Here is a 122919-nt window from a genome sequence, read left to right on the forward strand (position 1 = left end):
CAGTGTCTTCGGTCATCTGACGAAGTAAATCGTAGACTTATTGTTCTAACATTATATGAGTATTTGGTAATATAAAGCTTAGCCAGTCATCCCAGCCGACCTGGGTAAACTGTAGGTTATTGTCTTTATTGTGATAAGTATTAATTCTGTGTTACAAGATTACTGAAGAGTAGTTAGGGTTAATTAAAAATTAACCCGTTAGGAATAGAGCTGTAATTCCTTTATTAATTAAGTTCCCCAAGAAGCGTTCCTAAATTATCACACGTTACTGAACGAGTAGTAAGGGTTAATTATAAATTAACCAGTTAGGAATGGTGTTGTAATTCCTTTATTAATTAACTTCTCCTGGAAGCGTTTCTCAATTATCACACGTGTGGGTGTGGTGTAACGGTGAAGTGATTCGCATATTGTGTAACTGGACACCCAGAGATTAACTAATTAAGTGATCAGTTCTGGGTTGTTATTATTGTTGTTATTAATTACTACTACGGCTGTACATTTGTCAGCGTAGATTAATACAGATTCCAAAGTGTATTGTGTTTTTGTTGTATTTTCTAGAGAACTAACGTGCTAATAAAAATATACTTTATATAAGATCGTATCTCTGATCATACCTAGAGACGAGCCATACTAGGTTTAACAGCCTGTTACAGAGAGATCTAATAGATATACAAGTAGGAGAGACATTTTGATAATCGTGTTTTATTCGGTTACGGGAATTATAGAATCCCCGTGACAGCGAGATTCCTTGCCTCCACGTCATTTCTCCGTCTGACTATGTTGACTTGTTTTTTACGTGACTCGTATGACGGCCATTCTGCAGAACGCCACGGTTGTTCGCGTTTAGTCTCTACATGTCCTACTCTTTTCTAGACTTTACTTTGTTTTATTGTGATACCGTCTCGTACTACTTGCTATTTTAAAAATTCTGCCCATTTTCAACACCGCCCCCCCCCCCCCCCCCCCCACGCACACACACACACTCACACTCCATCCAGAGTCAGGCCACCGATCTTGTGTAATTTCTTTTTGACCACCCGATCTAATCTAGGAACCAAATTTAATAAGTAGAATTTTCTTTATTAATTATATTAATTAGAGATGCGCATACAAATTTTAAACGCCCACTATTTAATTTTTGGATGTAAATTTCAAAATGGTCCGCTTAATTTTTTTTCTGTCCCGGGACAAGCCCCTGGCTATCTAGAGACAGGCCCCGGGACGGACATGCTCGAAACTCTAGTGGTATATGAGCATGTAAAAATTATTCGCACTCGCACTCAAATCACTGGCATGATTTTGCAAGTAAGGTTTTGATTGGTCGAATGAAAGGTCAACTGGACATGAGCTCCAACGTGTAATAGTGGAGCTAATTTTAATTAGATTGCCTATCTTGAACGGTGCCAATGCTTTCCTGTATGAGGAAACATTGATATAAAACATCTCTTGCGGCTAATCGGTAAGGAGTATCCTGGGGCGTGGGGCGTGATCTAAGTAAAATGCGTAATACGATCGAACCACATCTCTACCTGGGTTTTCTACCGTCCCATCGAGTGCCACACGACTGGTATATCAAAGACCCTTGTATCTGCCGTCCTGTCTGTGAGAAAGTGCATATAAAAGTGCACATTTAGGAGATAACCATATGGAGTTTTTAAGATTTGCGGGTGTTATTGTCTATTTGATTCCGCAAATGTCATTTTTGATGTTATGTCCATTGTAAACTGAATCGTTTTTCTACAGAACTAACTGCATATTTGACATTTCTTGAAAAAAATACCTGGCTAATATCAACTGTAGACCCGTGAATCGTCAACTTTGCCTGTTCCAATTGCTAATGATGTCACTTTCTAATGACGTCATTAGCTTTCCGGGTGTTATTGTCTATTTTATCTCGGAAAAAGAATGTAATTAACCAATCACAATACAGAACACATTCCAGTCGGTTTACAATAGTAATTTGTGTGCTTATATCCAGCTAAGGTTCAAGCACACACCTCAGCTATCTGGACCATCAGTCCAGGACAGATGGTTAGTAGTTAGTTGTTAGTTGTTAGTGGTTAGTGAGAGAGAAGTCGGTGTAGTGATCTTGCACCTACCCACCGAGTCGTTAAACTCGCTCTGGATGGGAGCCGGTACTTATCAGTACTGGCTTAACAACGACACCCCCGAGGCCGGCACAACGTATATACATATTATACAATATGTACATCTAACTCATAGTGATATACTTACTTTTGTGTGACACCCAATAGCCCATCTCTATTGTGTACTGGGGTGTCGTTAAACATTCATTTGTATAACTACTACAAATCGTTACTACCAATAGCGTCACATGAGCCCACCTTTAACCTGTCAAAACGAGTGATATGTTATCAGACTTCAAAGTCGAATAGAGGAGAACGGCGGCTTTAAATATACTTTATGATCTCATAAAGATGCCTGAATTAGTTATAAATCATAAAGAAGAACATCACTGTATGAGAACTACGTATTGTAATTGGTGTTCGGTTACACGGTGTCAGCGCGAGAAGTCATTTTCGCTTGGAAGGGAGTGCGCCTTTTTGTGCATTTGTCACCAACTGGGCGTACTTCAGTGGTATAACGCTCGTCTGATGTGCGATCGATCTAGGATCGATTCCCGTCGGTGGGCACATTGGGCTATTTCTCGTTCCCGCCAGTGCTCCACTACTGGTATAACAAAGGCCGTGGCATGTACTATCCAGTCTGTGGGATGGTACATATAAAAGATCCCTTGCTGCTAATCGAAAAGAGTAGCCCATAAAGTGGCAACAGCGGGTTTCCTCTCTGTATATATGTGTGGCCCCTAACCATATACCCGACGCCATATAATCGTAAATAAAATGTGTTGAGTGCGTCTTTAAATAAAACATTTCCTTCCAACTGAATTTTCGTACACTAAAGTTAATTTAGTCCACTGAAAAACAATTAAAATGCTACAATACTGGCACTAGATCTAAAAGAAAGCAGACGTGTTTACTTCAGTATTGATCGAAATTTACGTGTAGTAAAAACTGGTAGATATTTAACTGTATAATCATTTATGAAAAGCATTTTATAGACAGCTGGAAGAAATCTTTAGCGAGAAATCGTTATTTCTACTGATAATAAAGATTGCAGTTTTATTGAATTAAATATTACAAAACATATATGGCAAACCATAAATATATTTCAATAATAAGTTAACTGTAGAACTCAACAAAACAAACAAACAAACAAACAATAGCAACTATAGGAATGGTCGAGTTAGTCCAAGCTCTTTAACCTATTGTTGAGGTGTAGGTGGAAGAAAAGGTAACCCACATATATAACAATCGATTGACATTTAAGCGTAGCAAAATGTATGAAACTTAGCTAGACTTATTTTATTTTCGGATTATTGGAATACACAGTTTTGGAAAACTTTCGCATATTGGGCCATCTGTTATACATCTTAGGCAAATGGCTATAATCACGATACATTGGACGTATTAATACAAGATGGGCTTCGTTTTAATTATTTTTATATTGCAGAATTTAGAAATCCGATATTCAGAAAGTATTGGATTATAACCGCCACTTGTAGACAGAGGACTTTGAGAATTTAATTGAAGTCTCCTCGGTGCAATTCATTATGTCGATGATGATGATGAAATAAATGATCATAGTTTTCGCAAATAAAATGTTGTTTAAATTGATTATGGTTTAGTTTTGATTATTTCACTGTTGCAGATATATATTACCAGTATCCTTAATGCGCTATTTAATGTTAGCAAAAATTGATTTAACAACACCACTAGAGCGTTTTGGTTAACTAATCATAGGCTATTGGATGTCAACTATTTGGTAATTCTGACATATAGTCTTAGAGAAGAAACCTGCTACATTTTTCCATTAGTAGCAAGGGATCTTTTATATACACCATCCCAGTCAGGATAGCATATACCACGGCTTTTGATATACCAGTCGCCGTGCACTGGCTGGAATAAGAAATAGCCCAATGAACGAGAGAAAGCCCGTACATTATTCCACCAGCAGGAAGGAATTTTGTATATGCACTTTCCCTTGGGCAGGACAGAACATACCACGGCCTTTGATATATCTGTCGTTGAGAACTTGTTGGGACGGGAAAACCCCAATGAAAACGCTGTTATTGATATCCACAGACTCGATTTGTACGCATCCGTTACTCGCGCTCCACGCCCACACAGCGCCAAAAACTGCTCTCATGGAAAACAACCATTTGTTACAAAATACTAGTGTCGCCATTTTCCCAGTGCATTTCATTTTCATTTCAACTTATTTTCATTCTTATCTCCAATTAAGGTTCAAACACGCTGTTCTGGGCACATACCTCAGCTATCTGGGCTGTTTGTTGGTAGTTAGTGAGAGAAAAGATGGCGTAGTGGTCTTTAGACCTACCCATTGAGTCGTTAAAACTCGCTCTGGGTGGGAGCCGGTACCGGGCTGCGAACACTGTACCTACCAGCATTATGTCCGACGGCTTAACGACGACACCACCGAGGCCGGTCCGGTACATTGTTTAACTAAACAGTTATATAGCACCTCACTCTCGTTGTTGCAGTCTGATGAACAGAACAATACGTTATTTGAACTCATATCACCTAAAATAATACATTACCTACTGCATGTACAAAACATATTATTACATCCCTACGTAATAAATAAATAAATAAATAAATAATATACTTAAATAAATAAATAATAAATAAAATAAATAAATAAATAAATAAATAAATGAATGGATTAGCCTGGGGATTTAAATGTTTTTAAAAAAACAGACAAACAGGGCCGATTTTACAAAGCCTGTTATCTCTTATGCTAGGATCAGACTACCAACTGCCAGCAAAACGTTGCCCAACTCGACGGTTGCGTTGTAATTTCCCCAACTGTCGACCTATGACGAGTGCACTCAGATTAATGGGTTGTACGACGAGAATCGAGACGTAAGAGCGCTCAGACTAGCAACTGGACAGTCGTAGAAGTCGTGACAGCAGAAAGTTAGCCAAGTTTGTGCTGGTAGCTGGTAGTCTGACCCTAGCATTATACGCGTGTAACAACATACATTTACAATGCTTAAACACCTGCGTTTAAGAACAAAAGGATTCGTAAACTCGGCCCACGGTGTATTATTATATAACCTAGTCTGGAACTAGAACCTAGTTTGAATCAAAGAATGGCACGTCATCGGAAGAAACTTCAACATCGGGATCTATATTCATAATGCTTAAATATTAAAAATATGCTCGATATTCCAGCTTTAGCAAACGTCCTAGATGCAGATAAATTACGAACGATTACCGTAACGCAATTACGGCCAGTCTATTATTAAAAAGGCCAAACCAGACGAAAAATAATAAAAACTAAGAAATCAATTAACCGAGAAACCTTCATTTGATTAAATCAGACATTCAATTTACTTTTATTACACCAGGTTAATAGGTAGGCCAGAAGATATTAATTGAATTTATGACAGCACAGACACATTTAGCTAGCTATTTTAAAATTAGATTTACTCAGCAATTTATACACGTATGTGTGTGTGGAGTGGGCTCCTGAGTTAAATGATACTTTTACAATCAACATTTATGCCGAATCTGTAATTTGTATTCAAGGAGGGGGCGGGGTTATAGCTCAGTCTGTGGAGTGCATGGGTCACAGAATCGAACCATCTCTCTGACTGGGTGTTTCCCCGACCCTGTATCCCTCTACTGGCTTATCGAAGACCTTAGTATGTGTTGTCCTATCTGTCTGGAAAGTGCATATAAAAGATCCCTTATTGCCAATGGAAATATGTAGCGGTTTTCTCTGAGACTACGTGCCAAAAATGACTAATGTTTGCTACTAACAGCCGTTGATTAATTAATAAACCAATGTACTCTAGTGGTGTCGTTAAACAAAACAAACTTTATTTATTTGTATCCAGAGCCGTACCTAGCGGGTTGGAAAGGGCCGTTCAAATATTACGCAATGATACGTTTGACCCCCTTCCACTCTGAAACGAAAGACCATACGCCCCCAGACAAATATTACTTAACAGCCACCAACTGCCCACTACACAACAAGCCATACGACAGTGTAGATATGCCCAGTGAGTAACATCTATAATATAAGACGTAAGGTCGTTCTGACAGTGTAGATATGCCCGATAGGTAACATCTATAATATAATACGCAAGGTCGTTCTGACAGTGTAGATATACCCAGTGGGTAACATCTATAATATAAGACGCAAGGTCGTTCTGACAGTGTAGATATGCCCGGTGGGTAACATCTATAATGTAAGACGCAAGGTCGTTCTGACAGTGTAGATATGCCCAGTGGGTAACATCTATAATGTAATACGCAAGGTCGTTCTGACAGTGTAGATATGCCCAGTGGGTAACATCTATAATGTAATACGCAAGGTCGTTCTGACAGTGTAGATATACCCAGTGGGTAACATCTATAATGTAATACGCAAGGTCGTTCTGACAGTGTAGATATGCCCGATAGGTAACATCTATAATATAATACGCAAGGTCGTTCTGACAGTGTCTGACCGCTTCTCCTCTTTTGATCTGTACCGCCGACCGCTTTCTTTATACTTACCCGATGCCGCATTTCGCACGGATCTTTTTGCACTCAGGTCCAGTCGAATAACGAATACACATCGTGCTAAATAGTACGTACAATGATGAATTCCGTAAAAACAACGGTAATGGAAGCCGCAATCTTTGTCACTTAAAGGAAACATGACACGAGACCATATTATAGCTCATTTTAAAAGAAAAATGATATAAAAATAATATACAAATAACTTTATAACAATAAAATACGTGTAGTTAACTTAAAATGAAGAAATTACGCTAATCAGTATCAAAGTACGATTTATGCATATTTCTTCGTGAGCGTTCGGAAAAAAAGGGAAGTGACGTCAGAGCCGCTGTACTCTTCCATTGTTGTTAACTGTTTATATATGGAGTAAGGGGCTTACGATCTTTTCAGTCCAACCGTGCCGTACTGCGCGGCCTTTGGGTGTAAAAATAAACAGTTTAAACGATCGGGATTGTCTTTTTATGGTTTTCCAAAGGATTGTATCCGAAGAAAGACGCGTGTATTTTATCGCAAAAGAAAAGATTGGACACCAACACCGCATAGTACTTTGGTGTCAGCCTATTTACAGCCCGGAGCCCGAACGTTACCCGGAGACAAAAACAGTACTCGGTTGCGAATGTCGAGGTGTACATTGTACATATTTGGCACAAAGATACACCTCAGCATGATGTATTTATATATGTTAAAACAAAAATGTAGAATTTTTAATTTTATTTATTTTTTGGAAAAAAAAAAAGATTTTTCATGTTAGGGCTGTAGGCCTACATAACAAAATCTGTATTCACCGTCCGAAGAAGGAAACGTCAATAAGTAATTAAATATGGCATATACAAACATGGGATTTGGCATGAGGATACATCTCAGTACGATGTATTTAAATATGTTTTTAAAAAAAACGTGTAGAAAACAATAATAATTTTAAATAATGTTTTTAATCTTCGGGCGGAATACGTCACAAAAACGTTCCTCATCGCCCGAAGCCCCAAAGCAACACGAAGTTCAATACAAAATAAACCACTACTGTCGGTGTCGAAATAACTATTATGTTTCATCCACGGGCTAACTTGAGAATCGGAGTGTTGTTTTAGTTAATTGGTCCTTTCTTTCCGTGGCCTGCACATGTGATTCCTGATTGGCAGGTGTATATTGCAGGGTATCGACCAGGTAAGTGATTACCACGGTCTAGACATACGTACAAAATACGTGCCAGTTTTTTTTAAGATCACAGGATATTGTGGCGTAACCTATCGCGACTATAATACAATGTTAATGGACATTATCAGCCGCCCTGCTTCAAAAATTACAAAACTGACCAATTACGTAGTACCAAAGAAAAGAAAATTATCAATTGGGTATCGTGAGTGGTCGTCGTTTTTACTCTAACGCACCCTACCAATAGGCCTAATAATATGCTACTTTTTTATGAGAGAAAAATACTATAACCCCATTTCGTTCTATTGATGCAAATAGAAATATATTTAGTTTAAAAGTTGATTATACTCTCAAGTCATTTATGTTGTTTTACAAGCCAGGTTAATGAAAGTGAAGCGCCTTGTAAATTAAAGCGTTTGTTTACACTGTGCATACAGATTTCATTATGTACAGCCCGAACATAAAAAATGCGATATTTTCTGAAAAAAAACAAACCCAAAAATGTTTGTCCTACATTTATATTTTTTACATATTTAAATACATCATATCGAGGTGTTTCTTTATGCTAAATATGAACAGTATACACCTCGGCATTAGCATCCGAGTTTTGGTTTTGTCTCCGGGTTACTTTCGGGCTGTAAATTGGTCGACCGGTCTGGTCTGGCACCATCAGTTTCTCCACCCTCCGACTCGCTATCCGTTTTTTCTTCAGTATCACTGTTGTAAGTAGATGTGTGTCTTTCTTCATTTACTAACAGCTCATATTGATACGGCAAAACGTTTTGCGAACGAACACTCATTGTTTTGGTAAGCTGTGCAAGTCTTAGATTCTTTATGAGTGGTACGGACTAATGCTTTTAAGTGTAAGGCTTCAGATCAAGCGACGCGTCTCTGACGTCACAGACCTCGTGATTGCCCTGCTCATTAAAAATCGGTAATTTCCGCTAAGAGCTCGTATCTGGGGTTCTTTTATGCAGATATTTTAAGTAATTAATTTTTTATATTTTTTTTTTTTAGGTGATTCAATTTATAATTACTTGTACATGGTTGGTGCCAAATATGGTTTACGTGACATGTTTCCTTTAACATAGAAATGACTATATACACGGCTGCCGTATATGTAGACTCGGCTAATAAGGGCTAGCTGTCTAAACGGTAATCGTATTTTTTTGGGAAAGACCAATGTAAAATTCCCCGCGTTAAGCACAGTTTACATCTAGCCATATAATAATGTATTGAAGCCGTTTTGGTGATTTACTGTTTTAATTTTTAATCAGTAGTTTGTGTATAATATGTCTGGCTATAATTACGTACCCATTCGGCTATTTCTTGTTCCAGCCAGTGCACCACGAATGGGTTATCAAAGGCTGTGGTGTGTGCTATCCTGACTTTGAGATGAAGCATATAGAAGAGACCTTGCTTCTATGGGACTATATGTTAAAATTACCAAATGTGTAACATCCAATATTCGATGTGCTCTAGTGGTGTCGATAAACAAAACAAACTAACTTTATAATTACGTACAGTATACATTGCCGCATAGAACGTCCACGAGGAAAACCAAAATTGTATAACGCAACATTGTTCTTATCTATAAGGACTACACACGCACGCACGCACACACCCACACGCACACCCACCCACGTGTGCACACACACTCACGCGTACACATACACACACACACACACACCAACGCGTACACATACACACGCACACCCACACGCACGCGCAAACACACGGACGCACACATACAGACGCGCATGCAGACACCCCTCCGAGCTTTACGTAATATTTCAACGATTCCCCTAAAAAATACAAAGAAAGCATAATTTTAGTTACAAAGTGCTCCTTTTGTCCACCTGTGAAATTCTAGCATTGTGCCTTATCAGAGAGATATTGATTATTGATTTATAAAAGTAGCAACCATTCTGAGAGTACCGGTAAAGCAATGCATGTCCCCTGCCAGGCCTAACACATTTTTGTATCTCCTTCACGGAAAACTCAAGGGCCATAACTGTGAAAAATAGGTAAATCGCCAAGCAAGTCAAACGTAAGCTGTAACGGTACATAATAAAGCTATACACAACATATCAGCTTAATGTCTTGACGTATTTCGACAATAAAGATCGGAAAACTATATGTGGGACAGACGGATGGACGGAGACGAAACCTATATTCACCTCCGATTGGACCTGTAGGAGACTAATAAAACCAAATAATACAATTATTATTATTTAACCTAAATGCAACCTAAGTATTTTTTTTCTTTTTATTGACATGATGGCATTTTCCATTTCAACGTATTTTCGTGCTTATATCCAATTAAGGTTCAAGCACGCTGTCCTGGGCTCACACTTCAGCTATATGGACTGTCTGTCCAGGACAGTGGGTTAATTGTTAGTTGTTAGTGAGAGAAAAGAGGGTGTAGTGGTCTTACACCTAGCCATCGAGTCGTTAAAACTCGCGCTGGGTGGGATGGCCTTACCACGACACCACCGAGGCCGGTGATGTGATGACAAATACGTGCAAGAGGTTATAATGAAATCGGTGCCAAAAACTTCCTATGATCCTTTTAATATAACGTCTCTCCGTCTTGATAGGTTTTTTTTTTTTTTTGTCCTCACAAACCAAGCATGGTCACATTGAGGCTGTGTTTGTCTTGAGCTGGAAATAAACACCGTTTGTTTGTCTGTTGGCAGACAGTCAAACACGGTGACGGACAGCTTCACCTACTGCGAAAAAATTAAAAACCCGAGAAATTTGTTCAGAGGACGTAAGTCCACAGTTTGCAGCTTCGGCCAAACAGCCATACAGCGCTCGTAGAGTCGAGCCCGCCCTCAGTGCACAGATCGATGGGTTTCCATTGCAGACTGCACTGGCTAACAGAATACACATGGTCTGCCTTTGTAACGCGTCTGTTAGAAGGGAACACTTTCACTTGTTTAGCAAATTCGCAGAACGGTCAGTGCTTTCCTCTTTAGTGTGTTGTTGTTTAACGGAGCGTATTCATGAATGTCGATGTTAGGACCGATTTGACCGTTGGTTTCATAATACGTTTGCTAACGTCTGCTAAAACGTCTGCTACAAGAACAGAAAAAAAGTTTCAGGCGTTCAACAAATCCACAGAACGGTCAGTCGAAAGTCTAAAACAAACGGTGCTCGTGATGATGTTACGGAATGATGTGTGAGTGCTGATGTTAAGATACTAGAAATAGCGCTGCTTCTGTACCACATCTGCTAAAAGAAAAGAAAAAACGTTTCACTCGTTCAACACTAATTTGCACAACGGTCGATCTTTTAAAATGGATATTATAAGATCTCTTTGAACATTTAAGCAAACAATGTTCAACTTCGTGTAACTGGACGTGTGGGTGCTGATGTCAAGACTGGAATTATTGCCGATTCTTTAGCTCAAATTTTCATTCGTTCAGCAAATCTGCAGTAGAATCTTGTTCTCTGAATATTCTGTCGAACAGTGTGCCCTTTGATGTCACGGGGCATATCAGTGCTGAAGTCATGACAGGAATTACCGCTGCTTCTATAACACGTCTATAATTCGTTCAGGTAATTTGCAGAACAGTAGGACTTTTTCTTTTTAGTCTTTGCAAACGATATTCTAGTTGCTGCTGTTAATAGACTTACGGAGACTGATGTGGAGTTTGAAATAACCGCTAATTTCATAAAACATCTGCTACAAGGAAAAAACCCTCATTCTAGCAGCAAATCCACGGCTGAACAGTTCTAAATATAACGGTGATAAATGTTAAACATATTAGCAAAGCGTTTTAGCAGACGACAGTTTTATCTTTAGTTGACGTCACGGAACAGATTGATGCTGTCGTTGACATTGGCATTACAGCTGCTTTCATAACACGTCGACTACAGGACATTTAGTGCAGCAAATGTGCCGAACAGTCGAAGTTATTTCAATCGTTAATTCTTTTCCAAAAACGTTTCAACAGATGATATTTTAGTTGACATCACGTGACACATTCTGGTGCTAATGTGAATACCGGAATTACTGGTGTAGACGTCGTTTCGAGTGAGATAGTGAAACGTTTGGTAGGGAATGACTTTTCAACTCTGATTATTTTTCTAAAGGTTCAGCACACGTATTCTTGATGACATCACTGCATTGCAGATATAGGTGTTGACATTGACTCTGTAATTACCACTGTTTTTCGGAAACGTCTGCTGAAGGATAACTTAAATCAGCAAATGTGCCTAACGATGGGAGTTCTTTCAACCGGTAAGGTTATTTTTTTACCCAAAAGTATGAACAAATCGTATTCTGGTTGATGTTGCTGGGCGTTCTTGGTGCTATTAAGGCTGGGAATGTATCTGTTGTTATTGACGAGGACGTCCTGTCAATGATCTAGTGGGCAGTTATTTTTCTACAGTTTAGTTTATTTTATCAAAGTTTTAGCAGACGATAGTTCAGTTTATGTCACGGACACATTTGGCGCTGACGCTAAATTGAGAATTACCTCTGTCGTGACTGGCACAGACTGGAATTACAGCAATTGTGACTGTTGCTGACGTCGTATCCAGTGAGACGGTGGTTAATATCAGAGGGGAGCGATTAAGCAATGCTGGTCAGCGCATGATGGAGTACCTGATCAGACGACTTGTCACGTGCGCCGAATGTGGCGGCGGACCAGTCACGCAGTGAACATTTCTTCTTCGCGATTGTGAAAAATATAGTGTGTTCTCAGCTAAGACAATCAGAAAGGTGATAGAAACAAATTACCCAAAAGAAGCTATAGAAACGGAAAGACAATATTGATGTTAGAGACAGATAGATGGAAATAATATTCGGTAGTTGTTTGGTCCCGCACCAAAAATTTTGATATGAATATAAATAAAATAATAGAAGAAACATGAAAAATAAAATTAATAAAATAAAGAAAAAACATAAATAAACAAATAAACAAATAAATAAATATATAAATATATAAAGAACATAGACTAAATGCTGCTAAATTAAAAAGTCACAAGAAGTTAGTATCACCAGTTCGACATCAATGATTTTATGTGTTTCTTATGTGATCGTCTGATGGTTTGATTATTTCATTTTGTTACGCTTCACGATGCAACACAAAAGGGCGTCTTATTTGATCTGGATTCTTAAACCCATAAGCTAGGTGAATTAGTACTTTTTTTCTCATTCAGGTTATATGAATACTGTTGTTTATTTCTCCCACACTGACATCCTTCTACGTTGACACCTGCAGCGGCCGTACTACACCTTACACGGCGGTAGTATTTGTCTCCAAAAATAACTATAACTCAAGTGCTGGAGAGATATTTTATCGTCACTTCTTTCAAGCATAACGGAAATCTTTGACGTTGACAATAAAACCTTTGATATCAAGCGCCCGGTTCGCTTGGGAGTATTGACGTAAAAATTGTTTTACGCCTTACACTCTCGGGTAGTTCGAACAGCTGTACACGTCTTTCGTGTGTGATCGTCTTGTGGCTCAAAACACCCTCCAAAACAACAGAACCTCGTTAGTAGTAGCACTGAAAAGAGACCGCCTCTAAGTGCAGGGCGGTAGCAGGAGATAACAGACGACAAAACCACTCGTCCACCGGGGACAACGTACAAGGTGTTTTAACAGCCACACACACACACAGTCTCGCGTGCAGTTCAGTGACCAGCTTCAAAACAAAAATCAATGCAATCGTCAACTCTAGAAAGTCGTCCGTTTCGTACTACAGAAGTGCACTTCTGTTTTGTAGAATGGTAGCAGACGATAACGGAGAGTAAACAACATATTATTAAAAGACCTATAACAGGGTGCGAGAGATTTTAACTACCGCAAGTGCCGTCTTCTTGGCAGCATCAAAAATCAATGCAGCACGGAAGTCGTCTGATACACAGAAAAAGTGCATTTAATTTTCTAGTTGGGTGAAGTAACAGACGACAGTTGATGAAGATGATGATGATGATGATGATGAAACACTCGCCCACCTGTAACGTATGACGTGGTACGAGACATTTTTAACGACCACACGCAGTCCGTGTCTGCCTCATCAACACCGGACTACAGGAGCTGATTTGAAGGTAGCAGGCAGCAGTTAACAACGGCACGAGCAACCGATATCAGACGGCACAAATTTAATACGCATCCACGTGCACGTACCAAACGTACGAGGCATTTTTGACAACCGCACATAGCCCGGTGTGTTATAAACACCGAAGTCATTAGGGACAAAAGTTGACAACAACACGAGCAGCCGACAAAATTGGGAACCCAAATTACACGTCCACGTGCTATATATGAGGGATTTTAACAATCGCATGCAGCCTTCGTAATCTCGGCACCGAAATCAATGTATCGCAGAAAGAAGTCTCTTCCACAGATGATCTAACTTGGGTAGAAGACGGAAATAGCCGACAACGTAGACCTACAAACCCTATTATATCAGGGTACAAAGAATCTTTCTTAACAACCGCATCCAAAGTCATCTCTCTCTCTCACACACACACAAAAGATCTAACTTGTGGTTACTGGGTATAGATAGTCAGCAGACGCATACAACCGAGGACAGGCGAGATCAGCCGATAGCAGACGACAGTTTGTGATACACGGACACGTATACACACACACGTAAACACATCTATGAGCGGGTCTCTGTGTGTGAACATGTCGACAGGTATGAAGATGAAGTGTGACTCGCAGGAATACGCCAGCATGCAGTCGTCGCTGGCGGTGCAACACATCCTCCTCACCGTGCTCATGGTAACCGGCTTCCTGTGCACCAAGACCATTTACGACAAGATCCGGCGACGTCACGCACGGATTACGGTTGTCGTGATCGGTGCCGGACCGGTCGGACTGACCGCCGTCGTCGTGGCGGCGCGTAGCGGTCGCGTTGCGCGCGTGGTGCTCTACGAGGAGGTGTGCCGCAACGCGCTGGTCAACAAACAGCACCAGATAGCGTTTGACGCCAAGACGGTCGCGTTCTTGCAGAAGTTGGGAGTGGATTTCGATAACATGGAGGGGTGCTGGGACAAGAGTTGTTTTTTCACGAGGATAGGGATATTCCAGGAATACCTGTTGAGTGTCATATACAGACTGAGTGTTCCCGTCGATATTCGGCTTGGCTGTAAGGTAAGGGTCTTATTTTCCTTCTCCCACCCGCTCCTCGTTAGAACCCGTTTGTTTATCTCTTTTAGAAGAGAAGGCAAGTGATATTTTTCTTTCTCCCCTCCTCCACCAATCATTATAAACTCCCTATTTAAAAAATTTCTTTTAGAAGAGAAGGCAAGTGATTTGTTTTCTTTCTTCCCTGATCCTTCGCCCCATTGCTTTTCTTTAGATCCACCTTTTCCATGCAGAACCTCCTGTATTTTCATTTGCTTTTGCTGCCAAACCTACACGTCACGGTCCTTATCTATCCAGATGCTGATATCTTTGTCCATTCGTGCTGCATGTCTGCAGTTCTCATGCAAAATAAATGTAAAATACACACGTTAGTGAACGAATATACTCGATCAGCTGATCAGAGGTCATGACCTCTAATGGCGTAACTCTCATTGTGATTGACGGAAGTATCTCATGTACCGTAACGGGTATGTCTTCCAACGTGGTGTAATAAACATGTTATATTTATGTCTTAAACCCACGTTATCGAAATTCATGTATGAAATGCACTTGATAACTGACATTGTGGCTTACAGAAAATATTTCATGTAATAAATGGGTATCTGTTCAACCGTGGTGTAAAAAAACCTCCTTTGTGTCCTAAACCCAGATGTTGTCGGCATTCATGCGTGAAATGTACTTGATATTGAAATGGTACAGTTTACCAATACACACCTTCTTCTTTAAACTCAAGTGACCCGGTGTCAGGGGCGAAACGACCCGTAATAAAACGATTCGGGCGAACCGGCATTATGTAAGCAGCGACCCGACTCGGTGTATATTAAATGTATGACACCACTACAATCTGAATGTACATGGATTTGTGTTAAACCAGAGCCGTATCTAGCGGGGGGAGGAGGGGGGGGGGGCATCAAGTAGAAAGTTGCATACTCAGAAAGCTTCGAAAAAGTGTGACCTTTCTACTTTAAAAATGCCTTATTGTGGTCTACCATTATTATTCTTTTCTGTACCTACCCCATTTAATGTATGCTAGGTAAGCATACGAACATGGTTAAACCCACAAGCATTTACTATATACATAATTTCGTGTTAAACCAACAAGCTACGTGTTTATAGCATACACGTTGTCCAGAATTGTTATGGGGTGACTCACAACATTCACTTAAACGTACAGAGGAAGTAGAGATAACGTTCCGAGTCCTTGAGTTTCAAGATGTACTATACCAAATAAAATCACATAGGCGACACTGTTAACATATGTGACTATATACAATACATAAACTGAGCTTTGACCTATAAACATTATTAAATATGAATACTGCAACACTCCACCCCAAAGAATTAACTAAAAAAGTGGAATTTGTCGTGGTTCATTTTCGATATAAAAGGAAGGAAGGAATGTTTTATTTAACGGCGCACTCAACACATTTTATTCATGGTTATATGGCGTTAAACATGGTTAAAGACCACACAGATATTGAAAGAGGAAATCCGCTGTCGCCACTTCATGGGCTACTCTTTTCGATTAGCAGCAAGGGATCTTTTATGTGCACCATCTCACAGACAGGGTAGTACATACCACGGCGTTTGATATACCAGTCGTGGTGCACTGGCTGGAACGAGAAATAGCCCAATGTGCCCACCGACGTGGCGATATAAAAGGATGTCAGAACAGTCTTAATTTCGCACAGAATCCTAGTGTTTAGTTTTACAGGTACCTTGTATAGGTTTTACACACACGTGTACTTGACACGGTGATATTGAATAAAATGAAGTTGCATACATGTATACTTGCCCAAGTAAAACACTTTCTCTTACAAGAAACACCTGACACACGTATCACCAATGGCAGGACTGGTAGTGCGAATTGCACTACTATATAAATTTAGATGCACCTCGATCTTTGACTCAGTCGGATGTTCTTTAGTATGGTGCTGTCTTCAGAAACGAAAGTACTGTATATATTTTTTCAAAAGATGGAACATTTAAAAAAAGTTTGTTTTGTTTAACGACACCACTAGAGCATATTGATTAATTAATCATCGGCTACTGGATGTCAAACATTTGGTGATTCAGACACGTAGTCATCAGGAAGAAGGAAATGTTTTATTTAATGACGCACTCAACACATTTTATGTACGGTTATATGGCGTCGGACATAATAATGGTTAAGGACCACACAGATATTGAGGGAGGAAACCCGCTGCCGGCACTTCATGGGCTACTCTTCTCGATTAGCAGCAAGGGATCTTTTATATGCACCATCTCATAGACAGGATAGCACATACCAGGCCTTTGATGTACCGGTTGTGGTTCACTGGCTAGAGCGAGAAATAGTCCGTAGTCATCAGAGGAAACCAGCTACATTTTTCTCTAATGCAGCAAGAGATCTTTTATATGCATTTTCCCACAGGGAAGAAATCACACGGCCTTTGATATATCATTCGTGGCGCACTGGCAGGGACGAGAAATAGCCCAGTGGACCCACCGACGGGGATCGATCCCAAACCGACCGCGCATCAAGCGAGCGCTTTACCACTGGGCTACGTCCTGCGCTTCATCATTTTAAACTACTGGGTGATATAATGGTAATTGGGAATCTTGGTCTAAACCGTGGCACCTACCACAGCGTAATATTTTGATTATTAAGGGGTTTGTGGAGGAAGGTTGCCTTTATGTAATGTATTTAGTGTATTTTTGAAAACTTTATGTGTTGTTTTGACGTGGCACCCCCTCCCTTACTGCAGCAAAATTGTTCAGTTTAATTTTGCGGGTAGTGAGCACTGGAAAGCATTGCTTCCCACGCCTCTTGTGTATTTAATTTTGGAACTGCCCTTGTTGGGAATTGTACGGTACGGTAAAGGTTACCTCCTATTCGCGATGCCAAGGTTTTAATATACATTATGTAACCGGTGTTACAAGTGTTATATTTATACGTGCAGATCTGTAATCAGTGCGTGCTCGCTTTAACGAATTAGATTACAGGTACATTTGTTTATATTAATGTAGACACGACTTACGTAACGTTAATTACCCTACATGTTCATTAATTACGACCAATTATGATAATACACATTTGTTTCCTGGCGTATGTCCAACCATAGGCGTATGGGCACCCATTTGTGTGGGCGGGGTGGGGGTGGTGTGGGGTGGGGCAGGCTGGCTTTTGCCCCAATTAAACGAAAATGCCCGAATCTGAATAACAACATTTATTCCTATTAACATTACTGTAAAACGGCTATATAGGGTTACAAACGATTCATTACGCATTTTTGCATGGATTACAACTAATTTTGAAGGTAGAATGATGGAAATACATGATAAAAAGGTCTCACAGCACATTTTGCGCTAATATCTGTATAATTTTTGCCCGAATTTGAAGTTTTGATCCAGCACTATGGGGGGGGGGGGGGCGCGTTGCCGCCCCCCCCCCCCCCCCCCCCCCCTGTCTGGCACGCTTATGTATCCAACTGATCTTCATACATGCTTTTCCTGTCTTTTCCTGGCCACGCCACATGAATGCCCAGTCTGATATTTCCCTGCCGGTCCAACCAGAGAGAAATATGATTTTCATCTCCATCCTGTCTATCCGTCTGTCCCTCATATTGTTTTCCGGATTTCCCCCCGCAATGCCTCAACATATTGCTTTATCGTGTACTGTTACATGGATGTTTACCCATTTTCCAGACAGTTTTGACCCTTGAACTTAGGAGATAAGAAAAATATGTTTTCCGAAGTTTTCTTCGCAATGCTTCAAGGTATTGAGCTGAAATTTTGTGTGTGTGTGTGTGTGTGTGTGTGTGTGTGTGTGTGTGTGTGTTGTGTGTGTATATATATATATATATATATATATATATATATATATATATATATATATACTTAACCAAAAAAGTTTAGCAAGTTTTTGTAAATGACTGTTGCTTCCAAATAAATTAAAATAAAGTGATAAAACTTGTTAATATGTTAGTTGCATATATATGCCCTGTCACTTTGGGTAATGAAAAGAACACCATTTGTCATATCGCACGCCGCTATGTGTACTGCACGTGCAAACGCGGTGCGCTCGTGCTGTCGCAGAAGTGCGTGCAATACGGATGTATTGAAATCACATTTTGATGCACTGAACCAACATTATCCAAAAACAAAAGGAAGAATTTATCCTGTTATAATGGGTCATGAAGCAATGGGACAGCTTAACGCCGGCCAACGCGTACACGACGTCGCTCAGTACTTTCGTGTTCATGACAGTACCATATCATGACTCCGACAAGCGTACACCAAACTGGGCAAGTGCAAGATCGACCACGTTCTGGTAGACCACGATTAACTACTACAAGGGAAAATAGGTATTTAGTGACGTCATCTCGACGTCACAGTTTCGAAAGTGCTCCTCGTTTAGAACCACAGGCACTAGAAAGCATGCTCAAACTGTCCGTAACCGTCTCCATGCTGCTGGATTACAAGCACGTCGCCCTGTTGTTGCTGTTCCCCTGACAGCGCGTCACATTCAGGAACGTCTGAGATGGACCAGAATACACCAACACTGGCGACGCAGACAATGGGATCAGACATTATTCACAGACGAATCCAGGTTTTGTGTTCAGTTTGCGGATGGTAGGCGTCGTGTATGGAGGCGACGGGGTGAACGATATGATGCAGACAACGTCATTCAGCATGACCGATATGGCGGTGGCAGCGTCATGGTCTGGGCCGGCATTCATGGTGGAGATAAAACATATCTCGATTTCATTCACGGAAACATGACTGTTCAACGTTACTGCGACGAGATCATTACACCAGTGGTCATTCTATTCCTGCAGCAGCATCCTGGCTTTCTGTTTTAACATGACAACGCTAGACCATATACCGCTAGGCTAACCACTAATCTTCTTGAACGGAACCACATCCATGTGTTGAACTGGCCACCAGAGTCCCCTGACTTGTCCCCAATTGAGAATGCATGGGACCTACTGGGCCGTAGGGTACGCGAAAAACCATCCTCATATCCTTAATGTCCATGCCCTACAAATTGCTCTGAACCGGGAATGGAACGCAATTACTGTTCCTGAGATTAATGGTCTCATTAGAAGCATGAGACGACGATGTACTGCTGTCATCAATGCCGCTGGTGCACACACACATTACTGAGCCTCTCTCAGTATTTTGGTAGATGTACCCCTCCGTTTCATCAGTTGACATTAAAGTGACGACGTTGACACCGTGACAACGTGTTACTGCTGGCTACATTCAGAAATGCTGTATCAATGAAATAATGTATACAAATAAATCTAATCAGGTTGTCTGTATTTCATATCTTGTACGTAATTGCTAAACTTATTTGGCACAGTATATATATATATATATATATATATATATATATATATATATATATATATATATATATATATATATATATATATATATATATATGCTTTATCATGCACTGTTACAGATTAAGTTTGACTGTTATGGCGATGTGCTAATTGTTGACAGAGTTATGGCCCTAGAACTTAGGAAATACGAAACTTTGTTGGGTCCGGTACTCTCAGAATGCTTGTTAATATTAAGGTTACAAATTCTACTTTTAGAGTTAAGCATGTACTTTTAAAAAGTTTTATATGTTTTGTTTTGTTATTTTTCTTTACTTAAAGTTAATTTTAAGCTACTAGGCCCATGCCTCTGAAACTTACGAGTCGCTTGCGTAAGTATAGTTTGCGCAACCCATTGAATTTATGACATCATGTACATGTTCATGATGGATTACCTAAAACAAAATGGGTTGCCTTAATTTGTTTTTGCGTAACCCATAAACGGTTTATGCAAATGTTCAATTATCAGAGGCCTGTCTAAAGCCTACAGGCATCAAGACAACAAGACACACGTTAGGTTTGTGTGACGGAACATTCTCTTAATTTTGTTTTAGCCTGTGGCGATATTAATTGTTTTAGAGGGCCGTGTGCAGTTCCAATATGCACTTAAGCCCAGGTGGGCACTTTGTTACGTAATACCTCTGCGCGACGGTGGTCGTTCTCCTTCCAATACACACCCAGACTAGGTGCGGAGGCCATGTGGCCAGTAGTTACGTAATACCTCCGCGAGTGCGGTTTTTACAACCGTGATTTTGGCGACTAGGCGTCAGCAAGTCTGGCCATCTAAGAAAAATATGCCGGCTTGGTCGCTGTGGAAATATCACTTGATAGGGGGAGGACCGCGTTGTACCCCCAGGCGATACTGGGTTTTATAATAAATAGCTAGGGTTTTAGAGATATCAGGGAGAAACATAGGAAGGCTTTATTATTTCTGCTCTGTTGTATAACCGTGATGTGATTGATGTGACTTTAAATATTTTAATACTGTATTATACCAATATTATTTAGACGGTGCTGCCGGTAATCTAACGCAGTAAACTGTAGGCTCACTGTTCTAATATATATAAAGCTTAACCAGTCATCCTAGAGGACCTAGGTAAACTGTAGGTTATTGTCTTTATTGTGATAGGTAACAGTATTAATTCTGTATTACAAGGTTACTGAATGAGTAGTTAAGGGTTAATTAAAAATTAACCAGTTAGGAATAGAGTTGTAATTCCTTTATTAACAATTAGCTTTTAAAAAGCTTGAGTACAAAAGAGAAGAACGTGCATTAGATAGAGAGAGAGAAGAGAGAGATAGAGAGAGAGAGAGAGTTAGAGAGAGAGAAAGAGAAGATAGAGATAAAGAAGACAGAGAGAGAGAGAGAGAGAGAGAGAGAGAGAGAGAGAGAGAGAGAGAGAGAGAGAGAGAGAGAGAAGAGAATTCCAGTTAGCAAAATTAAAAGTGGAACATGAGTTAAAGTTGAATACTGAAGAAGTTAGACGGGAAGCCGGAAATGGGTTTAACATGTCGGAGGCTTATAGATCAGTGCTTGTATTTGACGAACAGGAGGTAGACATGTTCTTCCAACTTTTTGAACGGGCCGCTAAGCAGCTAAATTGGCCGCAGTCTAAGTGGACATTGTTAGCCGTGTCTAAGTTTAAGGGGAAGGCTAGTGTAGCTTATAATTCAATGAGTGATGAGCGAGCAAGTCAGTACGACCTAGTTAAGGCGGCAGTGTTGAGGGCGTATGAATTACGACCTGAGGATTATCGTTTACGGTATAGCGAGTTGAGAAAAACGCAGCGTCAGTCTTATAGTGAGTTTGTGGCTAAGAAGGCAGGGATGTTTGATAAATGGGTGGTGTCTCATCAGGTAGTCATATACCGAGTTACGGGAGTTGTTGATCTTACAGGACATTAAAAATGGATTACCAGTTAGCTTACATATTCATTTAGAGGATCTTGATGTCAAAAAGATAGAGGAGGCAGGCATAGTGGCAGATGATTACGTGTTAATACACAAAGTTCAGGCAGTACAGGGTAGCTCTTTACAACAGGGTGATTTGAAGAAATTTCAGCCAGGTTTTCCCCGGGAAAGTAACTATCGGGGAGAGTCTTCTTGTTGGTCAGCTAGTCAGGCAAGGAATGTACCTGGTGGGCAAAGTAAGGATAAACCTGCATTATCAGCCAATGCACGAACTTTTCGTCCACATTGCAGTTACTGTAAAAAGGATAACCATCTTGTCGGGGACTGTTTTAAAAGGAAACGCGATAATGCGCAAGTGGTCGGTTTAGTGAGGTCAGCTCCGTTAGCGAGAGAGTTAATGGTTAGTCCCATGGCAGAGAAAGTAAACCCGTATGTGTCCACTGGTATGGTTTGTGATGTGAAACAAGAATTGAGTCCCAAGGCAATATCAATCTATCGAGATACCGGGTGTAGTCAGTCGCTGATAACGTCAGAGTGTTTAGCTGGTATTGAGAATTCAGATACAGGACGTAGTTTGGCCTTAACCTCGGTTACTGGAGAAAATATGGTTGTCCGGTTACATAACGTTTTCTTGTGTTCGAAGTTTGTGACTGGACCAGTCATTATGGGTGTTGTGAAGGACTTGCCTTTTGAAAACATAGGAGGTTTGTTGGGTAATGATTTGACTAGTCAATGTTGTCAGCCGCAATGTGACCAATTGTTAATTGAAGACAGCCCTTTAGCCATAGAAGCATGTGAGGTTGATGAGACTAGATATCCTGCGTGTGTAATGACTAGGGCTATGACCAGAAGGGTAACACGAGACCCAGAGGATATTTGTGATTTGTCTGATACGTGTGTGAGCCATGAAATTGGAGTGAATGAGGTTATCAGTAAAATGGTAGATAAGTCAATTGAGGAATTAAATGTGGTGGAACCTGTTGATCTCCCGCAGAGGGGAAATGAACCAGTTGTGTTTGATAGAGGGGACTTACTTTGTAATAGACAAGAGTTAATCCTAGAGCAGGGGGCTGATCCAAGTTTGTTGGCAGCTCGCACTACATTGTTAACTGAGGGTGAGATGGAGGATCAGATGTCAAGTTATTATATGGACAAGGGAGTATTAATGAATAAGAGAGTTAGAGATAGAAGGTTGCCGGCGACCGAACTAGCTAGGAAGCATCTGAGCTATGCTCAGAGCAAAATAAAATCAGTGTTTGATAGGAAGGCTAGGAAGCAACTGAGCCATGCTCAGAGCAGAATACAATCAGTGTTTGATAGGAAGACTAAGAGTCGGGAATTTAAACCAGGGGATAAGGTGCTGCTGTACCTTCCCATTAAACGGGGTTCATTGCAGAACAGGTATTTTGGGCCCTATGTTGTACACAAACGGGTTAATGAGACAGGGTATGTGATAAACACTCCTGATAGGGTTAGGAAAAGTAGGTATTGTCACATCAATTTGCTAAAAGGTTATTTTGACAGACTGCCGATAGTTCCAGAGTTACCTGTCCAAATTGAGAGTCACTCAATTTCCTGTGATGACGTCAAGACTGCGGAGATCAAAATTAACCAACAGCCAGATTCTAGCAGACTTGAGCCCCCAGCGAGCAAGGTTGACTACGTTGATACAAGACAATGTTTCCATTTGTCAGGACCTTCCAACGGTTACCAATACCTTAAGCCAGGATGTGCGCTTGGAACCCAACGCTACACCGATTCGACAGCATGCCTATCGGAGAAAACCTGGAAAACGTGAGACACTGAAAAAGAAGGAAACGAAGTTCCAGTGGTCAGATGAATGCGAGAAGTCATTCAACCGTCTTAAGCAGATGCTCTCCTCGTCTCCCGTGATGGCAGCACCAGACTACCGAATGCCTTTCAAGCTAGCTGTGGATGCCAGTGACGTGGGAGCTGGAGCTGTGCTGTTCCAGGAAGACGACAATGGACTGGACCATCCTGTAAGTTTCTTCTCCAAAACGTTTGACAAACACCAGGTGAACTATTCCACTATAGAGAAGGAAGCTTTCGCCATGGTACAAGCTCTGAAGCATTTTCAGATCTACGTGAAGTCGGCATTGCATCAAGTGGTGGTCTTTACTGATCATAATCCGCTTACCTTCATTCACAGAATAAAAGCCACCAACCAGAGAGTTTTGAGGTGGAGTCTTCTTCTGCAGGCATTCCCAATTACCATTGAACATATCAAGGGCACATCCAATGTAATCACTTATGCCCTGTCTCGAAGTTGAACGTTATGATAATGTGTTGACATTCTTGAGTTCTGTTTTGTTTTTATATATTTTGTTGTATACCAGGGACTCAGAGACTCAGTGTGATTACTGGTAGTCACCTTATTACTATGTGTTATAAATGCCCGGATGCGTCGGTTAACACACTTTTTGTTTTAATGTAGTATATTTCCCTATTCCTAGAGTAGAGGAAATATCCTTTTTGAGGTGGGGGTGTGTGACGGACATGCTCTTAATTTAGTTTTCGCCTGTGGCGATATTAATTGTTTTAGAGGGCCGTGTGCAGTTCCAATATGCACTTAAGCCCAGGTGGGCACTTTGTTACGTAATACCTCTGCGCGACGGTGGTCGTGCTCCTTCCAATACACACCCAGACCAGATGCGGAGGCCATGTGGCCAGTAGTTACATAATATCTCCGCGAGTGCGGTTTTTACGACCGTGATTTCGGCGACTAGGCGTCAGCAAGTCTGGCCATCTAAGAAAAATATGCCGGCTTGGTCGCTGTGGAAATATCACTTGATAGGGAGAGGACCGCGTTGTACCCCCAGGCGATACTGGGTTTTATAATAAATAGCTAGGGTTTTAGAGATATCAGGGAGAAACATAGGAAGGCTTCCAGGGGGAACGTTGTCCATCCGGACTGGTAATTATATATTATTTCTGCTCTGTTGTATAACCTTGATGTGATTGATGTGACTTTAAATATTTTAATACTGTATTATACCAATATTATTTAGACGGTGCTGCCGGTAATCTGACGCAGTAAACTGTAGGCTCACTGTTCTAATATATATAAAGCTTAACCAGTCATCCTAGAGGACCTAGGTAAACTGTAGGTTATTGTCTTTATTGTGTTAGGTACCAGTATTAATTCTGTATTACAAGGTTACTGAATGAGTAGTTAAGGGGTAATTAAAAATTAACCAGTTAGGAATAGAGTTGTAATTCCTTTATTAATTAAGTACCCCTGGAAGCGTTTCTCAATTATCACACGTGTGGGTGTTGTGTCACGGTGAAGTGCTTAGAATATTGTGTAAACTAAACACCTAGTGATTAACTAATTAAGTGATTAGTTCTGGGTTGTTAATATTTTGTTGTTGTTAATTAACTTCTGCGGCAGTACATTTGTCAGCATAGTATTAATACAGATTCCAAAGTGTATTATGTTTTGTTGTGTTTTCTAGTGAACTAAACGTACTATATTACATATACTTTATATAAGATCTTATCTCTGATCATACCTAGAGACGAGCCACGTGGGTATAACTGCCCGTTACAGAGAGATCTAATAGATATACAGTCAGGAGAGATATTTGGATAATCATGTTTCATTCAGTTATGGGTATTATAGGATCCCCGTGACAGTTTGCCAACATTCATAATATAAGCAAGAAATTACAAGACCTACAGGCATCGGGACAACAAGACACACGTTAGGTTTGCCAACATTCATAATATAAGCAAGAAATTACAAGACCTACAGGCATCGGGACAAGAAGACACACTTTAGGTTTGCCAACATTCATAATATAAGCAAGAAATTACAACACCTACGTAAGTTAACTGCACGACCTACGTAAGTTAACTGCAAAAACAGCGGCTGTAACAGATTAATGTCAAAGGGAAAAGCCGATGCCGCCACATAAGTTACTCTTGTCGTTTTACAGACTGGATATCACATACCATGATCGTACGTAACGACCCATCGCACATCTAAAAAGCGCTTTATCACAGATCTACTGAGGGTTAAATTTTAACTCTTTTTTAACGACACCACTAGAGTACGTTGGTTTATTAATCATGGGCTATTGGATGTCAAATATTTGGTAATTCTGACATCATGTTTCTCTTGTAACAATGGGCTATGCTCGTGACTTTTCTTGTACGAGGCAATGGTGTCGTGTGACGTCGGCTTTAGTGTTGAGTGGAAACACACGACATTTTCCCCTTAGCATCAGTGGATTTTAAAATTATGTACCTTCCCACAGACAGAGCAGCATATACTACAGCATCTGATATACCAGTCGTGGACCACTCAGGTCTACCGAGAGAGTTGATCACATGACCACTAGCACCTGAGGCACACTCTCTACCACGAAGTTCTAAACCCGGTGCCTCTTGTTATAAAGTCATTACCACTAATTTACCCTGTTTGTATTGATTTCTGTTCTACACACAAAGGCAAACCTCAAATTTGCTGCGCGTAAATACGAATTATTTCCTCGAAATGATATATAGTTAGGTCTCGTAGACCACTTATCATGTTCCCAGTGTCCCTATAGGTTTCTCGTTCGAAGGACGTATGTTTAATGATTTTGTTTTAACTGACGCGTCAAGCAGTGCAAATGTAGACAGCTGTGTATGTAGGTGTGGGCGACAGCCCGTAAACCTGTTGGATCTACCAAGGTGAGTCGCAGTGGCTGATCCAGTAGGGGGGAGGGTGTGTGCTCTGATAATGTGCACCCCTCTCGCGAATGTCCTGAAAAAAACCTCTAACATATTTAGGATCAGTTTACAGCAAAACATAAACACACACAGCACACAAATAACAAACACACAAACAACAACAACAAAACAGTAAACGAATAATTAGAAAAATCCCCCCCCCCCCCCCCATAAAAAAAAGCCTCCTAAAAACACATAAAAAAACCCCAACCCAACCCAAAACAACTTTCGATTTTGGGGTAAAATAACACACCCAATATTACTACCTGTCAGCAGGCGTTTAGAAAAACCCTGATTATTTAATTTTATTCTGATTGTATTGTGGGTATTGTAAACTATCGCCTGCCACTCCTTGTGATAGTATATAGTACCGCCCTTGCCTGAAGTAGACCGTACTGAATGCTGTACACGTGATATACATACACGGATCATCAAAGATTACAAACATATTTTCGACCTTTATGATCGGAAATATGAGTCAGTTGTTAATAGATGGATCCTCGGCAAATGTGAACACTGCTGTCTACAAAACGAGAATTAAAACATTGGCGAAATGTTAGACGCGTGTTGAAACTGCCTCACCCAAACTCACTTTATTATGGTTTGAAACGCCGTTTATAGTGTGTGTAGATACCTACCAGATGTGCATGACATAACTGACGGAACATCATAAAACCTTGAGGCTGTTATTGGATGATAAACTGTTTATTATACATTCTGTTGTTTTACACCCAAACAACCAAGGGCAGAACAACGAAAGACAAATAGCCCCTTCCCATAACCCAGTCATCAGTGAGCTACTTGCGTCATAATTAAAACTTCATCTGGATGAATCTAGAATCAAGGTCGTACGTCAGAATTAACACATGTTTTTGACATGTAGCCAGTTGTCGATGTTGAATTAAAGGCATATTGTCACAGACCACAGACCTATTAAATAGCCTAACAAAGTATTACCTAAAAATATATAATTTTGATTTGTCCCTAAATGTACTTTACTCAACCATCTACGTAGCAACCATACTCCACGTATTAATGATATTTCGTAAAAATAATTGAATTATGGCAATGGTCTATAATTCAAAAACTAATATTGTCAACAAGGTTGACATGGATTTTACTCCACTGTGGTTAAGTTAAGGTGATGCGATAGCTAGATTTGGTTTCCAAATATTAATGTAATTTTGATTTATTATCAATTTTTTTTAGAGAAATAAGGTTCTTAAATCTGTGACAGTATGCCTTTAATCAATGTGCTCTCTAGTGGTGTAATGTTGTTAACCCCCCCCCCCCCCCCCCCCCCCAAAAAAAAGTTCCAGAATTGATGCGGTGATCCGGTTATTATTATTATTATTATTATTATTATTATTAAAGCATGCATTGCACAGAAAAGATTGGTATATTTAGTTGCTTACGTCCTCATCTGCCTTGGCCATCCTTTTCCTTAATAGGCTACCTTAAATATTTTCCTGAACATTAGCACGGACGGTTGTGTACAACACACAGGTTACTCATACAAAAGTCAACGTCATATGGCGGGAAATTAATATATATATATATATATTGATGCGCGAGGGCCAAAATCGACGCACGCGTTGACCAGAGACCAGATATTTATTTTGTTGGGCCTAAACAAAACAAATTTAAAACTTTTTATTATATGTAAATAATAAAATGTTTATGACTAATGAAAGCACAGCTTGCGGTATATAAATGAGCCTACAGATCAATGCATTGGAAATAGTTGGGTTTATTTACGAATCATGCAGGAAACCAAATGACTGCCTGATGTCGAAGATGCTGTTTTATGAGCTGGAACGTATGGATCCATTAAAGGCCCGTTTACACGGTAATTGATCTATTAAAGGCGTGTTCACACATAATGCATTACATTACTTGACATATACACTGTATGTACGTTCTTCTTCAAACTAAAGTTTGTTTTAACGACACTAGAACACATTGATTTATTTTTAATCATCGGCTATTGGATGTCAGACATTTCGTAATGCTGACATATAGTCTTAGAGAGGAAACACGCTATATTTTTCCTTTAGTAGCAAGGGATCTTTTATATGCACTTTCCCACAGACAAGACAAGACAGCACATACCATGTCTTTGATATACCAGTCGTGGTGCACATGCTGGAACGAGAAATAGCCCAATGGGCCCATCGACGAGAATCGATCCTAGACCGACTGCGCATCAAGCGAGCGCTTTACCACTGGTCTGGTGGTGATTCGTCCAAACCCACCGAACCACGTGCCCCGATTCTGCTTTCAAATCCACGTTCAGTTACAATATACATAACTTCGAGTGTGGAATCGGTCCAGAATTGTCAACAATTGTAGTTGACACGGTTGAGACGAATTTACAACCCTGCCTATTAAGAAAATGGCCGTACAAAAAAGGTCTCCGTGGCATTTCCACACACACATATACACATACAAACATATACTCTCACCAACACATACATACACACACACACACGCACACACCAACACGTGCACACCAACATACACGCATACATACACGCACAAACACACAAGCATGCCAAGACACACACACACATACACGCACACCCACACACACCATCACACACACATATACACACGCACACAGAACAATAAAAGTGAGTTAGAAAACTGAAAGTTCCACGGCAAAATAAATCCTTGCATAATTGAAAGCAGCGCAGAACTCGGCCCAGCATCAAGGATTGATGTGGTTAATTGCCAACTTTGATTTACAAAGTCTGTTTTTGTCTTGCACGTGTACCGCGTGTAACTACATCATTTACCATGCTTAGACTCCTGCGTTTAAGAAAAACAGCCATCGTAAATTCCGTACATTGCTATTAAATAGTTTCTCCTTTCTTTCCCAAATTTTTTATTTTTTATTTTATCGTCATTTTCTCCTTCTTATTCTTCTTATTTTTTATTTTTTTATTTTTTTATTTTTTGTCGCTTGGAAAGCAAGGCTTATTCCAAAGAAAACCTTCGAATGTGCAAAGCTTATGAAAGCTTTGGACGAAATGGGCAACATTAATGGCAAGACGCTTTCACAAATCTTTATAGGATAAAATATTCGACCGACAAGTACACTGAACATTCCATCCATTACAGTCAATTAGGTCATACCCAGAACGGGAGAAGTACTTGTCGGCAAGTTCCGTGCATGTCTGTGTGTATTGTGTATAAATAATAAATAGGAGACGCTGAATCACACTCGCTGATCTTTAAAGAATTTCTCAACAAAATTAATCAAATATTCTAGGTGAAGCGTGCGTACTGACCTGGGGCTCGTTTTACGAAGCAGTCGTAGCGCTAAGATCACTTTGCGTACTGTCACGGGGATTCTATAATTCCCGTAACTGAATAAAACACGATTATCAAAATATCTCTCCTAACTGTATATCTATTAGATCTCTCTGTAACAGGCTGTTAAACCCTAGTAGGTTGGACTATACCAATTCAAATCCCATAGGCGACCATGTTAACGTTTGTGTTTAAAAACACTATATGCAATATATCAACCAAACTGTGACCCATAAATATCAGTACTACAACCCCTACCTCAAAGTATTAACTGCAGAAAATGGTACCTTTCATGGCTCATTTTCGGTATAACCAGATGTTTCTGCAACACCCCTAGTTTCGCACAAAATTTTAGTACTTTTTTTTACAGGTACCCCATACATGTTCCAAGCACAAGGCTACTTGACACGGTGGTACTACATCAAATAAAATTGCATACATTTATAACCAATCACAGGACTTGTGGTGTTAACTTCTCTATCAAAAGTTCGGTACACCTCGAACTTCGACCCAGCCGGAAATTAATTGGCATAGTGCAACCAGTATGGCTCGTCTCTAGGTATGATCAGAGATACGATCTTATATAAAGTATATATTATTATAGCACGTTTAACTCACTAGAAACACAACAAAACACAATACACTTTGGAATCTGTATTATCCTACGCTGACAAATGTACAGCCGTAGTAGTAAATTAATAACAGCAATAATAACAACCCAGAACTGATCACTTAATTAGTTAATCTCTAGGTGTCTAGTTACACAATATGCGAATCACGTCACCGTTACACCACACCCACACGTGTGATAATTGAGAAACGCTTACAGGAGAAGTTAATTAATAAAGGAATTACAACACTATTCCTAACTGGTTAATTTTTAATTAACCCTTACTACTCGTTCAGTAACGTGTGATAATTTAGGAACGCTTCTTGGGGAACTTAATTAATAAAGGAATTACAGCTCTATTCCTAACGGGTTAATTTTTAATTAACCCTAACTACTCATTCAGTAACCTTGTGACACAGAATTAATACTGGTACCTATCACAATAAAGACAATAACCTACAGTTTACCCAGGTCGTCTAGGATGACTGGCTAAGCTTTATATTACCAAATACTCGTATAATGTTAGAACAAAAAGTCTACGATTTACTTCGTCAGATGACCGAAGACACTGTCTAAAGAATATTGGTATAATACAGTATTAAAATATTTAAAGTCACATCAATCACATCAAGGTTATACACAGAGCAGAAATGATATTTACCAAAGTCCAAACGGACTAACGTTCCCAGGAAGCTTCCTTTTCCGTTTCTCCTCGATATCTCTAAAACACTAGCTATTTATTATAAATCAGGATTTTGCCTGGGGGTACAAGGCGGTACCTCACGTCTCATCTCATATTCTACCTCTACTAGAATCAGTATATTTCTCTCTGATCGTCAGTCTGGCTGTCGCCAACCGCGAGCAATCTCCTGGCCATAAACAGCACTACCGGAGATATTACGTAACTACTAGCCACATGGCCTCCGCACCTGGATGGGTGTGTATTAGGCGTACCGATCGAAGACCGTCACGCAGAAGTATTACGTAACAAGTTGCCCACCTGGGCTTAAGTGCAATTAAACTGCACACGGCCCTCTAACACAAGTAAAATCGCCACAGGCGAAAACAAATTAAGAGCATGTACCGTCACACGTACATAAGGTAGCTATGCACTTAAGGTGATCTTAGGGCTAAGATCGTTTTGTGGGCCCCGTGTTTCAAAGTAACCGTAGCGCTAAGATCACCTTGTGTGCATAAAGTAGTTATGCACTTACTTTGTGATCTTAGCGTTAAGATCACTTTGTGAAACATGGGCGTACATAGGGGGGGGGGGGGGGGGGTCGCTTTTTTTAATAATTTAATATATCTGACATTGATATCTGAAATTATTAATATTTACTCAACATAGAAATATATGCCCAATATCTCTGCAATCTATTTTGGAACCCCCCTTTTCAAAATCCTATGTATTGGAACCCCCCTTTTCAAAATCCTATGTACGCCCATGTGAAATGGTACCAGGGGCTTACGTAGCTTACAATAAGTGGGGTGGCAGTCCAATAAGAATCAATAAATGAATGTTTAACGACACCCCAGCACAAAAATACATAAAGTATATGGAAAAATCAAGGGCATGTAGGGTCCTTTCGAAGTTGAAAAAAAGGGCACTTTTAAACTGAAAAAGGAACTCTTTTTCGTAATTTGTTTCTGGAGGTGCAACTGCGCCTTTGTACACCCTTGACCAGGCGCGTGTACAGAGGGTGTTTGGGTTCGACCCTCCTCTGCTCCAGGCGATATTTTTTTTAAAGGGTATTTTTTTTTTTTTTTTTTTTGGGGGGGGGGGGGGGGGGGGCAAGCATGACCCGACCCCGTAAAAACTTCGCTTGCTACAGTATAGACCTCGCTCCCTAAACAATGTTCTGTGTTGCTCCGCCAATGGAACAAAGTAACTATACACTTAGCTTTGAATTTGTTTTCTTACACATCCGTTGGAAAGTACACCGTGTGAGTTTTAGTATCACAAGAGATCTCCCACATATGTGGAAAGTACACCGTGTGAGTTTTAGTATGACAGGCGATCTCCCACATATGTAGAAAGTACACCGTGTGAGTTTTAGTATCACAAGAGATCTCCCACATATGTGGAAAGTACACCGTGTGAGTTTTAGTATGGCAGGCGATCTTCCACATATGTGGAAAGTACACCGTGTGAGTTTTAGTATGACAGGTGATCTCCCACATATGTGGAAAGTACACCGTGTGAGTTTTAATATCACAGACGATCTCTCACATATGTGGAAAGTACACCGTGTGAGTTTTAGTATCACAGGCGATCTCCCACATATGTGGAAAGTACACCGTGTGAGTTTTAGTATCACAGGCGATCTCCCACATATGTGGAAAGTACACCGTGTGAGTTTTAGTATCACAAGAGATCTCCCACATATGTGGAAAGTACACCGTGTGAGTTTTAGTATCACAGGCGATCTCTCACATATGTGGAAAGTACACCGTGTGAGTTTTAGTATGACAGGCGATCTCCCACATATGTGGACGATCAACTTAAAGACGTCTAATCGGATGCTTCACGGTGATGACCCGGGGCCAAATTCATAAAAGGCCTCTAACTTAGTTGTTTGCTAGATGTTAGCAAGCTTCTAAATGCCTAGTTCATTGCTACAGAGCTGGTAGCTAAAATGTAATTCATAAAACCATGTTAAACATGCTGCTCCATAGTTGCCTGATAAGCATATTGGCACAGGTCCAATCCTTGACAACACCATGTCAATTTCTTTACACACATTTCCATTTCAAATGTAATGTTGGTAATTTTGTGATAGGATAATAGTTACATCTTTATTGAACATTCGATATGAGTTGTGAGTTAAATGTAGCAAAAAAAAGAGAGCAGAAAGTCTAATTATTCGCAAAATGAAAATTTATTTTCGGCGCAAAAGTACGAGGAATTTAAAGATACACTCGACGCACCCCAGAAAGATGTGTGCCATCTACACACCCGATAATACGAGGGAACTGTCCTATTTGGAAAAGCTCGTCCTTAATTCTTTGAGTCTCGGCGTTATTTGGAAGTTTCACAAAGTCATCTATTTTCTGTGCTAGGGAAGTGGATACACGGTGGATCGATCTGCAAGCTGTAGATTGTGATATATGTAGAAGATCGCTAACAATGATATGAAATGTTCCAGACGCATAGTATTGCAAAGCTATGAGGACTTGCTGATAGGACAGAAGGGTGCAGTTTCGTCTTGTTTCGTGTTCAGTATCCACGGCAACTATATCCGTAATACGCATTATTCCCATACGCGAAAATCTATAGCGTTTTATAAGTTCAGAGTCGGAAAACACATCCAAAGGGTTCTTACGATCCTTCAAAATACGTTGCCGTTGCATTGCTCGTCGTAACCCCGCCAACTACAACATTCTACGTGCCATCCTGACTGCACGACGTAACACAAACAAGTGACTTAGCAGCTTGCTAATGAGTTAGAGGTTCTCCTGATCGACTCTACACTTAGCAAGCAACTTAGAAGCTTGCTACCATTAGAAGGGTTTTATGAATAACACTTAGCAACAAACTGGAGTTAGAAGCCAGTTTAGCAAGTAGCTAGGCTTAGCAAGCTTTTGTGAATTTGGCCCCCGTACGCCAAAGACAACCTAAATTTATCTTTTATGCGAAAGCGCCGTGAATATGTTTAGTTGGAAACTGAGTTTAAAAGTAAACGATTTTTGAACATATGTAAGAAATATAATTATGCTACACTCGTAGATGCAGATTTTCTTACAGCTCGTCAGGTGATGTCTAGGGCAGTGGGTTAATGCTTAGAACCGGACTCGGTGGTGTTGTGGTTAAGACATCGGACATAAGGCTGGTAAGTATAGGGTTCGCAGCCAAGTACCGGCTCCCACCCAGAGAGAGTTTTAACGACTCAGCTGGGTAGGTGTAAGACCACTACACCCTCTTCTCTCTCACTAACCAATAACAACCAACCCACTGTGCTGGGCAGACAGCCCAGATAGCTGAGGTGTGTGCCGAGGACAGTGTGCTTGAACCTTAATTGGATATAATCACGAAAATAAATTGAGATGAAATGAAATAATGTCACTCTGGGATGGTGCCGGTACCGAGATGGGAACCCGGTACGTACCAGCCTCAGATCGATTGCCTAACCACTACGCCAACTTGGTCGGTTACGTGCAACAGATAAACCAGCCTCCACTGACTGGATTCGAACCAGATACCCTCAATATGGGAGTCCATATTTAGTATACAGCTACTAATATTTTATGGAGAAAATATATTTAATATACAATGTTATTACCCATATGGTTAACACTATCTTGATACATATCAAAATGATGCGTCCCACTAGAACGCCAAGTGGGATGTAACACTTCGTGACGTCATCGATTGGCGCACTACAACCACACAGGAACGTCAACTAAACTCGCTATCATTTCGTATCATGTTTATGTCCCTCGTGAAATAATTTTCATTATCATTCGCTAAAGCTCGTAACAAATGAACATTATTTCACTCGGAACGTAAACATGATACGATATGGAAGCTCGTTTAATATCCTATAATTAGTCATCAAAACGTTTTAGGAATCAATGTTGACAGATCCAGTGTTTCTGACCTACGTGTGTCAGAAGCAGCTAGTGCTTGTCATTCACGCCAAACAGAAGACACGCACCGCCGGAACTACGCGACTAGGGTCAGTGATTTTAAAGAATCTTAACATTCCTTTCTTCGGTGTCTTGAGTTCATTATTCAATCGCTGGCGTGTACTTTTGTTACCATAAGCTGTTGTCCACACTTTTACACGATTTGCTTTGTTAGTCATGAAGAATGAGTTTCACATACTTCTCGGGTGAGTAGTTCAATTTTTCTGTCACGAACTTTGACTACTAACGAAGTCTGTCTGATTATGTACCTCTGGAATTTAGTGTTGTCTACGGGTATACCACATTGATAATTCGACTCTCCTTGTACCGAAATTAAAGAACTTTTGACTTAATTAATATTTGGATTGTTAAGTTAAAATCTAAAATTTATTTGCTTTGAGTTTTACAAATCATCAGCTAATATATATAACATAACGCAACGTATACACATGCAATATGTAGACGAAACAGTCCATGAGCCGAGACCCCACATTTGACCAAGTTGTACCATCCCGGGGCACCAAACATAACTTTTGATACGAGTATGTATCTGGATCTCAAAACAGCATGATGGACTTTTCTGCAGGATAGGTTAAGGTCAGAAACTGAGTTTTAGTAAAGAGGGGGTATTTTTCTGAAAATTTACTAACGTTTCTCTGTATTAATCTGTATGTCAATAAATAGCCAATTTTAATCACACGGACTGAAATGCACTTGTCATCATTCACCAGGAATTAATTTTGAACTAATCCCAGCTAATTACGGCATTGCCACATCATTGTAATCCAAGATGGCCGACGATGTATAAGATAATTGTAATTTATAACAAGGAAATCGTAATTTATCGCATTTTACATCAGCTGCGAAGATATTTTAATGTTATTGAATGTTATGGGCCAAGGAATTCATTTGTAATGATCTCTTGCTAACTGACATATTGCATCATTATTTTAATCCAAAATGGCCATGAAAATTGCCACCAAGAGTAAGATGTAATCATATCTTACATTCTACATATATTCCCAAAAGAATAATTTATACTTCAAATACAGGGGATTTTTTTTTATATGTCAAGCATTTCAATTCTCGCATTCACTTTGTAATACAAATAAACTTTATTATTGCATGAATCCAAGATGGTCGCAAAAACAAGGAAATGATCACTTTATATGTTTAGCATCACCTAAAACAATCATTTTCAAATCAACTGCTACGTTTTAAGGGTAAACCAATACTTTTTCCATGCAATCTACATATAAAGTTGCTTGAGAGGGATCAAATAGTTCACAATGCTATCCGTTCTGTGATAAATGGGCATATGCACGCAAATCATCAGTGACTAGTGTTTGCACGAAGGGTGGCTGAAAGGTTCTGAGATTAACTACAAATGAAGTATTGTACATCAATAGTTTGTGTGTATTAAGGTTTATACGTTTTATGCTCATAGGTTACAATTGAACCAAATACACAATCTTGTAGCATAGCTCTACAGTCATCAAAGTGACTAGGTATTCTCTGTTGATGAAAATGGACAAAACTGGCTTTTACGGTGTCATCAAATATCTCCAACCAAAGGGCTAACTCCAACAGCCAGCCATTCGGCATTGGTGTCAACTTTTGTCACTTTTAACATTTAAGAGGTGAGCAACTGAGTTCAAGAGGAGAAGAGAGCGTCGAAAATGATCCAAGACCGGGAAAATCTCCAACTGCCACTACTAAGGGAAATGATCGACGACTCACCACACATCACACCGCCAATACAGTAGGCATTTCTCATGAGAAAGTTAAGGAATAAACTGGGTGTGACAAATGTTACAAGTTTGGTTCCAAGACACCTATGTCATGGCTGCTATGTATGACTGTGGCTTTGAACTTATTAACGATCATCCGTATTCACCAGATTTGGCACTGCCAGATTTCTACCTCTTCCCACACTTGAAGACAAATCTGTTTGGTAAGATGATGACATCATTTATGTTGTGGGTAAGCTATGAATCCACCAGGAGGAAGCCCTAAACACTAGTGTGATCCAGGCACTCGAGCATCATTGGCAGCAGTGTGTAGAAGGCGGGGGGTGGTGTGTGTGTGTGTGTGTGTGTGTGTGTGTGTGGGGGGGGTTATGTTGAAAAAATTATTACCTACAAACTCCGTCAGCGTAATTCATCATATTTTGGCTCAGAACCTTTCAGCCATCCGTTATAGTTTTATCATTCCCATTTTATGTCTCTATATAATTGACATATATTTTATACTTGCAAATTCTTGTTCAAGACAATGTATCTCACAAAATGTATAATTGTATGACGCCAAGATTTCTCACCGAACCATGGCAATTACTAGTGTACTAGTGTGCTTCAGTTATACCTGGAAATGATCGGCCATCACCAAATGACCTTTAGTTAGTAGCTATATATTAACAGAATTTAAATAACGACAAAAGGATAGAATCTGTTGTTTTAGTATTTGTCCCATGTCAGCAACAGAGTATTATATAGTAACTGCTCTGTTAATCATTAACAGTTTGCATTCAAAGAGTGTAATGTTTTGTTGAAAAGCTACACCGAATTAGTTTCATAATTTCAGAGATGCGTCTTCTGATTTCTGTCCAAATAATAGTTACTAGCAAGAACTGCAATGGGCAGTGGGAAAACAGCAAATACTGTTGCTATAATATAAAGGGTTGCAAAAGTAAGTTATCAAAAATCTGCCTGAAACGTTCAAACCCATTAAACCAGGGGACATAGATGCTGATATGGAAGACTACATATAGGTGGTACAAACGTTGAACAAACGAAGCTTTAGATAACTTCTATGCACTCTTTGACATCATTTGATTCAATGCAGCTTTTTCATCAAATTTCGTCGATTTGGGCAATGTTGGTGTTCATGGTAATGTATCTTATGTTTGTGCATTGTTAGGCCACCTGAGGTGTATTAGGGGATGTATATTGAAAATCAATATTTTTTTGCTGGGAAGCAACCCTTTTGTTGATATTTGATATGGCTATTCTTGTTGGTAATATTATACGTATAACGGAATAATCGGATACATATACTAGTAATTGCAATGTTTTGGCGTGATGTCTGACGACTTTGTTGACACAAATTATCACTTCTCGGATCCTTAATCAGCACTTACGACAGATGCAAAAAATAACAAAGAACATAGTGGGTACCGATCTACAAGGTTTATAAGTGCTTTAGAAAACCCTTAAACACAGATTTCTCAAATTGTTTGACCACCTGAATAATAAATATTAAAAGTGTGATAACTGCAGTCCGTTCCATCATTCTATGAAAATGTTTGTTTGTAAATAATTTCAGTTTGGTTTGACGTAAGACGCAAAGTAAAAGTGTTTTGGAAATAATATAACCGTGACTATTATCTTCCTTGGTTATTATTTTGCTGTAGAACTACTTTGGGGAATGCAGTCTGGGAGCAATGAGGTCCAGCCTAAATACAAAAATGAAAGAGAGATGAGACGAGTTCCGAAGTGTTTATTCCTGGTCAGTCATGTGCGTTGTGTTTTACATAGAATACATCTTGCAACAATATAAGATGTGTACATAAAATCGATTCATACATATATATTAGAAAACGTGTTAAAACGTTTAAACAGTTAGGCAACTACATTACGTGAAACAATGATTAAACCAAATGGCTTGTATAACAACGTAGAGGTAAATAACTGTGTTTGTTGACTTCGTTTCTAAGTATAAAATACTGTTCATTATGAGAACATTACATCGAGTAACTACGGTAATATATTAATTATGCACAATGGCTGTATACACAGGTAACAGTAAATCACTGCATTAGTTAAATTGTGTATATATTGTTTCAATGCATATTGCGTTTACTCCCGAATGTACATGTTAGTGACTTACGATTTGTAATAATGATCAATAAAGTACATATTGCGCGTGTTCCTGTGTCTCCAACGACATGTAATAAATAGCATTTTACGGGAGTTACTGTGGCGCTAATTACATGTAGTACTGATATATAAATTGATCATCGCAGTAGCGTACTATATATATCTTGTGTGTCGAACGTGTTTACCTTTTTGGTATTTGACATTATTTACACTTATATAATTTCGCCTACATTGATCAGCTAATTAGGTACATGCACGTAATACATATAATAAACAGACATTCACATTTCTACAAAATATGTCATTTAACATTATTCATATGTGCATTAAATATATCCGAATGTATAGATTCATGTAGATAGCAAATGTACGTAATAACATCGTATGCAATTAGGATGGCACATAGATATATTGTATAGTAGATACCGGTATGCACTAAGGTAATCAATACATGTAATAAACATTTTATAACAAACATAGTTTAAAGGTACTTACCTAAATAAAAAAATGAAAGAGAGATGAGCCGAGTTCCGAAGTGTTTATTCCTGGTCAGTCAAGTGCGTTATAACTGGACACTGGTCTGTGCGTTATTTTATAGCACTCGGCTCATATCGTTACGTATTAATGTATTTTGGTATTTTAATTATTGTCAAGATTATTGCCGTAATCAATTTACTCGGGATAAGACATCTTTTGTCTACAGCGGTCCTTAATCGGCACATACCCATTAATTGGAGCCGGCTCATATCGTTACGTATTGATGTACTTAGGTATTTTATTTATTGTCAGGATTATTGTCATAATCAATCTACTCGGCCCAAGACATCGTTTGTCTCTTGCGCCGCCAGTCCGAAGGCACCCGTTAATTGCAGTCGAACTGTCACAATTTTAAATAATTATATGTCTGTTGTTAGATTGGATGGATTGTAACTTGACGACTTTGGCGATTATAACTTACGTTGCTAGAGTTAAATATATTTTATTTTAATCCGCTTATGGCATGTCCAAGCGAGGCGTTTTTTCCCACTATGACAGTACCCCCGGGCATCATGTAGCTTTTGTCGTCAAAAGCAAAACAAGTTTTAATGTTTAATAACATAATATACATACATACATATATTTACATACATTTTCAATACAAAGTCTGCACTAATAATTCACGAGTATTGCCCTATGCCACGTGCCAACACTTTTTTTTTTGTACTATGAATTAAAATGGATTCCCTGACGAATCTGGTCCCAGAACCTTAAAAAACCCGTGATGAACCAGTAATACATAAGCAGTAAATGGTTGCTGGAAGAGACAATGTAACTTCCTAGCTGTGAGGAATGAAATTCGTATTCATGTAGGAAGGGCAAGTGATTTGTTTGTAAGCTTGTTGGTTATAAGAAATCCAGGCCAATTAAAAGTTAGTGAGGGGAAGAAATATCCAGAGATTTGTAGGTTGTCTATATAGTTAGGGGGTTGGATTAACCAATAAGAAGGACACAGTGACAGGGATATTATAGGAATAGTGATACATACTGGACCTGATGTTATTTCCACCATTATGCAATGTTTGTGTGCCTGGCGTTGCCTTACAATTAATATAATGATGAGGGCAATCATTAAGATTGATATTATTCCAAGCATAATGGAGATGTGGTAGTCAGTAAGATTTGTTATTAAAAATGAGTTGGATTGTGGCGTAGAGGGCGCGTGGTTGTGAAAGGAAGGTAATTCTATAGTTTTGCAAGGCACTGACCTAGTTACTAAGAGGAGGGCCGCACACAGTGTACGGAGCTTGAAGAACATCCATATCACCAGCAAGATAGACAAAACAGAAAGTACTGAACTTACTATAGCAACAATAGCGTTTATGTCTGGCCAGTTAGGGCTTATGTTAATTTGACCGTCCAGAAGGGGTTCCGTTAATGTCTTAAATATTGTTCTATCTTGTTTGGCGCTCTCTACCATACGTTTTAGACTGAGATGATCTTGTGTGTCTTGCGCGAGCATAGTTGTGAAATTGTGTGAATAAATGTGAAAGTCAGGCACATCTATTGAAATGGCTTTGGTAAACGTTGTGTCGCCCGCAATGCTGGCAAGCGCAGAGGCATCAAATTTTTTTTGAAGGAGCGCAAGATTGACCGGATGAAGTAGGGTCACATGCTTGGATTGATTTCTGCAAGAACCAAACGGTGCTGGATAAAGAAGGTCTTCTGTGGACAGAGTACAGTAGCATGGTATAGCTATTATACAGAAGGTGCATCCTTCATTGATGCTCTGGCTGAATGGACATGTTAATGAAAGTAGAGGTATGCGATATATTAAGACAGATGATTCATCAATTTCAATAAGCTGAGAATGCTGCGGTTGGATTACGTATCTAAAGTTACAAAGCTCCTTAATGTCTGTACGCTTGTTTTGAAATAACGCAAGTTCGCAGGAAGGCGATGTGGTTGGTTTCAAAGCTAATCTATATGCACTTCGGAACTCGGCTCATCTCTCTTTCATTTTTGTATTTAGGCTGGACCTCATTGCTCCCAGACTGCATTCCACCAAAGTAGTTCTACAGCAAAATAATAACAAAGGAAGATAATAGTCACGGTTATAAGTAATTATATGTCTGTTGTTAGATTGGATGGATTGTAACTTGACGACTTTGGCGATTATAACTTACGTTGCTAGAGTTAAATATATTTTATTTTAATCCGCTTATGGCATGTCCAAGCGAGGTGTTTCCCCCCACTATGACAATAACAGAAAAATACTATTTTTGTGTGCAATTTACAAATCATTTGGCTCAGAAATAAATAAGTTGTAGTAAATTCCATAGCATGAAAAAATGCGTTCTCTGTGGGACGGATTATAGGTAAAGCTACCCTATTGAAAAGTCCATCATGCATTTTTGTTTTGTCTTAGGGTGTACTAAAACAATTATAAGAGTTTTGTTTGATGCCCTCAGATGGTACCAATTTTTGGTCTAGCTTATGGACGGTCGGTGTAGTTTAATACATATAATCATGTACGCTATATGTTTTATGGATGGCGTATACGTTATTCGTTAATTGTACTAATCATTTAGCTAGTTTCGCAGATCGGCACGGTTAGTGACTTAAAGATGGCGGCATTAAAATTATCTATTACACGTATTACGTGTAGTAGGCATTTTAGTCACAGAGAGCGGGAAGCAAACTGCTGTGACGTCAATAACTACATTCAAAAGTGCTGGAGCCTTATTCACAAAGGTCTCTTAGGCTCTGCTAGACAACAAAGCATCCTCTTAGAAAGTCTTTTGGTATTGCACTGCGAGATCGCAAAGTTGCGGGAGTTTAGTGAATTAGGCCCCTCATCTACCACTATCCGTAACAGTAGCGGTGTGGTTGCGAGACCTCTCTATTAATTCGATCCTGTTATCGACTAGGCCATCTCACGCGGCTTTAAATTGTATATTATGTCCGTGAGACAGATATCATTAACTTATATCCTTGTCATTGTTAGCCCTTTTCAACACAATACGACCGTTTATCTTGTCACGGCTCATGGGTGATATTCCGCTATTTAAATCCATGTACCAGTTGACGTGCAGATCTAAGCAGTAATACAGACATTATTTATGTTACCAGTAAATATCAGTATATTAGTGCTGTAAAGTGTTTACAGGAAGAAACGAATTATCATAAAGCTGTGTATGCCACAGAGAAATAAAATGGTGTATTTATAATAGCATATGTAGCAGGTCATAAACAACTAATATGTTAATAAAATGGTTTACCTCTCTCTCTCTCTCTCTCTCTCTCTCTCTCTCTCTCTCTCTCTCTCTCTCTCTCTCTCTCTCTATGTCTCTGTCTCTGTCTCTATGTCTCTCTCTATGTCTCTATCTCACTTTGTCTTACACTATAGAAACATGCATTCATTGACTGCATACATACACAATATTGTTTTCAATCGCATATTTATTTCTAACGTTAAACATTTCATTCCTTTATACTCATTTTGGTGTTAATATCCAATTAATGTTCAAGCACGTTGTCCTTGGCACTGACAGTGACTAAATTAGTGGTGAGCAAGACGTCTGTGTAGTGGCCTTACATCTACCCAGCGATTCGTTAAACTCGCTCTGGGAGGGGGCCGGTACCGGGATTTGGAACCCAGTACTTATCATAAACATTAAGCCCGATGGTTTAACCACTATACCACCGGTAGCGTCGAAAATATTGGCACTAGCTTTTCGTAAACACTGCACTGACGTCATTGATTTATGCATTACTCCTCGATTCCTGGCGGTAAGCACTTTAACGTGCACCAAGTGATTATTCCATTCGCTAAGTGGCGCCATCATAATTATCACGATGAACCGTGAACCAGGAATTATTATCATCTTTTGGAACGGACACCGGATGACAGTTATTTTTGTGTTTGTTTGTTTGAGGGTTTTTTAGGCATAGGCGATCATAAACAATTACCGATTATTATCAAGTGTATGTGCCAGTTAAAACAATGAAACCTGTTGGACAAGGGATATACACGTGATAATAACCGGTGCCCAGTGTATTGCATTTTATTGTTACCCAACTATTCGTATCGTTCTTCACTTAAAGGGGCAGTTTCGAAGTTTCATGACAATCAACAATATTTATTCATTTTTCGAGTGGAATGTAAGAATTACAACTTTAATTAAAAGCCCACAAAATTCGAGATCAAAATAAAGTCATTTACTACTGTTATAAATTGTTTATTATTGCAACATCCAGTAAAGCGGCGTTCTCATTTTGCGATTAGTCGCACCGACTTGTCGACCCAACAAAAATCGGAAAGTATAAGACTGAAGTCGTTCTGATTAGGTGTTCTCACACTTACGATTCAGTTAAACCTGTCAAGACAAGACAAGATGGATTAATTTGTAGTTATTTCTCACAAATACAAAAATAATGAAATATGAAAGGTGTAACTATGAAAATGACCTTTAAAAGTTTCTTTAACTTCGGTCTACACACCATTCACATTAAACTGCTACTATAACTTAATATGTTTCATTTACTCCAAAACCAATGTTATTTAAACATTAAACGTGATAATGTTTGACATTCATGGAAGTTTTTCAATAAACATTAACATTTACTGATTCGAAATTAACAGTTATTATATTAATTTTAAACAGTAAAGAAAACAGCTGAAACGACCTATTTAGTTTTTTATGCATTGGCGAAAGAAGTGAAAAACTGAACGTCAGGACCCAATTTCACAAAAAATCTTGAACCTAGTTTTGCACGTAAACGTAAATCTATGACGAAAACACAATTCTTATTACTATTATAGTACAACAAATATAGTTTTAAGTACACATATATAATTTTCTTTGTCATTAAAATGCTCATTCTCCCGTAATGATGTAATTTTCTGTGTGAAATAGATGCCAAACACGTGTAAACGTAGTTCCGGTATAACTGCTAGTCGCAGACGTAACCTTACGATGTTGAGTGAAACTGACTACAGTTGTCTAACCCACATGATATTATTTCGACCAACCCAAGCAATTGCAACAAGTAAAACCAGCATTAACGTTCGCATATGGTCATACATTATATAGTTTCCCCTAAATATATTGTGACAATACATGTAATATTGGGTTACGATAGTGTTGACAAAGTTCGAAAGCAACCATATATCTAATTATCAAAACTGAACTTGTGTTTGTATGTTTGATGTGGCTGTCAAAAGCCACCAAAGATTAACTGATCGCGTAACAATGACTGGTAATTACTATGGATTTCAGATTTGACGTAAATTATTGCACGTTGCCAACGACAACAACAAACGAACATACAACATTTTCTCCAGGGATATCTGATACTGAACACTACGCACGCGCTAAAAGCAGTTCCATTCCGGAAGTGCTCCGTAAAGAAGGACGTCATCAGGAATCGATTGATGAAATAACGTGTTACAAGAGCCCGTATGTTTGCTGAAAACTCTCCAAATAAATGGAAGGTGCTGGTTATCATACATTTTCCTATAATCAAGTCATCAAAATGCTCTTCAACTAGAAACGGGTTAAACACCACACGCGTAGCAGCTGTCTGAATCGAGGTTTTCAACGATCGGCAGGGTATGCCCCCCCCCCCCCCCCCCCCCCCTCCCCAGTCAGTACTCTTTTTGTGACTCCTAATTGATTCGAGAGTTATTATCGGCAGCAAAACAATGTACTTTTATAAACCGCGGTGCTTGTGTTATTACTTTCTAAGAATATTCACTTAGTGTTTCTACAACGGCACGAAGACACGTGTGTCAAGGCAAATAAGAACAACGTTGGTCATGTTTCCTTTTAATCTGATTGCTTAGCGAAATCAATTACGAGTTGTAAAATGGCGATAAAATAGTCGTAGTTTTTACGAACAGTCCCCAGAGAGCGGAACTAAACTTAACGGTATAGAAGCCGTCTTTAGTGAGATACATCGGCGGATCCAGGGGGTGGGGTGGGGTGGGGTGGGTGGGTGGGTTGGTGTGTGTGTGTGTGGGGGGGGGGGGGGGTGTCACAGGGGTCCCGTGACCGCCCTCGCCCGTTTGAAGTGTCCTTTTTAATGACTTTTCATTTTAATTCATCATCCACAATTGTACGGGGCGGGACGTAGCTCAGTGGTACTGCACTCGCCTGATGCGCGGTTGGTCTAGGATCGATCCCCGTCGGTGGACCCATTGGGCTATTTCTCGTTCCATTCAGTGCTCCACAACTGGTGTAACAAAGGGCGTGGTATGTACTATCCTGTATGTGGGATGGTGCATATAAAAGATCCCTTGCTGCTAATCGGAATGAGTAGTCCATGAAGTGGCGACAGCGGGTTTCCTCTCTCAATATCTGTGTGGTTCTTAACCATATGTCAGACGCCATATAACCGTAAATAAATGTGTTGAGGGCGTCGTTAAATAAACCATTTCCTTCTTTCCTTCCATTCAAAAATCCAAAAGTAGGGCGCTGTTCCACTGTTTTGTGTTATGGCGTATTGGGTTGTCTGAGGATATCATTACCTATTTATTATTCATCTTTTATCGCAAAATTTTGTGTTTCATGGCACCAATTACTCATTGAACAAGGAAGGTATTATAGAACTGAACGATCACAGAGAAAATGTCGTGTGTGTAATTGGAATAACATTGAAGATTAATTTCATTTTATTTTAATATGTCCATTGTATTTTCATATTCGCATATTGTATGCAAACAAATACTACTGGTTAAGACCGTCTGTTTTCAAATTAATACAATTACTGTCTGATCAGAATAGAAAACAACTTTGTAATCTTGGAAGATATTTAAAATATGCATTACATTTAAGATCGCAACATGTATAACTGTCCATCCTCCAAATACACATCCACTTGTTTATGTTTATGCTGTTGATTGTTTATATATGATTTATAATATTGTCTATAATTGTATGCTTATGAGCCACATGGCTTAAAGTAAATAAACTCCAACAATTGGCTACTCTTTTCGATTAGTAGCAAGGCATCTTTGTTTAACGACACTATTAGAGCACATTGATTTATTAATCACTGGCATTTGGATGTCAAACATTTGGTAATTTTTACATATAGTCTTAAAGATGAAAACTGCTATATTTTTCCAATAGTAGGAAGGGATCTTTTATATACACCATCCTCCAGACATAATAGCACATGCCACGGCTTTTGATATACCAGTCGTGATGCACTGGCTGCAACGAGAAATAGCCCGATGGAGCCATCGATGGGGATCGATCCTCGACCGACCGCGCATTAGGCGAACGCTTTGCCACTGGGCTACATCGTGCCTCCTGTCGAAGAGCAATCAAAGTATATAATATTATCTTGGATAACTTTCCGTACTACAAGCTACTTCTACCGAATAGCAAAGCGTTTTCTCCTCTTTGTTTTCACCAATACACGGATACCCACTATGACGACCCCTATAGCGGCTTAATTTTTGTTGGAGTAATGCTTGGCGTACACCTACCGATTCACTCCGACACGACTGTCGAGTTGGCAGTAGTATGAACACGTGCACCTGCACACACCAGCCGACGCGACAATATAATCGGGGAAAACATGGAGATTAGACGCGACTGCCGCATGTTTGCCCTGCTCACACCAACCGAGTAATGCCGACACGACAAACGCGTCTGCGTTAATCAGTAGGTGTGTGCCAACCCTAAAACGTGCGAATGTGTTTGTCTAGGGAAAACCTCATCTCTCACGGCTTCGTTCAGCGGAGTGACCCGTCGTTAAGAAAACCTCTTAATGTTTTATCGATCGCTCTACCTGGACGATGTTTCTTCGTCTCATTATGACTGCCAATTCCAGGTTCAGCTCGTCTAGTTTCCATCATAATGATAAAGGTCTGTGTTCAGAGCTGTACCTAGCTGGGGAAGGGGTGGGGGTGGGAATAACGGCCGCAGTTCTCTCTCAAAGTAAATGTTTGATCATAAGACTTGTCATTAAAGAAGTGGCCCTAAGTCTCGAGTGTATTTGTCATGTTACTTTAAAGTTAAAGTTTGTTTTTGTTTAACGACACCACTAGAGCACATTGATTTATTAATCATCGGCTATTGGTTAAAGTTTGATGTTTGTTTTTGTTTAATGACACCACTAGAGCACATTGATTTTTAAAAATCATAGGCTATTGGATGTCAGACATTTGGTAATTTTGACATAGTCTTAGAGAGGAAACCTGCTGCATTTTTCCATTAGTAGTAAGGACAGGAGAGCACATACGACTAACTGTGATATACCAGTCGTGGTGCACTAACTGGAACGAGAAATAGCCCACTGACGGGGGTCGATCGTAGACTGACTGCTCACTATGCGAGCGCTTTACCACATGGCTACGTCTCGCCCCACTTAAGTCTCGAATGTATTATTCATATGTCCCAATCTTGAGTATTTTAAAGGGACATTCCTGAGTTTGCTGTAATTTTTAAGATGTTACCGACTAACAGAGACTTTTTAACGATTGTAATTACATATCAAATATATTTTTCTGCATAAAATATTAGTGGCTGTATATTAAACGTGTTTCTGGTTGTTCTAATATTTGTACTAGGTTAAATTTCACTTTATTTCCTAAAATATACTTTTTCGTACGTACAAAATTATTTGAAGACAAAATCCAAATATTAAGACGACCAGAAACACATTGAATATACAGACACTAATATTCTAAACAAGAAAATATATTTAATATGTAAGTTTAATCGTAGAAATATTTTATACGTCGGAAACATCTTACAATGCAGAAAACTCAGGAATGTCCCTTTATAACTGTATAAACCAACAATTAAGGTGATCTTCTTACACACCCGTTTGTGAGAACACCATGCGTTATTTTTGATAACACATAGTTGTTTACACACAATTTCAAGACATACGACTGGCTGCTCCTAGGTGATGACCAGGTCACCAATGCCATACGTCCAATAAAAAACAGCACGGTGGAAATCGATTACAACGTGACGTATAGTTAACCTGTCAAGCATGTGTCTGTGACGCGTAAGTCAGCTACAAGTGCAACGGCTGTAAATACATTTTAGTCAAAAAATATGTTAAAATTTGCTTAAAACCTGGTGGTTTTTTGTTTTGTTTTTTTGATATGTAAGACATAGAATAATACATTCGTGTCCGTTAGATACCATTTACCTCACAACTCGTTGCTTAAAATCGCATGAAACTCGCTTTCGCTCGTTAGATACATTTTAAAACAACTCGTTGTGAGATAAATGATATCTAACGGCCACTCATGTATTATTCTCTATTAAGCGCTAAGATCGCTTCGTAACACACAGGGCCCCGTTCCATGAAGCGATCTTAGCGCTAAGATGATCTTCAGTTCATTGCTACCTTATGCAGTTACGGTGATTTTAGTGCTAAGATCGCTTCGTGGAACGGGGCCCAGGATTATATGTGGAATAGATTGATTTGTACTTTTTTTTAAATAATACTGAAATATGACAGATGAAACTGTGACAGTGCACCTTTAAGTTTAAAGCCATGTCTGCAGCTTGCCGTGGATGAAAACAATACTACGTCTTAGTTTGCGCCACTTTAATTGCAGTCGATATGGAAATGCTAAGTTATCAACTGAAGACTAGATTTGCCTTATTAGAACGAGTAGGGCGGAAGTAAATTATAATTGGAAGAACTGACCTTCTGCAGTTTTTGCATTTGGGAGGTGTGTGTGTATATTGATGGTGGGGGATGCGTGGGGGTAGACTGACTAGTAGAGTTTGCATGTTTTGTAAATAGATTTTGTTCTTAATGGGACTAATTAATTCCCTTTCACCTCCACCACGACCAGCCATGCATATTCCGTTTTCTAGTTAGTCAAAGTAGACACGACCCTGATGTGGCCTGTTATTTTATTACTTTCTTTTACGACAAAATTCTCCATCAAGAGATGATTCGGAGTTCTCTGGGGACCGTCTAAACCGAGAAAACAAAAATGAGATACTTTCGGGATTAATCTGCTGCTGGGATACGGCTAAACTCCGGACCGGTAATTTATCACGGAATAAAACTACACATTGTTATTAGCACCATACTACGGGCCAGTGCCAGACACCGGACCTGTAATTTGTTGTTTTTGTTGGGTTTTTTGTTAAAAATAATATTTCATGTTAGCATTACTGTTAAACAACTATATAGGATTGCAAACGAATCGCTACGCATTTCGCTATTCTACAATATTCAGAGACTAGAAAATTAAAATTAAATAATTTCCAAATTATAAAAAAAAGTTAAAATTTGTTTTTGTTTAACGCCACCACTAGAGCACATTTATTTATTAATCATCGGCTATTGGATGTCGTAAAATTTTGTAATTTTGAATATAGTTTTAGAGAGAAAACCAGATACATTTTTTTTCATTAGTAGCAAGGGATTTTTTACACGCACCATCCAACAGACAGAATAGCACAAATAGTAAAAAAACCAAAACGTCTGGTTCGTGTACGGACGTTAAAATGACCGACAAAAATACGTTCGTTTAAAGTATTTTATTCAAAGGATCTGATGTACGTAGTTGAGTACTGTCAGTAATTTAATTAATGTTTACACCGTATATTATTATACGTATGTGTATCGTTTTGTTGCTGTTACTGACGTTCAATAAATCAAAACCCGGATACGCCACAGACTGCCCCGAGACACAGACCAAAGCTGAATAAATTGGACAATTTTATCTCGGAAATAGACTGGTCATTGACGTCTGCTTCGGTGATCATTTGCCAGGGGGCGCACCATCACTTGGCCACCGCAACAGACAACCTTACCCTGAGGTGAATTAATTCACAGTTCATCAATATTCGGCTCTCCTGGGCAGAGAAAAAAGCCACACGTGACAATATGTTGTGGCAAAAGTCATCTTGCTTCGCTAAATTAATGTTGGTAACCTCACAAAAGATGATGACGATAATGGCGACGATGATAATAAAGGCCAACGCTGATGACATTTTGTTTCGTGGTTATATCCAATTAAGGTTCAAGCACGATTACGCGAGCGGGTTTCACATGAGCTTCAGGGCCGTATCTGAGTGGGCGGGGGTGGGGAGGGTGGGGCAATTAATTACCTCCAGAAGCATACAGAAATGCACCCTTTTTGAGGTAGTATTAAGACCGGCCTCGATGGCGTCGTGGTTAAGCCATCGAACATAAGGCTGGTAGATACAGGGTTCGCAGCGACTCAATGGTTAGGTGTGAGACCACTACACCCTCTCTTTATCACTAACAACTAACCCACTGTCCTGGACAGACAGCCCAGATAGCTGAGGTGTGTGCCCAGGACAGCGTGCTTGAACCTTAGTTGGATATAAGCACGAAACTAAGTTGAAATGAAATTAATGAAAGGTAGTACTAAACCAAATAACATCCGGTTGGGTCAAGGTTCGAGGTGCACCTAAATTGTGATAGAGCAGTTCATACAATGCAGTTTATTGTGATAAAATGTTGGTTCATCTGGCCGGTAAATTCCTGTAATTTAGTGTTGTCAATGTACCACCTACATTTGTGCTTGAAACATGTGCGGGGTCATACTAAAATAGCATGACCATTTTTGCGTGAAACTAGGATGGTCATAGACGCTATCAGTTTGTCTGAACCCCCATTTTGTTTTTTGATTTACTTTAAAGAGACAGTCCTGAGTTACGACCATTGTAAAATGTTTCCGACCAATAGAGCCTTTTCAATAACGTTACATACAAATTAAATACATTTTCTTATTTAAAATATCAGTGTGTGTATTTACAAGGTGTTTGTTGTTGTTCTAATGCTTGTAGTAGCCTAAATTGGATTTTACCTCCCAATAATTTCGTACGTACGAAAATATATATATCACGAATTAAAGTAAGAACTGAGTGCTACGAACATCATTATACGACCGCAAACACATTTGATATACAGACACTGGTATTCTAAACAAGAAAATGTATTTAGTATGAACTAGTAGTCGCCAACTCTGTTATCGCAAACATCTTACAGTGACTGCAAACTCAGGACAGTCCCTTTAAGGTGAGGGGTAGTAGTATTTATATCCATGGTGTATATGTCGATTGATAGGCTGCATCTAGAAGTTTTAGCCACACATGTTACTATTTTCGTCTTTGGGATTTGATTTGGTTGTATACACCCTTTAGGTTAAAAGTGCTCTTTTTTGTGCGGATGGAGAAGACTGAATATTATTCCACCTTAAAAAAAATTCATCCACCCCAAGCCCATACTAACTATTTTAGACTTCGCATTGACAGGATTGTCAGATGGATTGTCGGTGTGTTAGGATGAATAAGAAAAATTCATTAGCCATTAACTCTTTAGGCTACTCTTTTTAATTAAAGATTCTTTTGTTTAACGACCCCACTAGAGCACATTGATTAATTAATCATCGGCATTTTGATTAGTAGCCAGAGGTATCGCTAGTTCTCGAGAAGCGTCCTAACTCGAAAACCGTCATATATTAAAATAAGGTATTTAAAAACAAAACTACGCATTGTAGACAGTTGACGTAACAACATATTGTTTTAGCGAGCACTTTTGAACAAATAATAAAATATATATTTATTAAAAAACAAATTGCACAATACAATGCATTTTCCCATCACACTGAATACCACTCCAATGCATATCTAACATACATGAGAAATAAGACTTTTAATAGATAAAAAATAAACTGGTCTCATTAATTTAGTTACAAATTATGTGATCCACTTCGACAACTACATAGTAGGCCTACGGGGTTATCGGGGAAAGATAGTAAAATAACTGATTCTTACTACCCATTGGAATGTTTATGTAAACAAAAACAAAACGAGATTATATAGAAGACGTTTTCTTCATTTTATTATTGAAGTGAAAAGGTAAACATTACTGTTGGAAACAAGTTAGTCTGACAACATCGAACATGCGCATCAGTCATTTCCTGTTAGTAGGACGGTTTTCGAGTAAATGAGGATACACGTACTTCGTTTGCTAATTTCTCTTACTAACAGAATAGCACATACCACAGCCGTTAATATATCAGATAGCCTAAGGTCATAAATAAATGGAGTAATTGACAAATTTAGTCAGTTAAAGGCGTTATTTGTCTATTTCTCCTGTTTTGTGTCCAAACCCATTGTACTTACAAATAACACAAGCACTAGTATACGTATCGTACACCTTTGAAACACCCATCATTTTGATAGAAACTATTCTTTCGTCCTCTTTATCCTTCCTCTCCTTGTTTCTGTGACCCTGTCATATAATAATTCTTCATGTTTTCCTCTTCTTCTTAAACAAGTTTTGTTCTTACTACTTTAAACACCCACTTAAAGCAGTTAATAATAAAAACAAACCCCAACGTTTGGGTGTTGATAGACAAACCTTTCCTTTATGTCCATTTTCTCCCTTTCCCTCCCCCCCCCCCCCCTTTTATCTCTCCTGTGTACTCGTTTCACCTATCCTTCTTGACCCTCATATCATTAAAAACAAAACAAATATGGATATGCTTGTGCAATGTCTAACAGCAAATGAAATGAATACAACTGCCATACATATTATATATGTTTTATATATATACATATATGAAATATTATAAAACCTTTATCTAACAATTAGTTATACATGTACACACAATCATGTTAGAATTTTATTATTATTGTACATTGTCAGAGGATGACTCAAGGCACCCCGACCTTGACATTGCCAGCGATGTGGGGCAATGAAGGTTGAAAAAAAAAATCAAATAACCGCCAGATCCATCTTGGGAATCAGTCTTGGACATATGGCAACACCCATATGCACGCGCACGCACTGATGCACGCAGATAGGCACTAAAATATATAGCCAACCTTTAAAAAAAGGTGTCTGACAGCGAACACGTGAAGTTCGTATTTCATGTGTGCTGTTTGTGGCGCGCGATGGCGCAGAATGCGGATCAGTTAAAAATCGATTCATTGATTATCAGTAGCTGTGTTCCCATATGAACGGCCGGAGCCACGCCCCCCCCCCCCCCCCCCCAAAAAAAAAAAAAGTAAATAAATAAAAATAAATAAAAATAAACAAACAAACAAAAAACCGCACGTGATAAACAGTCTTTAAACTACCGATTTAGTAAACACCGCAGGCCTGATTGACAGTAATGTGCGTGGGTGTCGGTAAACACCCTGTCAGGTTTCTTTTTTGTAATCTAAAGACGTAATCAGACTGTCAGAGTTGACACACGCATCACACAACTGACCAACCATGTAATAACTAACACAGATATACCAAAAACTCTTTTAACAGATACCACAGTTAAAGGCGCCATCTAGTATTTCCAAAAATAATTAACATATTTTATTATCGGAAAAGATAAACACATGTGCAACCTCATTAAACTTGTATGTATACATAAAACGTTTATCGATAATGTGAAATATTTCCATAATGGATTTGAACCCTTTAAAAACAAATTAATGATGTGTGCAACCGAAAACAAGAGAAGCGACCTTCCATCTCCCGTTCACAGCTGCACAAAACGAAGTGTAAAGTTAAAGGCTGTTTTGTTTAATGACACCACTAGGGCATATTAATTATTAATCATCGGCTATTGGTTGTCAAACATTTGATAATTTTGACATATAGTATCAGAGAAAAACCCCGCTACATTTTTCCATTAGTGGCAAGGGATCTTTTATATGCACCATCCCATAGACAGGATAGCACATGCCACGGTCTTTGATATACTAGTCGTGGTGCACTGGCTGGAACTAGAAATAGCCAAATGGGCATGTACAATTAAAATAATAATGATAACACTATTGTGTATATAAAGTCTACGACGTTGTAAAACATTTTAAAAACCCATGTTTTGACTGTTACAAATGCAAGGTTCGGCTTTGACATTAAAACATTTAACTTTTCTAAATCAAGAAGGAAGAAAATATTTTTATTTAACGACGCACTTTACACATTTCATTTACGGTTATATGACGTCAGACATATGGTTATGGACAACACATATATTGAGAGAGGAAACCCGTTGTCGCCACTTCATGGGCTACTCTTTTCGATTATCAGCAAGGGATCTTTTATATGCACCACCCCATAGACAGGATAACACATACCACGGCCTTTAATATGCCAGTCGTGGGCAACTGGCTGGAACGAGAAATAGCCCAATGGGCCCAACAACCGCTAAGCCCACTGGGCTAAGTCTTTTTAAATTCGGTAACAATAAGGAATATTTCGACAAAGCCGTTGCAAGACCACAGCACTAAAACAGACGGACATTTCCCGACGTCTGTCTGTTTATTTTCAATTATTGTCAGTTACATCTCCTACATGTTGGACAGACGTCGAACAAGTCTTCTCGTAATATGATAATGATTTTATCAATAAAACCAATCCGATAAGTGCTCGGCTTCTCTAAACCAAACATTGGTATTGAATAAAACCAATTCCGACGCAGACTCCAAATTTATAATACTGCAGCATCTATGGCTCATTTGGGAAAATGAGATTCCAATATATGTTGGTTCAACACTACCTCTAGACACATCAAGCGTTGACCCAGGGCACTAAACGTAATGCTATTCATGCTTAGGAAGTTTTGGAATCCAATAGAAAAGAGGAATGGACGTGTACCCAAATAAGAAATTTGCACTATTTGACGAATAATTTCTTTGGCCATAAAACACTGCATAACCTCTTTATTTTCAATTTATTTGGAAGATATAATTAATAGGCATTAGGAAGTGTGTATGTGTATGTGTGTGTGTGCGTGTGCGTGTGTGTATGTGAATGTGTATCTGTGTGTGTGTGTGTGTGTGTGTGTGTTTGTGTGCGTGTCTCTGTGTGTGTGACTGTGTGTGCTGTGTGGGTATCTCTCTCTCTCTCTCTCTCTCTCTCTCTCTCTCTCTCTCTCTCTCTGTGTGTGTGTGTGTGTGTGTGTGTGTGTGTGTGTGTGTGTGTGTGTGTGTGTGTGACAAAAAGGTGGTGGAGGGTTGGAGAGAGGTGGGGGCTGCCTGATGGATTTGCCGAATGCACCCGTCCATCCACCCATGCATCCGTCCGTCCGTTCGTCCATCCATCCGTCCGTCCATACGTCCATCCATCCATCCATCCATCTATCTAATCTGCTCAAATCTATCTATCTATCTATCTATCTGTTTTACCTATCTACCTATTTATCAATATAATTTGTTCGAGCAGGTGCTATTTGAGGCACAACAATGGTGTAGACTTTTACTTTCTCTCGCTCGTTATTAATTCACTCAGTGGTTCCGGGTAGCCGACAATACCTTGTATACTGTCAAAGGCTGGATCATGTTTACCATACTTCCAATTACTTTATGATTGATCACGCGGCACGCGCAAATAAACAAGTATATTAAAGCCCGTGACCTTAGCTTCTCACATACGTACTGAGCTTGTATCGCATGGAATCAATTTTGAGCTACTACAAGCAAGGGGAATGTTGTAAGTTAATGTAAAAAAGCTCTAAAGTTAAAGTTTAAAAAAGAAAAAAAAACCCGAAAGTTATATAATGCCATTTTGTTTATGTTGGTGCTTCATGCTACAAAGGGCGGGACGTAGCCCAGTGGTAAAGCGCTCGCTTAATGCGCGGTCGGTCTAGGATCAATCCCCGTCTGTGAGCCCATTTGGGTTATTGCTCGTTCCAACCAGTGCCCCACAATTGGTATATCAAAGGGTGTGGTATGTGCTATCTTATCTGTGAGATGGTGCATATAAATGATTCTTTGATGCTAATGGAAAAAAATTAGCGGGTTTCCTCTCTAAGTCTACGTCAAAATTAACAAATATTTGACATCCAATAGCGGATGATCAATATACTCCAGTGGTGTCGTTAAACAAAACAGACACACTTTTGTTATGCCACAAAGTTAAAGTTCGTTTTGTTTATCTAATGAAGGGTTATCTCTGAGAGTGTATATAAGAATTATCAAATGTTTGACATCCAGTAGATGACGATTAATAAATAAATATGCACTAGTGGTGTTGTTAAACAAAACAAACTTTATCTTACTGGCATAGAGCACCAATATAAAATGACATTATATATTATTATTATTATTATTAACAACATATACAGTGATTTATTTTGAACAGTCATCAGACATGGTTTTGATCACAAAATATGTCGCAGCAACACTCGGTGATAAAAATCTTGGCGCGAAAATAGCTGGCGGTAAAATGCTTGGCTCCGTCTGTTGTTTTGCTTCACACGTTCAAAGTTAATAATTAAAAGCAATCGATGTTGATCGCTCTTGGTTTCAGCTAATGGGCCACCTTGGTGTGGACGTGTTATCCGCGGTTTGATCGCAGACGTAAGCAAATGGCCGTTTGGCGCTCTATAAGCTAATCCAAGGTCAAGGTTGGATTTAAAGGGCCTTTCAAGTGCACTTTGGCTTGCCACTGTGATTACTAATTGTTGTAATCTGACCTTCACCAGGTGGCAAGATCGATGTTTTCTTAATAGATTTTATCTCCTTGCTCTCGTATTTTGCTGTGTTTGCACATTAAGCTGTTGCTAATTGATTTGTTTAAATGAAGAAAAGAAAAACAAGAAGCCAACTTCCTAAAGACGAAGCACCTGATAGTGAACATTCTTGGGAGCACTCATGACATTGTGAAATCATCCTTTAGACTTTGTCTTATACAGAGGTACGAATTTGAAAACGTTAATGATTTGTCGGGTTTTTTTTTTTAAAGGGACATTCCTGAGTTTGCTGTAATGTTTAAGATGTTATCGACTAACATAGTCTTTTTGACGACTGTAATTATATATCAAATATATGTTTCTGCATAAATTATATTTTATTAGTGGCTATATATTAAACGTGTTTCTGATCGTTCTAATATTTGTACTAGGTTAAATTTCATTTTATTTCCTAAGAAAGGTTTTTTCGTACTTACGAAATTATTTGAAGACAAAATGCAGTTTGGGCTTCTTACAAATATTAAGACGACCAGAAACACATTGAATATACAGAAACTGATATTCTAAACAAGAAAATATATTTAATATGTAAGTTTAATCGTAAAAAATATTTTATTAGTCGGAAACATCTTACAATGCAGCAAACTCGGGAATGTCCCTTTAATATATATATTTTTATTCTGTTGTATATTGTTACTGACGGAAAGAAACAAGGGAATATATAAATAGTAACAGAAAATATTGACTGAAGCCAAAATAAAACCCTCATTCATAGTAGCAGGACGTTAACCGTATTGCTGGCATTCAGTGCCACATTACATTGTATGCATGCATAACTAATGCCACATTACATTGTATGCACGCATAAGTAATGCCACATTACATTGTATGCACGCATAAGTAATGCCACATTACACTGTATGCAGGCATAACTAATGCCACATTACACTGTATCCATGCATAACTAATGCCACATTACACTGTATGCATGCATAACTAATGCCACATTACACTGTATGCATGCATAACTGATGCCACATTACACTGTATGCATGCATAACTAATGCCACATTACACTGTATGTATGCATAACTAATGCCACATTACACTGTATGCATGCATATCTAATGCCACATTAGATTCTATACATGCATAACTAATGCCACATTACATTCATGCATAACTAATGCCACATTACATTCATGCATAACTAATGCCACATTACATTGTATACATACATAACTAATGCCACATTACATTGTATGCATGCATAAATAATGCTACATTACATTCTATGCATGCATAACTACTAGTAGATAGTATTGTTAAATAAAACAAACCTTCCACTACTAGTAGTGAACTAATATAGTCTTAAATACCATGACATGTGTTCCCGTATTTGTGTCGGTCAGTTATTAATCAGGAATTTTAAATGGGAGTTGATAAATTAATACATGTTTCATTTTAACTTATTTTCGTGCTTATATCCAATTAAGGTCCAAACACGCTGTCCTGGGCACACACCTCCGCTATCTGTGTTGCCTGTTCAGAACAGTGGGTTAGTTGTTAGTTGGTTAGTGGTTAGTGAGAGAGAAGAGAGCATAGTGGCCTTACACCTACCCATTGAGCCGTTAAGAACTCGCTCTGGATTGGAGCCGGTACCGGACTGCGAACCCTGTACCTACCAGCTTGTAGTTCGATGACTTAACCACTGCGCCACCGAGGTCGTTAAATCAATACATGTTTAACGACAAAGACGACTCAAATAAATAGCCAGTATAATGTCGACACATAGGGCACTATCGACCTTGTCCACTTACACGTTTTAAAGCGACATACCCTTGTTTTTAAACACTACGGCGTATGTTTCACTAAGCAATTTTTAGCAGTTTTTAATAATTGAAATCAGAGATTACTTAGATATTATTGTTTAGATATCCATTTCTATACACCCGAAATGTTTCTGGTCAACCTGGTGTTTGTATTAATACCGCGAAATGCTTTTTTTTTCTTCTTGTTATATATTTAAAAACGCACGTACCTCTGAGAAGTAGTGGTTATGGAGACGGACTCTAGTCTACTTTTTAAGGCTTACACGACCCAATTTCACAAAACATCGTGAACCTAGTTTTGCACGTAAACGTAAATCTACAACTAAACCACACTTCTTATTACTATTATAAGTATAACAAATATAGTTAAAAGTACACATATTTAATTTTCTTTTCCCCTTAAAATGCTCCATTTTCCGCAATGATGTAATTTTCTTCGTGAAATAGATGTCAAACACTTGCAAATGTACATGCCCGGTATAACTGCTAGTCGCAGACATAAACTTACTATGTTTTGTGAAATTGCCACCAGGTTTGTAGATAAACCAAACGGAGTGTCCATTTTGACTGGTTAAAACTAGGATCTGCGACTTTAAGGAATACGCCTTTGTATTCTGATTTATCAGATTTATAACATTCGAGGACTCTTGGCACGCTTTATTATGACTCATATAAAATGGGATACGTTATTCTCAAGTTGTCCTGTTTCCATCTTTCACGGGGATCCTATAATACCCGTAACTGAATAAAACACGATTATCCAAATATCTCTCCTAACTGTATATCTATTTGATCTGTCTGTATCGGGCAGTCTAATACCCGAGTGGCTCGGCTCTAAGTATAATCAGAGATAAGATCTTATATAAATATATATATATCTATGTTGCACGTTTAGTTCACTAGAAAACACAACAAAACACACTATACTTTGGAATCTGTATTAACTCTAACGCTGACAAATGTACTTGCCGCAGTAGTTAATTAACAACAACGATATAATAAGAACCCAGAGCTAATCACTTAATTAGTTAATCACTAGGTGTCTAGTTTACACAATATTTTAATCACTTCACCGTGATACAACACACACACGTGTGATAATTGAGAAACGCTTCCAGGGGAACTTAATTAATAAAGGAATTACAGCTCTATTCCTAACTGGTTAATTTTTAATTAACCCTTAAATACTCAGTCAGTAACCTTGTAATACAGAATTAATACTGGTACATATCACAATAAAGACAATAACCTACAGTTTACCTAGGTCCTCTAGGATGACCGGCTAAGCTTTATCTTACCAAATACTCGTATAAATATATTAGAACAGTGAAGCCTACAATTTACTTCGTCAGATTACCGGAGACACTGTCTAAAGAATACTGGTATAATACAGTATTAAAATATTTAAAGTCACATCAATCACATCAAGGTTATACAACAGAGCAGAAAAATATATTTACCAGTCCAGTCGGACAAACGTTCCCCGGGAGCATTCCAATGTTTCTCCCCGATATATCTAAAATCCTAGCTATTTATTATAAAATCCCAGACTAGTCCAAAGACAGCGAATATCGCCTGGGGGCACAACGCGGTACCTCACCTATCATGTGATATTTCCACAACTCCCAGAGACGGTATATTTCCTTACAAGCCTAGACTGATCGAAGCCTAGTTCGCTAGAGATACCATGGTCGCGCGGAGGTATTACGTAACCACTCTCCACATGGCCTCTCCAAATGGCCTCCACATCTGGTCTGGGTGTGTATTGGGACGCAGGACTACCACCGTCGCGCGAGGGTATTACGTAACCAAGCTGCACACGGCCCTCTAAAACAATTAACATCGCCACAGGCGAAAAGATAAGAGCATGTTCCGTCACACCATCGTATACATTGTACTGTGGATGCTGGATGAACTAGAATTTAGTTGATTGATTACTATACAGCACCTGTCTTGTGTACGAAGGGTTGTCGGGTCGACGAAGGTACCTGTTCGTGTACGAAGGGTTGTCGGATCGATCACGCTCCATGACCTCATTACTATAGAGTACCTGTCTCGTGTACGAAGGGTTGTCAGATCGATCACGCTATCTCATTACTATAGGGTACCTGTCTCGTGTACGAAGGGTTGTCGGATCGATCACGCTCCATGACCTCATTACTATAGGGTACCTGTCTCGTGTACGAAGGGTTGTCGGATCGATCACGCTCCATGACCTCATTACTATAGGGTACCTGTCTCGTGTACGAAGGGTTGTCGGATCGATCACGCTCCATGACCTCATTACGTTATTTATTGTACGCTCCAACAGTTTCCTTTCCGAAGTGTATTCCACGATTGCTGTCCCGTTTGCAAGAAAAGTTAAAGTTCGTTTTGTTTAACGACACCACTAGAGTACATTGATTAATTAATCACCGGCTATTGTATGTCAGACATTTTGTAATTGTGACACGTAGTCATAAGAAGAAAACCGCTACATTTTTCCTAATGCAGACAGGAAAGCACATACCGCGGCCTTTGACCAGTTGTGGTGCACTGGATGGAACAAAAAGAACCCCAATCAGTTAAATGGATCCACCGAGGTGGTTCGATCCAGCAACGCAAGCATTTCAAGCAGGTACTCAACCGACTGAGCTAAATCCCGCCCCCGTTTGCTAGAAAAGTGCACATGAAAAAGCACTTGCTGCTAAAGAGGAGTACAGTAATTATACATGTAGTAATCAATCGGATTCGTATGGTGGCAGCTGGCTTGGGTTTGTCCATCATGCACGTGTGTAGTGCTGTTGGTATAAGGTAGCACTAAACCAAATAACTTCCGGCTGGGTCAAAGTTCGAGGTGCACCGAACTTTTGATAGTTGAAGTTTGTTTTGTTTAACGACACCACTGGAGAACATTGATTAATTTATCATCGGCTATTGGATGTCAAACATGTAGTAATTATGACTCGTAGTCAACAGAGGAAACACGCTACATTTTTCCTAATGCAGAAAGGGATCTTTTATATGCACTTTCCCACAGACAGGAAAGCACATACCACGGCCTTGATCCAGTTATGGTGCACTGGTTGGAACGATAAAAAAAACCCAATCAGCTGAATGGATCCACCGAGATGGTTCGATCCTGCGACGCAAGCACCTCAAGCCAGCACTGAACCGACTGAGCTAAATCCCACCCCCCCCCCCCTAAAACCGTTTGATAGAGAAGATAACACCACAAGTCCTGTGATTGGTTATAAATGTGAGTGTGTTGGTTGTAAACAAATGACTTTCATCTGAGCTAAAAATGTATTGCAGTTTTATTTGATCTAGTACCACTGTGTCAAGTAGCCTTGTGTTTGTAACATGTATGGGGTACATGTAAAAAAAAAAAGTACTCAAATTTTGTGCGAAATTAGGGGTGTTGTAAAAACATCTGGTTATACCGAAAATGAGCCGTGAAAGGTACCATTTTCTGCAGTTAATACATTGAGGTAGGGGTTGTAGTACTGATATTTATGGGTCATAGTTTGGTTGATATATTGCATATAACAAATATTAACATAGTCGCCTATGGGATTTTATTTGGTATAGTACAACCATAAAGTACTCCTAGTCACAGTGGCAGCGCTAACGCGAGGTCACCTTATTAACGCGGCTCGAAGAGTCCTGGGGCTAACTCACCAAACTCCTCTCTCAACTGTGATCTATCTGGCAGCGCAATTCAAAAGACTTGCAAATACAATGTGATTTGCTTAAAATGACAGACCCTAGTTTTTAAACACTACGACGTATTTGTCCACTTGTAAAGCCGTTTTTGATATTTAAATTAAAAGTACTTACATTTTATTATTTAGAACATTCATTTTCGTACACCTGAAGTATTTCTGGTCATCCAGGTTTTTCTAATGCTCCAAAATGCATTTTAAAAATAATTCTAAAAAAGCACATTCGTTTGCAAAGTCATTGTTATCAAGACAAGCTCTAGTCTATATTTAGACGGTAATTCCCCATTTAAACACCACAGGCTTCAGTTTATCTCATAACCGTATCCAAATGTGTTGCAGGTTTGTGGATTAACTAAACTTAGTGTCCATTTTTTACTGGCTGAAACTAGGGTCTGCGCCTTTAAGAAACTTTAAAGTGGCAGATCCTAGTTTCTAAACATTATGGCGTATTTTTCACTGTTAGAGCCTGATAACTAAAATCAGACATTACTTACATTTTATTGTTTAGAATATCCATTTTTGTCCATCCGTGTGTTTGTAATACCGCGAAATGCATTTTTCATAATTCTAAAAAAAACCCTGCACGTAGCTCTGAGAAGTAACGATTATAAAAACAATGTGCAGTCAGTTTTAAGAGGATTTTCCCCCATTTCAGCGACACAGACTCTAGTTACCCTAGGTAGTAATTTTATACAGATGTGTTACAGGTTTTAGATTAACTAAACTTGGTGTCCATTTTCTCGGGCTGAATCTAGGGTCTGCCACTTTACAAGAGTTTTGTGAATTAGGCCTCTGGACATTTAGAAAGATAGTCTCTGGTTGGAATCCCTTCAGTGAAGGTTGATATATCTGTTGCTGTTCTACCGATACTGTCACCATACATATTTGAAACCCAATTACTACTGATGAAGCACTGCACTGTCATACAGCGAACTCGTCTTCCTCTGCTCGCGAACGTTCAGGAATTGTCATTTCCTTTTCATTGATCGTTCAGCTTGTGTTGATTTAAGGGTCACCCACTCCAGTTCTCTGGGCTGTCTGTTCGTGTTCATAACTGGAAAGGAAAGGAATATGTATCTAAGGACGCCGCAACACATTTTAAATACTGTCGATACTTGATATTAACGATTGGTTATTATCGAACAGGACAAAGAAATAATTAAACGTGCATGTTTAGAGGAAGCTCGCCCATTAAAGTTAAAGTTTGTTTTGTTTAAGGACACCATTGTAGCACATTGATTTATAAATCATCGGTATTGGATGTCAAACATTTCGTAATTTGGACAGAGTCTTAGAGACGAAACCCGCTTAATTTTTCCATTAGTAGCAAGGGATCTTTTATATGCACCATCCCACAGACAGGACAGCACATACCACGACCTTTGATATACCAGTCGTGGTGCACTGGCTGGAACGAGAAATAGCCCAATAAGCCCACCGACGGGGATTGATCCCAAACCGACAGCGCATCAGGCGAGGCTTTTACCACTGGGCTACGTCCCGCCCACTGCTCGCCAGTTCCTTCACTCAAGACAGGAGGAAAAATTGGTTATTGCGACATTTGGTCTAAATAGTGTGAACTCATCAGTTCCTTCACTCAAGACAGGAGGAAAAATTGGTTATTGCGACATTTGGTCTAAATAGTGTGAACTCGCCGGTTCCTTCACTCAAGACAGGAGGAAAAATTGGTTATTGCGACATTTGGTCTAAATAGTGTGAACTCGCCAGTTCCTTCACTCAAGACAGGAGGAAAAATTGGTTATTGCGACATTTGGTCTAAATAGTGTGAACTCGTCAGTTCCTTCACTCAAGACAGGAGGAAAAATTGGTTATTGCGACATTTGGTCTAAATAGTGTGAACTCGTCAGTTCCTTCACTCAAGACAGGAGGAAAAATTGGTTATTGCGACATTTGGTCTAAATAGTGTGAACTCGTCAGTTCTCGTTCCAATCAGTGCACCACGACGGCACATCAAAGGCCATGGTATGTGCTATACTGTCTGTGGGATGGTGCATATAAAAGATCACTTGCTACTAATGAAACAAATGTAGCGGGTTTCCTCTCTATATGTCAGTATTACCAAATGTTTGACATCGAATAACCGATTATTAATAAATGAATGTGCTTTTGTAGTGTAGTTAAAATTAAAAACAAGCACCTTTGGTTGGTGCTGGTGCAGTGCCTGGATACGAACCCATCACTTACCTGCCGTTACTCTGACTGCATAGCCACAGTACTGCACCATGTATTGAGACCAGATCCATCCGAATTCGCCTATTATTTAAGAGTACAAGCTGTCACGCCTCTGTCGACGTTTTCGCTAGACCGGACTTCACAGAAATATGTTTTTAACCCGATAAAAGATTTACAGTTCGATTTGGTCACATGTTTAGCTTTATCGTCTGCAGTCAGGGCGACCGAAGGAGCTACATAAGAAGATTAATTTCGGGATACCATTCCGCGTGCACCGCTAAGTCAAGTTATGTGGGCTTCAGGGACGAAACCAATTCGTCAAAAGTAGACTAAATACATGTAACAATACTACTAAAAGCTAAACCAGAATAAAGATCGAACAAGAAGAATGATCATAGACTGTATGTCAGACGATGTCTGTAAAGCTTAAATGTCACTGCAAATTTATAAACACGAGAGGAACTGTAACAATACTTACAAACGCTGAACATAATAAAGATGGAGCATAAAGAATGATCGTAGACGGCAAGTCAGACGTAGACTGCAAATCTTAAATGTCACTGCAAATCTTAAATGTCACTGCAAATTTGTAAAGACGAGGTAACTGTGGTATTTTGAGACAAAATGAGTTATATGAGAAATGATGAACGAAAAATAGAGTAGCATGGTCTGAAATCAGCTTTTTATGTAGGTGTTTAAATTATTGGAATGTTTGAAAAAAGAAGAAAGATGTAATGCCAAAGTAGCGTATATATAAATTATTCAGTTTTATAGATGGTTGCTATTACAAAACAGTGCCTCACATTTTCTTGTGATTGTCTTTGAAAGGGCCACCACAAAGATGAGAACTATGGCAAATTGTGTTTTTGCAAATTTCAAAAGATGAAAGTATATAAAATGAGATGAAAGGATATCCTAAGTGATTGATAAGCACCATAAATATATCAGTAGACGACATATCGTCGGACAAAGGCATGGCAATTCGTTAATTAAAGGGACAGACCCTAGTTTTTAAACACTACAGCATATTGTTCACTATTAGAGCCGTTTGTGATCACTTAAATCAAACATTACATATATATTTTTTAGATTATCCGTTTCCGTAGAACCGAAGTGTTTCTGGTCATCCTGTCGGTGCCGTCGTGGCAGGCCATCGGTCTACAGGCTGGTAGGTACTGGGTTCGGATCCCAGTCAAGGCATGGGATTTTTAATCCAGATACCGACTCCAAACCATGAGTGAGTGCTCCGCAAGGCTCAATGGGAAGGTGTAAACCACTTGCACCGACCAGTGATCCACAACTGGTTCAACAAAGGCCATGGTTTGTGCTATCCTGCCTGTGGGAAGCGCAAATAAAAGATCCCTTGCTGCTAATCGGAAGAGTAGCCCATGTAGTGGCAACAGCGGGTTTCCTCTCAAAATCTGTGTGGTCCTTAACCATATGTCTGACGCCATATAATTGTAAATAAAATGTGTTGAGTGCGTCGTTAAATAAAACATTTGTTTCTTTTTTCTGGTCATCCAGATGTTTGTAATAACAAATATTGCATTTTTCATATTTTTAAAAACTCACGTGCGTCTGAGAAGTAGCAGTTTATTGATTCGAGTTCTAGTCTATTTTTAAGGATATTTCCTGTTTCCTCTTCTTTCACTCTGTCAAATGAGTTACACGTTTGTAAATGAACTAAACTTAGTGTCCATTGTTTTACGGGTTAAAACTAGGTTCTGAGCCTTTCAGTGCCAACACATATTGCCGAACAATATATACATTTAATGTGTCTTGAAAAGTACTTTACTCACTTATTTACTTATAAGTATTTGACGTGCCTATAACCAGTTACGGTTCAAACACGCTGTCCTTGGGTCACAGTCCATCAGCCTGGACTGCCTCTCCAGGACAAAAAGGGGTTTGGACAAAATGAGGTTTGGCTTTATTTGGTTAATGAATGATCTATAATCGATAAAATTAGTGGATGTATTTTGTAATAAAAATAAGTTTATTGTTGTTCTAAAGTTTTAAATAATTTGGACGATGATTTTGACGGTCCCCTAAAATAAAAATTGAACTTTACTCAACCAGTTACTCAGTCATATTTTACTTGTTATCGATCTTTTTGTGTATGTGCTGAATAACAAAAGAAACTATTAACTTAGTTTTCTCTAAGTTATTGAATCCCAGTTGTTTTTGCATCTGTTAAAGCTAAACAATGCCGTGTGAAGATTTTAAGTCCATTTTGACATTCTGTTTAAAAAATTAATTGTATCATGAAAACAATGTTTTGAAATATTCCCTTCCTTTGTTGTTTAGTATTAGTTGAATTATGGTTACGTAGTTATAAATCAGAAAGCATGTAACTGACGCTTTAAACTGATTACCACAAGGCTTATGTTAGCGAGTGTTATCTGAAAAGGAACGTACACGCAGTATATATTTCAAGTGACGTAAACCACGCGGCTTTGCCTTAAATCTGAATGACAAATCCGTAATACATGATCAGGGCCGTATCTCTGCACAATGCAGATTCGAATGGGCACTTGGCAAAATAGTGGTTGACTCCATGAATCTCCATCTAGTGCCTCGTCTGTAGGAGGACAGCCACTCCCGAGGAGATCATTTACTGGAAATTTCATCCCATTTGCATCGCCAAATAGAGGATGCCAGTCACAGACTAGTTTACTAAATCAAACCTAGTACTGGACAGAGCCCATTAGAATAAGTACAGCTGTGATGACATGCACTGGCGAATTACTGTCATAACAATTTCGATATCAGGTGTTCACGAAAGGTGAGCATATCCTAACCCACAGCTGCCGCCTGTCACTTAAATATCGCTGTACTCGAGTCTTGAGAAAGCATTGGCACGGGACCCCTTCTCCAAAATGTATGGAGGAGGGAAGGGGAGAACAGATTCGCGATATTGACGAATAATGATCGTCTGGGATTCGAATCTGTTTGTGCTAGAAGGAAATTTATTCGATATCGGAAAATGCAATCACGTAAACGTTGGCACTTTACAACTTCTTGCTGTCCAAGCAAACCTATACGTCACCATCATCATCATCATCATCATCAATATATCATCATCATCATCATTAACCCATTATCATCATAGCCATCATCAACCTATCAATATTTTCAAACCATCATCCTCATAATCATCATCATCATCATCCTCGTCGTTGTCAATATCATCATCATCATCATACTTTTGAATACTCAGACATTGCCAGCTCTTTTTATATAAAACATTATTTACTTCTGAATCGTGCGTGAACCAAAGACTTTCGTGAACAAAAATGCTAATGGAACTGAGGAGAATCCGTGTCTGGAATACCATTATAGTCCAATTACCGTCTCGAGAAACTCTCTCCGCGAAGACAGCGCTCCAGAAACTCTTCTAAATTGCTGTATTCTCGTTACGTCCGTCCTGCTAAATCAGCCATGATGCCGGCACCACACAGGGAGCAGACTTGGAGAGAATCGCGCATCAGAAAGTCAGTGCCACACATTTTCACCCCCTTATCGATTGGTTTGTCCTAGTCCAAGGATTTAAAGGTAAGCTGGCAGGATTTTCCGAGGACTTGTGACATTTCTTTTAACGCCTATTAATTCGGTTAAGTATAATTCCTAAGACGCTTTCACGTGTACTTTTATACAAAAAAAATAATAACATTTTGTTGGGGTGGGATGGGTGGGTGGGATTCTAAATAAGGACACCGGCGCCATCATAATTATTATAAATGTTTTTTGGTTATAAAATTAAGTTGTCTTTATTACGTTGTAAAGAGAATGCACAAGAAGCATAGCTAAATAAGTGATTCACATTTAAACAAGTCAAAGAATAAGAACAATAATTAAAAACAAAAACACACTTAAGACAGCAAATTTTAAATATAAAATGACAATTATGATTCAGGACCCCATTCCACGAAGCGATCTTAGCACTAACATCACCTCGAGTAAGAGACAGATGAGTTGCACTAAGAGAGCAAAGTTGTCGGGGATTTTCACCTGTCATAACGTTAACAGTGTGTTCGCCTGACTTGAACTCGCCCAATTCCAAGCCTTTTCAATATATTTTTTTCTGCTGGTAAATTAAACTATTTGATTGTGATTTTTATGGGTATATAATTGAAAACATGATGTTTGCATTTCAAAGCAAACGTTAATACATAATTTTGGCGGGAGGACGACATTGTGGCATTTGAAATATCATCTTTAGGTAACCGAACTTGGGAGTGGCTGTCCTTTAAAGTAAGGAAGAAAGGAATGAAATGTTTTATTTAATGACGCACTTTTAAAGAAAGATTTGGAAGGACTGTCAAGTAAAAAAAGGCTAAAACAAATAATAAAAGGAAAATTATTTCTTTGTATGGTATTTTAACTATAAAACGTACAAAATCGTTAAACTGCCATAACTGTTATGACTGGAAACACGTCACTAATACTCCCAATGACGATCGTTTTGACATGGCGCTGCAGTAACTGCATTAACTGCGCACTTAACGTCACTCACGCTGGGGAATTATGGCCACCAATTACATGTAAAAGAAAGACAGAAAAAGTTATTTTTTTGAGATGTTAAGTATTTTTGTATTCCACTGACGAGACTGTGCCTGAAGTGCGATACATCATCAGATTGATTCTTCTGCTCTGTTCTTCACAACTGGCATATACAATTCCTGTAATTGGTAACGAGAAGTTTGAGTGCCGGCATATTATTCTTTCCTCTCGTACTAACGTACGGGGCCTCATTCTGCACATGGGAAATAGACTCTTGTAAGCGTCGTAAGAGAGGGGGTAGGGGGTAGGGGCAACTGCCCACCACCCCAGTGCTGGAGCAAATCTTCAAATTCAGACAAAAACGATGAAGACGTTTGAACAAAATGAGCTAGACTAAAACCTTTTTCACCATGTATTTCCATCATCCTACCCTCAAAGCGAAACGTAGCCCAGTGGTAAAGCGCTCGGTTGATGCGCGGTTGGTTTGGGATCGATCCCTGTCAGTGGGCCCATTGTGCTATTTTTCGCTCCAGCCAGTGCATCACAACTGGTACATCAAAGGCCGTGGTATGTGCCATTCTGTCTATGGGATAGTGCATATAAAAGATCCCTTGCTGCTATTCGAAAAGAGTAGCTCATGAAGTGGCGACAGCGGGTTTCCTCCCTCACAATATCTGTGTGATCCTTAAACATATGTCCGACGCAATATAACCGTAAATAAAATGTGTTGAATCGGTGGGTCCATTGGGCTATTTCTCGTTCCAGCCAGTGCACCACGACTGGTATATCAAAGGTCGTGGTATGTGCTATGCTTTCTGTGGGATGGTGCATATAAAAGATCCCTTGCTACTAATGAAAAAAAAAATGTAGCGGGTTTCCTTTCTAAGACTATATGTCAAAATTACCAAATGTTTGACATCCAATGGCCGATGATTAATAAATCAATGTTCTAGTGGTGTCGTTAAACAATACAAACGGTGTTTTGTTTTGTTTTTGTTTTTTTGCTTTAGTCATTTTTTAGGCTATGTAATACAGATTAAGTTTAAAGTGTCTGTATTATTATTATTATTATTATTATTATTATTAGGCTTTGACTACAAATAAGACTTTGTTTTTGTTTGGAATACCGACATTATCATTTCCACGCATAGCAGGGGTGTTAGACAGGGAGATTGTTTACTTACCCCCTTCTTTTGCCAACTTATCGGCGCGGGTTCAAAATAGAGTAAATCAATACTTCTTTTCTGCTTTAAATAGAAAATTCCCAACAGGGAATTTAATTTACCTTGCCATTAATACGAAACACATTTCGTGACGTTCATTATTTCACAATGACAAAGGGCCAGCTATCCAAGAGGTCTTAACTGTAATAGGTAGAGAAAAAACATCATCTTTAATAATTGACAAGAATCGCGTAACGGCAGAGGTGTAGAAGACCCTGGGCTGGAAATTGAAGTAAATCACGGATCTTCAGCTAATGGAACAATGATAACCGAGATAATAGAACATCTTTGATCCTTGATAGAAGTTAGCCGAAAAGACGTTGTATACTGCGAAACCAAAAATGAGGTGAACGTGGAAATCGGAAGAGCTTTGTCATTAAATTTTAGTAATCTGGTCATTACTTTTCACGTGGTGTGATTTAAAAAAATGTTAAATGGTCTGAATGACTGCAAGCAAAGTTGTGTAGTGTGTCCGTGTATATGCAGAATATTTATTTATTTATTTATTTATTTATTTATTTATTTATTTTAATTAATTTATTTATTTATTTACACATTTCTTCCTTTACGTTTTTAATTTCTTTTCCTTGTTTTGAGATGGTAGGTTGAAGGGCTGGAGCTTGTTTTATAACATGGGTGTGAATAGCATAGGAGCTAGTTGATTACAATCCAGTAGGTTGCAGGATCGTCTCCCCTCAGACAACCAGTTCAACTCTCTCTGCTACTTTTTTAACATATGAAAACCTTTGGAGTGTGCTTTGTTATCTGTGGAAATTTTACTTATTAAAATCGTGCAGAACTACAGAGAGTATGCTGACTTATAAGTACACGAACATTCCTTTGCCTGACTGCACACCAGACATATGAAATTATACCCAGTTATGGTTAATGCACGCTATGCTGTCTGGGCTGTCTTTTATAAAGACTTACATACATATATACAGACAGACATACAGAGAGAGAGAGAGAGAGAGAGAGAGAGAGAGAGAGAGAGAGAGAGAGAGAGAGAGAGAGAGAGAGAGAGAGAGAGAGAGAGAGAGAGAGAGAGAGAGAGAGACAAAGACAGAGAGACAGACACACAGACACAGAGATAAACAGAGAGAGAGAGAGAGAGAGAGAGAGAGAGAGATAAACAGAGAAAGAAAGAGAGAGAGAGAGAGAGAGAGAGAGAGAGAGAGAGAGAGAGAGAGAGAGAGAGAGAGAGAGAGAGAGAGAGAGAGAGATCCACTGATCCGGTATCGGTATACGAACCGAGCACCTACCACCCTAAAGCCCGGCCGGTGGGTTAACAACTCCACGGAAACCATTGTTACACGACAAGAGTGCCCACTTATATTAAGTCCGATCAGGTGCCATTAGCAGACGACATTGCTCTAACAAGTAAATTATATATTTGACCTTGACCTTGTTAGCCTTTGACCTTATAAGCTGTTCACTCAACCTGTTTCCTGTGCCCTCATATTCTGAATGCCCTATTTTATTTTCTTGATCACCAGAAGGAATTAACATCAAATTAAATTACTAAACTTGAATGGATCCTCCTTGGAACTGGTTTTCTACGTACACGATCGGATCGATTTTTCTTAGATTAAAGGAATTATGACATCTGCACCGAAGAAGTTGTAAAACGTGTGCGCACTGACGTAGCCCAACAAAAACGATGTCCATGATGCAAAAAGAAAGAAAGAAAACCACAAACCAAACCCGACATATAGCTTTCTGACGTGTGTACACACTAATTGGAAGGCTAGATGAAAAATGTAGTCTCATGTTGCGACACTAGCAAGTCATTTATCTTTTTCGTAATTACGTCGCAAAGACGGTAGCGGAGATTCAGAGAAACACGGCTGAATTTCGTAATGATAGTTAATACCCGTAAGCTTCAGGATCACAGATACTTTAAAAAAAAAACAGTTATTAAAATACAGAAAAAATTATCGGCAAAGAAAGAGATTTTTGTTTAGTGATCCCACAGAAACGTTTTGAAACCCTGGGTGCTTTAGTATGTCACGTGTGATTATTTCGTCACTTCGTCTAAAAAAAAAATGAAAGAGGAAATCCACTGCCACTACATTTCATTTATACTTATTGTTGTGTTTATATCCAATTAAGGTTCAAGCACCCTGCCCTGGGCACACACCTCAGCTATCTAGGCTGTCTGTCCAGGATAGAGGGTTAATGGTTAATTGTTAGTGGTTAGTGAGAGAGGAGTCGGTATAGTGGCCTTACACCTTAAATGAACAACACATTTGGTAATTCTGATATATAATTTTAGAGAGGGAAACCGCAACAGTTTTCCATTAGTAGCAAGGGGTGTTTATATGCACCATCCCACAGACAGGATAGCATATACCTCGGCCTTTAAAATACCAGTCGTGGTACACTGGCTTGAGCGAGAAAGTGTCCAATGGGATCGATCCTAGACTGACCACGCATCAGACGAGCGTTTTACCATTGGGCTACGCTCTGCTCATCTGTCCAGTTATGAGGATCCAGCCTTTGACTAGTCGCACCACAAGGGACACATGACAAGGGATCACATCACATCGAGTCACATGGGATTGCAGGAGTCACATGACAAGGGATCGCATCACATTGAGTCACATGACAAGGGATTGCATGACGAGATCGCATGACAAGGAGTCACATGACAACGGATCGCATGACAAGGAGTCACATGAAAAGGGATCGCATGCCAAGGGATCGCATGACAAGGAATCGTATGACAAGGAGTCACATGACAAGGGATCGCATGACAAGGAGTCACATGAAAAGGGATCACATGACAAGGGATCAAATCACAAGGGAGTCACATGACAAGAGGATCGCATGACAAGGGTCGCATCACAAGGAGTCACATGACAAGGGATAACATGACAAGGGATCGTGTCACAAGGGATCGCATCATAATTAGTCATATAACAGGGTATCGCATGACTAGGGATCGCACCACAAGGAGTCACATGACAAAAGATTGCACCACAAGGCGTCACATGACGAGAGATCGCGTCACAAGGCGTCAGGCGTCACATAACAAGGGATGGCGTCACATGACAAGGGATCGCATCACAAGGAGTCACATGGCAAGGGATCGCATCACAAGGAGTCATATGACAAGGGATCGCGTCACAAATGATCGCTTCATAAGGAGTCATATGACAGGGGATCGCATGATTAGAGATCGCACCCCAAGGAGTCACATGGCAAGGGATCGCACCACAAGGAGTCACATGACAAGTGATCGCAACACAAGGAGTCACATGACAAGGGATCGTACCACAAGGAGTCACATGACAAGGGATCGCGTCACAAGGGATCGCATCATAAAGAGTCATATAGCAGGGGATCGCATGACTAGGAATCGCACCACAAGGAGTCACATGACAAGGGATCGCATTACAAGGAGTCACATGACAAGGGATCGCGTCACAAGGGATCGCATCATAAGGAATCATATAACAGGGGATCGCGTGGCTAGGGATCGCATCACAAGGAGTCACGTGACAAGGATCGCGTCACAAGGGATCGCATCACAAAGAATCATGTGACAAGGGATCGCGTGACAAGGAGTCACGTGACAAGGGATCGCATGACAAGTGATCGTATTACAAAGAGTCACATGACAAGTGATCGCATCCCACGGAGTCACGTGGCAAGGGATCGCACCACAAGGGAATGCACTACAAAGGATCACATAATAATAATGATATTTTATATTCAATTTTCAATGGACAGGATAGTACACATCACGATCTTTGATGTACATGTACCAGTTGCTGGTACCCAATAACTGTAATAGCTAGCTTAACAAAGCCTAAGACAAACACAAGGGAGTACTAGTTTTCTGTGTTGTCATTCTTTCAGATGACAACACAGTAGTTTCGAATTATATAATTATATGTAGCTTTTGTTGGACTTTTATATTTGTCAATTTTATTTAAATTTCACTTTAATTGATTATGATACTTTAGATTCAAACACATTCTCCTGGACACCCTGCCCCTCAACCCCCCCCCCCCCCCCCCCTTATGGGGTTTTTCCCCCCCCCCCCCCAAACGCCGTGATGTAATCCTGGGTCATCCCTTGAAGCAATTTGAGTTTTTTCCAGGACATGATCTTTAAATTAAACAGGCGAAATATTTGTGCTTTTAATGACAAAACGGCAATTGTACATACATGTAATATAATCAAGGAATAATTCAACAGAAATTAAATATTTTATTTTGATATCACAATAAGTATATTTGGTATAGAAAGATATGGCGCACAGTGCAAAACCCAGCACATTGTAAATAAAACACACGGTCGTTGGTACAGGTGGTTTAAAGTGTGACAGAAGAAACACGATTGGATCATTTATGTATTCATGACCATAAATGACCTGTCAGTCGTCTGGGGTGCGAAAGGTCACAAGACCAATCGCCCTCGATGTACCTTATGGGGGTTTTCCTGTTCCAACCAGTACCTCACGACTGTTATATCAAACGCCGTGATGTATCCTGTATCCCTTGATGTTGGAGCAGGATGTAACCCAGTGATAGAGCGCTTGCTTCATATGTGATGGATAGCAGAATCAATCGCCCTCCGTGTTTTGTGTTTTCCCATTATAACCAGTGTCCCGTGACTGGTATATCAAAGGCTGTGGTACGTACTGTCATGTGAAGGGGAAGTGCGAATAAAATATCCCTTTCTGCTTGTATCGGTAGGAGTAGCTTGTGTGTGCTCACACCACTACTATATAACACACTATGTTTCACGACTTTTGATATACCAACTGTGAGACACGGAAGACCCACATGTAATAGTGGAGCTAATTTTAATTAGATTGACGGAAGACATGCAACAACAACAACAAAATACAAACAAACACGAGGCCCGAATTTACAAAGCATATTTTTGTCTTACACACTTGTAACTGCATGCATTTACAATACCTACACATTTTCGTGTAATAAAAAAGACCCCCCCCCCCCGGCTTCGTAAACACACACACACACACACACACACACACACACACACACACACACACACACACACACACACACACACAGTTTATTTCAGTGCATCTTTGCACTATATCATTTATGGCTACAAATTATTTATAAGGATTTCTGCGCTGGCAGTAATAAGAAGCTGTGACTTAGAAATAAAACTGTGGTTTGAGATTAGTAGGCAGCTGATCTCACAGAGTCGATGGTGATGATAAAACATCGCGGAGTTCGCTGATGGCTGAGAACGAGTGCACTGGAGCGGATCCAGCTTTTCTGATGGGGGGGGGGGGGGTCCAAGACAAAAAGGGCACGTACGTCTGAGAAGCAGCGGTTATGGAGTGGAGTTTTAGTCTATTTTAAAGGATATTTCCCCGTTTCAACGTCACCCTTTTGTAATTTTATCCAGGTTACAGGTTTGTAGATTAACTAAACTTAATATCCAATTTTACTGATTGAAACTAGGGTCTGCAACTATTAATCTAATCTACAAACCTGTAACATAATTGGATAAAGTTACAATAGAGTGGATGTAGTACTAAACCAAATAACATCCGGCTGGGTCAAAGTTCGAGATGCACCCGACTTTTCATATAACAGTTGAGGCTACCAGTCCTGCCATTGGTGATAAATATGAAAGTGTGTGATTGTTTCATCTGGTTAGTAAATTCCAGTAATTTAATTTGAACTAGTGTTGTCAATGTACAAACTATAATTGTGCTTGAAACATGTGCGAGGTCCTACTAAAAAATTTCACATGACAATTTTGTGTGTGAAACTTGGGTAGTCATAGACGCTGCCCGTTATGTCTGATCTACTTTAAGGTGAGAGGTGGTAGTACATGTATCCGTGGTGTATATGTCAATTCATATGCTGTTTGTAGGAGTTTAAGCCACATACACGTATGCTACTATTGTCGTATATGGGATTCGATTTGGTGATATACACACTGAAACAGGCAGGGCGGAACGTAGACCAGTGGTAATGGATCAATCCCCGTCGGTGGATCCAGTAGGCTATTTGTCGTTCCAGCCAGTGCACCACGACTGGTATATCAAATACCGTGGTATGTGCTATCCTGTCTGTGGAATAGTGCATACAAAAGATCCCTTGCTACTAATGGAAAAATGTAGCGGGTTTTCGCTCCATGACTATATGTCAGAATTACCAAGTGTAAATCAGTGTACTCTAGTGGTGTCGTTAAACAAAACAAAATTTAACACCCTAAATCATACGAAAAAGTAGACTAGAGCTTGTCTATAAGGGGCGTTCCCATTATGCGATTAGAAAGTTAGTTTGTTTTGTTTAACGACACCACTAGAGCAGATTGATTTATAATCATCGGTTATTTCATAATTTTGACATATAGTCTTAGAGAGGAAACCCGCTACATTTTTCTATTGGTAGCAATGGGTTCACCATCCCACAGACAGGATAGCACATGCCACTGCCTTTGATATAGCAGTCGTGGTGCAGTGGCTAGACTGAGAAATTAATACCAAAAAAGTACATACATCCGGAACTATAGTCAGTAACTGCCTGCAATGACTGTGTGGGTGTGGGTAATTTTTTATATGCTTCCATCAGAGAACTGTTCAAGCACGCCTGTCGTGGGCACAACCCTTGACTTCGCCAGAGAGTTCTGTCCATGTTTAAAGCACGAGGAAACGCCATTTTCAAAAATATAAAACACAAATATTTAAACAGTGCAATATTTGACATATTTAACAACCAAAGAGATACATAACAATACTAAAAATATATGTATTGGAATGTTATGCATTCAATAATAAAAGTATAAATCAATTCACATAATTTTTAAGCATAGCCCTACTTTATGGCTTGTCTAGTTTACAAAACATGATAAATATATTCATCAGTGTAAATAATGTTACTATATCTAGTACAGCAATTAACAGCATTATCACACACACACACACACACACACACACACACACGCACACACACACACACACACACGCACAAACACACACACACACACACGCACGCACACACACACGCACGCACACACACACACACACCAAACATCAAAAATCATCACCAAAAAACCCCATAAAGCCCCACTTTATTAGCAAATGTTGGTACCTTGCCACATTTGCACTATTTCATCAGTGGGGTCGAACTAATTTGTGGTAAACTGAATCGGGGACGAAACGTCTGGTACCTATATTAAGACTGGCTATCGTTCTGCGTTACGCTTACTTTACTATTAGAGTATTACTTTTCGCGGCAAAATCTAACATTGGTGTTTAAAAATTTACATTGTTTATTGTTTAACTTACTTGAATAAAACACGTTCGGTAGGTATATTAATTAATTAATATTAATATCATGAATGTGTCACAGATTACTGGTAGCCAAATAGTATTTAGTGAAATGTTGCACGTGAAAGCATACGAAAAGAACTTGAGAAGAGAATTGTGGATCCGTTTCTTTCGTTTTCTTACTATCGCAAGTGTTGTGTTATATGTTCAGGTGTTTATACACCGTGACGAAGTTGCATGTATCGCCATGGACCCGATGTTTATCCCGTAGTAATTAATATATGATACTTGAAATATCTTTAAAATATAGTAAGACAAATTTCATACATGGCTTCAGTTTATTCGATTGTCAACAACATTTTTATTGGTCGGCTGTTGACAAATACAGCCAATAAACACACGTCTTAGTAATAGCACGAAACAGTCGATAATTCAGGTTGCAATGGATGATGCAGAATGATAAACTCTGTTTAATAAACTCGAGATTTAAAAATATAGAAATTTTAAAATATATTCAGAAATGGTTGCTTCAAAAAAAAATATTGATAGCGAATTTGGAAAAAAATCCGGATATTTGACATAAATGAAATATCTGAAACAATCTTAGTTAAAAAATAACAAAGCTCCAGGTGCTGATGGAATACTTAACGAATATCTAAAAAAATCTTCTCCTCTGTTAATCCCAGTCTATTTTAGGTTGTTTAATATTATATTAGACACGGGTATCATACCAGACAGCTGGACAGTGGGGATAATTAAACCAATATATAAAAATAAAGGTAACCCACAGGATCCCGACAACTATAATCAGTTGTGTTGGTAAACTGTTTACTGCCATTATTAATAACAGACTAAACCTTTTTGCTACTGAAGTAAATAAACAGGAATCAGGCTGGATTTCGCAAAGGTCATTCAACGAGCGATAACATATATTGTATGCATGTTTTACTGTCGATATATCTGTCGTTTGGTAAAAACGTATACTGTACTTTTGTTGATTTTCGAAAGGCTTTTGACTCTGTCTGGCTATGGAGAAAATTACAAAAATGTAAGATTAAAGGTAAATGTTTCAAAATAATTTTTAATTTGTATAGAAACATTAAATCATGCGTTGAAATTAATAATAAGAAATCTTATTTTTTTCCTTGTCTAACAGGCGTGAGGCAGGGGAAAAATGTTTTACTTTTTTTATTTTCAATATTTCTAAATGATCTTGAAGATATTTTTAAAATGCTTCAAGGATCTCCTCTGGAATGGTGTCATTTTGAAGTAAACTGGTTAAAGACGAAAATAAACTTAGTAGTGTTTTATATAAATTAATGTGTTCTTTAAACAGTGGTGAAGGAAATCAATTTAAATAGTTGAAATTCATAAGAAGTATTTTCGATAACTCGGGAATGGAGTACATCTATACCAATTAAAATAATGATTTCAAATCGTATAAACAAGAATTAAAACAAAACCTCGGTGATCAATTTATACAACAGTGGTTCTCGGAAATTACAAACTCTTCTAGGGGTCAATTTTATACATTATTTAAAACAAGAATTTTATTTCGAAACCTATTTCTCGAGATTATCATACCAAAATAAATGCTGGATAACTAAATTGCGAACGTCAAATTTAAGATTACCAATCGAAACTGGCAGATGGTTTAACGTTCCTAGAGAAAATAGAATATGCAAACTTTGTAATACCGATATTGGAGATGAATACCATTATTTATTTAATTGTAAAAATTATAATATTGAAAACATTAGAAGAAAATATATAAAACAATATTATAGAATTAATCCTAGCGTTTTTAAAATGAAAGGTATGCTGTCATTATGTAATGCACCATTATTAAAAAAACTAGCTATATTTATTAAAAGATTATCTTGTCTTGTGAATTGACGTTTCTCCGCATCTTTTAGCTATTTTGTTTGCATATCTTGTGTTCTGTTAATTATAGATACTTCTATGTTGACGCCTGTTCTTGTTATGTATGTTAATTATGTATTTGAAAATGTCCTCTTGTTACACATTGTAATGTGTCTGAGTGTTGTTTAATAAATCTTTAAGAAAATCTTGAAATCTTAAACAAAATAAACATTTAACTTTTACTATGCATCCAGTGTGTTTGTGGTTGGCATAATAAAACGCTGAACACAGTACCTTTCATGTATGCCTATTTCCGAGCTTATATCCAGTTAAAGTTTAAGCACGCTGTCCTGAACACATACACACGCGCACGCACGCACACGCACACGCGCGCGCGCACACACACACACACACACACACACACACACACACACACAACTATCGGTCTGTCCAGGACAGTGTGTTAGTGGTTAGTAGTTAGTGAGAGAAGTCGACGTAGTGGCCTTACCCATTAAGTTGTTGGGATTTGAACCCAGTACCTACCAGCCTTAAGTCCTGTGACTTAACCACTACACAACTTAGGCTGGTGTCAACACAGTGTTCTGTGGTCAGTTTAATAGAGTTATTACAATAGTGCTTGCGCCATCTGTAGATACGGTGTCATTCTATGATTACGTAAATTGCAATATTTGTGGAAACTAAATAAAAGCGGCTACATCGGAAACCGAGAGTACAGTTACGATCGTACTGTTTAACACCTACCCACCACATGCCCTGCTGTTCGCTGTCGTCTGCTGAGCGAAAGGCGTAATCGCAGCTGAGAAATCAGCCACAAAACTGTTGCAACGCAGTGCATAGGACATCGTTTTTCCCCACAATACCCCCAGACCCCCCCCCCCAAAAAAAAAAATACAAACCCCAAAACCAAACAAAAACCCACCCAACCTCTTGACTATTAACAGGACCAGCATTGACCACAAACGACATGAGCAGAAAAAACAACAACAACAAAATACATGCAACAAAAATAAAACAAAAACAAAAGAGAACAAAAACAAAAACAAAACAAAGAAAACATCTAAAAATAATATACATATATATATATATATATATATATAATATTTACAGGGTTGAAAATTAACATGAAAACCACGGTCGCCAGCAGGATCAGTTAAAGAAACATCTTACTGGCCCTTCTCAAATTCAACTAGCCCGCCAATTATCACATTAAAATTTAACCGCACAGCCAAAATCAAAAGTAGAATGTTCTTTGTTGAATACTAACCATGTGCTCATCGTATATAGTCCGTTTGCTTCAAAAGGAAACCGATGAATTGGCATGTAACTTCATAATGAATAAAGTTTAAATTCATATAAAAACATGTTCTTAAGTTTTAAACCCATAACAGCTAAAATAACACTTTTTGAAAAAAGAAATCCAATAAAAATTAAAATGTTTCTTTACAAATTACACATTAAATCTTATTTTTAATACAGATGTGAAGACAAAATGCTAGAACAGTCAAGGTATGCAGCTTGACTTGTATTGTCTTTGAAGTAAACAATAAAATAAGGCAGTACAAAGAGAATAAATGTAGAATTGCGAATGCTTTATCATATAAACATTTAAGGGACGAAATCAATTTTATGGTGATGCAACGGTGTAAAATCGCCAGTAAAGGATTTCCACGGGACTGACTGTCCTCCTATAGACGAGGCACACACATGTGTGCGTTTAATTAGGTTATTGTAAATGCTACAGTAGTAGGCTACTAATAAAATAAATTTCAAAAGAAAAATAAATTTGTAACAAAAAAAAGTTTTTTGTTTTTTTTCACCAAAATATATGTTAAATTAAAAACTACAAGATATATTTTGATTTTGTCCCAGAATAATGTAAGGTAATAAAATATGATTCCTTTTTACCACAGCAATGAATAGCGTTTCTTTTTTAACCGGTACCATACTTGCCAAACCCTAAAATCAACAGCCGCCCAACGGACTACCTTTGCAAACTTCTTAGTCGCCCTTAGCCAATAAAGGTTGCCACGGGCGACCGGGCGACTGCTAATTTTCAATCCTGTATTTAAGAAATGCAACCCGTCAAAAAAAACAAAAAACCCACCCAACCCAAAAATATAAAATTAAAAATTATAACCACAACACACACACACACACACACACACACACACACACACACACACACACACACACACACAACCCACACATACAGAGAGAGAGAGAGAGAGAGAGAGAGAGAGAGAGAGAGAGAGAGAGAGAGAGAGAGAGAGAGAGAGAGAGAGAGAGAGAGAGAGAGAGAGAGGGTGGAAATCAGCCCTCCCCACAAAAAAAAATCATCAACAACAACAACAACAAAAACAAAAAAACAAGTGTCCATATTTCAGATCTCAAACCCTCCAATATATAAATTGGCAACAATAAAAACAACAAAAATAATCAAATAATATATTCTGGCTATGTACAGTAAAACTTTAAAAACAATTTCTCTTCTTTGTTTTTTCCCCAGTTTGGCCAGGAAAGCATCAAGGAGACAGAAAACATGCCTGGTCGGTGTCTGATCGTCGCTTGTGATGGCGCGAACGGACAGGCAGTTCGTCTGCTCGGCCTCAGCGACGAGTTCGAGCAGCATTCCTGCAACGCCTACGGAGCAGTAGCGGCCCTTGAACGGATGGACCAACCCCAAGTTCCGCTTCCGGAACGTCGCGTGCAGAATCTCCATTTTGATCTGGCGGCGTACGGAAGTGACGTGGTAGAGGTGGATGGCCACCAAGGCTTCTCGCTGAAGATCTTCGGGAGTTCCCGTAACCGCTACATGTCTCTCGTAATTCCGAAGTCAGAATCCCCGCTCGTGAAAACTCTACGCGTGGTCTTGGATAGATCGGTAAGATTTGTAATTAAGAAATATTCAAATTAGTATATATACTCTTCAAAAGAAGAAACGCAAAACCACATTGTCGTAACATTTGGAGAATTGATTTAATTATTGAATGGTGAGTCCGATAATTACCAAATGTTGCAGGATTGTTCACAATTCACTCTAGTCCATTATGAGTAAGTAATAGGACACACCACCAAGGTCAAGGTCATCTGGAGTCAATACCGGGTGTGGCCTCCGCGTGTGTTGACAACTGCCTGGCACCGCCTGCCCATTGAAGCAACCAGAGTACGGATGACGTCCCGGGGGATGGTGGCCCACTCGGCCTGCAAGGCTGCTGCCAGCTCGGGCAGGGTCTGGGGCTGTGGTTGTCGCTGTCGGAGGCGTCGGTCCAACTCGTCCCATAGATTCTCAATTGGGTTCAAATCCGGTGATATCGATGGCCAAGGAAGGACATTAATGTTGTTGTTCTGTAGGAAAGCCGTTGTGAGACGTGCTGTGTGAGGCCTGGCGTTGTCATGTTGGAACACTGCGTTGGCGTTGGCCATAACTGGAACGATGTGTAGCCCTGTGTATCAATGTAGCCCTGTGCATTCAGGTTGCCCTGCACGTGGACCAGGTCAGTTCTGCCAGTGTGTGAGATGGCTGCCCACACCATGACACTACCCCCGCCGAATCTGTCCACTTCCTGCACGCAGTTTGCCGCATAACGTTCACCACGACGCCTATACACGCGACATCTTCCATCATGACGTCGGAGCAGAAATCGGGACTCGTCACTGAACCACACCTGTCTCCATCGCAGTTGAGGCCATTGTCGATGAATCTGGCACCACTGCAGTCGGAGTCGACGGTGTTGTGGTGTTAAGATGACACCTCGAACTGGACGTCTGGCACGAATTCCTACCTCACGTAGGCGGTTCCGTACGGTCTGGTCGGATATCCTGCGCAAACCTGGTATTGCTGCGGCTGTGGAGGTGGCAGTAGTCAATCGTTCCCGAAGGTGGCGTACCCGGATGTAGCGGTCCTGCCCGGGGGTAGTGACCCGTGGTCGACCGGATCTAGGGAGGTCACGTGTTGATCCATGTTGCTGGTAACGGTCCCACAGTCTGGAGATGGTGCTTGGGGACACATGGAATGCCCTGGCAACGGCCGTTCTGGATTCGCCTGCGTCTAGTCGGCCGATGGCATTGTTTCTCTGCGGTTCACTGAGACGTGGCATGTCCTGGATTGTCAACTGTCGGCCAGATACAGAGGCCAGGCAAGCGAACACCCTGCACTTTTATACTGTCGGTGTTCATGTTGCACGTGCAGACAACGCACGTGCAGTGGTGACATGGTTTGCACGTGGCTGCGTTTTTGCGAATATTCACATTTTGGAACTTTATTGTACAGTAGCTGCGTTTTATTGAATGTAACCGTGGGAATGTGTTTGGGACATGCAATGACCTTATATTCACAAAGCATGAACCGGTAGGAAACATAAAATCGGAGTTATAACCCATTTGTACCCTTTTGCGTTTCTTTTTTTGAAGAGTATATTTCAATCCTGACGGATGTCACCAGTGTGGTATCTCTGCATCGTTACGATTTGCGGAACGAAAGAAAGTAATGTTTATTTAAGTATAATAACTGCCAATTAATATTTGTTTAATTATTTTAACAATGTAATATATAAAATATGGCTTCTCAGTACCTTGTATGGCTGTTGGGTATCTGACATACATGTATTATGATAGCTGTGACACTTGGTCAGGTGGTTGGTTTGTTATATAGAGAATGAAAAAAGAAACCCATTTTCATTATATAAAGAATAAGAACGAAAAAACCGATTTCGTTATATAAATAATAAAAAAAGAAACCGGATTTCGTTATATACAGGCCCTAATCTAGAATTGAAAAAGTAGGAGAAGTGACTTCTCCCTTCCCAGAATATAGGGGAGACGTTTGATAAAAATATAGGTAAATTTCGTAACTTTTAGCCAGTTTCTGCGTTCAATCTGAAAAATTCCGAATTTTACACTCGGTTCTAATCGTAATATTTCGATTTAAAAAAACACCGCTAATTTCGTCGGCAAGATTAGGTCCTGTATGTATATGTATACATATACATATACATACACATACACATACACATACACATGTACACACACACACACACATACACACACACACACACATATATATATATAAAATACATAACTCGTTTTCGTTAGAAAATAAGAGAAGAAACCTGTTTTTGTTATATAGATAATAAAAGAAGAAACCCACTTTAGTTATATATAATAAAATTTGTAACTCGTTTTCGTTAGGTAATAAAAAAAAGAAACTCGCTTTCGTTATATAGAAAATAAAGAAGAAACCCGCTTTCGTTATATAGAAAATAAAGAAGAAATCCCGCTCTTGTTATGGAGACCACTCTTATCCTCTATTAATTTTCTCACATGGGTACATTCATTTTCCTTTGTATTCTGATTGCTATAATTAATTTAGTTATGCCAGGATATCACATTATTAGAGGTAATATTAGTTTATTATATTTTTAACAACATTGTTACATTGTTAACAAAGTTAGTCATGTTTGTCAGCGTCGTGGTCTAACGTATGAGACAAGAAACCCTCCAAGGCATCATTATTATGCTATTGAAAACACCAAAAATCAAGTGCATAATGTTTATAATAATAAAAATAATTTGAAAAATAATAATAACCCTACCCCCCCCCCCCCCCCGAAAAAAAGAAAAAGAAAGAAAAAGAAAAAAAGAGAAGATACAAAGGAATGAATGAATGAATGTTTAACGACACTTCAGCACGAAAAATACATTGGCTATTGGGTTCAAACACTCTGTCCTGGGCACAAACCTCAGCTATCTGGGTGCCTGTCCAGGACTGTGGATTAGTTGTTAGTTAGTGAGAGAGAAGAGGGAATGAATGAATGAATGAATGAATGTTTAACGACACCTCAGCACGAAAAATACATCGGCTATTGGGTTCAAACACTCTGTCATAGGCACAAACCTCAGCTATCTGGGTGCCTGTCCAGGACTGTGGATTAGTTGTTAGTTAGTGAGAGAGAAGAGGGAATGAATGAATGAATGAATGAATGAATGAACGTTTAACGACACCTCAGCACGAAAAATACATCGGCTATTGGGTTCAAACACTCTGTCCTGGGCACAAACCTCAGCTATCTGGGTGCCTGTCCAGGACTGTGGATTAGTTGTTAGTTAGTGAGAGAGAAGAGGGAATGAATGAATGAATGAATGTTTAACGACACCCCAGCACGAAATACATCGGCTATTGGGTGTCAAACTATGGTAATGCAAATAAATAAAGTGATGATCAACATCAATATAAAAATTCAAGACTTAAACAAAAACAGTGTAAAGAACTGTAAAAAACACACAAATATCACAGAATTTTACGGATACTGAATTTTACTCAAAACTTCAATTTTGTGCTGTATTGGCCATTCTCAAAGAGAAAAGATACAAAGGAGTATATTATTGGGATTCAAACCTACTTCATTTATTTCAACTTATTTTCGTGCTTATATCCAATTACGGTTCAAGCACGCTGTCCTGGGCACACACTTCAACTATCTCGACTGTCTTTCCATGACAGTGAGTTAGTTGTTAGTTGGTTAGTGGTTAGTGAAAGAGAAGAGGGTGTCGTGGTCTTACACCTACCCATTGAGCCCTTAAGAACTCGCTCTGGGTTGGAGCCGGTACCGGGCTGCGAACCCTGTACCTACCAGCATGTAGTCCGATGGCTTAACCACTGCGCCGATCCTACTACAATTCGCGTGGTGTTTTGGCAGTCTGTAGAGCTATCTAAGAGCCAACTGGTACATCCACACAAACGTCTGCCCAATTAATCATAGTCAGGATAAGTGCTGTCAAACTCTCGGTTCAAAACAATGTGATAGATACTTTATTGCATTAGACCCAATGACATTTGAACACATACATACATGTGATAGCATATACATACATATATAATGAATATATTGATACATAGATAATACTACACGAGTGGCCTTGATACATAGAGAATACTACACGAGTGGCCGGTAGATGCCATTTATCGAGTTGTTTTAAAACGTATCTAACGAGTAAAAGCGAGTTGGATAATGTTGTATTCTATTTCTTACATATCTTGAAAAAAAAACCCAGTTTAAAAAAATATATATACGTGAATGCCTTTTATATCGAAAACCTATACATTGTTTTATGGCCCTTGCGCATATAGTTAACTTGTGCGTCACAGACAAGTCAATTTCAGGTTTAACTTGTACGTCACGGAGTGATCGATTCAACCATTCTTTTTTTCCATTGGGTATGACATTGGTGACCTGGTCATCACCTAGGAGCAGCCAGTCGTATGTCTTTGCAATGTTATTGCACGTATATGTGTTAATAAGTATGAGTTATCAAAATAACGAATGGTGTTCTCACCAGCGGGTGTGTAAGCACACACACACACACACACACACACACACACACACACACACACACACACACAATAATGTATAAATGTGAAGGAATGGCCCAAAGCCATGATCGGAGGGGTGGGGAGGAGAGACGTAGTCCAGATGTAAAGCGCTCGCCTGATGCGCGGTCGGTATAGGATTGACCCCTGTCGGTATTCCTCGTTCCAGCCAGTGCATCACAACTATCACATCAAAGCCCGTGGTATGTGATATCCTGTCTGTGGGATGGTGCATATAAAAATTCCTTTGCTACTAATGGAACAATGTAGCGGGTTTTTTTCGAAGACTATATGCCAGAATTACCAAATGATTGATATCCAATAACCGATGATTAATAAATCAATGTGCTCTAGTGGTGTCGTTAAACAATAACAAACTTCTAAAGCCATGACCTAAATGTAACATTTAGTATTCAACCATTAACTACTAGTATATCAGGTTTTATGGTGCATTTGGAGACGACGTTAAGCAGCATCACTACCTTTGTACATACAATAAAAACACATTTTACAACCGAGAGTGTGTGAGTAGTAGGTATAGGCCCCCCTACTACTTGTGTGTCCACAAATTTAAATTTCATATATAAAGCAGGTTACAGTGTGCATCTATATACCATATTGTTAAATACCGTGAACTGTTTTGTAGCACGAACATTAAGTTACTAAATAATATCTGTAAATTTATTGACTGTGTTTTAAAAACATTTAAATCCCCAAGCTAATCGATTTATTTATTTATTTATGTATGTATTTATTTATTAGGGCTGTAATAATATATATTGTACATGCAGTACTAGCTATTTGCTCATGTATCATTTTATGTGATCTGAGTTCAAATAAAGTTATGTTGTTGTGATGGTTACACTGTGTTTTAACACCTGTAATTTTAGGTAAGTTATACTGACCTCGACATTGTATCGACTGCCGTATAATACCAGACTGTATATGAATGTTGTTCAATAAACACAGATTTTCCTTAAAAGCATAATTGATTTTTGTATTTCTTTATAAACTCGTAATATGTTTGCAAATATTGCCATGGCAATTGAACATTAACAGTTATTTACAAATTTGGGGGAAAAATTACAGGATAAAAACGATTCCCGAAAACAAATATACTAAAAATATAGAAAATAACGTAAACAATCAAGAAGAAGAGAAATAAAAATAGAAGAGAAAATAAGTAGAAGAAGAAGAAGAAGAAAGTTAAAGTTTGTTTTGTTTAAGACACCACTAGAGCATGATTTATTAATCATCGGCTATTGGATGTCAAACATTTGGTACATAGCTACAGTTTTCCATTAGTAGCAAGGGATCTTTTATATAAACATTCCACAGACAGGCTATTACATACAACGATATATCAGTCGTGGTGCACTGACAGGAATGGGCTCACCTACGGGGATCGACCCTAGACCGATCGCGCACCAGGCGCACGTTTCACCACTGGGCTACATCCCGCTACAGCTATGAAGCTAGACGTGTCGACGTGCGCTCTAAACTCGCCCCCCCTAGTGGTATATGAGCATGTAAAAATTATTCGCACACGCACTCGCAAGATGAAGACGGCGACAATAAAATAACATTCACAATTTAAAGGTGCATTACACTAAATCAAATCTCACAGACAACAATAATAGTATGACTTATATAACTAAAGCTGCTAAGTATACCTATCAATTAACAGATACACCGCAGACATAAATACATTACCTCACCCTTTAAATATTTCAAAGAATTGGGACCTTTTTATTACTCGTTTCGGATACAGCAGAGTGCGAGTGCGAGTGAGTGCGAATAATCTTTACATGCTCATATACCACTAGAGTTTCGAGCATGTCCGTCCCGGGGTCTGTCGCTGGATAGCCACGGGCTTGTCCCGGGACAGAACAAAATTAAGCGGACAATTTTGATACAGCAGAACACAGCGTCCTCGACTTATATTCCATACAAAATTGTCAAGATCAATTTTAGAGACACCCGGCGCGTCTTTAAGCCTTCCGTTTACACACGTAACACGGCCATTATCTCAGTCAATATGCAGAGTCGATGGCAAAGCAAGCAACGATTTGCGGAAACGAAATGCTGATCAATGATCATTAACCATCGCTACAGTTTCCGTTCAGCGCAAAGCCACATTCATCATTTAATTATACAAGATATAGAAGAAGAAAAGAAAACAGAAGAAAAAAAAGAAGGAAAGAAAACATTTAAAAAGAAAAGAAAATGTTCTGAATAACTGTTTCTCACATAATTAACTCAAATTGCTTGTATTATATGCTGGACCTGATATTATCTTTAATAATTATTACTCCAATGGAGAATATTTTTCATTTATTTCCATAGAAAGATAAAAATAACACTATTATTTTTTGGTTAGTTATAATCGCAGCTTATCATTGATAGGGGCGGGATGTAGCCCAGTGGTAAAGCGCTCGCTTGATGCGCAGTCGTTCTAGGATCGACCCCTGTTTAGCCCATTGAGCTATTTCTCGTTCCAGGTCTTGAAATGTGCTACCCTGTCTGTTGGATGGTGCTACTAATGCAAAAAAGACCCCCCAAAAACCAACGGATTTTCTCTTCAAGACTATACGTCAAAATTACCACATATTTGACATTCAGTAGCTGATGATTACAAAATCAATGCGCTCTAGTGGTGTGGTTAACCAAAACAATGATCAATGGTCGTGCCTACTGGTTGTAATGTACCAATCATGTGATTGTCAGGTCAGAGTCAGGTCAAATGTTTAAGGAGTAAACCGTAACTATGGCCGTGATTGGTGGATATATGTGACTCTGGTTATTTGTGCAAATAATATGACAAATGCCCCATCAGTTCCACATGTTTTATTACGTGAACAATTATTACACTAGTGACACTGTGTACTTGTCAGTAACTGGGGTGGGAATAAAAATTTCCACTGGCATTTTGTGCGGACCAGACGGTGGGTACTGTAAACTTCCTGTAAGTGCTTAAAACGATACGTGACAGTATAGTTTCTTCGAATAATTATCAATGGGAGGTACCACACTGTCAGTGTATATACTGACCCGGTGGTTTGAAACGTTGCTTCTGTTAGTTTTATTAAGAATTGTTACTATGGTCGTCAATAGGAATTTATTTGGTCTAATGGAACCTACTCGGAGCTTCTAGGCTGATTTCGACGCCATGATGGAGTCTCGGTAGACCTTGCTTCTTGTTTTCACGTGTCTTGGTTTATCAAGACTAATTATAATCGTATATATGTAATATATGCCTTAAAATAATAATTGTTACGCCTGTATTTTATGGTAATTTAAAATCAGACTTAGATTGTCACCGCAAATAAAGAAAATCATATTTAGTTGATTATTGACCTATTCGGGCATTGTGTGTAAAGCGGACATCCGGCGCATCATGACATATTACTCCGCTTCATACCTAACCGAAAACCGTGATCAGCCGAGAGTAACCGGCCTCGGGGGTGTAGTGGTTAATCTATCGGATTTAAGACTGGTAAGTTCTTGATTTCCATCCTCCCCAAGAATATGCACTCCCCAGTCATTATTATACGTATAATTTGCACTCCCCCAGTTATTATTATACATATAATACGCACTCCCCTTGAATTATTTGCACTCCCCTAGTTATTATTATACATATAATGTGCACTCTCCACTACTATGTTTGAATACTTCAATGAATACAATCCACATTCATGATTAGTCCCCTATCGGTCCAACCAGAAGGGTTATCTATAGATTTCATCTCCGTTCTTCTGTCTGCCCGTCTGGAGTCTGTCCGTCCGTCTATCCCACATAAAGTTTTGTGGATAGGTTTTTTTCCCAATGCCTCGAGATACTGAGCTAAAATTTGGTATATAATTTTATCAAATACCATTAGAGATCAAGTTTGACTTTTATAACGATTTACACATTTTGACCGAATTATGGTCTTTGAACATAGGGGATACGGAAATTTGTTTTCCGGACTCCCCCTCCCCCTCAATCCCTCAACAGACTGAGCTGAAATTTTGCGTATAGCTTTATAGTGTACTATTAAATATCAAGTTTGACTTTCTTGACGATTTACTTTACATGTAGCTTTATCATATACTATTACATATCAAGTGTGACTTTCATAACTATTTACTCATTTTGACATAGTTATTGCCCTTGAACTTAGGAGATGCGAAAATGTGTTTTTCTGACTTTATGATGTACAAAACATTGTTGGGCCCTATAGGGGACATGACATTGTATTGCTTTAGCAGTACTCTCAGAATGCTTGGTATGCATATAATCTACACTCAACATTCTTTATTATATACATGATTTACACACATTTCTTTTATTATACATACAACCTACACTCTGCATTCATCAATATAAATGTATTCTGCATTCCACAAATAAGACTATATATATGATCTACACTGCACATTCATTTCTATACATATAAAACGGAAAGTGTTGTCCAGAATATATGTATATATATAATGAATGGCTGAATTTGACGTTTTGCTCCAGTACCCCCACCCCCCTCTCTCGTACGCTTATGTTCGAACGTAACCTTGACTATAGTAACGTATTAATATTACACGTTATAAAACTGGTGTCGAGTGCCTTGCACACAATCGTTTTCCATATAAAACCAAATGAATAACAATAAAACAAAACTGGGCGTAATAAATATATCAATAAACTTGATGCGAATGATTACCATGTTTTCTTGAACCTGATCGTATCAGATATCTCGTTTATTAGCTTCCATTCTCTGTGATAAGTTAATCAGAAAGTCGATGTAACCAGTTAAGACAGCGGCTATATCGATATAATATCACAAATGATTGTGAATCAGTATTTTCATGATATTCTGTGTTAAAGATGACATGTCGCTTTTTAAGAAAGGCATTTTAACAATTTTGACTAATGTGAAAATCAAATACAAATACAACCGTAAATTATGATGATTGGTTTTTCTCGTTCCAACCAGTGCACCACAACTGGTCAAAGGCCGTGGTATGTGTTTCACTGTCTGTGGGAAATTGCATATAAAAGATCCCTTGCTGCTAATGGAAAAAAAAAATGTAGCGGGGTTCTTCTCTAAGACTATATGTCAAATTGACCAAATGTTTGACATCCAATAGCCGATGATTAATAAATCAATGTGCTCTAGTGGTGTCATTAAACAAAACAAACTTTCATTGCCATTAAATACAATACAGTGAACAACTAAAGAAACGCGAGTATTTCAATACATATATTTGTTCACGATACATAGAGAATACTACTTTCGTGGCCGTTAGATACCATTAAATATAATACAGTGAACAACTAAAGAAACGCGAGTATTTCCATACATATATTTGTTCACGATACATAGAGAATTCTACGTTCGTGGCCGTTAGATACCATTAAATATAATACAGTGAACAACTAAAGAAACGCGAGTATTTCAGTACATATATTTGTTCACGATACATAGAGAATACTACATTCGTGGCCGTTAGATACCATTAAATATAATACAGTGAACAACTAAAGAAACGCGAGTATTTCAGTACATATATTTGTTCATGATACATAGAGAATACTACGTTCGTGGCCGTTAGATACCATTAAATATAATACAGTGAACAACTAAAGAAACGCGAGTATTTCAATACATATATTTGTTCACGATACATAGAGAATACTACGTTCGTGGCCGTTAGATACCATTAAATATAATATAGTGAACAACTAAAGAAACGCGAGTATTTCAGTACATATATTTGTTCACGATACATAGAGAATACTACGTTCGTGGCCGTTAGATACCATTAAATATAATACAGTGAACAACTAAAGAAACGCGAGTATTTCAGTACATATATTTGTTCACGATACATAGAGAATACTACATTCGTGGCCGTTAGATACCATTAAATATAATACAGTGAACAACTAAAGAAACGCGAGTATTTCAGTACATATATTTGTTCACGATACATAGAGAATACTACATTCGTGGCCGTTAGATACCATTAAATATAATACAGTGAACAACTAAAGAAACGCGAGTATTTCAGTACATATATTTGTTCATGATACATAGAGAATACTACGTTCGTGGCCGTTAGATACCATTAAATATAATACAGTGAACAACTAAAGAAACGCGAGTATTTCAATACATATATTTGTTCACGATACATAGAGAATACTACGTTCGTGGCCGTTAGATACCATTAAATATAATACAGTGAACAACTAAAGAAACGCGAGTATTTCAGTACATATATTTGTTCACGATACATAGAGAATACTACATTCGTGGCCGTTAGATACCATTAAATATAATACAGTGAACAACTAAAGAAACGCGAGTATTTCAGTACATATATTTGTTCACGATACATAGAGAATACTACATTCGTGGCCGTTAGATACCATTAAATATAATACAGTGAACAACTAAAGAAACGCGAGTATTTCAGTACATATATTTGTTCATGATACATAGAGAATACTACGTTCGTGGCCGTTAGATACCATTAAATATAATACAGTGAACAACTAAAGAAACGCGAGTATTTCAATACATATATTTGTTCACGATACATAGAGAATACTACGTTCGTGGCCGTTAGATACCATTAAATATAATATAGTGAACAACTAAAGAAACGCGAGTATTTCAGTACATATATTTGTTCACGATACATAGAGAATACTACGTTCGTGGCCGTTAGATACCATTAAATATAATACAGTGAACAACTAAAGAAACGCGAGTATTTCAGTACATATATTTGTTCACGATACATAGAGAATACTACATTCGTGGCCGTTAGATACCATTAAATATAATACAGTGAACAACTAAAGAAACGCGAGTATTTCAGTACATATATTTGTTCACGATACATAGAGAATACTACATTCGTGGCCGTTAGATACCATTAAATATAATACAGTGAACAACTAAAGAAACGCGAGTATTTCAGTACATATATTTGTTCATGATACATAGAGAATACTACGTTCGTGGCCGTTAGATACCATTAAATATAATACAGTGAACAACTAAAGAAACGCGAGTATTTCAATACATATATTTGTTCACGATACATAGAGAATACTACGTTCGTGGCCGTTAGATACCATTAAATATAATACAGTGAACAACTAAAGAAACGCGAGTATTTCAGTACATATATTTGTTCATGATACATAGAGAATACTACGTTCGTGGCCGTTAGATACCATTAAATATAATACAGTGAACAACTAAAGAAACGCGAGTATTTCAATACATATATTTGTTCACGATACATAGAGAATACTACATTCGTGGCCGTTAGATACCATTTATCTCACAACTCATTGTTTAAAAATGTATCAAACTCGCTTTCGCTCGTTAGATACATTTTAAAAGAACTCCTTATGAGATAAATGGTATCTAAAGGTCACGAATGTATTATTCTGTTTCATATATCCTTAAAAAACACCCCAGGTTTTAAGGAAATTTTAACATCTTTAAGATATTTACAACCCTTTGCACTTGTAGCTAACTTACGCGTCACGGACCCATGATTATCAGGTTAACTATACGTCACAATGTAATCGATTTCCATCATGTATTTTTTCATTGGATGTATGGCAGTAGTAACCTGGTTACCACCTAGGAGCAGCCAGTCGTATGCCTTGAAATTGTTAACATATGTACATGTGTAAACAAGCCATGTGTTATCACCAACTGGTGTATAAGAAAATGAATTCCGTAAATAGAATCTGTCAAAATGGGTCCAAAATGTTCCCAAGATACTGATCATTTTAAGACACACAAAAACTAATGGAATTCAAACTGAATTACTTTAAACTAGAATTAGAGAAATGTAAATTAATATTCGCGTTAATTCTGTTGTTCAATATATGCGTGGATTCCTTTACACAGCCTGGTTGAATAGTGTGCTGCGAAAAAGTTAAAGTGTGTTTTGTTTAACGACACCACTAGAACACATTGATTAATTAATCATCGGCTATTGGAAGTCAATGACACATCAGAGGAAGGAGGGAGCAACTACCCCCTTGCCCCTATTAGGTACAACCCTAGCCCACCATTATTTCTCTGTTTTCCCTTTTGCTACATTTATCGAATGGACGTCGAGAACATTGGATAATGCATTTTATGACATAATGAATGTTTAATGACACCCCAGCATAAAGACCACACCTGTTATTTCCGAGTTAGAATAGCACATATCACGACCTTTGATATACGCAGTCGTAGAACACTGGTCGGTATAATGTGCCATACACAAATCCAATACACGAGTATTTTTCGTGCTGGGGCGTCGTTAAACATCCATCCATTCATTCATTCATTCATTCATTCATTCATTCATTCATTCATTCCAATGCACGAATGTAGGGGTCCACCCATAGTGGGTTGGAACCGGTACTGGGATACGAACTCGGTGTGTACGAGTCATAACGTGGTGCCATCACAACTACACCGCCAAGACCGCACGAACTGGACCAGTTTGTCTTTGTTATTCACATCACGAACGCCTCACAGTCGCAGACAAAGAAAATAAATTGCGATGAAACGAAGTTGATGTAGAATTGAGGAAGACGCGGCTGATATATTTATAAATGTCATTTACCAATACGGTAGCGTGTGAATCTGACCGTTGTAAACATTGGCATTATAATATTCGTGAAAACCGTACCAATACGGTAGCGTGTGAATCTGGCCGTTGTAAACACCGACATTATAATGTTAGTGAAATCCGGCTTTGTACTGTAGTACAGATTCAACCCCTGTCGCGGAACCTTTTTGCTTTGGACTATATTCACATTTGCCTCCCCACGGCATTCTTGCTTTGTTTTGTTTTGTTTTGCCAAAACATTTTCTTAATTGCTCGTTAGAGCCAACAACATTTATTCGTTATACTAGATATATGCTATTTATTATTCATTAGTATCCACACACACACACACACACACACACACACACACACACACACACACACACACACACACAGAGAGAGAGAGAGAGAGAGAGAGAGAGATACAGACATACAGACAGACACATATACATACATACATACATACATATATATATATATATATATATATATATATATATATATATATATATATATATATATATATATATATATATATGGTATACCCATCCATCCATGCAATACTACACACCCACCATCCCATCCATCAATCCACCCACTCAAATCCCACCCACCCATCCATCCATCCATCCTCCATCTACCCATCCATCCATCTATCCATCACAACCCATCCATCTATCCATCACAACCCATCTATCCATCTATCGACCCATCCATCTATTCATCCATTTATCCACCCACACATCCATCTACCCATGCATGCGTGCATCCATCTATCCACCCACCCATTCAACCATCAATCCACCCACCCACCTATTCATGCATCCATCGACCCATCAACCCATCTATCCATCCACCGACCCATCGTCCCATCCACCCATAACAAAAACCACCCCACATCCATCCAAATCCATCCACACATAACCAACCGCCCCCCCCCCCAATCCACCAATCCGTCCATCCATCAACCCCTAATCAAACCCACCCCTACATCCATTCATCCATCCATCCATCCATCCATCCACCCACCCACCCACCCACCCATCCATCCATAACCAGGCCCACCCCCACATGCATCCATCCACCCACTGACCCATCCATCCACCCATCCATCTATCCACCTAAAGAACCTGCACTGCGTTTGATCCCACCCTCCATCCATCCATCCATCTATCCATGCATCTATTCATCCATCCATCCATCCATCCATCCATCCATCCATCCATCCATGCATCTATCCATCCATGTATCCATCCATCCATCCATCCATGCATCTATTCATCCATCCATGCATCTTTTCACTCACTGATTTGCTTCCTATTACAGATGATGCGCAATATTTTCCTCAAGTGCTTCAACACTTACAAAAGCGCCACGGACAACACGATTAGCGACTCGCTGGCTCTGAAGCACATGAAGTTCAGCCCGAGACTGTTCGAGATCAAACTTCTACAGAGGGTGGAGACCGTCACGTACTACCAAGAGTCGGACACCTTCGTGATCATCGAGGGCGAGTCAGCCAGGTGCTACAACATTCAAACAGGTCTGTTTGTTTGGTTAAGACACAACTACAGCACATTGGTTTATTCATTATTGGCCATTGGGGAAAAAAGAAATTTATTTTATTTAACAACACCACTGTAGCACATTGGTTTATTAATCATTGGTTACAGGATATCAAACAGTTGGTAATTTTGACGTACAGTCTTAGATGAATCGTGATACTTTTTCCCATTAGTAGCAAGGGATATTTTATATGCGTCATCTAACAGACAAAATAACACAAATCACGTCATTTAATAAACCTGTCTTTCTGCACTGGCTGGAATGAGAAATTGTTCAATGGGTCCATCAACGGGGATCAATCCCAGACACCGACTTCACAATCAATCGAGCGATTTTAGGAGAGGGCCTTGTAAGTTGGATAACTTGTGCCCAATCCTTGTGTGTGTGTGTGTGTGTGTGTGTGTGTGTGTGTGTGTGTGTGTGTGTATACTCTTCAAAAAATGTAGGGGAACCTGAAATATTAAAACATACGTTTTGACCACAGAGTAAAGAACATTCAGGTCTGTTTATCAACACATCGAAACACATTCCATAGTTTGCACATGCATCACGCAGTTGCCTCGTATACGTGCGTGGGGTGTCATTCTTGATTTTGACAATTTCCAGCCAGGAAGGTCCATTAATCACCGTGGAACATTATTTCTGTCAATCGTTTTCATTCTGTTGATCATACAGTTGTCATTGTTTTGCTTTTAGTCATTTTTATTGTTTGAATTTGCGATTTACTGATAAAAAAAACCCTTCAACTTTCAAATTTCACTTCTGATCCCAATCGTCTTTCAAGATCTTTGGTGGTCATAAAACCTACTGTAATACTGAACTACCGGTTGTAATGTTTGTCCAATCAATTCACTATTATCATATAACCATTCCCCACAGCTAATATACTTTACCATTTTGGCAATTGTAAATTCTTATTAGAGTTCCCCTACTTTTTTTGAAGAGTATATATATCTGAATTATGACTACAAAGCGATAAATTGAACATAGGCGAAATAGAACGTATACACAATGTGTCTCTTATATCAGTTAAGTTTAATCCAGACGAATCTGCCTTTAAAAAGATCGATTGCCACGCGAGTCTGCCTTTAAGAGATGCCCTGAGATACCATTAACAAAACATTTAACAAAACTTAACAAAAGAAAGCATATAAGGAATAATGCATAAATGTAAAAAAAAGTAATAGTTCTTTGAAATGAAAACAAACGGAAAACCCAGCAAATTTCAGGCATGTTCTATTATCTAAAGTACAAAAACAATTTCAGCTAACATTTTCCATGACAAATCATTATGGTTTTATAATTGATCATCACCCAAATTATTCATTTGTGATTATAATAGATCGTCAAACAAACTAAACAACAAACACAAAAACCCATGATTTGTCATTCAACTGAATAATTAAAAGAGATTTCTTTCTCTCCTTTTTCTCTAGGTTTGGATGTAAACGTCGGACTGAATGGTCTAATGGTTCTATCAACTTTCATATCCAACATCACTCTAGCCAGGTCAGAACACGCGATAAACAAAGCTCTCATGTTTAAATCTAAACAGTCGGAACAGTTGTGTAAAGAGATTGTTCAGAACGGCTTACATAACTATATGCTGTCAAACTAGACCCTGCAAGTTCACTACAGAGATCCAGGTTTAAACGCTGTTGAAGGAATTCAAAAGACAAGGAAAGGGCTGAAAGCAAGAAAAGAAGAAAAAAAACAACAACAATAACAACAAAATATGAAGATGCCCAAAAGATAAACATGTTATTAATTAATCCAGCAGGATCGAGAGAAATTTGGGCTTATGGTGCAAGAGGAATCAGATGAGGATATCCAAAACTGGGCAGTGTTGGAGTTGAGATGCATTGTTTCCTGATGTCCATAATACAAAACAGGGAGTGTAGAGAAACAGAAAGAACCAGACTCAAATACATTAGAGCTGAGACAGATCAACTTTTGAGGTTGACAAAGGAAACCTGAGCTTAGTGAGAAAGAAGGAACCATCTATAAGTAGATCCTACTCAGGCAAACATTGGCCTATTGTTCAGTCCAGTAGCAATGAGCTGACGTGTGTCAACCGAAAAGAAGAAGACAAAATGTCATAGTTTGATATACTGGATCTATCTGAAAATAAAAATCGACATGCAAGACAAGACGAAAAACTCCCAACCATACCCAACAGACAAAGAAGGAATACGTATTTGTCCTGCTGTAGCCAGTTTGTGTATGCAATCATAAAAATGGGATGTCGTGATTACACGAAATAGTATTTTAAAACAGACAGAAGATTATGGCCAAACAAGAACCAGCATGGGATATTCAGACCTGGGTTATAGAGGAATCTAAGTGGAAGCAATAAAGATACAGAAGCTACACATATAAGGTGAGAACCAGTGAACTCCCTCGCTATAACATTCTAGACAAAAGTGAGCTGTGGTAAACACCATCAAAGGCAGCTAATGCTATTAAAAGAAAATTGGATTATAGTATTGACCATCTTAAACCTGTTGAAGATATTCAAAACAAAACAGTGGGCTAATGGGCGATCCACATGAATCAGGTGGTAAAAACGACAAAAGTTAAGTAGCTCGAATGAGGACCGGCCACAGATAATTGGGCCACGTTCAGCCAAAACGAGCAGAAAGACGTCCGCTAGACTGGTTTATGCGCTTGACGTTAAACCAAATGGCCACGCCGTGAACCAATCATATAGTTCGCGAATGTTAACGAAACGTTTGCTGGCTGAACTTGGGGCCGGTGTCATTCAAAAGATAAAACGTGGGGAGCGAAACCATATGTATTTGATAACACATGGGCAATAGTGAAAATTTGCTGAAACTACGTGGTATGTTCAAAGGACCAAGATGGGTTGCTGTGAAAATCAGCTGAGGATATTCAATTTGTGTAGTAAATCTGAAGACATAGGACTTTCATTTGTAAAGGAGCCAATAAAGTGGAAATGGCACTATTCAGAATGTGGACGAAAAAGAAAATAAATTTCTTTAAAAAATCTGAAGAATCATATTTCACACCCACGAACATGACGGAGTGTTTCGACTGGTGTAGCTTTATAACCTACCTATGTATGTAAAGAAGGTAGTTTCATCATTGTCAATTATATACGGTAAAGTAAAATTGCAAAGTTGGTTAAAGAGGTAAATATTCAGTTTCTTCAAAGAAAAGGTGTGATGTTTATACATTTCTCGTATTAAACTGACGACGATGGACATACCTATTATCTATATTAGTAGTATCAAAGGTGCATCTGATGACACTCACAAAATACAACTGAGGGAGCGAAAGCATAAGTATTTGTAAACAATTGATATTAGTTATATTAGTATGCACACACTGTTCAAAAAGTGATTGTGATGACAAATGATACCAAACTAATGCTACGTTTCCATAAGTACGTTTTCCGTGAACGTATTGCGTGAAACCGCGAATCTGTATCCGTGTTGATCGTTTCCATACCCGTGTGTGTATTCCCATCCGTGATGACATACTGATTGAAATTAATTTCGAAAGGACACAGTAAGAACATCGGTCAGTTTAGACTTCTTGCCCAAATTGATGACGATGCTTTCTTCCGTATGACATAATTAATTGTAGGACTCCACGCTCCTGTGATGCGTGATACGTGAATCCAAGAAAAATCACTCACAAACTGATTACAAATTAACGTTCACGGATTACGCACGGTTCAAGAATAGCATGGAAAGACTGACATAGCAGACACATTATTTCAATAATTGACGAATTCACAGAAAACGAACATGTAGAATGTACATATGGAAACGTAGCTTAAATGCTGATTGATGATAAATATTCCTGTCGTAAATCTATTTTGCAGCTGTTTTTGCGATGACACTACCGATTGCAGGTGCGAATTTTGTATATTACATATACGTTCTTTATTGTACATGTTTTGGATGTTGCAGGTTTGATCAACGTGATATAAAATATAAGAAAATTAAGTTAAACGCAATGCATACAAGTCGATACTGAGAGTTTTGTGCGATAGTTTAGTTATCTGTGGTAGACGATGGCATTGTGAGACAGTACTGTGATATTACTAGTGCTGAACACTGCGAGGCTGCATTGTCAGAGTTGTGTGATACTTCTGAAACAGTATTATCAGATATTGTGTAAACGTATTGTGAGCTAGTATTGGGAGATAACATTGTGCGTTACAACTGAGACAGTATTGTAAAACATTATTGCTTACAACACTGCGAGATCAAACTCAAACAGTATTGTAAGACAGTATTGTGAGATAGAATTGTGCGACAAAACTGTGAAATGGTATTTTAAATAGAGAATACTACATGGGTAGCTGTTATATACTATTTATCTTACAAAAAGTTGTTTTAAAATGTATCTTACGAGCGTGATATTTTCTTAAACAATGAGTTCGTAATCTACACGGACACATCACACGTGAAGAAAAACTTGTTAGTACTTTACATAGAGACATCATTCGTCAAGGAAAACTTGTTGGTAATCTACACGGAGACATCTCTCTTAAAGGAAAACGTTTTGTGTTCGACGGACATATCTGCACCAACATATCTACTGGGTCTTTTCAGCAGGCCGGGCTATTGACTCAGCCATGTGTGACTTTTTACACAATATATTGTCCTCAGTCATGTAACTATTTTAATACGTGTTTGCAGTACACCAGTAAAATGTTAAACGTTTGTTCAACGAAGTTTGTTTTGCTTAACGACGCCACTCGGCTATTGGATGGGAAACATTGGGTAATTTTCACATATAATCTTAGAGAGGAAACGCGCTACATTTTTTCATATTAGCAAGGATATTTGATATACACCATCCCACAAACTGGATAGCAGACACCCTTTGATATATCAGTTGTGGTGTAGTGGATGGAACGAGAAGTAGCCCAATGGGCTCACCGACGGGGGTCTATCACAGACCGACCGCACATCAAGCGAGTGCTTTATCACTGGGCTACGTGCTGCCCCTTACACCAGTCAAATGCGGCATCTCACATTTAATCTACATCCAAGAAAATGGGCTGTCATACGACTTTAAACAGATTTAAGGGGGTGGGGATTAACTCAGTCATTTGAGCGTTCGCTTGAGGTGGATCCATTCAACTGATTGTGTTTTTATCATTCCAACCAGTGCACCACAACCGGTCAAAGGCCGTGGTATGTGCTTTCTGTCTGTGGGAAAGTGCATATAAAAGATTCCTTGCTGCTAATGGAAAAAATGTAGCTGGTTTACTCTGACGACTACAAGTCAGAATTACCAACTGTTTCACATCCAACAGTCGATGATTAATAAATCAATGTGCTCTAGTGGTGTCGTTAAACAAAACAAACTTTCATTGCCATTAAATATAATACAATGAACAACTGAAGAAACGCGAATATTTCAATACATATATTTGTTCACGATAGTGGTGTCGTTAAAAAAAAAAAATGGTTACTTTTAAATAATTTTTAAAATGTTTTTATTACCAACTTTATTTTTGTAAACAAATTGTACCGTGTACTGGATTCAACGCCATTATATACTGCGCATACTAAATAAAGGTATATTAATTAATTCATTCATTGAGGATACATCTGAACGACAAAACGGTAATACGTGATCCGGGCCGTATCTCTGCACAATGCAGAGTCGAATGGGTATTTGGTAAAATAGTGGTTGATTCCGTGAATCTCTATCTAGATAATAGTATTTTCACAAATAATCAATGTCACTTTTTACTATCAATCAGAGCTGTAGCTGTTTTCACTCCTTACATATTTGATCACGGAAACGAGGCTCTCTGATTTTTAACAAGGGAACCTGTAAACGATAGTCTTCTGTTTTGTTGTTGGTGTCCGAGATATGTATAAGATAAAAGGGACATTCCTGAGTTTGCTTCATTGTAATGTTTCCGACTAATAAAATATTTCTATGATTAAACTTACATATTAAATATATTTTCTTGTTTATATATATATATATATATATATATATATATATATATATATATATATATATATTCAATGTGCTTCTGGTCGTCTTAATATTTGTAAGAAGCCCAAACTGGACTTTGTCTTCAAATAATTTTCTACGTTTGAAGAAAAAACCCATAATTAGTACAAATATTAGAACGATCATAAACACGTTTAATATACATCCACTATTATTTTATTGAGAAAAATATACTTGATATGTAATTACGTTCGTTAAAAAGTCTCTGTTAGTTGATAACATCTTAAAAATTGCAGCAAACTCAGGAATGTCCCTTTAAAAGCACTGAACCTTGTTTCACAAGTTTGTAACTTATTGATTTGCAAAAAAATGAAATACATTCCACTGGACGTACAAATGAAATGCAATATTGCTTGCAAAGCTGTGTTATTGCTATTAAAATATTAAGCAACATACGTATTGTTTGTGTTGATTAATTGTTGTTTAGTGAGTTAATGTTTTTTAATGATAATGTTGAGATTTGGCTAAATATGGACAGTTTGGGGGCAGTGCATTAGCAACTGGGAACGTCAGTATGCACTTGCGCACAGACAGGACGTCACATACCACGGCTTTTGATTTGCCAGTCGTGATGCACTGGTTGGGACTGGACAAAATTCAATGGGTCCACCGCAGGGGTTCGATCCTATGACCCAATATTCAGATGAGCACTCTACCAACTGAGCTACATCCCACTACTGCAGATGCCTGTTACTGTGTCAAGATTAAGACCAAAGGATGGAGGACACAGATGTTTAAAAATGTAACTTACTAGGTTCACTGACGAACTGCAGTCAAATGTCCAGCTATGTGTCTTTATGACAACCAGGATCTGGTGTATTCTGACATAAACTGACAACCTCACTGAAACTGTTGTTTCTACAGTGCAACCTAATATAATGTACACCTCAAAAAGCATATATATTGCATATAGTTTTGTACAAATGCAATATGTCATATTAAACAACAAAATGTTTTAAAATAAAACTCCTGAAGATATTTACTTTCAGTTGGGTGTCTGTACTCAGGTATATATGTAGAGACAACAAAGATAGTCAGAGTACCTCTACCCCTTTAAAGAATTCCATTAAAATACATGCACTTGATTGACCCTTAGATTATGAAGACCTTAACAGGCACCTCAAAGAAATATCAGTATTAAAAAAATAAACTGTCTGAGGAAGGAAACACATACATGACTGTACCTGTATGAAGTAATGACTTAATGTCCTGAACATTAGTGTTGGGAGGAAATCCTGTATGCTGGGTGTGGGTGTCTTCAAGTTACATGGTGTGGGAATTTCAAATCCATCGGCCATGCTGATTTTCATAATGAACCATCAAAACCATTGGCAGCCATCAGTATTCCTGACTATATTTTATTTATAGCCTACTGTAGTTGGAGGTTTTAATAGTTGTGATATCTGGAATTATCATGCAGCTTTCACACATTTATTTTTGATTAATTACTGAAAAAAACTATTTTTAAATGACAAAATTACCCAAACATCTATTTTCTTGCATTATTTTCTAATCCGGATGAATACAATATGTATATTAGATGTATTCCTACAATCTGTAATCCAGCATTTTATTTAGCTAGTAACATTAGGTAATACAGCTTTAACAATAAAATAAATTATCAACTTAATCCAAGGCAGATAATCAAATCTGAAAAAATTGGTTCTGAATCTAGTATAAACTCAAAATGCTTTTCATGAGAGCTAACTAAGTGATTATTAAGAAAGAAAAAAATGATCTGGAGATCTAAGTATATGTTTAACAACCTTATTGTTATGTACAAATAAGAACAGAAGGCACAATTGTGACAACAAATTTAATTATGTTTTTGGTAAAGTTTTTCTTCCAATTTACTTTAAATTTTGCATAAAACTACAAATTTGTCTAAAATATAACTTAGCACCCTATAAATATGTCAAAATGACAATAAAAATCAAGTTCTTTACAAATTGTTTTTTTTCAGAATTTCATCCATAAAAAAATTAACAATGTTAATGGAAACTAAAGACATTAACCCACTATTGGCACATGCTATTTTTAATATAAAAATAAATTGCTATTAAAATCTTAGTTCAGGTTGCCTATATACAATACCATATTTAAGAGCAGTTGTATATGGCAAGTCAAATACCATGTAAAAAGAAATTATTGAAATCTTTACAGTATGAATTATAGGCCAAAACCAACTTTTCTTCAGTGCTAACTTTGATTCAAACTCCATTCAGAGCCATGTACAGATATTATTGTCACGGTCAAGGTCATTGTGAACTTGCATGGTCAGTGATGGCTAATTAATCAACCAGTATAGTTTAATTAAATAAAATGACAAAATCATAATATTTTTTATTATGCACTGAATATGTGCTATTGGGTGTATACTACCAAATCAAATCCCAGAACGACAATGGTAACATATGTGGCTAAAACTCCTACCTGCAACGTATCAACCGACATAAACGCCACGGATATAAATACTACCACCCCTCACACTTAAAGTGAATCAGAAAAAATTGGGGGTCAAGCTGCTCGTTTCTGAGATAACGGGTAGCGTCTATGACTACCCTAGTTCCGCACAAAATTCGAGTATTTTTTTTTTACAGGTACCCCATACATGTTTCAAGCACAAGGCTACTCGACACATTGGTACTAGACGAAATAAAATTGCATATTTTGTTTACCCAGATGAAACTATTATTTTTTACAACCAACACACTCACATTTATAACCAATCACAGGACTTGTGGTGTTCACTTCTCTATCAAAAGTTGGGTGCACCTCGAACTTTGACCCAGCCGGAAGTTATTTGGTTTAGTACTACCATCACGTTCAGTATCTGCTAGTAAATACTCTGAAACATGTCCTCGTTAAAGGTCGAGATCACAATAAACAAAACGTAAAGCCAGAAAACAACTGTTTTGACCATTTGTAGTCAAAGCTTTAGAAATGACATTACATAGGACTTCATATCCAAGAAAGAACCGGCCTCGGTGGCGTCGTGGCAGGTCATCGGTCTACAGGCTGGTAGGTACTGGGTTCGGATCCCAGTCGAGCATGGAATTTTTAATCCAGGTACCGACTCCAAACCCTGAGTGAGTGCTCCGCAAGGCTCAATGGGTAGGTGTAAACCACTTGCACCGACCAGTGATCCATAACTGGTTCAACAAAGCCATGGTTTGTGCTATCCTGTCTGTGGGAAGCGCAAATAAAAGATCCCTTGCTGTCTGTCGTAAAAGAGTAGCCTATGTGGCGACAGCGGGTTTCCTTTAAAAAAATCTGTGTGGTCCTTAACTATATGTCTGACGCCATATAACCGTAAATACAATGTGTTGAGTGCGTCGTTAAATAAAACACTTCTTTTTCTTTTTTCATATCCAAGAAAGACTATTCAATTGTTGTATAAAAATAAGTGATTAAAAATCGCGTATCAAAATTTCTCAGCCAATTATGAGAGCGCAACATGACTTAACTCCCTTGAGTAGTAACATCATTTTTATCCTTTTGATATAAACGTACCGGCCTAGGTGGCGCAGTGGTCAAACCATCGGCCTACAGGCTGGTATATACTGGGTTCATAGCCAGAGCTAGTTCTTAAGGGCTTATTGGGTAGATGTAGGGCCACTACACCCTTTTCTTTCTCACTAACCACTAACCAACTAACAACTAACCCACTGTCTTGGACAGACACCCCAGATAGCTGAGGTTTATGCCCAGGACAGAGTGTTTGAACCTTAATTGGATATAAGCACGAAAATAAAATGAAATGAAATGATATAAACGTGTAAATATAAACAATGTAGCGAGTTTTTGTCACACTTGGTTAATCACGTTGGAATACTTATTTTAAGTCTGCCCTAAAGTGACTGACTGTGACATACCACAGAACAATGAACAATTAGAAAAGGTGAACATATTCAAGTTCATACGGAAAGAGTTTATTTCACTATATACACAATCACATATACGTTTATAAATTGGTTAATTATTAAGGTAAACTAGTATATACGTGTATCACAAGAATACAACAATCTAAAATCAATAAAAATGGAATTATTAAATTATGGAACACATTTTTACAAATCGAAAAATATCTATTATTAAAAAGTTGTCAGTACAATGACTTTGAAACAAAAGAATCCTTGACGCGAAGTGTTGAAAAATTGTAACATTCCACCATATTTGTGTTTACTGTGTTCATACATATCACGTGTGTTGCCTGTGTAACTAATACAAACACACTCCAGGTTTGTAAATATTGTTTCAACTTACAACTACTGGTGTTCTCTTGGATCTTACTTTATCTCCTATGCCATCTTTTGCCCGCTACAGAAATAACTACTAAAATACTACTAGTATTTAAATACTGGATAATATATGTACAACAGTGTGTGTGTGCATGTGTTGGGGGGGGGGGGGGGGGGGGGGGGGGGGGGGGGGAGCTGCAATATCTAATGTATAAAACAATTTAACTACTTAAACTTTCAGATTCGATTATAAAGATTAATTTTCTTCCTGTGACTCGCCATTCTTCGATTTGTCTTGAAGCATCTCGCTTCCAAACTGTCAACAATACCGTAACTGGTGATGAGGCATGTATTATACATCAAATCAGCCTCTTAAAAATATCCAATAATTTTCAAAATGCACGAGTTTATTAAAACTGTAGAAATATTTAGCTTTTGCTTTGATAAAGAAAAAAGAAAGAAATGTTTTATTTAATGGCGCACTTAATACATTTTACTTGCTGTTATGGTTATGAGCCACACATATGAAAGAAGAAAACCGCTGCCGTAACGCAGTAAATAGAATAGAATAGAATAAAATAAATTATTAACAAAAAATACCACTATGGTACTATGGTAAATGCAAAAGGTAAGTGATGAACATCATCGTAACGTAATGAGTTATTCTTTTCGAATAGCAGCAAGGAACCTTTTATATGTACCACCCAATAGACAAGATATTGCATACCACGGCCTTTGTTACACCAGTTGTGGAGCCCTGGTTGGAACGAGATATATCCCAATGGTTCCACAGACAGGGATCTATCACGCTGAAGACAGATGTTAAGGATGAACAGTAGTAGAGATTGCAGCTTTAAAACTAAATATAATTTCAGATAAATGTTTAGTGTTAAAGTTAATATTGTTTGTTAAACTGTATGTACTTAACGAATGAATGAAATGAACAAACAAACAACACTCAAGCACCAAAATACACATTGGCTATTGGGTGACAAACAAAGGGAGAGGTAGAGGGAGCGCGCACTGTGAAATTAGTCATTACTAGTTCCAGGGAGAGTACTTTTGGTCTTTCCACACGAATATTTTTTGTCAGCTTTTTGCTTTATGCATTTTATTAATTCTAAAATAAGAAAGAAGTGTTTTATTTAACGACGCACTCAACACATTTTATTTACGGTTATATGGCGTCAGACATATGGTTCAGGACCACACAGATTTTGAGAGGAAACCCGCTGTCGCCACTACATGGGCTACTCTTCCGATTGGCAGCAAGGGATCTTTTATTTGCGCTTCCCACAGGCAGGATAGCACAAACCATGGCCTTTGTTGAACCAGTTATGGATCACTGGTCGGTGCAAGTGGTTTACACCTACCCACTGAGCCTCGCGGAGCACTCACTCAGGGTTTGGAGTCGGTATCTGGATTAAAAATCCCATGTCTCGACTGGGATCCGAACCCAGTACCTACCAGCCTGTAGACCGATGGCCTGCCACGACGCCACCGAGGCCGGTCCTAATTCTAAAATAATTATATAGCTTACATTATTTTGTACTCGAGGAAACCCCACTTTACTACAAATTTAAACATGCCTAAACAAACCAATCAAACACAAAACATGATTCACTTACTACACATACACACAGGGCCGTACCCTCCGGGGTGGCAGGGGGGGGGGGGGGCGGGGCTGATGCCCCCTGAGAATCTCACTTTGTTGTTCTTCTTTTTTTACCCCAGAAAATGGCATACACATCTCAGGGTTTAATTTGTATAGTGTTTCATTTGTTTATAAAAAGTAGTGCCCTCCAGGATTTTGATTAGGGTACGGCCCTGACACACATTCACATACATACACATATGATGTACATACAGACACACACGCGAGTGCGCGCACACACATCACAGATACAAACATACACAGGCGTACGTTTACACACACATACGCACACATACACACACACACACACATACGCGCGCGCACACACACAGAACAAACACACTACATCATTTCTAAAATATTGAGTCTCGTGTCGCCATCAGTATGTCATTCAGCGTTTAAAAGTACACACTAACAGTACGTTGAACACAGAAAAAAAACTAGGTGGCTTGGGGAATGTACTCTCTTCTTTACCTTCAGCCAGGCTGAACTTCCTGATTCCATCTCCTATACAACACAGCAAGCTTCCGTCTCGGTGTATTACACCAAACCTATATCCAAATGATTTCCATTTTGTTGTTAATTTCTTTTCAATCCCGATTTCTCCATCTCTGTCAGTGACCTGGATGTGCATCACGTTGCCGTCATAGTCTAACAGATAAACATCAGGGAGATGTACATAACCTCTTAGTGGCAGCAGTGTGTTTAGTGTGCTGACAGTGCGAGTTCTTGTGTTGAAACACTGGATAACATCTGATGTGTTTCCGCCTATTCCTCCTCCCATAACGAAAATGTTCTCACCAACTGTAACAGGGAAGGCATCTTGTCTCTTTCGTCCCAGGTCTCCAACAACCTGCCAGTGTTTGACACTGTCGCTTATTTCTTCTATACTATTGCTATTATAACCACCAATAGCGTACACTTTAGAACCAGCTGTAGCCATACAGTGATCATTGCGTTTTTGGTTGAGATCTGGACCTATTCTCCACACCTTTCTAATGATGTCGTAAATCAATGTACATGTTGGTTTGTAATTACCACCAGTGATATAGATCTTGTCACCCAGACTTGCTGCTGAATACCAAGCTCCAGGATCTACTGGGGCTCGTGGGACGTCTTCCCACTTGTCGTCTGACGTGAAGCAACACAGAAGTGACTTCTTGTTACAATGGAGTACGTAAACATCGGTGACACGTGACATTGCCGAGCTCAAACGAGCTGCTCCACCTGACACAGCTGTTACGCTTTTACAAACAACATTCGAAATCACAACTTCTTTAATTAGAAATTGCGAATCAACAATATCTAACCGTATTTTCTCAAAAATACCCCTGACGTCATCTTCATCCGGGTTATTATGTTCGATCCACTTCATGGCGAGTTTAACAATATTATCTTCTTTACAGTTCAAGTCATCTTTTAAAATGATATTCAGAAGTTCTATCTTCGACAGATGAATAACATTTTCTGTTTCAACAAAGTTAGCCAAGTTATCAGTTAAGTAGACAAAAGCTAGTTTCAACAAATCCATGAAATTGTAGAGTTTCAAGAGTCTCCACCAGTTTAAACAGTTCTCAGGAGAGAGAACCAGACCTTCCTCCAGGTACGTGTTACACAGCTGTGGTCAAGCTGCATCATTTCAGCAGCATCTAAAACTTGAACGCAGTTGTTTTCATTCACGAGATTCATTCTGCACAAATACATTTTAAGAATATCTTGGAATACGGACAGAGACACAGACGGAAGTTCCAAGACGCCCGTCCGACTCTCTGCCATATCTGAAGTTAGCATGGCCGGAAGTAAGGGGAGACAGCCGCCAGGACTATACGATTTCCGGTTATTGTCCCGTCCTTGCAGACAACCTGAAGGTCATTGAAAGTGCCTTTGGGAAAGCTCCTGATGAATATTTATAAGAAGTTGTACTTCAGCATTCTCCATGACGGACAACTTCAGACCTGGAATATAACAAATTGAAACAAATGTCATGACCTCTATCAATATAAAGTATTTGTGAATTTTTTTGTGACTGTGTATGTTGTTGTTGCATGCCATATATGCGACATCCCACAGACAGGATAGCATATACCACGGTCTTTAATATTCCAGTTTTGGTGCCTGGCTAGAGTGAGTGTTAATTTTAGTTACACGCTTAACATCTAATATAAGTAGTTCTAATTGTACCGAGGTGTCACTAAACATTACCTTTCCTTTAAATGCATGTACTATAGGTGGGTCCATCTACTGATTCTACCATAAGTTTACTCTTTTTTTTTAATTAACGATCCTGAATTCATTATTGCTTTGATACACGTGTTTATGGGTTATTATTGACAGAACATAATGGGTTAAAAATCAGACATTTTATGCAATGAAGTGCCCTCATTTCAGCCATCACTGCTAGGGTTTTATATTTTTCGAACAATGTTTCACGACTGGCACATTAAAAGCCGTAGTATTTTCCATTTTGGCTATAAATTAATCCTTTTTTAAATCTTAATACAGACGATTGTATCCCAATTCAATTTGCATAACGAAATAAATATCAAAGAGCCTCATAATATGCTGATATCCTAATGAACTAACCATTTTAAATGTAGTATAATCTCATGGATTAGAGGGGAAGTTTCCAGTTAGGTTTTTAAAATATGGGTACTGACCTAAAAACATAGGTTACTCCTGGCGTAATAATCCATAGAAGCATCTAATATATATATTACGCCTACTAGGTAGTTTCCAAAATAAATTAACTTAACGAGACACTATGCTTAATACTTAATGACCATGTCCTTGTTAGGTTATTACCAGTCTTCTTACCTCACATTGTGATACTTCACTAAATATAGTCTAGCTAGTCCATGCATTAGCCAGGTTCTTTCCATGGTAACAGTATGGGTGCTGCCTTCAGATAGTTCTTTGTTAGTCATTCATTGTTGGTCATTCACTTCTCATAACATTCTGACAATCCATCTAAGACATTATCTGGAAGTATCCCATTTCGCTCTCAATAGTAGTTCTGATGTTTCTGAGAAGACACTGGATCTGTTGACAAAAAACACAGAAACAAACTAAATGGAACACGAAACTTGCAAAAAAACTAGGTAAGCTTATATTTTTTAAATAAATAAAAATCCACTGAATAGTTTATGTATTAATAATAGTAGTAGTAGTAGTAGTAGTAGTAGTAGTAGTAGTAGTAGTAGTAGTGTGTGTGTGTATATATATATATATATATATATATATATATATATATATATTATATATATATATATATATATATATATATATTACTAGATATTCAAATTGCTGTTGAAATGTTTTTATTTGATGACTATGAATGCATACGTCAATTATGGAGTGTCACCATAGTATGTTTGCTTAAATGTTAATAAACCTAGTGCCGTGACCTCGATTAATTTACTTCTAATTTGCAAGGTTATCAAATTCTTAAAGTATGTAATCTGAAAAATATCACATACATGTAACCTACTTTGATTACACTGAAAATGTAGGATATTATATGATAGATGTGTAAGTACATAAATATGAATATTTGTTGGGTGTTTGTAAAAAGAAGTACAAATGAAACGTCATTTATCTACATAAAGTGTGTGTTGTTTAACAGCACCACTGGAGCACGTTGGTTAGTTAATCATCGGCTATCGGATGTCAAACATTTGGTAATTCTGACAGGAAGTCATCTGAGGAAACCCGCTACATTTTTCATAATACAGCAAGGGATCCACAGAAAGGATAGCACATACCGTGGCCTTTGATATAACAGTCATGGTGCACTGGCTGGAAAGAGAAATAGCCCAATGGACACACCGACAGTGTTCAATCCCAAACCGACCGCGCATCAAGAGCGCGTGTTACCACTGGGCTACGTTCCGCCCCTATTGGCTTAATATTGGCTTAATAATGGCAATACAACCATTATTACCGACTTCACTTGTTTCGAACATGCACCGCGCCAATTGGCTTAATAATGGCAATACAACCATTATTACCGACTTCACTTGTTTCGAACATGCACCGCGCCAATTGGCTTAATATTGGCTTAATAATGGCAATACAACCATTATTACCGACTTCACTTGTTTCGAACATGCACCGCGCCAATTGGCTTAATAATGGCAATACAACCATTATTACCGACTTCACTTGTTTCGAACATGCACCGCGCCAATTGGCTTAATATTGGCTTAATAATGGCAATACAACCATTATTACCGACTTCACTTGTTTCGAACATGCACCGCGCCAATTGGCTTAATATTGGCTTAATAATGGCAATACAACCATTATTACCGACTTCACTTGTTTCGAACATGCACCGCGCCAATTGGCTTAATATTGGCTTAATAATGGCAATACAACCATTATTACCGACTTCACTTGTTTCGAACATGCACCGCGCCAATTCAATTCAACGCAGTTTAATATAAGAATTATGTAACATCAATAACAACAACAGTTAATAATAATAATATGAATTTCTGGCCAGAAATAGGCACAAAATGTTCATTCCTTAATAACTTGTCTATGTTATAAAAGGAAAGGTCAAATTACTTGAAAATAAGTAATAAGCAACAATTGGTGCTCGATAAAGGAAGGAAATGTTTTACATAACGACGCATTCAACACATTTTATTTACGGTTATATGGCGTCAGACATATGGTTAAGGACCACACAGATATTGAGAGAGGAAACCTGCTGTCGCCACTTCATGGGCTACTCTTTTCGATTAGCAGCAAGGGATCTTTTATATGCACCATTCCATAAACAGGATAGCACATACCATGGCCTTTGATGTACCAGTCGTGGTGCACTGGCTGGAGCGATGGTGCCCAATAGGGTAAAATATCCGAATGTTACCCCCTATTGTTAGTTTTAGGGTTAGGGTTAATTTAGAGTTAGGGTTAGTTTTAGGGTTAGGGTTAAGTTAGAGTTAGGGTTAGTTTCAGGGTCAGGGTTAGTTTTAGGGTTAGGGTTTCTTTCCCTTACAAACTTTTACAAAAGTATTATTGTTAGCAGTGTTAAGAATGTTATTGTTAGCATATAGTGTTAAGAAATGTTTGTATAAAGTTTAGGTTTAGGCGGATATTTTTCCTATTAATGAAACAATATCAACTTTTACTTGGTATAAAAGCTAAAACTAAAAATCAAAGAATCTGATCATAAATTGTACGCAAATATATGTATAAATAAAATGTATAAATAAAAAGTAAACAATGGCTTCCTGCTAAATATTGATATATACGGCCATATATAGCCGATCAAACTGAGGGGGGGGGGGGGGGGGGGGGGGGGTAGAGGCTGGGTTTTTGTATTCTCAAGATAACAATTGACACAACATATTTCATTAAAACTATATCATTTGAAGAATTCTATTTGAAATAAAATCATGGTGTACATTTACCTTTTTAAAGTGGAAGACGTTTCCTAATTTTCTTCAAACAGACGTCTAATTCTGACGAGAAGTTTCTAACAAGATTTCCATGTCCAAATGTAATGCAGGCAATCAAAAGAAAAGACACATGGACAGGATTAGTGAGTAAAGTGTTCACCTTGTCAAACCTGTACAAAGCTGTGGCGTTAATTAAACCCCAAGCTGAAAACCAGTGCAAGGGATAAAATTACAAATACCACCTACACAATAAAAATGTACAAACAGTATACGAATTAATTAATATAACTTTATTCGCATTAGCCGAATGGAACAACCGACGTGGATCGATCCCAGACCGTCGGCGCATTAAGCGAGTGCACAGAAAGTCACCCCTTCTTAAAAACATCATCATAGTTATTGGCCTAAAAATATGGTAACATTTTACAGGCAGGACGTAGCAGGGGAGCTGGCGGCCTTTAACCACAAACCAAATATTTTAAATCAAAAACGTATTGTTGAAATTTTCATTTGGCATGATGAATTTATCTTCAAGTATGTAATTTTAAAAAATTTCCCCGGTAGCCAATGATCCCCTATAATTTACGTAAACACGCTACCAAAAGAGTCAAACCAGTTCAGTTCAATGTTTTAATACGAAGTCCTACACATTACAAAATGATATATTTTTCTTATTATAATTTGCACTCCCCTGGATTTGCATTCCCCAGTCAAGATTATACATAGAATACGCACTCTCCAGTGCATATTATACATGTAATATACACTCCCCAGTCTATATTATATGTATAGTATGCACTCCCTGCACTCCCCCAGTCTATATTACACGTAGGCTATAATAATGTTTTAATCACTCACATAATGATATTTTTATAGTGGTTTTTTATGTTTGTATGGCCAGTGCACTTTGTAAAAGTTGATATAAATCTCAGTGTCAAATCTAGATGGGTATGTGAATCAGGGGCGGACCCATGGAGGTCAAAACGTTTCTATATCCGCCCTTGTAAATTTGGAGAATAAAAATAATAACTCATTATGTGTGGTGATCAGAAGGATCCCATAATCTCTTCACCCATCCCTTGCTTTGCTTACTTCCGAGTAATATGACAGGAATTATGTGGAGATAACTTTGCAAAGCTTGGTCTTAAATAGGTTCATATTTTAGAACCAACAAGCATTTCTCCAGACCCACCCTGTCCCAGTTAAGTTCCAAATTGCATGCCCATCATCATTCCTACATTGTTAATATCAGGGATCCACTATTGACAACCATTGTTTGTTTTAAAACATGTATAACTTTTTAAGTAAAAGAAGTTGTAGACGATCTGAAAGACAAAGGACGAAAAGCGAATTTAGACGACCTTGCAAACGATTTTCCGTTGAAAAAAGAAATTTGATATACTTAACAAAACAGAAGAATAATAATCAAACATTAGTAACTTAATTTTGGTGCATGTTAGTAACATATATGAAGGAAGGAAGGAAATGTTTTATTTAACGACGCACTCAACACATTTTATTTACGGTTATATGGCGTCGGACATATGGTTAAGGACCACACAGATATTGAGGGAGGAAACCCGCTGTAGCCACTTCATGGGCTACTCTTTTTGATTAGCAGCAAGGGATCTTTTATATGCACCATCCCATAGAAAGGATAGCACATACCACGGCCTTTGATGTACCAGTAGTGGTGCACTGGCTGGAGCGAGAAATAGCTCAATGGGCCTACCGACGGGGTTTGTTGCCAAACCGACCGCGCATTAAACGAGCGCTTTACCACTGGGATACGTCTAACATATATGAATATCGGCGTATAAAATAATAATATACACTAGCCATAGATCTATATTATAGTTGTAAGTAACGATATTAATCATACATACAATTTACATTTATAACGTATACATTCATGATTATCTCGATGCACAAGGGGTAAAGCGTTCACCTGATGACTTTGGGATGGTGCATATACAAAAAATCTGCTAATGGAAAAATGTAGTGGATTTGCTAAATCTAAGACTTTCAATATTACCAAATGTTCGACATCCTATATTCGATTATTAATACATCAGTGTGCTCTAGTGGTGTCGTTAAACACTGTTAAAACTGCACAAGCCTAGGAATAGTGAGCTGATACTACACAATTTATTAAATTCAGTGCGTGATAATAAATAGATCATTATTATACACATAACCTGGAATTCACATTAATTATTACACATCTATTAGTATTAAGTCTATACTCCATGTTCATTACTATACATATAATCTAAACTCCCACATTCATTATTATACATATAACCTACGCTCAACATTCATTATTATACATATAACCTACCCTCAAGAGAGAGAGAGAGAGAGAGAGAGAGAGAGAGAGAGAGAGAGAGAGAGAGAGAGAGAGAGAGAGAGAGAGAGATATGGTGCAACAGCAGTAGACAAGTGTAAAGAAGTTGAGGGGATATTGAGAGTATTAGAGAATGACATTTTAATTAGTACTCTATTTCTAAGTGAACTTTCAAAGCATTATTTTTAATTTAAAAATTCTTTCAAAGAGTGTTTTATAGGGTGTCTATTGCTTATGAAATGCTTCATAGTTGCAATGTTGGTAATAATTATATTTTTCTATTTCAAAATTATTTCGTAGAATATTTTTCGCGGCATTGACATGTAAATTTCTTTTTTGTATTTTCATACCGTAAATATAATATTTTATGTTGATAGTCAGCCAATTTACAAAATTACCTTTTTCGATTTTGATCATGCCTAACATAACTATGTCTTTGCTTAGAGTAATATTAATTCCAGTTTCATTTCTTATCCATTCTTCTATTGCTTCCCACAGAGAATGTACTAAATTACATTCAAATAATAGGTGTTGTATGGTTTCAGGTGATTTGTTGCAAAAACTGCAGGCATTGGAATCAATATAATTAATCATATTTAGAAATTTGTTAGTTGTAAGAATTCTGTGTATGATTTTATACTGAAACCAAGATAACGTTGTGCTTTTGACAGATCTAAAGGGTAGAATGTAATATTTTCCCCAATCATATATATCATAGATATATCCTTCTTTAGAATATTTTATTTGTGATTTTGGAATGGTGATTTGAGCGTTCAGTAACTCATATATGTTTGCAACCTTTCTGATCTTTGAACAAAACCTTTAAGTTATATGGAAGAACAGGATTTTGTAATGCTATAAAAACGTCATCATTTAAATTATCTAGCTTGTAAATGAATGATTTTATAGCACTGACCAATGAAGCATATTCCAGAAAATTGGTAATTATGTCGTATTTCTCTATGAACTGTTCATATGTTAGAAAGTCTCCTTGTTTATTCAACAAATCGTTAATAAAAATAATACCTTTTGAGATATATCGTTTTAGTATAAATGGCTTTTTATCCATACATATTTTACTGTTAAACCAGATATTGGTCTGGAGAATATCATCTACGTTTATTGGAATTTGTTTTTGTTGTATCCTTAACCAACTAACCAATGTCTCTCTCCAAAATGTATTTTTTATTGAACTTTTTTTACAGTATAGAAAATGGTCGCCATATATAATTAAATCACGTGTTGATATATTTGTAGAAGCTTCGAACAAAATGGTCCATTTTGCGTTATTCAAAAATATCCGTCGGATCCACGAACTTTTTCAAAGTGGTCATAAAATTATTTATGTTTATCATTTTGATGCCACCATTTTTATAGTCTTGCGTTATTAAGTTTCTTTTAAGTTGTTCACGGCCGCTATTCCAAATAAATTGGAAAAAAATAATGTATTTATATGTTTTAGCAAACGTTCGCTTGGATTTGGTAATGTTTTCAATAGGTATGTTAGTTTAGGAACTATTAACGTTTTCAGGACTGTAATTCTTCCTAAAACAGTAAGTTTTCTGATAGACCATAGCTTCATTAATTTTTGTATTTCGATAATCTTGGGATTATAATTTAAATCAATAATTTCTTCTAGGTTAATGAAGAAGTTAATACCGAGAAGGTTAAACTGTGTATTGCCCCATTCTAGTTTCCATCGAGTGTGATGGTAAACTTCATTTAAAATTTCTTGCTTCCTATCCAAATAGCTTTTGATTTGGTGTAGTTACTATTTAGGCCAGATATTTGTGCATAATAATCTAGGACAGATAGAACACCCTGCAGGGACTCAGGAGAGCTGTCTAAAATAAAACTTGTGTCGTCTGCATACTGCGATATTAAATACTTTTCACCATCTATAGCGATACCTTTTATATTATTGGAGTTTTTTTACTATGATAGCGAGGATTTCAGCACATAAAATAAATATATAAGGAGACAAAGGATCGTCTTGTCTACAGCCCCTTTCTAGTTTAAATGGCTCTGATAGAAATCCATTCTGAATTACTCTCGATACCGAGTTACTATATAGTGTTTAAATCCAGGCTTTCATTGATGTTTTTAAGTTAAAAATGTCTTAGGCTTTATTGATAAATGACCACGATACTGAATGAAAAGCTTTTTCGAAATCGATTAATATTAGTAAACCAGGGATATCTTGTTCTTCGGTATAATGCATAATTTCGTAAATTAATCTAATGTTTTCACCAATGTACCTTCCTTTAATAAAGCCTGTTTGGTCTGAGTCTATTATTTTATCTGAAGCCAGTTTGTATGTACAGTTTAGGAGTGTTATTGGTCGCCAGTTTTTTAGAAATGCTTTAGGTTTTTTTGGTTTGGGAATACATGTTATGATTCCTAACTTCTGAACATTAGACATTTCTTTCTTAGCATAACTGTAATTGATAGATTGAACAATAAAATGACCAAGATATATCCAGAAAATTTTGAAAAATTCGGCAGTAAACCCATCCGAATCAGGACTCTTATCATTTTTCATATTTTTAAGACACGTTAATACTCCCGAGTGTATTATTCCCCCCTCTAATATTTCTGCATATTCGTTTGTCGGGATATTAAAATTATAATTTGCAAGTGTTTCCATAATATCATTATCAATAATATCAATATCATTATCATTTTTTCCAGGTGGAGTTGAGTAGAGGTTTTTGTAAAGAGCTTTAGTTTGTTTTAGGATTTCTTCCAAATCTTTAACTATTGTTCCATTTTCTAGTTTTATGTTTGAAATTAGTTTACTAATGTAGTTTCTGAATTCTAAATCACAACAATATTTTGTTGGTTTTTCGCCCTCTTCGATTCATTTTGTTCTTGGCCTTATATAATGTCCTTTAAGTTATTGTTTTCTTAGCTCTTGTAATTCAAACTTTTTAGATTCAATCTGTTCTAAATCAATCATCTTTTCGTCTTCTAATAATTTAATTTCATCACATAATTTTGTTTCCAGTTCATCACGATTTTTTTTCTTAAAACTATAAATGATATAGTTTTGCCTCTTATTTCCATCAATAACGTTTCTAAGAAAAGAATCTAATTAAATTTTAAATCTAATTAAAATTAGCTCCACTGGTTAATTACCATTACCTGTGGATCTAACAGCACCCCGTTGGAGCTCATGTCCAGTTGATCTTTCATTCGACCAATCAAAACCACCTTACTTGCAAAATTATGACAATGATTTGAAAAGAATTTGAAAACATTCGGGATTATGCTGAGGGTATACGAAGTGATTCGGATCAATTACGAAGTATGCCAGAAACTAATTTCAATATAAAATTTTATATAAAATTCGTTTCAAGACGAAAAAAATAAACCGTTTATACTAGTATACAATCCAGAGTTTATTACTGCTTTTTAATGTTGAAATAGACCAACAAGTTCGCCTTTTGCATAAATAGTCTCGCCCGATATTTTTATAATTTGTATGCTCCCGAATAACGCTATAAAAGGCGAAGTGTAATTGGGCGATATTTAAATCGTTATTTATAGATGAAATGTCACGTGGACATGGGAAGGGAAAGTCCAGAACTCGCCAACCTTACCTCCCAGTCATACACAATTGCAATATACATACACAATTGCGTCGAGTCTCCCCTGGGTTGTCATGCCACGATCTGAACAGGTCAGGCCCTTCTAAGGGACCTACGGGCCACCTAGGGAGACACCTCATCATCCGCAGGTCCTAATTAACGAGCTACGCTCGGCCTACTAATATTAAATCTATACGTAGCTCCCTACCTTTTATTTTAGAACGACCATCAAAATTGCGCCGAAATTCCTTCATCAAAATGCGCACCGTTTCTCTTTGGCTTAATCCTACGGGACATTCCAAATTCCATAGCACCATACCACTCCCCGCCTGTTACCGACTACGATTGGACTGCTGGTGCTCTCTTGCAGGCGGTCCCTCTTCCACCCACCCCAACCCTTTCCTGTCCTGGACGGAGGGGCCGGTTGAGGCCAGCACTTGTGCCCAGAACAGGCGTGCGCTACAACAGCTTGCTCTGAATGTGCACGTTACAAAAAAAATCAATTCCATTCCTGGGAGTCCACGCAATGCTGTTAGATCTACTGGTAGACCAGTAGAGCTAATTTTAATCAGATTGATTCATTATTATACATATAACTTACACTACTTATGCATTACTATACACACCACAACACTATCAATTAATTATTATACGTATAATATGCACTCTCCATTCATTATTATAGACATGCTATACACTACGTTCAATATTAGACAAATATTATATACTACCCATAAATTAGTACACATTAATGTACACTTCCCATTCACTATTAAACTTATAATCTACATCTTACATTTATTGATATACACATAATCTGCACTTCCCGTTCATTATTATTCATATAATCTACACTCGCCATTCCTTATTATATCTAATATGCACTCCACATTCATTATGATACGTATAATTTACACTCCCCATTCACTATTATACACATAATCTAGACAACACATTCCGTTTTATATGTACAGTAATGAATGTACAGTGTAGATCATATATATAGTCATAATTGTGGAATGCAGAATACATTTATATACATTTAGGATGTATGTATAATAAAAGAAAAGTGTGTAAAGCGTGTGTATAATAAAGCATGTGGAGTGTGAATTATATGTATAAAAATATATTTGAAGTGTATGGTAATCCGCCTACAGTGGCGGATCCAGAAAATCCTCTTTTTTTCTTTTTGTTTCTTTTTTTTTCGGGGGGGGGGGGGGGGGGGGCAGTGACATGAGGTGGAATGCCAAGGGAACTTTGGGGGAGGTTTGGATGGGGGGTCGTAAAAAAATGAAAATTAATACATAATAAAATTATAACTATCGCTAAATTTATGGGGGGGGGGCTGGCCCCTCCCCCCCCCCCCCCCCGATCCGCCTCTGACCTGGCGTGTAGATTATATGTATACTAATTAATAGGCTGTGTACATTTTATGTACATGTATACTAATGAATGTGGAGTGTATATCATATCTATAACAAACATTCAGGGAGTACTCCTAAAGCAATGCATGTCCCCTACAGTGCCCAACAATGCTTTGTATCTCCTAAGTTCACGGGTCATAACTCTGTTAAAATAAGTAAATCGCAATGAAAGTTAAACTTGATCTGTAATAGTGCATGACAAAGCTATATACAACATTTCATCGCAATATCTTCAGGCACATGAAAAAAAGTATGAAAAATCCATTTTCATATCTCCTAAGTTCAAGAGCTATAACTATGTAAAACAAATGGATATTAAATTGTCATAAAAGTCAAACTTGATCTGTAGTAGTACATGATAAAGCTATACACATTTCAGCTCAATATATTGAGGCTTTGCAAAAATTACTGTCCGGAATAACTAATTTTACTTTCGCCAAAATTCAAGCGCTATATCTCTGTCAAAAATAGGTAAATCGTCCTGAAAGTCAAACTTCATGTGTAAAGCTATGGAAAGAATTCAGCTGAATATGTTGAGGCATTGCGAAAAAACAACAACAACAACAAACAAACAACACCCACACCCAAAGAGTCTGAACGAACAACAAATGTTCGCATCTCCTAAGCAAACATGGATAAATCGTGATGAAAGTCAAACTTGATCTGTAATAGTATATGATAAAACTATATAGAAACTTTCAGCTCGGTATCTTGAGGCATTGTATAAACAAAGTCCGGAAAACAAAACCGTATCTCCTAAATGCAAAAGCCGCAAGTCTATTAAAAATAGGTAAATCGTCAAGAATGGTACACTATACGGCTATATCC

At 38.3% G+C, this 122919-nt stretch overlaps 2 protein-coding genes across 2 annotated transcripts; one reads left to right on the forward strand and one right to left on the reverse strand.

Moving 5' to 3' along the window:
- Nucleotides 1-10239: 10239 nt before the first annotated feature.
- On the forward strand, nucleotides 10240-102246 carry LOC121388276. The gene is made up of 4 exons (XM_041519554.1): nucleotides 10240-14887; nucleotides 82372-82746; nucleotides 97176-97392; nucleotides 98852-102246. The coding sequence occupies exons 1-4, from the start codon at nucleotides 14396-14398 to the stop codon at nucleotides 99031-99033; spliced, it is 1266 nt and encodes a 421-aa protein (XP_041375488.1). The 5' UTR covers nucleotides 10240-14395; the 3' UTR covers nucleotides 99034-102246.
- Nucleotides 102247-109713: 7467 nt separating this feature from the next.
- On the reverse strand, nucleotides 109714-110853 carry LOC121389159 (kelch-like protein 10). The gene has a single exon (XM_041520767.1). The coding sequence runs from the start codon at nucleotides 110851-110853 to the stop codon at nucleotides 109714-109716; it is 1140 nt and encodes a 379-aa protein (XP_041376701.1).
- Between the last annotated feature and the right edge of the window lie 12066 nt (nucleotides 110854-122919).

The sequence above is a fragment of the Gigantopelta aegis genome, chromosome 14, assembly GCF_016097555.1.
Source record: "Gigantopelta aegis isolate Gae_Host chromosome 14, Gae_host_genome, whole genome shotgun sequence".
Classification (NCBI taxonomy): Eukaryota; Metazoa; Mollusca; class Gastropoda; order Neomphalida; family Peltospiridae; genus Gigantopelta; species Gigantopelta aegis.

Excerpts from the sequence above, each read along its gene's own strand:
- LOC121388276 (XM_041519554.1), top strand. The coding sequence starts at position 14,396 with ATGAGCGGGTCTCTGTGTGTGAACATGTCGACAGGTATGAAGATGAAG. Across the intron at positions 14,888-82,371 it reads ATATTCGGCTTGGCTGTAAG|TTTGGCCAGGAAAGCATCAA; the intron begins GTAAGGGTCTTA and ends TTTTTTCCCCAG. Across the intron at positions 97,393-98,851 it reads GTGCTACAACATTCAAACAG|GTTTGGATGTAAACGTCGGA; the intron begins GTCTGTTTGTTT and ends CTTTTTCTCTAG.
- LOC121389159 (XM_041520767.1), bottom strand. The coding sequence starts at position 110,853 with ATGGATTTGTTGAAACTAGCTTTTGTCTACTTAACTGATAACTTGGCT.